The sequence below is a fragment of the Antechinus flavipes genome, chromosome 6 (assembly GCF_016432865.1).
Source record: "Antechinus flavipes isolate AdamAnt ecotype Samford, QLD, Australia chromosome 6, AdamAnt_v2, whole genome shotgun sequence".
Taxonomy (NCBI): domain Eukaryota; kingdom Metazoa; phylum Chordata; class Mammalia; order Dasyuromorphia; family Dasyuridae; genus Antechinus; species Antechinus flavipes.
This window is the reverse complement of record NC_067403.1, coordinates 250,126,961-250,271,139: the sequence shown is the minus strand read 5'-3', so window position 1 is coordinate 250,271,139 and position 144,179 is coordinate 250,126,961. Positions and strand designations below refer to the sequence as shown.

The window sequence follows — 144,179 nt, the reverse complement described above, 5'->3', positions numbered from 1 at the left end:
GAACAAATTCAGAGCTACAGGGCCAAGAATAATCCTCTAGATTTTTTCATTATTAATCTTTCAAGGGGTTAAGACATTGGATTTAAGACCTAATGGACAAGTATTCTACATGGATTCAAACCTCAATTCTGGTATACTTCAATGTGTAATAGTTACAATCTTCTGTTCAGTGACAGTGCTCTTAATAAGAGAACTAAAAATATATTTGCCAGGAGACAAATAAAAAAACTTGAGAGGGAGAGGAGAGAAGGGGAACTAGAGAATAGTAACTAGACTCAGAATACATAGAGAATACAAGCAAGTCATTTATTCCTGGAAGAACTTCTCCAGATAGTTGCCTATGAGGCCCATTTTACAAAGCCAACCCCATTATATTGTGGCTATTAAAAAAAAAATTAGATTTAAAAAATAAATGACCAACTTACCTGGATAATCTTGGAAAAGAGCTTTAGAGAAGAACAAAAATAATATTATTAATGCAGCAAACAAGTTCATGGTCACAGATCCCAGTAAGGGCTCCAGATCTTCTGAGGATACAAAGAGATTGGAAGAGAAGGATAGCTTTCCAAGTGATTTTATAGCTGATGCCCACCCACTCAAATCCTTAACCCATACCAGGTGTCTGTTGTTATCAACTCTTTGAGACAATTCAAATGAGACAATACATTTAATCATCATATCATGAAGACTGAGGTATTTCCTCTTTCAGATGTTTTGGATGAAGGGACCAGTGGTCCAAATGGCCTCAGGTTCATGATATGTTTGGGAAATGAGGGTACTGAGGCAACTAAAAAAAATGGAGTCATATGATACTTATCTATGAAGAATTCTCACATAGAAGACCAAGTAAACCCTTATTTACTTAACTTTAGATAGCAAAATCTAAAAGGATGCAGGGAAATTACCGAGATAAATTTGGAATGGGTACATTCTGCCATTTCTTTGAAAGATCCAATAGGAAGAGAAACCTGGTGGAACTTTTAGAGAAAGGAGTTGCCTAGTAAAGGGGCTGGTTGTTCTCCATAATAGTTGAAAACCCTTTAGGGGTTCATGGGACTTGTATTATGATTCTCTTCATTTTTATAACCAAGGTCATCAGTTATCTCTGTTTTATTTTTCAGTGAATCTTGAATAATTTTAATATCTGCATAGAAGTTACATTATGGAGAAGAGCATTTACAATGCTTTGCTGCTCTTCTGAATCAAAAGTTTCAAATCAAAATAATCAACAATGAAATATACCCTTATGTCAACTGGATGTGTCTCCATTTCCTTCTTGACTCTTGCATTGATACATTTTACTAACCCCCTTCTGGATGCTTTCTTTTCCCAGTTTTCATAACACTGTTCTTTTGTGATCTTCTTACCCATCCAATCAATTTGGTTCATCATTCACGTCCTATTCCCTAACAGGGAGGTTTCTCCAGGACCCTATTTCCCCTTCTCTCTTTGTACTCTTGTGTCTTGGGGACATCACTATCTCCTTGATTTCTATGCAAATAACCCTGATTTAAACATCAATCCCTCCTCTTTTCTGAGCTTTAATCCTTCAACTCCCGCTGATAGCTGGACACCTTCACTTTGAATATTCTATAAGCATTTCAACACCCTCCCCCCCCCCCCCCCCCTTCATCTCAACTTCCCTGTTTCTGTTGTCCTGGCCACCATTTTTGTAGTAGCCCAGTTGTGCAACTTCAAAATTATCATTTATTCTTCACAATTTGTTTCCATGGCTTGTCAACTGAACTCCCAACTCCCCAGCACCATATCTATTGCATCTGCCCACTTCTCTCTGATCTCTCCACAACCACTGAATTTCAAACCTTCATCAATGCTGGCCTGAACGATCAAAACATCCTCTTCATTAGCCTTCCTGCAGCCATAATTTGCTTTCTCATATTCCTCTGCCACATGCATTGAGGCTAAACTGATATTGCCAAAAGGCAGATCTTACCTTGTCCTTTTTCATCTCTAGAAGCTTTAGGAACTTCCCAATGTTTTTGAATAAAATACATACCCTGAGTTTTTTAAACTTTTTTCCAATATGGCGATAATGATTTTTTTTTCAATTTTATTACATTATAGACATTCTTGGCACACAGAAAGCATGTGATTAATGCTTTAAGCAAAAAGGAGAGTAAGATTATTCTGACCTGCCTTGTTCATGATGAAGCTATGCTGCCTTTTTGTTTTTTGTTATTTTGCTGTCTAAATGCTCAGTTCCCATCCCCTGTAATAATACCCGACTAAATAATAAAGGCTGCGTAGAAGGGAATTCTAAGGCTGAGTTCTGTTGGAGTGAAGGGAAATAATATCCATTAGTCTCTAACATGACCCCATTCACCAACTGATTCTTTTTCTATCCTCTAAATGCAGATACTAATAAAATATATTATCTTGTTAAGCAGCGCTTGACACAGTCACTGTCATATTACTTGCCAGACTCCAAGATTAGCTTTCATGAATTATATTTCTTTGACTGATAACCCCTATCTAAGGCAGAAAGGTTCTGTTATTTCTTTCCTTTGTAGTTGAAATGGTTTATCTAAATATGGCTCATCACCCATCCTATTCTTTTTTCCCCATTCCTCACTTCTCCTCCCATGCCTTCATTTGACTTGGCTCCAAATTTACCTCATTGTCCCCCAAAATGGAAGGCTTTTGGCTAATTAAAATCCAATATACTACATTCTTTGTATGCTCCAAATACTTTTAGGTCAGTTTTGTTTTGTTTTTTTGCTGAGGCAATTGGGGTTAAGTGACTTGCCCAGGGGTCACACAGCTAGAAACTATTAAGTGTCTGAGGCCAGATTTGAATTCAGTTCCTCCTGACTTGAGAGCTGGCACTCTATCCACTGTGCCATCTGGCTGCCCCTGTAGGTCAGATTCTTGCAGAAATTTTAAAATATGCTCAGTTCGAAATAAAGCCAAAGCATTCTAGAAAACTAACTGAATCAGAAAATTATTTTCCTAACTGATGAAGTATACCTGCCAAGGCAAGGAATATTAGTCCTAGCCATCTTCTACAGAAAGTCCTTCCTGATTCCCCTTAATATTAGTGATTTTCCCTTGTTGAATATTTTCTGAAAAATCTATTGAGTTGATTTGGGAAAAAAATCACAAAGGGAAGTTTTGTGAAGAGATTTAACTATCATCCAAAAAGAAATAAATGGTAGGATTATGTTTCCAGAGGAAGAAGAGAAAGCAGTTGTAACTGGTTAGAGATTACTCTGCCTATGATTTGTTATATTGTTGAAATATTGAAATGTTTGTGGGTGAGGCCAGAAGTCATTTGGCTCTGATTTATACAAATCAAGTGACAAATGTGGTCATATCTTTTTGACCCAAAGATTTTCCCCACTAAGCTTATATCCTAAGGAGATTACATATAAGAATAAAGTTCCCATATATAAGAAAATACTTATAGCAACACTTTGTGGTAGCAAAAACTGGAAAGAAAAAGATGCCCATTAATTTTAAAATGAACAAATTGTGATATATGCATATAATGGCATTGTTCTGCTATTAGAATTAGAAAATGATGAAAACAATAGAATGGAAATATTTATATGATCTGACACAGAATAAGCAGGAGTCATAAAACAAAACACATGAATGAACCAAAGTAAACAGAAAGAACCCCCCACAAACCAATTATCTTTATTTGCAAAATTCCAAAATGTCCTCAAAGATGTAAAAAGATATCCCACCTCAATCCTTTACAGAGGTACGGAAGTTCTCAGGTATGGTACATTGAATCTATTGACATTTTATAAAGATATAAATAGATAGGTTTTGTTGCATTTCTCTTCCTCTTTTTTCTTAAAAAATATTATTTCTTATATGGAATGGCTCACTGGAGAGAGGGAAGGATGCTATGAGAAGTTCTTATAATAGAATAAACAAATCACCATAAAAATTTATTTTAAAGAAAATAATTTCTTTAACATATAAAAGATATCTCATAGACCAGGGGATACAGAAGAACACAAACCAGGTGTCTCACCTTTATAAAGCTGATAGTCCTATGGAAACAAAATGAATAAAAATATCTGATGCTTCCTTGAACTTAGTAAACACCAACTGTATCAACTATTTTTAAGAAGGTGGGATCATCAATGAAACCTTACCCTTATCCATGATACAAATATTTGCTTTGAGTCCGTGAAGACAGAAAGGCCATGGAGAATTAGGGCAATCAGGGAAAGCTTCCTGAAATGGGTAAGACTGAGCATTTCAGAAAAGCAGAAGACTTGCAGGGTCCCATCATATTTTGGAGCCATCCAAATCTAGCTTTTTGCTGGAATGGTGGAGCAAATGCATTAGGGATGCATCAAGGTGGAGTTCTGCTAATTGAATAGAAAGTTTGCTTCCTTTCCAAGAGTAAGGAGGAGGTAGTAAGGTACTCAGGGGGAAGATAAAAAAAATTTTTTTTCCAATAGGGATTGTGCAGTGTCATTTTTCCCCCTCAATCCTTGATTTTATCAGGTTAAACTAAAACGTATCATATTTAACGTCTTATAGTTCTCCTGAAGTCTTTGGGAATTTCACCAAGCATAAGCTGGTGTAAATGTTTACCAATCAGATCTCAAATTTTTAAAAAAATGTATATATAACATACAGTTTAATCTGCCTTATTAAAATTTTCTCCGTCTCATTTTCTTAAGTCTAGATAACCAACAACAACAAAAAAAAAAAAAAAAATCAGGCTCCAATTCATAGCTTTGCTGATTTCCAAGGTATAAATACACTAAAAATATTCAGGCTGGCTCCAGCATACATTCTGATATTCCCTAAAGCAACCCTGGGTGGGAACATGAGCCCTATTGTGTGATCTTTAGACCTCTTCAACAATTGGATTCCTGGGGCAAGCTAGGTGGTGCAGTGGCTAGAGCACCAGCCCTTAAGTTAGGAGGACTAGAGTTCAAATCTGACTTCAAATACTTCTAGCTGTATGATCCTGAGCAAGTCACTTAATCCCAATTGCCTCAGCTAAAAAAAAAAAATTGTTATAATAATCAAATTCCTTTCATGAGAAGCTAAAATTGTGATTGCAAGAATAAAGACATCCTCTTTGAAGTTTTGTCTTAAAAAAAAAATCATACAAGCAGCCACTGCTCTAAATATTGATCATTAAAAAGGTAGCCTAGCTATCATTTGGGGAATGGCTAAATAAGTTGTGGCATAAAAAGGTGATAATTTCTTATAGCACAATAGTATTCTAAGATGGGGATTGTTTCAGAAAAAGCTGAAAAGTAAAATGAGCAGAACCAGGAGAACACTATATACAGTAACAGCAATATTGTGACAATGATTAATTGTGAGATGGGTAACCCTAGTCAGTTCAATGATCTGAAACTATTCAGAATGGCTCATGATTAAAAATGATATCCAGCTCCAGAAAAGGAATTGAAGGGCATATTGAAGGATGTTTCCCCCAATTAATCTCTTGCCTTTTCTTTTTTTCTTTTTTTTTGGGGGGGGGGCATCAAAGCTAACACGGAAATGTTTTACATGATCATACACATGTATGATGAATATATTGTTTCCTTCTCAATGGGTGGTAGAGAACATTTTAAATCTAAAATAAGAAAAGATGAATGTTTAAAAATGAGAAAAAAATAAAACTAAAAATTAAAAGGCAATATCAATTCTGTTTATTTAAAAAAACATTCATTTTAAAACCAAAATAGTAAAAAAAAAAATTCAGATTCTTGGTAGACATTATCACAACTTTCTAAAAATCCTCTTGATGAGAGGTGCCTTTGCTTCATGACAGTCTTAAAGTAGCTCTGAGCCAGCATCCTGGTGAACTGGTAAAAAGCTGGTCCCCTTTCCCTCTAGCATGGCAGAGGTCAGAGACTAGAACTCAAGGGCAAAAGATTTTGGCAGAAACCTGTTCTTGTTGGAAAAGAAAGATAAAGTTAGCAAATAGAAATTGAAAGTCAAATTGGGCTAGACCCACCAGAGCCCCCTCAGAACTTCCTGCCTAGATGATCAGGTTCATTGATTCCAATGGCTTCCTTCTCTCCACCTTCCAAAATCCTGTCAAAGGCACAGGTCTAATTCCATCACTTTAGCCCACCCTAAAAAACTGCTATGTCTCCCTATTGATTTAGAGGACATATAACCATCATCCTGGTATTTAAGATCTTCTGTAGTACTTTTATTTTTTTAGCCTTCTTACCCCTTAGCTAGTGAAGAACTTTCATCTACCAATGCAGAACAGTAGCTGTTTTACAGCTTAGTCTAAAATATATATATTAAGTGACTTGCCCAGAGTCATAGAGTCAGTATGTCAGAACTGGGGACTTGGGACAAGGCCAGCTATGTTTCAATATCCTAAGCACTTACTAAAAGTATGTTAGAACCAATTCATAGGAGATACTGAATAAAGAGAGGAAGGGACAGCTGTGGCCTTGAGACAGAGGCTGTAGGCAACTGGTTTACCTGGTAGAGAAGTCATTCTTCTTATTCCCCCCACAACTGATAGAAGCCCCAGTTTCAGCTATGTCTTAGCTATGATCAAGTTCATAAAATTCTACACACACACACACACACACACACACACACACACACACACACATCTAATCTAATAGTCCAGAGTGGACCTGGTCTTGAAACCAACTGAATTACTGAGCTGAATATAAGAATATTCTCTTTTTTAGGTGAAAAGCAACAGCTTCTCACCTAAAGGTGTTAGACTATATTTGATATCATCTTTAGAGTCTCTTAATTAATGGATTTCTCTCCACAGCTTTGTTATTGGTTTTAGTACCCTTTCCATCTCAACATAAGCCATCATAGACATTGGCTTTGCTTGGAGTGTCAAATCAGAGAAGGAAATACATTCAGACCTGAAGAAGGAGCTAAAATGGAGAGACCCCTCATAAAGACAGACAGATAGATGGTCATTAGACAAAGAATCACTGGAACAAATGAATGGTAGTCATCAGACCAGCCCCAAAGCCAAGAAAACCTAAACAAATGCCATTACTAATACATCCTGTTACTTCAAGCCTCCAGGAAGCCACTTAACCTTTCAATACCATCCTAGCAAGTCTAAGTTGCAGGAGAGTTTTGCTTATCATAATTCTTAGAGGAGGTTCAATAGTGGGAATTCCCTCCCTCCCTATATTGATGGATTTATTTCTCCAGACCAAAAAGACTAGAGAAACCGTTTATTCCACCAGCTATATCCAATATAATGTACTAAAGCAGCACACATTACAGACAAGTTGCTGGATCAGAAGTTCAAATACTCTTCCCCTTACAACATGCCATTTGTTCCACCATAAAGTACTTCTTCAGATATTAAATCTGAATAAGGCCTAGTTTTCTTACCAAGGTCCAGCTCTTGATAATCATAACAGATAATTAGTATCATCAGCCCCAGAAGCAGATGTTTGAGAAAACACAGACTCCCAAGCAGTAATCTTTCTTGTTACACCAGAACTTGGGTAAAAATGTAGCCGTTTGGTAGCCTTTCCCCTGAAAAGAAGGAAGGAGAAAAAAGTTGGAAGGTCAAGAATTGTCATCACCTACAGAGCAGGCTTAAGCTTGTGTCCTCATGAGATTGAGTTTGTAGCCAAATAGTTTTTTTCTTTCCTACTTTACCATCGCAAAGTTTTTTTGTTTTATGTTTTTTTTCCCCTGGGAATGGGGGAAAAGGTACAGGGTGAACATTCTGAACTGATATGTCACTGTCTTCACCATGCTAGAATAGCTGGGCATAGGTCTGCAATTTTACCTTTATAAGAATTAGGGCAATGCCATAATATGGCACCTTGTGTATCCATAGACTTGAATAAGCCAGAATTATACATGATGGGCTCACCTAGGAACCTTACAAACCACAGGTATGATTAGAGGGGTAGAAAGCAAATCTTCTCTGATCACATACACAAAAGTGCTGATCTTTATCTCATCGGGTGTTGCCTGAGAAAAGAAAGAAAGTTTTTATATTATATGAACACTTTCACTGGGATAGTTCCTCATCAAGTCCAAGGGACGGTATCTATTCCAGACAATATAGAGCAGGTCCCAGTTAATGGAATCCTCCCATACCCATTGAAATAACCCCATTCAACTTTCCTTTCCTCCATGGCTCCTCAAACAACTGAAGGTAATAAATAAAAAGCCACCCTCACCTAAGAGTGGGAAGAGACAGGATCCACTCTGAGGAAAATGAAACATTTCATACCAGTATAAACCTGTTGGCCTTAATGTCTGACCACCACTGAGTGAAGCTGGAACTGAATTCATCCAAAGCTAAGAGCCCACATTATCAAAAAGACACCAAAAGCCCATCCTTGATTAGATAATAGGAAACAAAGGTAATTTGCCTATGATAGGATTGGATCCATTACTTGTGGGGACAGGAAGGCACTAGTTCTTTAAGACATTATACAACCATTCCATTCTTCATTGACTGGCAGGAACTTCAGAGTTCATTCACCCATAAATGACAACTGAGGAATCAAGACCATAAAAGGAAGGGGAATGAGATGACCAAGATAATGGGCTTAAAGAGTCTTACCTGAACAACTATCCCACATTGCCATATTCCATATATCAGGTATAATCGATGTAAAGTAAGACTATTTACGTGGCAGTTATTTCCCAGAACCACCTGGTGAGGATATAGAAGTATATCATCGCGAAAAAAATTTCTGTCCACCATAACCAGCAAATATTCAGAGGTGCAACACAACCATACTGTGGAAGATGAGAAAGTAAAGATTCTGGTAAAATCTTTAGAATACAGCATTGGTCAGAGAAGAACCGAGAGGACTATCAAATGGGGAATAGGGCATATAATGAAACAACCATTCCCCCAAAAAGTACAACTTCTCCCATAATACTTTACCACCTATCTCTTGAGAAAGCAAAAATAGCCAGAGACCAGAAAGCAATTGACATCTTCTTTCCCCTCAAAGAATACCCAACTTCTTATTGTTCATTTAGAGATGTAGAGTTGTCTAGAACCTAAGAGATTTAGTCGATGGGCCTCATTTTAAAAATAAGCAAATAGAAACAGAGAGGTCATAGAAGTATAGATCAAAAACCGGATTATAAATCCAGCCATCAAATACAATAACCAAATTTAATACATGAGTTTGCAGAGACCCAAAGAGGCCAAGTGACTGACATATATAAAGAAGTAGTAAACCTTACATGGAAAATGCAAATCCAGATCCTCTGATGCCCATTTCTAGTGAATCACAAAATGATTAACCCAAAAACAAAATCAGGTAGTGTTAGGACTTGATAACATAGAAGGATCTTTATTTCCCATCTTGGGCTATTCTGTACTCTACCACACTACGTGGGAGATACAGAACATAAAAATTGTTCAAAGGAAGGATAATTTAAAACAGTTGTCTTCACTATAGAATGGGAAATAAAGAAAACAGTAGAAGATGACAGGAAGTATTTGTTAAAATATTTTAAAGAGCTAACAAAATCTTACATTTAGGGTCTTCGAGTAGCAATGATAGATGGGAGTCTTGGGCCAGAAAGTGTCATTAACAAGGTCAGTCTATTTTTCTTTTTTTTTTTTTAGAAACCTCAAATTTATTCAAAACATCTTTAAACTGAAAAGGAAGGAAAGGGAGAAAATAGTCTAGATAGATTTTATATATGTGTATGTGTGTGTGTGTATGTATGTGTTTTAGATAGACAGATGGTTGCCCAGATAGATAACTAGACAGAGATATCTGTCATGTCAGATTCTGCTGAGGGCAATTGTAACATGAGGAAGGGAGAAATCACAGTATAAGAAACACAGAAATTTACAGAAGAAAAAATCCCAAGATGATGTGCAATAAGTCTTAGGAAATTGCCTCTTATTTTTGTGAAAAATATTATTTGGATGTACTTCTGATATCCCCAAACAGCTTCCACAGTGAGCAATCACCAGTTACAACTAATAGAAGTGACTTTGAATGAGAAATTATACAGATACAAATGATCCCCAGACTCTTTTGGAGTGTTAGTGGATGTTACTATAATATTATAACTCCCACAACACAAGGAAAGGATTAAACTACATAAATTTAGATTAATCGTAGATTTCACAGTTGAAAAAAATTAAAGTAAATTTAAAAGGTAGTGGTATTGGAGGGAAAGACAGTAAGATAGCTGGACTTCCATTAGTAGCTAGCTTTTTGTAAATTCTAATTACTATTATTTGGTTCATTGATTTTAGAGAGATGTTAACTAGTTAAGTGATATGAAAAGAGTATTCTAATTGGGGGCTTTGAATGATAGTACTACAAAATCACATAACTTGAGGATGCTACCCCTGAGGGGAATAGTAGCTGAAAGCTTCTGAGGACCCAATTTACCTCGTTGTTCAATTGTATTCAATTCTGTGACCCCATTTGGTATTTTCTTGGCAAAGACTCTACAATGCATTGCCATTTCCTTCTGCAGTTCATTTGAAAGATAAGAAAACTGAGCCAAACAGGATTAAGTGACTTGATCAAGATCACAAAGCTAGAAGTACCGGAGGACAGCATTCTATTCACTGCACAACCTACTTGTGTGTATATACATATATATGTGTGTGAATATTAATATTACATGACAATATTAACATTTTCATTATAATATATAAACATTATGTATCATCTACTTATGTATATATAATATCACTGTATATTAACATCACATGACAACGTAAATAAACATATCATCTAGGTATGTATATAATATGCATGTGTATATGAATCAAGATAATCCAGTTTGAGAATGGGAGAAGTGATAGGTCACCTAAGAGGAAATGCGTAACAGTTGGAAATATGGGACTTTGAAAAAAAATCGGACTAGGCTTATGTAGTTAGGGTTTTTCTACACATTTTTTTAAATCCCATATCTAAATCCCTAAGGAGAAATAAGAGATCTCTGAGAGATATCCAGTCAGAACAGGACGAAGAAAAGCCATAAGATCAATGAATAAAAATGGATCCTCCTAACTTAAGGATCCAAAACCATTCTGTAGCCAAAAAGAAGAAAAGGAGAAGACTTGCAGTAAAGGACGAAGGAGAAAGAACAGTAACCGGATTTCAACTCAGATAATAACAGAGCAAGTTATTTATCCCTAAAAAATGACAACTTTCAGAGACTACGAGGTCCATATACTAAGTACAGACAATGAATTCAAACATGACTATCAAATCAACAACAACCACACACACATACACAACATTCATCTCCACCAACTTACTTGGAGCATTCTGAAACTGAGCCTGGGATAGTGACAATAACAATATTGCTAACACAAGAGGCTTCATTATCACACATGCTAGGCAGGGCTATAGAACTTCTGTAGGAATGAGGAGTTTGGATAGCTTTTAAATCATCCTAAATGATTTTGTGGGTGTTGCCCCACCCATCCAACTCTTTAATCTCACTCAGGTGTCCACAGTTACCTACACCCTCCCTTCGGATAGCTCACAGAAAGCCCTTAGTTCCTACCTCATGAAGATAATCATTTCCTATCATTCAGGTGCTTTGAATAAGAAAACCAAGTGAAGTAATAATGGATCACTTGGCCTGAGGTTCATACCATAAGATATTCAAGAACTACTTATATGAAGAATTATACTATGATAATTAACTTCAAAGATTTGGAGGACTGTTACATTGATAAATAAGTTCTCCTTGATCACAAAGGATCAAGCTAGGAAGGATCAATAGAAATTTCTGAGGTAGAGTTAGCTTAGATAAACTTAAGCAATGTTGTGAAAGATCAGAGGGGGAAAAGAGTTGGATCCGATTTAAGAATGGATGATTGACAGATCATCCAAGTGAAACATATAGCAGTTGGAAATATGAGGCTAGGCTTTGAATAAAAAACTGGGCTAGAAGCATATACTTGAGATTTGGCCATTTAGAGGAAATAACTGAAGCCACGGGATACTCCTAGGGAGGAAGAACAGATCTTTGGGAAATATCCACAGGCAGGACACCTGCCTGTTTGCCACCTCATGATAGATTCAAGTATTTCTCTCACTTCCATTTCGGAGGGAAAGAAGATGGAAAGGAAGGGAAGGAAGAGGGGAAGGGAGGAAGGAAGGGAGGAAGGAATGGAGAAAGGGAGGAAGAAAGGAAGAATGGAAGAAGAAAGGGAAGAAGGAAGAAAGGGAGAAAGAACCTACTATGGATCAAGAACTATTCTAGGCACTTTATTAATATTGTTTCATTTGATCCTCACAACAAACTTGAGAGGTAAATGCTATTATTATCTCCATTTTACAGTTGAAGAAACTGACAGGTACTTAAATGATTCATTCAGGGTTACACAATTAATGTCCAAGACTATATTTGAATTCAAATTTTCCTCATCCAGACCCAATGCCCTATCCACTGTGCCCTTACCTGCCTTCAATCTAAGTCCTTCCCTATTACCAATCCCTTCTAGATCCAAAAGGAGCAAGAACTAAAAAGTATCAGAGGCCAATGCCCCTGCAAGATTATCAGACATATTCGATACCAAGGAGATAAATTAGGAATCATCAATAGGGGATAGTATATCTTCGCTAATCCCATTCTCCTTGAAGGATTTATAGGAAAGTTGTAAGGAAGGCCAGAGTGAAGTATTTTTCTCCTGTTTTCTGTTGGGTAAAATAAATGTCTGTACTCTACTATGTGTATTTGTAATCTTCCCTCCTTGAACCAGTTCAGATGAGAGTAAGATTCAAATCATTTAATGCTTGAATACCCTTTCAATGTATAAACTTTTGCTTGTGTACCCCATTTCTGTGAAATAATTTCCCTATTTTTCTTCTCCCTTTCCTTCCCATATCCCAGTGAATTCTTCCTCCCTACCTTTCCATTCTCTTTTTGAGATCATCCAAACATTAAGATCACACTACTGAATTATAAGGAAGCTAGGTGGCACAGTGAATAAAATACTACCTCTGGAATCAGGAAGACTGAAGTGACCATTAGTCTTACTTAGCATTTTGGGAATCTTTCTGGCAACTCTTCACAATGAATTGTCTTTATATTCTCTCCAATTTGTCTTTATATTCTAATATATAAGTACTTGTTTGCTATGTGTATTTAGGCAGTTTTCTCTCTCTACCTTCCTCTTTACTTTAAAGTCTTTTTTGATTAAATTTCCTTGGTTCCTGGGGGTAAAGTTCTTACGTATTATTGTTTATAGACACTCCATCTGTAAGCAGGAGTTCATTCTTGCTTTTTAGTGAGTCCAAATGTCAGCTTTTTGTATGTATTTCCATTGAAGTTCATTTAATGAAGGAATATTTGCTTCCCTGTCTAGTTCCAGTGGTCATTATATTTCCCCATGACAAAGTAAACACACACTAAATTTGTATGTATACATTCTTAAAACAAATTTATTATTTAAACATTTTTAACATTCTTTTCTTTTTACATTTTGAGCTCCAAATTCTCTCCTTCTCCCCAATCCCTCTCCACCCACAGAAAAGGCAAGCAAAATTAAATCAAGGATCTATATATATCCATATATATGTATGTATGTATGTATGAATGAAATCATTTTTAAAGTTCACATCACCCAAAAAAAGTGATAAAATTTTACTTCAATTTGCACTCAGAGATCATCAGTTCTCTTTCTCCAGTGTATAGGCTAGACTTTCATCACGAATCCTTGAAAATTCTCGTAGATTCTTGTATTAATGAAAATAACCAAGTCTTTTACAGCTGATCATCATTTCATTTTTGTTATGTACACAGTGATATCCCAGTTCTCACTTCATTTTGCATCAGTTCATTTAAGTCTTTCCAGGTTTTTTTCTGAAAGCACCCCTTCATCATTTCTTATAGAACAATAATACTCCATCACAATTATATGCCACAATTTATTCAGCCATTCCCCAACTGATTACCATTCCTCCAATTTCCACTTCTTTACTACTACAGAAAGAATTGCTTCATTTTGTACGTATATGTTCTTTTTTTCCTCTGGTCTCTTTGGATTATACATCTAGTAGTAGTGTTGCTCTGTCAAAAAGGTATGCACATACCCTTTGATCCAGCAGTGTTACTACTGGGCTTATATCCCAAAGAGATCTTAAAGGAGGGAAAATGACCCACATGTGCAAAAATGTTTGTGGCAGCCCTTTTCATAGTGGCTAGAAATTGGAAATTGAAGGGATGCCCATCAGTTGGGGAATGGCTAAACAAGTCGGGGCATATAATTGTAATGGAGTATTATTGTGCTGTAAGAAATGACCAGCAGTATGATTTCAGAAAGGCCTGGATAGACTTACATGAACTGATGTTGAATGAAATGAGTGGAACCAGGAGATCATTATATACTTCAATAACAATGCTCTATGATGATCAGTTCTGAGGACGTGGCTCTCTTCAACAATGAGATGATTCAAACCAGTTCCAATTGTTCAGTAATGAAGAGAATCAGCTACACCCAGAGAGAGAACTGTGGGAACAGAGTGTGGAACATAACATAGCATTCTCATACTTTCTGTTATTGTTTGCTTGCATTTTTGTTTTCCTTCTCGAGTTTTTTTTTTAACCTTCTTTCTAGATCCGATTTTTCTTGTGCAGCAAGATAACTGTATAGATATGTATACATATATTGTATTTAACATATAGTTTAACATATTTAACATATATTGGACCTCTTGCCATCTAGGAGAGGGGGTGAGGAGAAGGAGGAGAAAAGTTGGAACAGAAGATTTTACAAGGGTCAGTGTTGAAAAATTACCCATGCATATGTTTTGTAAATAAAAAGCTATAATAATAATAATAATAAAGGTATGCACAGTTTTATAGCCCTTTGGGCATATCATATTTAAGGATATGATATTTGGGCATATCACATCCACATTGATAATGGTTTTGACACACACATTGCCAGAGGTATCTCAATGCTGTGAAACCTGGACAGTGTACCAGTGCCATGATGAAAAATTCTGAAGATCACCAGGATCAGATACCAGACACTGAGATCCCTTCTCAAACTAAACAGCCGAGTATTCAAACTCTATTGCAGAAAGCACAATTACATTGGGCTGGCTATGCTGTTTGATTGCCAAATGTATACTTGCCAAAAAGACAATTTTACAGAGAACTCACACAGGGCTAGTGCTCACAAAATGGTCAGAAAAAGTGATACAAGTGATGTGGTCACCCGACAAGGCGTAGGAAAGTAAAGATGAATTGCAAAGATTGTGAAAAATCACAAGACATTCTCCCTGCCAAAAGGCAAGCATGTATTAATGAGTAAAAATCATAGACAACATCCAAATATGATTTTGTGCCATACTTTGGGAAGGAGTGATTTTTACAGACAGAAGGAAATAGGCAGAAACCAGGAGAGAGTTGGGGTAATAAGGGATGTTTTAAAAGAATCCAAGGAAGGGTTAGGGAGATGTTTGAAGGATAAAATCAGGGAGGAGTTGGAGAGTTGCTTTGAAGGATCAGGACAAAGTTAGGGGAGAGTTGGGAAGATAGTCTCAGAACAGATTGAAGAATTTTAGTCTTAGGAAGAGAACAAGCTGGTTTAAGTTCCCATCCCAAAGACATTCTCATTCTCAAGGTCTCTCTTAAGAACATTAGAATTGATTATATGACATGGGGACACTGGCATAGAACCTCCCAGCATGGCGCACCCTCATCAGAAACGGTTCCATGCTCAAGCAAATGGGAATTGAATTAGTTTAGAAAGAGATGCACAAAATTAGAGAAGCTGCCCCAAATGTTCATAGAGACTGTCATGTCCAACCTGATCAGCCACAGTCACACTGTAATCCGACTCCAACATAGTGACATCATTTTGGTTCTCTTGGAGAACAAAGAACAACAACCAATCCCTGTTTACATAAATAAGAGTTTCCCTGGGTCAGAGAAAGGTGTGGAGACATAAACTGAACTATTGAAAATCAGTAATGTACAATATTCAAGGCATAAAGTCCGGAGGCAATAACCTTGGCTTTAGTTCATCAACTTCTCTAAATACCTACTTTGTTCATTTCAACTTTCTTTTAACCACAGGAAATGATTTCTTCCCTATCTTGTTGCGTTGACTCCCTCTTCTCTGTTCTGGACGTATAGAAACAGCTGTTTATAATGGCTCCTTTCCTCAGCATGCTTCCTTAGGGGTCCTATGGTCCCGGGAATCATGGGCCAATGGCATCACTTGCCAAGAGACCCTTTGGAAATTGTCCTAATGTCGATGACACTTGTCTTATTTTTAAAAATCAATCCTCTTTTAAATAAACAGAGACTGTACTTATCTTTTCATGGTCCATCTCTAGAGGAAAATCTGCCTTTGTCTTTTCTAAAAAATAAATTCATTGTGTAAGTTTTTAGCTTTGTACCCTGAGGATTAGAACCACAGCTTTAGGATAGCAGGGAATATAATTGATCTTTGAGGAGTCTTCAAGTCAGAATCAAGAATACACCTACTCAGGAAAGGGATCCACATGTGCAAAAATGTTTGTGGCAGTCCTTTTTGTAGTGGCAAGGAACTGGGAATTGAATGGATGCCCATCAGTTGGAGAATGGATGAATGAGTGATAGTATATGAATTCTATGGAATATTATTGTTGTATAGGAAACAATCAGGAGGATGATTTTAGAGAGACCTGGAGAGACTTACAGGAACTAGTGCTAAGTGAAATGAGCAGAACCAGGAGATCATTGTAGATGAAAAAAATCTATATTATACGATGATCAATTCTGAAGGACGTGACTATTTTCAACAATGAGATGATTCAGATCAATTCCAATTGTTCAGTGATGAAGAGAGCCATCTACACCCAGAGAGGACTATGGGAACTGAGTGTGGATCACAACATAGCATTCTCACTCTTTTTGTTGTGGTTTGCTTGCATTTTGTTTTCTTACTCTTTTACTTTCCTTTTTTATCTGATTTTTCTTGTGCAGCAAGAGAATTGTATAAATATGTTTATACATATTGGATTTAACATATATATGTATGACTATCTATATTTTTTCTTTTTTTGCTGAGGCAATTGGGGTTAAATGACTTGCCCAGGATAACCCAGCTAGCAAGTGTTAAGTGTCTGAGACCAGATTTGAATTCAGGTCCTCCTAATTTCAGGGTTGGGGTTCTATCTACTGCACCACTAAGCTGCCCCTGATTTAACATATATTTTAACATGTATAATATATATTGGATTATCTGCCATCTAGGGGAGGGGATGGAGAGGGAAAGGGGAAAATCTGAAACACGAGGCTATGCAAGGGTCAATGTTGAAAAATTATCCGTCTGGACTTATATCCCAAAGAGATCTTAAAGAAGGGAAAGGGATCTGTAGGTGCAAGAATGTTTGTGGCAGCCCTCTTTGTAGTGGCCAGAAACTGGAAACTGAGTAGATGCCCATCAAGTGGAGAATGGCTAAATAAATTGTGGTATGTAAATGTTATGGAATATTATTGTTCAGTAAGAAATGACCAACAGGATGATTTCAGAAAGGCCTGGAGAGACCTACACGAACTGATGCTGAGTGAAATGAGCAGGACCAGGAGATCATTATATACTTCAACAACAATACTATATGATGATCAGTTCTGATGGACTTGGCCATCTTCAGCAATGAGATGAACCAAATCAGTTTTAATGGAGCAGTAATGAACTGAACCAGCTACACCCAGCGAAAGAACTCTGGGAGATGGCTAAGAACCATTACATTGAATTCCCAATCCCTCTATTTTTACCTGCCTGCATTTTTTTATTTCCTTCACAAGCTAACTATACAATATTTCAGAATCCGATTCTTTTTGTACAGCAAAATAATGGTTTGGACATGTATACTTATTTTGTATTTAATTTATACTTTAATATATTTAACATGTATTGGTCATCCTGCCATCTAGGGAAGGGAGTGGGGGGAAGGAGGGGAAAAATTGGAACAAAAGGATGCATATAACTTGTAAATAAAAAGCTATAATAAAAAAAGAAAGAAAAATTATCCGTGCATGTTTTGAAAATAAAAAGCTTTAAAAAAAAATACACCTACTCAGAGTTTGACTTGCTTTTAGGTCCCCTCCCCCAAAGATTGCTTTGGAAGCATTTAGATTCACAGGACAACAAATATTGGACCCAAACCTAACTTTTCCCTAACTTCTGTATCTGTCTCTCTTCTCATGCAATAGTCACTTTACTGCAGGTTCTCAGCACCTTTTACAGCAGCCTCCTAATGGTTCCGTCTACATCCACACTCTATCTTCTATGGTAACTCTCACCCAGCTACTAAATAGTTATTCCCAAAATGGAGATTTAACCATCCCAGTCCCCATTTTGCCTAGGCTGGATATTATTCCCAGGCCTATTTTCACAACTGATCAGCCTGGAAATTTCAACTTCCATTTCTGACATGGGTTGGTTTTTCCCTTCTTTGGGCAACCTGGTAGCCTCCCATTCTCAAGGTTTCACCATATTAAGGTAAAACTTGTGAAGATGTCCAGTTAACTTAACCCTGTGAAACTCAGAATGCCTTTGCATAAGAAATTCAACAACTCCAACCTCTCAGGTAACAGGGATTAAAAGCAATACCTTTGTGCTAACTAAGTGCTTGGTAGTACATGGAATAGAACACGGGAAGACCTGAGTTCAAATGTATCTTCAAATACTCACTAACTATGTGACTCTGGGCAAGTCCCTTGACCTTTTTCTCCCTCAGATTCCCTGAGTGGAAAATGGGGATAATAACAGTGCTGACCTCCCATGATTATTATGAGGATCACTGAGAAAATATAGAGCACTTAGTACAGTATCTGGCACATAGCAGTTACTTAATAGATGTTTGTTCCCTTCCTTTTTCCCTTCTTCTTTCCCTCTTCTGCTCTTTGATGGCTCACCTCAATGGTTTTGCTATCGAAGGCAAATTCTTGGAGCTTAGAAGGGAATTCAAGATTGTAAGGAAGGAAAGTAAAAAAGAAATCTATGATATGGCAGACAACATGTACAAAGGCACCGGGAAGGGAATGCTTAGTTCAGGAAAAGGGCAATAGAAAGTGTGTCCAGAATAAAGTTTTATATGGAAGGAAGGCTATTTGATCTTGCTCTAGATTACTGTAATATTTTAAAAGGTTCCAAGAGACGTATTTTCTTGGTTAATCATTTTATTAATAAGACCAACAGATTATTAATTTGGCTGTCTGTAATGTTCAGGCTAACTTTCTGGAAGACCTCTGGAAGGGCCTTGGTCTCAGCAGGATAATCACCTCGAGAATAGAGTCCAAAGTCTTTATTGTATCCTTCATAGTTTGTGTCTGTCATAGTCTGACCCAGTCTCATCCAGCCATCTGACAGTCTGCCGGTCTCAACCAGTTTCCTCTTGATTTTGTCTTTGTCCCTAGTTTAAATATCCTATTACAATTACATCATTACACTTAAACTCTGTTTGCCTTAGTTTCCTCATCTGTAAAATGAGCTAGAGAAGGAAATGGTCAATCATTTGTATCTTTGCCAAAGAAACCCCAAATGGGATCACAAAGATTTCGACATGACTGAAACAACTGAACAATAAAAACCCAAAAAAATGTAGTACGTGAATAGAATGGAATATTTCTGGGCCCTAAGAAATAATGAATGTGAAGAACACATGGAAGCTACATGGAGAAGCATGGAAATAGTTACATGAACTGATAAAGAAAAAAGCAAGCTGAGCCAAAAAAAAAAACAATTAAGAAAACGACAGATGAAAAGAACTACCAAAAAATTAAAAGTTTAAGTGGATCAGCTCTAAGCCCATGATCTTGAGACTTCTTCAATTGGTTGTCACTCTTTGGTCACAAAAGAAAAGAACAAGGGAGAAGAAAGAGGTATCAGTTGTCTGAGTTCAATATTGTTAGTATGTTAAAAAGACATTTGTCCCTAGAACCTGCAACCTCAAGGGAGGTTCCAATGGGGTTTAATCACTAAATATTTTTTTTAAAAAACAACCATTCATATTTGGCTATCAAAAAAAACCAAAGAGAAAATTTACCTACTTATTCACATGGGTAACGCTGAATCCAAGCCTGGACAAATAGAAGAGCAAGCACTACTTGCCCTCCCCAATAATCATAATCACAGATCCAGGACTAGTGACCTGCTGAGGAAACACAGCAGTGTTGTAAGGGGGCTCCAGGTAGTGATTTTGGCTCCAGGTAGTGTAGCTCCACCCCCTTGATTCCCACTCAGGTGTTTGCAATCACCCACCCCTTCTGAGAGATCAGAGAAAGACCTTCACTTATTCCTCATTGTCTTGCCAATGAGAGACATTCCCTCTCTTTTAACTGCCCTGAGACTATGGTCCAAGTAATAGAATCATGAAAGATTTGGCCTTGAGTTCAAAATAGATAAAGTTTGGGATGTTCAGCCTGCATGAGAGAAGGCTGATTGCTGAAAACAACTCATTTCAAATCTAAGAGTCTTATGCCCAAAGGAGGGGGTAAATTTGTTCTCCTAGACCTCAAAAGACAAAACTAAAAATGACAGGTAGAAAGAACAAAGATGTATTTACAATTTTAGAATTAGAACTTGCCAAAAGTGAAATAAACTGCTTCAGCAGGTTGTGTGTGGGTTCCACCTCCCCTAGAAATCTTTAAGCAAAGACTAGGTGATCAGCTATTGGGTGTGGAATTGATTGCTTTTTGAGAAGCCTTGGCACAAATGGTCACTGGGGTCTCTCTCTTCCAATTTTAAAATTCTAGGATTGCATAGATGAATTAAACAATCACTTCTTGAGATTAGGGACAGGAGGTTCTGTGAGCCCTATACAATGCTACATATAAAGCCATACAATAGAAATATGAAGTATAAATTGACTGAGCATGAAACTATATCCCCCGCTGTGGGTACTCTACTATACAATAATTGATAGGCTACAGAGAGGTCAAGAGGGATAAGGATTGAGAAAGGACCATTAGATCTGTGTAATGAGTGCCCTAGCACCCAGGACACCCCAGAATCAGGCGAAGTCATGATAAGCAAAAGTCCTTCTTTATTCTTGGTCTTAGACTCAGGATTGAACAGGATGGAAGAGAATCGCCCGAACTGCCTTCTCCCTCATCTATCCCAAGAGTATGTCCCTGGCTAGCTTTGCTCCACCCCCTAGTCCCTCCTACAATCCTCTATACACCAATCATTGATCCATTTCGGATACTGGAACGGACCATTTTCCAAGCATATGCCCATAGAGTATCATCCAATCAGAAGTTAGCCTCGAGCACTCAGCATTCCTGACCTCAGTACATTGAATTCAATAGTTTCAGCCTCTACAGATCTGGGGATCAAGAGCTCATTAATAATTTTGGGAAAAGCTGTTTCAGTTGAACAATGAGGTTGGAAGTTGAGATAATAAAGAATTTAGAGAGTGAGATGCAAAGAAGTAAAATTATTTACTGAAGATGACCTTCTCAAGGAGTTTAGGCACAAAATAGAGAAGAAACATTGGATGACAGCAGGAAGAGATTTTTAAGAATAGAAGAAATGGATGTGAGAATTTCATGAGGGAGGGACAGAATGTGGACCTCCTGCAATTTCATTCCTCTGGGCAAGTCTTCCCATGCAGATTAGCAATAGCCAACTGTCTGTAACTTAAAGTCCTGGTAAATTCCATGGAGCACCAAGAAGTCAGGCAATTTTTCGGTGCTCACATTGTTGATGTTTCTCAGAGACAAAATTTGAGATGAGGTTCTTCTGATGCTAAGCCCAGATGTCTTTGCACTAAATCACCCTTCATTCTTATTAATAGAAGTAAGTTCATATACTAAAAGGGTTCTGCTTCAGCTGCATCCCATAGATTTTTCTATGTAGTAGCTGAAAAGTCATTTTTGTGTGTGTGAAATGCATTGTTACAAATTTCTTTAATCACTCAGGCATTAGTTTAAAAGTGTTTTTATTAGTTTTCATATGAATGTGCTTATGCATTTTTCTTAGAGCATAATGGACCACTTTGTTTCATTATGATTTATAAATATGTAAAATTTTGGCTTTTCTAAATTTATATATGGTTTCTCTGTGACCTAGCACATGATCTGATTTTTATGTAGATTCAATGTGTACTTGGTAAAATGAATAATGTTTGTATTTCCAATGAGTTCTATTCAATTTGTTTACTATTTTATTCAGTCCCGTAATTGCTTTATCTTTTTATTGGATTTGTCTTCTGACAGAGGAACACTGAAAGAATAATTAACTAAATCTATTATTGTGAACTTCTCCTTTAACAATTTTACCATGAGATAACGTATGTAAACATTCTAAGTTGATATGCTCTCATGTTAGAGAGTACCTTTATGAAAAGTTTCCTTTTATCTTTCTCTTAATGCTTCCTGATATGAATTCAATTTTGTGTGAAATTTAAGTTACTTCTACTATGAATCAGCTATAGCAAAAGATATTTTGATCCAAACACTCTATTAAACTCTATATAAAAAAAGAATTCAATAGTTCTATTGACAGTCTATTTTTGGTTTCTATTTTTTAGTCCATTCTATGACTTTTTTTTCTTTTTATTGGAGACTTCTGTCCCTTTAGTTTTTGATTATTAAGGGTTTTTTTTTTTCCTATCATGGGGGAGGTAGGAGAAGAGGGAGGAAGAAAGGGAGAACAGTAGAACAGGAAAAAAATGCTCGACTTGCAATCCAAAAATACTTGGGTTCAAATCCTGCTTTCAACACTTATTATTAATTGTGAACCACAAGAAAGCCATTTGCATTTCTGAGCCTCGGTTCTCTGTCTCCTTCACTGGGTTGTTGTGAGAATCAAAGGAAATGATGTGTGTAAAGTATTTTGTAAATCTTAAAATAACATATAAATTGTTAGGATTAGTCAATTTGTCAAAAAGCAATATATACTTTATTTTTATTATGTTAGAACCTAATCACACTAGCCAAAATTCTTATGTTTCGTACTGTTTCTGAGTTTTATCTTTCCCTCATTTAGATATTAGGACTATATTTGTCTTATCAAAAAAAATATCATTCTCAATCATCTTTTGGTAGTTCCTTTATAGCTAGATTTATTTCCTTTTCTGAAATCAGATTATTTGAGATCTCTATGTGGTCCTTTTTTAAAATTATTCCTCTATTTTTTTCTGTTCTCAATTTTGTTAACATAGTTAATATACAGTCCATATAACTATGGACAAAATATTCTATCTTTTTTATTTCTTCTGGTTTTTGTTGATTTTGGCTCATTTTCTATTTTCTTGATTTGATTTTCTGCCCTCTTCTTTTTAATCAGATTAATTAAGGATTTACCAATTTCATTAGTCTTTTCAAAGAACCACATTCTAATTTACTTTTCAAATATTTTTATAGGCTTTTGTTTCCAAAAAATAAATTTCTCCTCTAATTAATTTGAACTCTAATTTCTAATATCTCCTCTTTTGTGCTTATTTTAGGCTTATTTGTTGACTTTCTAATTATAAGTGCTTTTTTGTTCTTTTTTGTTAAAATATAACTGTAAGAATATTATTTCTTCCCTAAGGACTTCTTTAGCTGCATCTCAGAAATTTTGATATGTTGTTTTCATCATTATACTTTTCTTTTTCAGTTATTAATTGTTCCTATGACTTGGTTGTTGATCCACTGATTATTTAAGATTTTGTTGTTGTTTTCATTTCATTCTGTGTCTTTCGTTTGTGGTTCCAGAATCAATTGTTAATCTTATTGCAGTATAGTCTCTAAAAATGTATTTACTTTTTGTCTTTTTACATTTGTTGGCAATATCTCTATACCCATGGTCAATTTTTGTAAAAGTTTCATGTAGTACAAAGATATATGTATATTCTTTCACTGTCCAATTTAGAAAAATAACATATCTTTCAATTCGTTTCTCCAGAATTTTGTTCAGTTCCATATGTTCCTTTTTGTTTACCTTTCTGTTAGACTTAACAACTGATAAAGGGATATTTGAGTCTTTATCACTATTGTATTATTGTGTTAAATTATTGTATGCCTCCTTGAAGCTCAAATATTTCCATTATGAATTTGGATACTAATACATATGGAGCATATGTTTATTATGTAAGCAATAGATTGTAGGGCTTTATTTCTTTATGTAATCTATCACTCTTTTCAATTTTATTGAATCACCCAATCCATTCATATTTAAAGTTAAAAGAATTAGGTTTATAAATTCCTCTCCTCCAACTCTCTCTAAAAAAAATTTCACATTGTGATTTTCTATTCTTCTGCTATAATTACAGCATTATGTTTCTTTGGTTACCTGAATCTTTTTTAAGATGGTCCTGTTCCCACTGATTCTTCCCCTCAGTTCCAATCCCTTCTTCTCATTTGTTATCATTTTCCCTTTAAAGTTTTATTATCATTTATTATTATCTTCTCTTCTGCTTTTATATGATTATTTATTTCTTCCTCCTCTTTTCCCCTCTCAGTTAAGTATATTCTCCTTCCTCCCTTTTAGTCAGTCCTCTTAATTATGGTTTTTTCATTTCATTTTTCCCAAAAAGGATTTCTAAAATATTTTTGACACCATCATTATCTCTTTTTGTTTACTCTAGACACTCATTCTCTGAATCATTAGTCCTATAATCTTCTGGTCTCTCTCTTTTTGACATGTTAGTTATATATTCAAAGTTTCTAAGATAGCTGTTCTAGGCGGTTCCCTCCAGGTGCTTTCTGCCACTGCTTTGTAGAACTTACCCTTTGAATTTTCTTTTTCACTGTGCCTCACAGAACAATGCTAATTCTTACAGGTGTCAGAGAAGACACTATCTCACAAGAGGTTACCTCCTCCATCTCTTGCTGGCTTTTTTTTCTATATTTACCTGGAAATCTCCCTATGTCCATGTTCTCCTATTCCTTTAGATGCCAGCCAGTTGCCCCTAGGAATTCCTATCTCCATCCCTTTCCCAAGGACAAGTCAATTTTTCAGGCACCAAATCTCCTAGATCTCATATCCCTTCACTTGTAAGACCATTTATCAGTAAAACCAATTTTTCCTCTCCTTTTCAATTTTTCTGTCCTCCTCTCCTATTTCCCTATAGGCTTTCTAAGACCACAGAATCACTTGCTCCTCATTGCCAGCCTTGATTTGATCCTAAAGCACCACTCAATCCTCTTTATCCCTCCTGTTTCCCTGCTGCATTTAACTCTTTCCCTATCCCTACTTTTTCATGTACCCTTCCACGTTGTGATATAGCCCACAAAAGAAACATTCATCAGTAGGCAGGGTGTTGTTAGGTTCAATACATAATGTCTTCTGTGTACCTCTTCACTGTTCAATTTCTGCATTAGAAAGATGTCTCTTATTGGCCTTTCTGTTGTCAGTCTGTTCTGTCTGTCCTGATTCACCTCTCCCGAATTTCTGTCGTTTGTGTTGTCTGAGAAGCGATTAATTTTTTCAGTTCTGATTTTCAGTCTAAAATTTCTATTTTGCATTGTGAAATGATAAACTATGAATAACTAACTCTTCTCTGTAATACAATGATCCGAGACAATTCCAAATGACTCATGATGAGAGTGCTATCCACGCCCAGAGAAAGAATTGATGGAGGCTGAATCCAGCTTAAAGCACTTTCTTTATCTTTCTCATGGATTTTTTTTTCATTTGTTCTGTTTCTTCTTTCACATGACTTATTCATAAGCATGGAGTGATGGAAAGGCCTACAATAAGAGATTTATTCTACTTTAACACACCACTAGTATTCTTCAGTTTGATGCCATTTATATCCAGGTTGTAGCTCATTCTGTGTAAAATGTTGCAACTTTATTTTAATTTCCAGTTCTTTATTTTTAACTCTCCCATCTATCCATCTCCATTGGAAAACAAAAACAAAAACAAAGTCCTTGAATTAAATAAGCATAGTCAAATTCCCATATTGGCCATTTCTAAAAATGTGTGTCCTATTCTGCCTATTTAATTAATTAATCATCTGTGAAGAGGTTTTTTCATCATGGGCCCTCCAGAATCATGGTTGATTATAGCATGGATCAGAATTCTTAAATCCTACAGAATTGTTCACTTTTACAATATTGACATAGAATAAATTGTTCTCCTTGTTCTGCTCACATTCCTCTATATCAGTTCGTACAAATTTCTCTGAAATCAATCCTGTTGTCATTTCTCATGATACAATAGTATTGTTACATTAATATATAATTTGTTCAACTATTTTCTAGTTGATGAATAGCCCCCTTTAGTTTCAAATTCCTTTCTACTGGCAAAAGAGTTATTTTAAATGTTTTTATATCTAAATTATTTTTTCCTCTTTCTTTGATTTTTTTTAAGGTACAGGCTTAATATTGGTACTAGTGGGCAAATGGGACAGTGATAAGAGAAATGATTACTTGGATCACTATTTTATTCTAATCAGTATTAATCAGTTTAATGTGATTCTATAAGGGTAATGATTATTAGCAATCATTAGTATTATGCATATATATGTGTTTATGTTTGTATGTAGTCGGTCGAGTTAAGTAGCATGAGTATAGGAATTATATAATTAAAACATTTTACATATCTAAAGTATAGGAATAATTAGATAAAGTTAGATTCTTACATTAGGGTTCAAACTTTAAACTACAAGCTCTAAATTCAAAGCTCCCTGGTTGTTCTAAAGTTCACTTGCCTAGACCCAAGAATTCTGGGGGAAGACCTCTACCTTTTTCAGTGATGAGGGGATCCAGAGTGGTTGGATATCTTGACGTGATATGGAAAGAACTCCAATTTATTTTTGTCTCTCCAGACCATCCTCTTTTGCCCAGCATGAGAAGCCCATCTTATGTCCACTTAGTCAACAGAGATGACCCTAGCTTTGTCCATCCTGTGACCACCTGTGCTGATGCAACATTTCTGGCCCTTTTGGTGGGTCAAAAAGCAAGGTCTGACAACCAAAGAGATCATGCATTTCTCCTTGCCACTTTCAAAGGTCTGGATATCAAGCACCATAAAACCAAAGCCTTAGTGCCAGGAGGTATCTCACATTGTGAGGAAGACCCGATGCCCACTTCATTAGAGAGGACCGTGAACCTTTTAATAAAGTGCCATTGGCTTGGAGATCTATCTCAGTGATTTTCCTCACAGACTAAATAATTTTGGAACCCACAGTTTTAAGGTTTTCTTGTTGTCAGGAATCTCACAACTTGGGTCTACTCTAAAGAGGGTAGGGAAGGGCCTAAATCCCAAGATAGTCTCTCCCAGTCACTGAATGCAGATAATGAAGGGGCCCAGGAGGAAACTAGAAAGGTTCTGTAAACTCTAGAAAAATTGGGCAAGGGAAAGTGTCCTGGATGAAATGGTGGCAGAGCTGTGGTGGCTGTTAGAACAGCTCCTTACCATACACTTCTTCTGATTCCTGCAAGCTCAGTGACATTTAAACTTTAATTCCATTCTTTAATCCTGCTGAGCCAACTTCCTGGCTACTGAATTCAACACATCAGTCACACTGGACTGGACTTTCCACTTTTCTCTGAATGCAGGCCATGCTTTTCCAGCTCTGCACCTTTGCGCTTCATATAGATCCTTGTGTATGGAATACCCTTTTCCCCAACCCCAACATTTTCCTCAATTTCCAACCCACAATCTTTTGGGGCTCAACCCATGAATCTCTAGTCTGGAAGTTATTTTACCTTCATTTTCTTTCATAATCTTTATACTGTTTTTATTCACGTGTCTTATTCTTTATTTGTATCATATTGTCTATATGCACATTTTATCATCTTTTACTAGACTACAATCCAATAGTGAGTTATAAATCTTAATAGCACCGTCTTTGGAATCAGATGATCTGGAGTGACCATCAGTAGGTCACCTGGACTACTGAGATTTTCTCATCTCTAAAATGAGGAAGTGGGACCATATGGCCTTTAAGATTCCTTCTACCTCCAAATCTATGATTCTATGAATTATCTGTGTAGTGAAAATAGAAAATCTGCATTTGTAAAGCCTCCTGTAAACCCTGGGTCGTGCACATTATTTTCTGGGCTCTAACTGATTATTCTTTGGAGTAGGGAACTCCATAAGGAAATTCTACATACCAAGGCAGATGGGCCTATGTTCAACTTTGTGTCTTGGAGAGCAGCCTGGCACTGACAAATCAACTGACATGCCTAGGGGCACGTACTGTGACATTGTGTGTCAAAGCCCAGATTTAAACCTCAGATGTCCTCAATCTGAGGTCAACTCTCTATCCACTGCACAATACATAATTAGAACTATTTAATAAATGTCTAAATGCATGTGCTTGCTCTTCATGCTGACTGACAAAGGCAGTCCAACTATTTTTGACTGTTTTACTAATTTACTATTATTTGGCCTACACTACTGAATGTTTTGTGATTTACACTAATTATCTTAGTCCCGTCCCATTTGTCTACTGGGCACGATAGAGAGATAACATGTTCTTGTTTTCCCTGAGAATCAGTGGCGAGGTGGAGGAAAGGAGGTAAAATGCTACAGAAGGGGACAGATACCACTGGAGAGGCTGAAGGCAAGAGGACTGATGGGACATTTATATGAGAAGGCTCTTCCCACTTTATCCCACTCATTATTAGCAGTCAAATAGGGAAATAATCAATCGACAATTAAGCTCCACCTAGATCCTAGGTAACATGAAAAGCAGTAGGGATACAAAGTCATAATATGTCTCCATTTTCTTTCTTATAAAATGAGAACTTTAGACTAAATAATGACATCTAGTTTTAATTAATAATTTATAAATATCCCATTCAGTTCTTGGGGCACCTTTGTGGACAATGTCCATTTTATAGATGAGGAGGTTGTAAGATACAGAGAATTCTAGTCAGTAGCCCATGCTAGTCATTAAGGGATGGACTCTACCAACAATGGCAGCTCTGGATTTGGGGTCTCATGACTGTGGTGAAGACAAAGGAATGGTTCCCTAGAGGACGATGTTGGGAAATCCTGGAAGTGAAGGCTAAGCCCACGTTCAATAATAAACTGATTGTTAGTTAATATATGGTAGACATGAGTAGACTGCAGCAACTCCCAAGTTCTGGGGAAATTTGATACTCATGCCCCTTTTCTGACTCATTTCTGGGTAAATACCTCCCCAAGAGCTGTCCGGCACAGCCACCCTCCTGGCCTTTGCTCAACTTCTGTGTGACAGAAAGGGGTGAGGCAACGTAGGGGAGGAGCACCAGTCATTCTCTACTCATTGCCCAATAAATACCCAGACTCACACTTTGTAATCTAACACAGTGGAGGAGGAAGAGGAGACCACAAGTAGAAAGATGAGGGTCTCCCAATGGCTGTCCCCAGTGGGCTTTCTCCTCTTTTCCCTCTTCCCAGCTCACCTCTGCAAGATCTGTGGTAAGTGAATTCTGGCTCACAGCAGTACATTAATTGATCCCTCCTAAGGATGAGGTGATTATGGGAAATAGGGGCATCAGGCTATCGCTAATTCAAGGAGATATCCTATTCCAGACCCACAGATTGATGACCTTGCTTTTTGAGAGCTGGAACTCAAGGCTGTTTCATCAAGTCTGCTCCTGAGGGTGGCTGTATGAAGTGGGTGGCTGTTGAGGGCAAGGAGTTCATTTCTTGAAAGGCACAAAATAGCGTAATGGAAGTAACATTCTACTGTGAGGAAAAAGCTATACTTAGAAGCTACTATTTAAAAAGCTATGAAAGGCACTAAATCCAACATCCTCATCTGATAGATGAGGAATTTGTTCAGTAACTTCACTCCCTCCATCGACCCAGTTTGAGTTTTTTTGGCAAAGACACTGGAGTGGTTGGCCATTTCCTTCTCCAGCTCATTTGAGATGAGGAAACTGAGGCAGAGAGGGTGAAGGGACTTGCCTAGAGTTATACAGCTAGGAAGTATCTGAGGTCAGGTTTGAACTCACAACCATGTTTTATTTTGGTGACTCCTGACCTGATCTATCCACTGCTCCCTATAGCTGTCCTGGGAAAGGTGATTGGAGGTCATGAAGTCCAACCCCTCGTTCTGCATGAGGTCCAGGCTGCTCTTTAAAGTCATTCATTTCTCAGTTGTGTTTCTACAGGGGAGATTTTCTTAGGGAATCTTTGTCTGGTTCTCCACTTAGATGCAAGCCACAAGGTACAAATCCTGTATCTAAAATTTACTGGCTGTGTGATCTTAGGAAGATCTTGTAACCATTCTGAGCTTAACTATCCTTATCCATAAAATGGGATTAACAACCTCTTCACTACCCTCCTTCTAAACATGTTGTGCATAAACCTTTCAACCTCGGAGAAACATGAACCCTGGGCTAGAGAACAATAAGAAAAGAACAAAATTCACTAAAGCACAGAGGGCAGGAGCCCAGGAATCTGATGGGAAGGTGGGGACCAGGAACTTGGGGCAAGCTCTCCACTCCAGGAAGAGTGCCAAACAGGATGTATGTGAAAAAATATCCAGTAAGGGGTAACAACACAGTACTCCCATTGTGGGTACAAGGGGTGGGGTCACTGACACTGTCCCCTTTCCCAGCCCCCCAGCACATCCTCATTCCTGGCCTTTGATCAATGTCAAGACAGAGAATCGATGGAAACTAAGTCCTAATTCCAGGATAGATGAGCCAGAGAGAAGAGAAGGAGAATAGTCCCTGCTTCTTAGTTTTTTCTCAATGGGGGTCCTTGGGTGATCCCCGTGATCCTAGATGATAGCCTCTTACTCCTTCAAAGGGCGCCTGCCCCAGAGATGAACAAGGTACTTTTCTATCTGTTCTCCTAAATCTTCCGAATGTCATCCCTTCAGACATAAGTACACTGATGAATATTTAACAATTAGATCTCTGGAGCAGAGGAAATATACCCAGAACACACTTTTAAGTTTACATTGCATTATTGACATTTTCTTTATCACTTTCCTAAGTTTATACAATCAACAAAACCATACATCAAACCATAATTTATTTTTCCTTTGTTATTTTTCCAAAAGTAAATGTTCACCTTTGAATATTTAACAATGGGACCTGACTCCAGCATAAGTGCTGTAAAAAGCTCTCTGGCTTCCATCTCTAGGAACTCAGCCTTCCCCTACTCCCTGATCTTAGTCTTTTTGCCCTGATTGGTTTGACTGGTGCATTGTTTATCAGTTATTGGGAAAGGGGCTGGTCCTATCTCTTAAGATAGCCAGAGAAAAGGTGGAGAAAAAAAATCTATCGCTGATTCAAGGAGATATCCTATTCCAGACCCACAGATTGATGACCTTGCTTTTTGAGAGCAGGAACTCAAGGCTGTTTCATCAAGTCTGCTCCTGAGGGTGGATGTATGAAGTGGGTGGCTGTTGAGGGCAAGGAGTTCATTTCTTGAAAGGCACAAAATAGCATTCTACTGTGAGGAAGAAGCTATACTTAGAAGCTACTATTTAAAAAGTATGAAAGGCATTAAATCCAACATCAGCAATAGGAAAAGAGTGAGAAAAGTTAGCCAGGAGAGAGAGGGAAAAGATTCTGATTCCCGGATCTAAGGACTAGGGTTTAAATCCCACATCTGATGTTGATTACCCATATGATCTTGGTCAAGTCAGGAAACTTCCAAGGATGGGTAGGTGACACAATGGGGAGAATGCTGGGCCTGGAGTCAGGAAGAACTGAACTTAATTCTTTAGGGGGAAAAAACCTTTCAATTCGAACAATTCTTCTAGCTATTGTTCCATATTTCTCCTCCCTCTGATGGCCAAACTTTTGGGGAAACTCTTCCTCCTCTTTCTTTCATTTCAATCAGTCTTTAACCCTTTGCAGCCTAACTTGGTCTCATCACTCAACTAAAGCTGATCTCCCCAAAGTTACCAGTGACCAAAGTTCTCAATGGTCAAATCAAGACAGCATTCACTCATAATATTTGCTCCCTTCTGGGCCTGTACTTTCATCCCTCTTAAAAACAGTCTCCTATGTCTCCACCAGTCCTTAGGATAGAATGGGAGAATTATCCGTCCAAGTCTGGACTCCACTGTCATCCCCAAAAGGCTCAGGTCTAGAATCACCAGGTGATTTTTGTCCAGAACAGCAGACATCTCTCTCCAAAGCTGCATACCTTGGATAAAGTTTTTCACTTTTTATTCTTCCACATTTTCCCTCAAGAACTCTGATTTCATTCTTTCTTCCTTCATTTCTTCCATCTCCTCTTGGAGTCTTTATGGCTATCATTTCTTTGGGGGGAGGAAAATGAGATCACCTTATAGGTCAAGGTCTACTTCTAGGTCTTGGTGCTGAGGTTCCTTCAAGCCAAGGGGTTTCTTCATCACATGGGAAGCTTTTTCTATTTGTTCATAACTTGAGCTTCCCTGCTAGGGAAGACTGGTAATGGCTGTGCTCTTCCTACTGATTCTCTCAAGGTAATTGTCATTCCGTTCCCTCTGTGGAAGATCCAGGATGCACATGGAAAGCCAATGGCCACACTGATATGTGGTACATAACCCACCCAATAAATTTCAGAGCTCTCTCAAGGTATAAAGAAAAAGTTTTATTTGTTTCTCATGAGAAGTGGGTGTCTATACCACTATACAAGAGGTGAACGTGGGGACCCAAGCACAGGAGGCAATATATACGTTCCCTGACGCAAGCAACACCATCCTCCCTTGCTGGCTCATCCTCATTGTCTGAGAATATGACCTTATATTCTAAGCAGGAAACCTACAGCAAATGGGGAAGCAGCCCATAAATTCAAACTTAAACAAAGACATGCCTTTGATTGACTCTGAGACATGTGCTCTCAATGTATGGGCTGAGTAGATAAGGGCCAGGTCAATCGGCTCTATACATTCCCAGAACTGTACTATATGTCCTGTGAACTGTTTGTCATGGAGGAGAGTCAGGGGAAAACAGGAACCTGATCTCATAGCTTGATTAATTTATAGTTTCCTTTTGAAGAAATAGCAAACTTTTCCTATTCACTGAGGTTTCAGGACACTGCTCCCTTTAATTGTTTCCTCCTACTTCATGTTATACTTTATTGACTTATCTGTTTAGGCACTGAGTTTCCCCAGAAAATGGAAACTGCTTCAAAATAGAGATCATTTTTCTTTGTTTTTAGTTTGTGCCTTACATTTAGTTGATGTTTAATAGATAATTGTTAAATTGCAATGGATTATGGTCACTGGTGATGGGAATAAGAAAAGCTTCATCATGTATATAGAAAGGAACAAAGGAAAGGACTGAGAGGGGGCTGAACTTGAGATCAGGAAGACTAAATCTAAACCTTTTCTCAGACATGTAACTAATTTACTAATAAGTGTGTCTCAGATGCTTACTTTTGTTATTCAGTCATTTCAGTCTTGTCCGACTCTTCATGGCCCCAAATAGGGTTTTCTGGGCAAAGATACTGGAATCGTTGGCCATTTCCTTCTCCAACTTACTAGTATAACCCTGAGCAAAGATTTCAGCCTCAATTTCTTCATCTGTTAAATGAGGATAATAATACTGTCCACTTTCTAGGACTATTGTGAACATCATCTGAAACAATGTATGCAATGTGCTTAACAAACTTGAAAGTGCTTTATAAATGTTAGCAGTGATATTGATGATGGTGATAGACCTGAATCCTAGTCCCAGCTCTGCCACTAACTTGCTCTATGCTCTTAGAAGACTACTATCTCTCCCTGAGCCTCAGTTTCTCCATTTGTAAAAAAAAAAAAAAAAAGAACTAGACTAGATGATGTTGAGCTTGGCCTTTTCCTGCTATGACTTGGATTCATGCCTGTGATTTTCTCTTTCCCTCCCTTATCACAGAGGTAAACAGTAAAGAGAAGGACAAGCTAGATCCTCTGATAAACACAATGGTGAATTCCAACGAACCCTACCCAAGTGTAGCTCCCCAAATCCTGATGGCTCTCAAATTCGTGAAGCAACACTACTCAAAGGCCGAGACAACCTTCCTGAACCAAGTCAAGCTAAACATCATGCAATGTGGTAAGAATGATGATCTCCTTTAAAGGAACAAAATAAACAAAAAGGAGGGGGTCCATCCAAGCTACCCAATCAGTGTTGAGTAAAAATACAGTAAAGCTTTAACTAGCAAGTTTTGGTTTGTTTTGTTTTTGTTTACTACCCCACACTTGTTTCACATTATAATTTTTGAACATTATGAATTTTAGGATACCTTTTGGTCTCCTGTTGCCTACTTTTCCAAATATTTAGTTTCCTACTCCCCTACCCAGAGATCATTACCTGGTAGCTAAAGTTTTTAAGAGAAGGGCAGGAGAGGGAAGATGAAAAAAACAGTTCAGTAAAATTAACAGATCCATCAAATGAGTGAGATAGTACATGTAATGTTCTATACTCTGCAGAAAAAGCTTTCTTGAAACAGTATTATAACATATCAAGTACATGTACATATCATAATCCCATGTTAAAGAGGAGGAAAATAAAGCACAAGGTTAATAACCTGTCCATGGACATTCAACTAGTAAGTGTGTGTAGGAAATAAGTGGCAAGAATAGAAATAGTATTAGCAATGGCCACTCCAAAATCTACAGAGTTCCCCTTATCAGTCAGTTTAATAATCCTATCAAAAAAGGGTTTAGCATTTGCCATAGGATTATAGATTTAGAGCTGCAAGGACCCTTAAAGGTAATTGAGTTTAGTGCCCTTATTTTACAGATATGGAATTCTGTGACTCACAAGAGGGGAAGTAATTTGCCCAGGATCACACATTTAATAAATGTGAGGCAGGATTGAAACCATAATTTAAAATCCAGCATTAAATTTAGGCCACCTCAATACCCCCATGCCCTCTTCTCACAGAAACCATGCTCTCTCTGTGCAATCATCACCAATGTTTCTAAATATTCACTAAATGTCTTTTATCCAACACATTTTAAAACTTCACCAAGAATTAGAAGCCAAGCTTGAGGATATTTAGCTAGCAAAATATTCTTTTCCTAGGACAATATTTACTCTTCTGAAGTCCTCTCTCATTCCCCATGATTATGGAAAAATAAATGGCGTCTCATTCTTCAAAATCTAGAAAAGAGGAACCTATATAAATGAAAACCTCGTAAACTTTCTAAAATCCCTTATTTTAAAAATGTCTATGTCACTTTGCTTTGGTCAGACCACATCTGAAGTATCATGTTCAGTTCTGGCTATCACACTTTATGAATGTCATTGATGATCTGGAGAGCATCCAACCTGATGGTAAAAGATGTTGAGTGCTTCGGTTGAGAAACTGGGCTACTTGAGCTGGAAAAGAGAAGGCTCAAGATACAATGTCTGTGTTCAAACATCTATAGGAAAGATTGGACTCTTTCTTTTTGACTCCATGTTGGGAGGAGAGGTACAGGAGCCATAGATCTAAAAATCACAAGAATTCACATTAAGAAGCAGTGGGTTCCCCTCTCCAGAGTTTTTAAGCAAAGGCTGGATGATTTCTTTCATGGATTTTACAGAAGGTTTAGAATGGATTCAATGGTCAATGAACATTCTCCCAAGTTTAAAATGCTGTGATTCTCTATCAGACTGGAACTTGCATCCAGAGCTCCTGAGTCCATGCCCAGTTTTTTCTCTAATACGACCAACTATGTCAAAATCATTCACCTACTCAGACATATATGTTTCCTTTAAGATGGCGCTACATCTTCAGGACAGTTTGCTCTGGATTTACTGGCATTGACTGCTGCCTGCCAGACATGTATTATAAAAGATTACAAATTGGTCAAAAAACTTGAACAGAAGTTCCAAGCGGAAGTAGACAATATTGGTAAGAACCTCTCTATCAAAGACTGCTTTTCTTCATTCATTTATCCACTTCTATGTTCTATCTTTCCTCCTCTGTTCTACTACATTTTTGCAGACTAACTCATCAATCAAATATTTACTGAGAAGAACTATGTTCTAGGAGCTGCCCTAGATACCATGAAGTATTTCCTACTTCTCTATCCCTGGGTGCATAATGAGAAGACAAGATAGTGCACAAGAAAGAGAATAATAATCACAGCTAGTATCTGAATCTACAAGCGTATCACAGTCAGACAGATACCAAGTGCTACAAGAAGACAGAGAAGGACTGTACTATTCTATTGAAAGATATTTCTTAGAAAAACAGGAATTCAGAGTTCCACTTTTGGTATAGGGACTGATTTTAATGACTGACAATAAGTCAATGGGCATTTACTAAGCACCTACTGTGTGTCAGACACTGGAATAAAATGAATTATAAGGCATCTATAAAATTCACAATAAATCTTTCAAGCATGAAATTCTGTGCTTAGTACTTTCACAATTTTAGCCCATGAAAAGTAAATCTCTCTGTTACTTCAGAAGGCAGCCTCGAGACCAACTGGCAGAAGTTGCAAGGTGCATATTCCAGCGCAAAAGCTTTAGCTAATATTTAGAACCATCCAACATAAAATCAATCCAACATGAAACCAACGTGATAAGTTCCACACTGAAGGAAGGGTTCAAGCACAGACCTGGTAGACACCTATAAAAGATGGTACAAAGATAATTTCTGCATTTGATAAGAAGTTAGACTACATGATTTCCAAAGTCCTTTCTGATTTTAGGATTCTTTCAAAGACTTTCTGGCCATTTCCTCCTCCAGGGGATAAATTCCTATCTTTTCCTATAAATTTCATGTCTATTATCCAAATTTATTTAATGGAGAGCAGTGATGGGAACTAGAGAGGAATAGGATGAAAGAGGGAGAGGAAAAAATATTATTTGGCTATATAGCTTTCTTCTTTTCCTTCTATGGATAAGATATGTATTCTTTGCTTCCCAACAGATAAATATGGCCACCCATTGACTACCTATTACCAGCTTGGCTTAGATGTTTTGGCCATATGTCTTCTAAATGGAACCTATTCAACCTCCAAAATTGCTGATCTCTTTTCTGTGGAACCAAAGAAGTATTATTATAATAACCAGTTCTCTGTTGGTGAGTAATAACATCAGACTATCCTTCCTGCACAAAATTCTAGTGAGAAATCAAAATAGAAATTTAGAAATGTCCCAGATATTTTAGGGAATAATCAATCAATCAAGAAGCATTTAATAATCTCCTACTATGTGCCAGATACTGTACTGAGATCTGGAAGTACAGAGAAGAAGAAAGGGTCTTACATTCTAAAGGAGGAGACAATATAGATAAATTAAAACATACAAGATAAATATAGAGTAGATAGAAGATAACCTTTGAATGCTTAGCACTGGATTCTGAAGGGACCAAGAAAAGTCTCCTCAAAAATATGGCAGCTGTGTGGAGTCTTAAAGGAAGCACAGATTCTAAGATCAGGAAACTAGAAAGGAGAGCATTCCAGACATGAGAAACAGATTGTGTCAAAGAAAGGAGACAGAAAATGGTGTCCTGTATCTAAAGAATATCAAGTAGAGTAGTGTGGAAAGTGCTGTGGAGGAGAGTAAAGTGTGTGAATACTGAAAAAGTAGGAAGTGGTCAGATTATGAAGAGTTTCTAATGCCAAACAAAAGATATTGTTTTTGATTCCAGAAGTAATAGAGAGGTACTGAAGTTTACTGAGCAAGGAAGTGAGTGAAAAGACCTAAGTTTTAGGAAAATCATTTTGGCAGCCAAGTGCACAATGGATTTGAGTATGAAAAAACTTGAGACATGGAAATCATGCAGTAGTCCAGCTGAGCCCATATGAGGGCCTCAAATTCAATATAAGTTATATAAATAAATGGAAGAATGGTGTGAATACGAGAGGCATTCTATAGAAATAAATAAGATTTTGTTACTGATTGGATTATTGAGTGAGCAAAAAAGAAGTCAAAAATAAAATTGAGGTTCTAAAACTTGGTGACTAGGATGATGGTAACTGCTCTTGACTTCTGTTCAGAAAAGAATAGGGTTTGGGGGAGACAAAAATGAGCTGTTTTAGACATGTTGAGTTTGAAATGTTTTTGGGATATCCAGTCCAAGATTTCTAATAGATAAATGGTGATATAGGACTGGGGCTTAGAAGAAAGAAGAGGAAGTGAGAGACAGAGAGAAAGAGAGAGAGAGAGAAACAGAGAGATGGAGAGGGGGGTAGGAGGGAAGAGAAAGAGAGATGGGAATCATCATGTTGTTCAGTCATTTTTCAGTCATGCCCAAGTCTCCATCAGCCCAGTAGGGTTTTCTTGACAAAGACACTGGAGTGGTTTGCCATTTCTTTCTCCCGCTCTTTTTGCAGATGAGGAAACTGAGGCAAACAGGGTCATACAAGTATTAATATGAAGCCAATTTTGCATTCATAAAGATATCTTCACAAAAAAATAATCTATCCACTGGCCCATTCTGCTATCTACATAGAGATAATAATTGTATAGAAATAAATGATAAAATCAAAGGAAAGAATGTAGAGAGAAAGAAGCAAAACCTAGTTAAAATCTTGATTAATGGTTATAACTGGAATGAAGACCAAGAAAAATGAACTGAAAAGAAAGGGGGACAGATGTGAAGAGATCTAAGAAAGAGCTGAGTAAGGAAAATGCAAAAAAGAGAGCTTACTCAACAAAAGGCGGTCAAAACTGTAAGAGACTGCCAAGAGGTCAAAAAGGATGAACATTGAAAAGAAGACATTACATATGGCATTTCAGAGATCATCAGTAACTTGGGAGAGAACAATTTCTGTTGAATGATGAAGCCACAAACTCCACTGAAGGGGATTTAGAAGATTCAGAGGAAAGAATGAAGTAGAAGCACTAATGAGCATAAATGACTTTTTCCAGTGAGTTTAGCAGAGAAGGGGAGGGAGTGGGGGATAGTGTTAGAGGAATGTGGAGGAAATGCTTGGGAAATGACCTTAATTTTTTTGGTAAAGCAAATGTCCTTAGCAGAAATTGTAGGGAAAGGAGGGAAAAAAGATTTGGAACAGCTAGTATGTTGGGTAGAATAGGGAGACGTAATAAGTGCCTGGCTAGTGACAAAACTATTATCAATTTGTAACAGACCCAATTACATGGAGTCTATGTCAAATAGTCACAATTTCATGATCCCTTCCAATTCAGTTTTAACATCATGTCAGTGAAAGTGAAGGAGGTGGGAATGATCCATAGCAGGGTGGTGACAAATCAAGATTACCCTCAAGAGAAGAGAATAAGAGATTCAAGAGAATAGGAGCAGGAAGAGTTGAACTGTTTCAGTCACAATTTTAAAGAGAAAATAATATAGCAAGAGTAGAAATGAATGCCTCAGAAAAAACCTGATATCCAATCCTGTCTGGTATCCTCTGAGGAATGGAAGGATTGAAGGTCATGAGGATGGAGATTTAGACATTGAAAGATATAGAAGGTGATGGAACTATAAAAAAAATTTTGGTCATGTAATGTAAATTCAGAATTCCCTTGATGGTAATAAGAGAACACTTATTAGTGACAGTAAGACCAAGGGTTTGTAGCATAGGTGGAATGGAAGAGTGGGTTGTAAGAATTGAATAGGTGGTGAAAGTGGGAAGTCCCCAGAATGAGGTAAGTAGTGGGGTGGAGAGGAAGACTATGAACTAGGCCCTGAATTTATTGAGAAAGGAAAGAGGATGACTGGGATTGATCAATTTGTATTAAATGAACTACAAAAAAAGAGAGGTCACTGAGTGATGACCATAAAGAGATAGTGGCAGTGGGAAGCAAGAAGAATTCCAGCCCCCACCACAATCATGAGTAGGGAATATGGAGAGGGGGGCAAGGGAAACAGTATAATCAGAAGGGACTGCCAGAAGAAAGAAAAAGTGTTAATTATGGAAATGATCCAGAAGATTATTGGAACATTGGAAGAGCCAGAAAAATCTATAGTAGGACATGGGCAAAGGAGGAGGGAATTATTAAAGGGACAAAAATGAGGAAGCAGACAGAAAAATATACAGATTAAAGTATTGTTTCCCATCCAAGGAATTGGGACATCTGGGTGTATTCTGCAAAAACATCCTTCCTTTTTCTGTGTTTCATCACTAATTTTACCAATTTTTTGTATGGAGGGAGATGTATGTACAGAGTAGATAGGTGAGAATAGAATTAGAAGAAGAAAGAGCATTGCTGGGCTGTGTACATGTGTACACACATTTCTAGAAGGACTGAAGTACAGAGCAAAGGCTTTGGCAAAATTCCTCCAGTCGACATATTTCATGGCTATCATCAACTTGGGATCTTTAAATAGTGTGTCTAGAAGTATTCTACTTACAACTCACTCTCTTATAGATCTAGCTCTGAAAATAAGAGTGTAAATACATTAAGATTGAAAAAGAAAACCAGAGCAGAAATTTCACTGAGGTAGGAAGCAATATGAACTTGCTCTGCCTAGGAAGGTAATTCCTAGTAGTAGTGAGGTGGAGAGGAAGACTAGAAACTTGATTCAGATAATGCATTAATCTATCATATTGGGGAAATTTTAGCTCACAGATAAGTATTGAAGTCATGGGACAATAGTGACCACAAAAACAATCAGATTGTTGAGGTATGAAAAAGCAAAAAGGGATTTATTATGATCTTACCAGAAAGGACAATTCCCAACAGACAAGGTATTGTCAGTAAAAGAGTGCAAAGCACAAACTGCAAACACAGGATTATACAGACCCTAACAAGAAGCTCCCATCCCACATTCTGACCTTTTTTCCCATTGGCTGGAAAGTTTTCATTTAGAAATTAGAATTTAGAATTAGAAATTAAATATTAACCCCAGAACACACTTTACCCATATTAGGTACTTAAATGCTAATGAAAAGGGAGGGGGAGAGACAGAAGGGAAATGTTTGTTTATCTAAAATAACAGACTGCCTGCAGTTTTTAGCTATAGCTCAACTTGTTATCGCAAAGTCTCAAGTCACAATTAGGGCATAAGACCTTATGAGAGGTCTTCACTCAGTTTATCCCATTCAATTCATTTAAATGGAAATTAACTCAATCAAAGAACCATTTTGCATTAGGAACTTATATTCCTAATTATAATTAGAAATTATAATTAGGAACAATTATAATAATTATAATTATGTCAATAATAATATATTATGTCATTATATATAATATAATTATATATTATGTATATAATATAATTATATATAATATATAATCGTCATTACATAATGACAATTATAATAATAAGTCACACACATGCTGCATTATTAAGAATAATATATACACAGAATAGGACTGAGGTTCACAAGAGAGGGAAGACATCCACATCTAGATAGATTACTGGGAAACAAAAATAAAAGATAAAATGTATTTTAGAAACATTACTAGCTCTGACTCAGAGGTCCTGGGTTCAATTCCCCTATCTGAAATTTATTACCTATGTGATGTTAAGTATTTAAACTTGCTGGGTCTGTTTTTTTTTTTCAATTTATAAAATGATAGGATTAGAATAGATGATGTCTGAGATATCCTTCAGTTCTAGGCCTAGGAACTTGGAATAAAACAATGAAAAATATACCTTTCCCAGGTTTCCATCTACTCGTCTGGAGTAGTCTGGGATAACAGAGAGATGCCTACTTACACACACACACACACACAACACACACACACACACACACACAACACACACACACACCTATGCTGTTTTTCTGACCTGAATCTTTTAACAGACACTGGGGCACTTGCTGTCCTGGCTCTGACATGTGTGGACAGGAAGAACCCAGATGTAGAAGAGATCAGAAATAATATAGAAATGCTTGTGAAGATGATCCTGAATGAAATAAAACCAGATGGCACTATTGGAAATATCTACAGCACAGGACAAGCAATGCAGGTGAGTTTGTGAAAATCAAAAACAAAAGAGATCAGCAATAATGCCATCCCCTGCTTTGGGTTCTCTATTCTCAAGGGGACAGAACATGTAGTTCAAGTTTCAAAAGGATTTTCTGTCTCTGTGTGTGTGTCTGTGTGTGTCTATCTCTCTCCATCTCTTTCTCTCTTTCTCTGTGTATGTCTCTCTCCTCTGCTTTTCTTTCTCTATATGTATCTGATTCCTTCTATCTCTGTCTCTTCCTCTTCCTTCCTTCCTCTCTCTTTCTCCCCTACTCTCTGTCTCTTTTTCTTTCTCTCTTTTCCCCCTTTCTCTTTTTTCTTTCTCTGTTTCTCCTTCCCTGACTCTCTCTTTCTCTATCACTCTCATTTTAAAAAAAATTTTTATTGATGCTCTTCTGTTTTATGGTACTGTCACTTCCCAATGGCATCTTCCTGAATCCTTCCCAACATAACTCCCTCTTATAACAAATGAGTACAGGTAAGCTAAACAAAGCACCATATCCCCTTTAATGAAAGTGCCTTTTCTGTATTATCATCAATTTATCCTGTCTAGATCCCCTAAAAATGGACTGGTTTTTGCTTTCCTTTATATCCTCAGTATTATCCTCATTTAAAATACAGTACCTATTATTTTAATACTCTTAATAAATGTTTATTGACTGACTGACCATACAGTTCTATTGCTCTCTGGAAGAGTTAATACCCAGTACTATTTCTTTTACATCCTATTCATCCTTCCTCTAGTACTTAGTACACAATAGATACTAAATAAATGTTCATTGGCTGATTATTTGATAGAGCAACAGAAGAGATTGGGATTGGTATCTCCTTCCCTAGAATTCCCTTTATCTGCTAAGAAAATTTGTGGATCTAGTGTCTTTACAAAAAATGGAGGGGAGTCAAAATAGACTGCTGTCACATTCCCCTACAAGATGTAATCCCTAAGAAACTTCAGATTTCTTCATAGTTTCTTAAATTGAGATTTATTTTTTGGTTCTCTCTTTCTTAATCCTATTAGGCCCTTTTTGTGACTTCAAAGTATTATAAGGAAGAAGATTGGAACTGTACTAAGACTCTTAAAACTGTTCTAAATCATATTCCTCAAGCCTTCCAGAGGCCCATCGCTGCAAGCCAGGTGTTGCCTGCCCTTCAGGGCAAGACTTACTTGGATTTAACCCATGGCACCTGTCAGTCCAGTCCAGGTATAAGCATCCTAAAACAGACTTCTTTTTTTTCCTAAGAGGAAATCCACCCAATGAAAGTGAATCATAGGAGTGTGGGTCCTAATTGAAGTTTCTGGAGATGATTTGTTCATGAAGCTATTCTCAACCCAACATCTGGAAATGAAATCGTTAACTATCTTGAGGAGGAAAAGGTGACATCTAACAGAATGACAGATTGGATGATAGTCTCCTTAGGCTATTGGTCAACAAGGAAGGCTCTGGTGAATTGGTTCAGTTTCCAAAGTAATTCTGCCCTAGACATATCAGTCCTCCTTCACTGGTCCCAAGGATTGTTGAGGTTCAAAAGGGGACCTCAAAAGGTTGGGGTCACAGACTGGTGTTGTGAGGTTTCTGTCTCAAAAGAATATGCAGGCTTGAACCCATCTCCAAGCCAGGGAAAAGTTTATAGTAATTGTAACATCAACTGAAGCAGGCTCAGTTCCAAAAAGATTTAGCAAAGAACTAGGAAAAAAAAATAAATTTATAGGACAGTGTCTGAGAGACCAGAGCTTCATGTTCCTTATTTGCTAATTTTATGGCTTACAGAGAGGTTTGAGGGATGGTCTATTCACTATTGCCGCAAGAACTTGGTTATCACTGACCAGCAGATTATCTATCTGACACTCAGCAATATTTATAGGAGTATCCTAAGGCCAGAAGACTTTAAAATCATTGATAGACAGATTGTTAAAACAATAATACTCTAAGGTCAGGAGACCTCAGGATCACTGATATATCTTCCCTAAAGTCTAAGGGGAAAAAAAATTATATATATATAACTATATTATTATATTCCTAAAGCCAGAAGATATTAGAATCAATGACAGATAAAATTGTTAGAACAATTGCACTCTAAGGCAAGGAGACCTCAGGATCACTGCTATATTTCTCCTAGAAGCTGTCCCTCATCAGGACCACTAGAATTCATTTCCACATTGCTTTCTTTTCTGGGAATAAGTAACACAGCATCATATAACTTCCTTCTCAATTAGGGAATGACTCTAATGAATTGTGACTTGATGTTCTGTATGACAGAAACTATAGAGATCAGATAACATGACCCTAAATGAACATGAGTGCAAGAAATAATCAACAAGCATTTATTAAATACTTATTATAAACTAAATATGGTGCTCAGTCTTTCAGATAAAGACAAAAATGAAATAAACTAGGAAAAGTTCATACAGTCTCTCCCATTTATCTATAAAAATATTACAAAATACTCTTCTCAGAACCATCTTGTGGATGGACTGTACATTTTTCTTCCTAGTCTATAGATGAAGACATGAAGGTGGATATGAAAGAAGTAATTTCCAAAGTCACACAGCTAGTCAGTGGCAGGTCTAGGATTCAAATCCAGATTTTTGGACGTCAAGGTACAATCTTCCATGGCATGTTGCCCTTCTCAGAGAACTGGAGTTTATTTAAAGGGACAGCCAAAGAAGAGAGAGAGACTTTTTTCTTTATTTCTCTGTTCAACTTTTAACGAATCTTGGGAAAAATCACAAGAACCTAGTTCCCAGGTTTTCTGTGCTTTACATTGAACCTGAGGGGCTGAAGCAATGTCAGCTTCCATTGGGAGGCCCTGCTGCACTTATTTCATGTCCTAGATTTGATGGAAATGGGTAGAAGAGAGGACATCAGAGACAATACAACTACCATCACTATCTTTTTAGGTGCCTCCTCAGTGAGACAAAGCACAGTACATTTGGTCATTGTTTGAGTCCTGATTGATTTATTTCTGCACTCATTTCTGCTTTGGTCCAAAATAAATCTCCACTGGCTAATTCTTTAATATAGACCTGAGGGTATCCCCCGCCACACAATTTATTTAGATTTTTTTTGACTAAGTTTAAGATTCTTTGCCTCAATTGTTCCTTAGCCTTCACCACTGAATGGACATTGCCTCAATCAAACTGGGACCTGAAAACCTTAGCTTAAAAAGGCCCAGGTCTCCTACTGCATCCACAGCCATCTCAGGTCATCCTGATCTACGTCTGGCCACTGGACCCCAGTGGTTCAGGAGGGGAAAGTGAGACAGGTGACCTTGCACAGCTCTCTCTCACTGAAATCCAACTCACTTGCATATCATGATCCTCTTCCAAGAAAGGACAAACAAGTGCTGCATAGAAACTCTTCTAGCTAGATGACACAAGCTTTGGGGCACCATAGTGCACAGAGCACAAGGTTAGAGTCAAAAAGATAATTTTCTGAGTCCAAATCCAGCCTCAACTGTGTGATCCTGGGCAAGTCACTTAACCCTGCTTGCCTCAGTTTCCCCATCTATAGAATGAGCTGGAGAAGAAAATGTCACACTACTCCAGTATCTCTACCAAGAAAACCCCAAATGGGATCATTAAAAAGTCAGACATGACTGAAACAACATAACAAGATGTTTTCTATTCTCTATATCTCTCTTTGCCTGTTTCTCTCACTATTTTTCTAAATCTGTATCTCTGTCTCTATGTCTACCTCTGGCTATCTTTGACTTTGTCTGTCAATATACCTGTTTGTCACACAAACAGATACACACACTTACATACACAATACTCCCCTCTCTATGTGCATTTCCCTTATCAATCTGCCCAAATATATAAGGAATTACACCAAATAAGAAGACAAGGCCATCAAATTACAAATCAACTAACAAATGGAGCTAACCTTCTCCAGAACTGCCAAAATGTTGAGTCTTAATCAATCAAATCAGGAAACTTTGGGGAGGGCAGGGGTTAGTTTAAGGAAACAGACCCAAATGGAGTTGGAATGGATTGGAGCCATCCAAGGATCTTCTGGTCTTTTTGTCATGTTCTGCTTGCCATTTAACCATTACATATCTGAATGTTGCTCTTTGCTTCTCTGTCCCTGGCAGGTTATCTCAACAACTCTATCCCCACAATTACAGAATCCACTCCCCAGTCCCACCAGAATATTTCAGTCAAATACCAAGTAGTGGATTTCATCACTAAGCACTTTAAAAAATCCATTGAAGTCTCAGTGCCAGAGGGCTCTTTCTTCCTGAATGTGATGGAGAAAGCTCAAGAAGAAGACCGAAAGGCATTTGGGTATGTTCCTTAAAATGACATAGGATCCATATTCAGCTTATAATATGGATTTCCTACTTCTATAAATAATTCCAGAATTAGAAAACAACTGTTCTGAAACATAAGGAAAAAGCAAGTCTAGGTTTATTAAGGACTTTCTAGGTCTAAATAGCAAAGAAGAATAGCCATATGTATGGCTAGGGATTTAAATGCTTATAAAACACTTGGAATCAGTTTGTGTGAGCAAAATCTGGTTAGATATTATAAAGTCATATAAAAATTAGGAGAAAATGGACTCCCAAGAGCTAACTTAAAATTGCTTAAAACTTTAATCTGGTAAACAAGTAGGATTAAAGTAGTGAATTTTCTTTTTAATATCTTGATAACTACATTGCAATATAATTGGTTTTCTTTGTAATCTTATGTATTTTATTTGATGAATAAGGAAACCTTATTGGAAAGAGTTAGACACAGTGAAAGAAAAAGAAATAGGAACAGAGACACACAAAGAAGAGCCTATGACCAAAAAGGGGGGTAAGGGAATGGACAGGGAATGAGAATCTGGTTCTGGGTCATTAAGAAAGAACAGACCTCAAGAAAACATAAAATCTACTTTCTTGCTCAGAACTTGTCCTTGAGTACATAGCAGCACAGATAGAGATTTTCCTTTTTATATACTACTAATAATAATGACACTTATATAATACATTAAAGTCTGCAAAGCACTTTACAAAATGTTGCCTCATTTATCTTTTTGTTCAATTTAATTTTACTTTGCATTAATGTATAATCTTATCTGTCTAATAAAACAAAACACAAAACAAGTTAAGAAAAAAATAATGGATCCCTGTAACAACAGAATATCCAAAGCATATAAGCATCAAATGCACCAAGGCGATTTCAAGTACCCCAGAAGTTCATGTAGCAACGTAGGAAGAGAAGCATGGAGATGGTGATCTTTTTTCATGCTTTCCTGCAGTCTCCCAAGTTTCTGTACTCATATCTCAAAAATTAATTAATGTTGGCTTTAAAAGAGGTATAATGACCACAACAAAGGAAGTAACGTGTGCTTTGTTCTAACCCTAACTGGGGTATCTTGTTGAGTTCCATATACTACATTTTAGGGACAACAATGAGAAACGGAAGCACATCCCAACAGAGATAGGAAGGGGAGTGGGATTATTAGCCTAAAGAAGAGAAGGCTTTGAGAGGAGATAATTACTTAAACACTGGCTTTGTAAAAAAGAGATCACACTCACTCTGCTTGGCCTCAGAGGCCAGAAATAGAAGTAATAAATAGAACCTGAAGAGAATCAGATTTTGAATCATAAGAGGGAAAATTTAGAAGCAGATAAAAGTCCCCCAAAGTGGAAACTAAAGCAGCCTGTTCACTTGTTGAATAGGTAGCATAGAGTACAAATCAGGAAAGCCTGAGTCTAAATCCTGACTTGGAGTTTAATGGTATCCTAGCAAAGTCCTAACCTCTGTCAGCATCATTTTCACTATCTATAAAATATGGATGATAGTAGGACCTATCTCACAGATTGTGAGATTAGATTGTAAACTCCTTGAAGGCAGGGAAATATCCTTTGTTTCTTTTTGTATTCATATTGTGTTTAATAAAGATTTATTGACTGATTGATTGGAGTGGTTTGTAAGGATTAAATGTGATACCACATATAGCAATTTATTAGTCTTAAAATGCCATAGAAATGCTAGCTATTTCCAAGCAGGGAATTGGGGGCTGCTTGTTATACAAGCAGAAGCAGATTCCTATCAGATGACCTATCAGATCTCAGAAACCATGAGATTATATGATTCTGTTATTCTAGGTTCACAACAAAGTCAAGTGAATGGGGTCCATATGTCACTTCAGTTGCTGGTATTGAGGCCAGCAGTAAAGACAGAACCTACTGGCAGCTCCTGAATAATGATCAACCACTGAGCCAAGGTGAGCAAAGATGTGACAAAGAAGAAGCAACAGAAAATTCTCTGAGCACTCATTTAGAATTCTGCAGTGTATAAATCTCTGTTTCTGGGGAATTTTTTTTAAAAATTAAATGCCCCTAGAAGGGCTTACAGGGATGGAAACCAACTAAAATCTACAGCATTGCTCTTTATTTGAAAACTCCAGTTTTACATCATTTGATTTCAGTCTTTTCTCATTTCTCCCTACAGGAGTTGCAGAGTTTGTAGTATCTAAAGGTGATAAACTGGAAGTCAGGCTGAGTTACTATTGAAGGAAGCAACAGTGAAAGAGTCATCCAACTTTCTATTTGTGGAGTCCTTCCCAGAATTCTTTTGGGAAACAGAGAACCCCCTGTCTTTCTCCTCAATCATCTCAGCTCCCATGGAAATTCAAGTAGATTTGTGCTCTCTCTTTGTCTCTCTCCTTACATAATAAAAATTCAAAAGAATAATAGTATCAATCATTTCTGCTAATAAGAAGGCTTTGGAAATTAAAGAAATGAATCTTTGTCCAGCCACTATTAAGAAAATCTAGGCAGAAAATATGGCATGGCTTTAAAACACATAGTACTTCCTCTGCTTTATCATTTATTCCTTACAGCAAGCCTGTGAAATTAAGACAATAAATATTTATTAATACCATTTGGTATGTGATGAAACTGAGACTCAAAGAAGAAAAATAAATAAAGATCTCAGGATTTCAAACCAGAAAAAATCTCTGGGAAAATCTAATCCCATCTCATTTTACACATCAGGATAACAGAGGTTTGATTGAGGGGGATCTCAGTATCCCTTCATTTACCTTTTGTTTACTTCTCTGTATAGATGTCATTTCCCCCCAATCCAAGTAGCTTCCTTGAGGACAAGAATCATTTCAGTGCTTTCTTTTTATCTACAGTGTCTTGCATTCATTCATTCATTCATTCATTCATTCATTCTACAAGCACTTTCAAGTGCCTACAGTGTGACAGGCCCAAGAGCTACCCAGATGATTAAAAAAAATACAACAGGAAGCTCTTCTTGTTTTATTTTTTTGATATTAGTAATCTCCAGAGTCACTGAATAAAACTTTCATTGCTATTGCAAAAAATCTTATGATATAAGCATAACTATAGAAGTCACAAACAATAAGCACAAGAACATCTTTTATTTTTTCTATCATAAAAATGGGGCTTCCTTTAGGGTTCATTTGTAGATTCTGGAAGCAGCAAAATATAGAAGCTAACTTTATAGTATTCCATATTTTTTATTCTTTTTTTCTAAGTTGGCATTAATTTTTATCTCTTAATAAGGAAAACAGGGACACTGATACACTGTTGGTGGAATTGTAAACACATCCACCCATTCTGGAGAACAGTTTGGAACTATGCTCAAAAAGTTATCAAACTGTGCATACCCTTTGATCCAGCAGTGTTTCTCCTGGGCTTATACCCCAAAGAGATACTAAAGAAAGGAAAGGGACCTGTATGTGCCAAAATGTTTGTGGTAGCCCTGTTTGTAGTGGCTAGAAGCTGGAAAATGAAAGGATGTCCATCAATTGGAGAATGGTTGAGTAAATTGTGGTATATGAATGTTATGGAATATTATTGTTCTGTAAGGAATGACCAGCAGGATGAATAGAGAGAGGACTGGCGAGACTTACATGAACTGATGCTGAGCGAAATGAGCAGAACCAGGAGATCATTATATACCTCAACAACGATACTGTTTGAGGATGTATTCTGATGGAAGTGGTTCTCTTCGATAAAGAGAGCTTTAATTGATCAAAGATGGACAGAAGCAGCTACACCCAGAGAAAGAACACTGGGAATGAATATAAACTGCTTGCATTTTTGTTTTTCTTCCTGGGTTATTTACACCTTCTGAATTCAATTCTCCCTGTGCAACAAGAAAACTGTTCGGTTCTGCACACATATATTGTATCTAGGATATACTGCAACCCATTCAACATGTAAAGGACTGCTTGCCATCGAGGGGAGGGGGTGGAGGGAGGGAGGGGAAAAATCGGAACAGAAGTGAATGCAAGGGATAATGCTGTAAAAAATTACCCTGGCATGCGTTCTGTCAATAAAAAGTTATTTTAAAAAAAGAATATTGAGTAGTATCTATTTAAAAGCAAGAATAAGCATTATCTGTAATAGGGATAAACTAGAAGCCTTTTCAACAAGAGCAGGAGGGAAGCAAGGATGTCCCTTATCACCATTATTATTCAATATTGTATTAGAAATGTTAAACTATAATAAGAAAAAGAAATTGAAAGAATGAGAATAGGCAATGAGGAAACAAAACTTATTTTTCATAGATAATGTGATGGTATACTTGAAAAACCCTAGAAAATCAATAATATTAACAATATTAATAACTAGCAATTATATAATATTTCAAGATTTGCAAAGCACTTTACATGTTATCTCAATGTTCACAATAACCCCGTGAAAAAGATACTATTACTGCCCCCATCCTACAAATAAGGAAACAGTCTGGAAAAAGTAAAGTGACATGTTCAGAATCACAGTGGGTAAGAGGCTAAGATAGAAACTGAACTTAGAATGGATATGATTATGTTGACTCCGTTTGTTATTAGCTCATAATGGCCTTGCTTTCACCTCAAAATACTTAATAAATGAATTTCAATTTCTTATTTTGAAATGCTTTTTGAATTTCATTATCACTTTTGTATATTCTGACGAATGAAAACTATTATGAAGTGTTTTCTTAAGATTTTTTTAAGAGTTCAAATGGCAAATTAGTTTTCTGGAAAGTCTGGTTTTACAACCTATCCCTATTCCTTATCAATGCCATTTTCCTCTTGTCGTTTACCCAGGTGTTATTTAAATGTTTCTGTCTCACAGCTGAGAGACTTTGCAAACAGCCCAAATTTGCCGACAGAAGCCACAATCTACCAGCCTCAGGGCTGCCCCACAGGAAGATTGTGAAATAGGTGATTGGTCCTTGCTCCCTTCCTCAAGGCAGGGAAGGGACACACTCAGGCTACCATGTGCAGTAGGATATCCCCTGAGAGAGAAGACAAAAAGTCTTTTCCCTGAAATATTCTTAATGCTGTCTGTCCCAGATCTAGCTGAAAAAATAACCTAGAGAATGAGCATCTTAGGACCCATGGAATCAACAAAGGTTAATAACCAACCTGATAGAAGAAATATTATGTAGGAGTCATCAGAATCACCTCACCTGACTTGGACATGCTGCCTGTGTGGCCATAAGCAGGCCTCTTGTCTTCTTTGAGATTCAGGTTCCCCCTCTAAAAGGTGATAATATTACCTAAATTAATCCCAAGGAATCGCTGGGAAACGTAAAACTGAGCTGCAGGCTCCAGGCAGGTCAACGCACCGGCCCCTCGACTGCCATCTTTCCTCAGGTCCTGTCAGATTCAGACCAAGAACTTGAACCCAAGAGTCTTGGAAATAGTCTCTACAAGCCCTGTTTTTAGCCCAGGCTCCACAGGCATCATCGATGGGAGAAATCATTGTGGAGAAGGGCCCACTTCCCTCATCCCCACCATCACCAAGCACTCACAGCACCAAGAGTCAGACAAGCACTGAGAGGGGCAGAACTGCCAAGACCACGGGCTCTGCTTCCAGACCGGACTCACAGCCACCATCCAGGATGGCGGCTCCTGGGGCTGGATGTCCTCCCCTAGCGCCAGGCTAGCTGCCACTTACAGAGCACTCAGGCCCTCTCCGACTTCTCTACTTACAGCCCCACACTCAGCACGGGGCCGGGCACCCAGGAAGGGCTTAATAAATCTTCATAAACTCACTCTAAAGAGAAAATGTTTAAGGCACTCTGCAAACATGCAAAGTGTGTATAAATGTCCTAGAAAAAAGGCCCCAATATTCTCCTACCCTTTGGTGAACGCTAATTCCCATCCTATGCCTTTGTGCCGGCTGCCCCTGTGCCTGGGGCACACACACCCACAGCTTCGCAGCATCCCCGGGACGCGCTCGCCCCCTACTGACGGCGTCCACCGAAAGCGCTCACCTCCTCTTTGCAACATCCCCGGAACGCGCTCGCCCCCTATTGGCGGCATCCCCGGGACGCGCTCGCCCCCTATTGGCGGTATTCCCAGTACGCGCTCGCCCCCTACTGACGGCGTCCACCGAAAGCGCTCACCTCCTCTTTGCAACATCCCCGGAACGCGCTCGCCCCCTATTGGCGGTATCCCCAGCATGCGCTCTCCCCCTACTGGCGGCATCTCCAAAATGCGCTCTCCCCCTACTGGTGGCATCCCCCGGATGTGTTCACCTCTCTTCACAGAATCCGTGGGACACGCCCACTTCCTCTTCCTCCTCTTCTCAGCATCTCTCACTTCTTTAACGGTGTAGCCGAAACACCATTTTCCACAGAATCCCTTTCTTATTCCCTAAGCTGGAGGTCTTCCTCCTACTCCCCTCGAATTTCTGTTTATTCTGTGTCTATTTAAAATACATGCATATACATGGTTTTTTCCCCCCATTACAATGAAAGCTCTCTACAAGTATAATTGTTTCATTCATTTTTGTTGCCCTAGAGCCCACAAAGCTTCTGGCGCATAGTAGGGATTTTATATCTAATGGAGTTCAGACGGACCCCCTCCACAAGTTGCTCCCATTGCTCTTTTATGTTTGATGTTCACTAACCAACATTGTGCTTTTGCATTGTCATTGTTACTATCCACCTGTTCTTACATTTTCTGGAGTTTTTTATTTGTCCTTATATCATTCAGCGGGCCTTGGATGTCACTATCCTACTACTATTCCCTTTTTTCTCTCAATAGTATTTTGTTTCTTCAAATAAACATAAAGAGAGCTTCCAACCTTCATTTTAGTAAGATTTCCTGTTCCAAATTTTTCTCCCTCTCTCTTGCCTCCCCTCCCCAAGACAGCAAGCAATCTGATACAGGTTATTCCTGCACAATTCTTTTAAATATGTTTCCATATTTGTCATGATGTACAAGAAAAATCTTGCTATTATTTTCATGTGGTGATCTATGAACTACTGTGCCAGCAAGTAAGATGACTGCTTCTTATAACTGGATAAAAGTATTAAGAAATAAGCTTGTCTTCCAGATGCTCCCTGCAAACATCCATAATACATCTAGATTGCAGGTGTGACATGTTCATCAGTCAATTGTTCTTTTTTTTTTAATAACGTTTTATTGACAGAACCCATGCCAGGGTAATTTTTTACAACATAATCCCTTGCACTCACTTCTGTTCCGATTTTTCCCCTCCCTCCCTCCCTCCACCCCCTCCCCGAGATGGCAAGCAGTCCTTTACATGTTAAATAGGTTACAGTATATCCTAGATACAATATAGGTGTGCAGAACCGAACATTTCTCTTGTTGCACAGGGAGAATAGTCAATTGTTCTCATGCAACTTTTATTTCATTGCTATTACTATTATTGTTGCTACTATCTCCTCTTTCTCCTTTAGTTAGATTGCATTTACAGATTAATGATCCAGGGATAGGTGTCTATGCAGCTAGGATTCTTTCAGTGTTTGATATTCTACAGACTATTGTACTAATAGACTAAATGACAGTTTTTTGTCGTGGATTAAAAGTAATAGGCAAGTCATTTCATCTCTCTCTGCACCTTAATTTCCTCATCCATAAAATAGGGATTAATAAAAGATTATTGTGAGGATCAAATAGCACTAGAAAAATAGTAGTACTTATTGTTATGGTTATTATTATTTACAACTCTGGAAAATCTCCTAAAAGATGCTGTATCTATTGCCCAGATGTTTCCTTCCCAGGACAGCTTCCAGAAAGTCACCTTGGAGGGTCTATAGAAGGTAAACATTGATAAAAATGTAGGGGAAGAATATCAGTTGGACAAAAGAGGGGAGGTCAGGGTTCTGTAAAAGAGGTGTATATAAAAGGCAAGGCTGGGGAAGGGCCTCTAGTAGAAGAGCCTCCATAGAAGATGATCCTGTTTACAATCCCTCTCCTGAGCCTCCTCTGGGCTGTGAGCGGGGCCCACACCCTCGCCAGGAGTGAATGCTGTGAGCACTATTTCATCCTGGATTTGAAAACTGACTGGGAGTGGGGAGGATGAGAATGGGAGGTGGTTGACTGAGAAGTGAGATTTTCTACTTTTTCTGCATGGGGGTTAGCTGTCTTCCCACCCCCACTCCTTACAGAATGTAGGTTCTCTGAGGAAGGAAGTGAGGATCTTAGAAGGGAAGAAACTGAAATACCCAGCAGGGCTTTGTTGTAGAAAAGTCACTCTGGGATCCTCTGCAAAAGTGAAAGTGATGGTGGGAAAGAGGGGCCTGGATCCTGATGGGTCCCGATGGAGCCAGAGAAGGTGAGCTTCACTCCCACTTACTACCTGTGTGATGCTGGGCAAGTTATTTAATGACTCTCATTCTCCATTTCTTCATCAATAAAAATGAAGGAGTCAGAGGAGATGATCTCTAAGGTCTTTTCTATTTCTCATTCTATGATCTTATGATAATATGATCCTGTGTAAAATGTGTCTCTGGGAAGAATCATAATTAGCTGCTTGAGCAACTGCTTCTGGTTCCTAGTTATTCCTGCAGAAAAGCAAGCCTTGGTGGATGACCTCCAAGATGTCATGGAGAGTTCCGTGACTCCATCCTCTTATCCCAATCCAAGCATCCTGATTGCCATGAACTTGGTTGGGGCCCATAATGCAGAGGCCCAGAAGCTCCTCACTAATCTCATCTTGTCCACTGATCCAAAAGGTAATACACATTGGCAAATTCCATGAAACTTTCCAAATTCCCATCCTTGTAAATCAACTGCAAAGAAAGCACTTAGTAAACCCAGAGCCTGTAAAATGGGAGTTCTTCCTCTCCTCAGCTCTATTTTAAATTCAGAAACAAGCAGTGAAGTGCCTTCTCCAGACAAGGCATAACTTTCCCAAGTCATCACCCAACTTCTGTTTGAATATATTCCAATGAAAGTAAAATCATCCCTAACCCTAGATTGCCCATTCATTTTTGAACAGCTTTAGAAGTAGGAAGTTCTCTCCTATAAGGAAACAAACTCCCTATCTACTGCTCCTAGCTCTTTTTTCTAGGATTATGCAGAATAATTCTAAGATCATTTCCAATAGGTATCAAGATCAAGTGGAAAAAGGATTAATCCCAAATTAGGGTACCTAGGTTCAAATTCCAGCTCTGATATTTTCCACTTGTGTGACCTTGTGCACTAAGTGCAACCTCTTAGGGACTCGGTTCATCTATAAAATGAGATTTTGGAGTAGATGACCTCGATCTAGAGCTCTAGAATTATGATCCTTATGAAAATTCATGAGATATTTAAATACATTCAAGAGGCAGAGCCAAATAGTAATCGAAAGGCAGGACTTGCCTGAGCACTCTCTCAAACCCCTCAAAATTCTGTAAATAAAGACTAAACAAATTTTAGAGCATCAGAACCCATAAATACATTTAAGTTTTTTCTTCCCCAGGCTAGCCTTCTTCTTATTCTTCTAAGCCCCTGAACTACTTTGTGGTCATTTGCTTGAATGCATTTTCTGAATGGCAATGCCAATCTAGTTCCAGTTTTTTTTTTCCATAAGGAAAGCCATTTCACAAACTTACACTCTTGTAAGCTAATGACCCTAAGAAAAATCAGAGTTATCTGGACAAAGTAATAGTGAGCAATTTCTTCACCCTCAAAATGGCTCTGTCTAAGAGGCTTTCATGTCTATGAATCAGGAGGTGAGTTCTTATCCCTATGCCCTTGACTTCTCTGCAGATCTTACCATTGGCCAGCTGGCCCTCAGCATCATGGCTCTCACCTCATCCTGCCAAGATCCTGGAAACAGACTCTCAATCCTGAAAAATAAAATGGAGGAATGGAAATCTTTAAGTAAGAGGGGATTTGAAGGGGAATGGGGAGGAAGTGGCTCTTCCCCTGGAACTCTAAACACAAAAGAAGGGAAATGGGGAAGCAGGCAAGGAAAGAGAATATGAACTTCCCTCTTTTCTTTATGAAGATGATTACAAATTCTAGAGGTTTGCCTACAAACTCCTCTCCTCCATAGAAAGTGGGAGGAGTCACTTAGATACCTAGAACCCTAAATGTGGAATGAAAACTCTGCTTCTGACACTTATTAGCTGTGGCTGTGAGCGAGGCAATTAATTTTGGTCCTCAATTTCCTTATCTACAAAATGTCAAGAGATAGGAAGGAATGCATTGTATCATTGGGAAATGTAGTATCAATGTCCCGATGGATGTTGATACTACATTTATTCAGCTCCATAGCTTTTACGTACTCTAAGGAATTTAGCCATTACCCAGACACCTCTCCTTCCTCATTATATATTTCTGGCAATCTTACACGAAAACATTTTTCCTTCCTCCTTTTCAAAAATAACCTCTGTGAACCAGGTTTACCTTACTGATACTCCATCACTTTTAGGCCCACAAGATCCACATACAGTCTTCTATGGACCTAGCCTGGGACTCTTGGCTTTATGCCAGAAGAACCAAGAGGACACCTTGAAACTAGCTGTCAGATTTTCCAAGATGTTGCTAGCCAATGTCTCACCTTTCAACATGGGTGAGTGTGGTGCTGCTCCAAACCCTCTTAAAATGGAAAAGGGCTAGGAGGGAATAAACTAAATGGGAGCTCTGAAGGTAAGTAGCAAATAAAAGATGAGAGCAAAGGAGCAGCAAAACATCCATCTGCTCACAAACAGGTAATGTAAACGACCAAGTCCAATGCCAGAAAGGATTGTCCCCAAATCAAATAATTAATTCACAAGTATCTCTTAAGCCCCTGTTCTATACATAGCACTTAACTAGCTAGGTACTAGAGGTACAAAGACAGAAATGAAATGATCCCTAATCTCAAAGAGCTTATATTCAAATGGGGGAAGTTATACATATAATTTATTTATAATTTATTTATAATTATATGTATAATTAATATGTGTAATTATATAATTATTATAATTATACATGTATATAATATTTAGATGTATAAACATACATAAATAAATGTATGTGTGTATACATGCTTATATACAGAATAAATATGATAAATAAATGCAAAGTAGTTAAATAAAAGGTAGTTTGAGAGAGTCCTAAGTCAAGAATAATGCCAGCAAAAATATACATACAGATATACATACATACAAAAATATTGTACAATGCAATATACATATAGCATCTCAAGATTTATAAAGTGCTCTTATATATATTATCTCATTTATGACAATTCAATGAGTATTTATTAAAGGTCTACTATGCAGATGCAATCAGTCAACAAGCATTTACTAAGTGTCTACTATGTGCTGGACTCTATCCTTGATGCTAGGGGGAAAAGTACAAAGAATAAAACAATCCACACTGAAGAAGCTTCCATTCTATCAGCAGAGATGACAAGGACACATGTAAATTTATACAGATTGATTATAAAGTAAGTATAAGATAATTAGAGCCCAGAGAGTATGAGGAGCTTAAGCTCCATCTTGAAGGAAGAGAGAGATTCTATGAGATATGAAGAAGGAACATATTCTAGAAATGTAGGATGACCACTGAAAAGACATGGAGATAAGAGATGGGAGGCAGGGGGGAGAGGAACTCTTTAAGTGGATAATTTAATCAGATCATAGCAGCAAAAGAAATAATAGGTAATAAGTCTGGAGGGATAAATTCAATCAATTCAAAGTCAATTGAAAGGTCTCTGATCCCCGAAGCAATAAGGAGTCGGTCACTAATGTGTCAAAAAGTGACACAGTCAGATTTTTGCTTAAGGAAAATAGCTTTGACAGCTGAAATAGTGAATATTTTCAAAGTGGATGTTTCAAAAATGTTTCTAACTTAATATATTCAAAATAGAGCTCTTTATCTGTAAAGGATACTAGGTGGTATAATGGATAAAACAGTGGGCCTGGCATTAGAAAGATCTGAATTCAAATCCAGTCTCAGATACTACCTGCAGCCCTGGGGAAGCCACTTAATCTTTGTTTTTGTTTCAGTTTCCTTAACTATAACTTTATAATTTATAATAACATCAATCTCCCAGGGTTGTGAAGATCCAATTAAGATAATACTTGTAAAGCACTTACTGCAATGCCTTAAGTAGGTGTTCAATAAAAGCTTTTATTATTATTATTATTATTACCAAACCTACCCCTCTTCCAGGCTTCCCTGTTTCTGGCAAAAGTACCACAATCCTCCCAGGTTCACAGGTTTATCCCTTTTCATTTTCCTCAGTTCCTTACAGTTACCCACCTCACACAAAGCTGCCAAGACCATTTCTACAATACCATTCATCTTCATTCCCAGACACCACGTTAGTTCAGACTTTCATTGTTTCTCACCTAGACTTCTAATTGATCTCCTTGCCTCAAGTCTCTTCCTACTCCAGCCCATCCTCCATTCAGCCACCTTTGGAACATCCAATTTGAAATATTCACTGTGCAGGTGGTCTTATAGTGTCGAGGTTCAAGGGGAATCCCAAAAATATTGAGCTTCCAGGCCAGTGTCACAAGATATCTCAAAAGAATTTGCAAGCTCAAACTCATCTCCAAGTCAAGGGACAAGGCTTATTATAATTGTAAGGCAAATTAGAGCGAGCCAAATTCCAAAAGAAGTTAGCAAAGAATTAGGAGCAAGAAAGTTAATTTATAAGGAAAAGTGAGATATGCTAATTTGATATGACTTAGAGGTAGAATTAAGGAGTAATCTGATTCTGACTTTGTACACAGGTGCAGTACCTTTGGGCAGGGCTCATGGGGGAAATCTTCTGCAGGTGTGTTTTTAGACCCAAAACATCACTAGATCAAGTAGTGATTTTGTTCTGTGCCTGCAGTAACTTTAAATACCTCATTATTGTTTCTCATTAGTTTCAGAAACACAGTTATAACTGGGCAATAAGTTGTTATCTGACAGCCAGCAATATTTGTGGCCTCAGCATCATGGTCATATAAAATAACTGGGGCAGGATAGCTTAGGGGAAGAAATATATCATTTCTTACTACATCACTCTCAAAGCTAGGTGACCCTAGGATTATTGCTATCTCCTTCCTAAGGATTGCACCACATCAATGGTACCAAAGCTCAGGAAGGAGACTAGGGCTGGATATTTAAATCTGGGAGTCATATGCATAGGTACCAACAAAATGTGTGTAGAGAGAAGAAAGCCCAAGACAGAATATTAGGGAGCACCCATGATTAGGAAGCTTACTATGATGAACCAGCAAAAAATTGGCAGTTAACTGCCTGATAAATTACTAATGGCTAGGACCACAATGACCTTGAAGAAACAGGGAAGTTCATAAAGAAACTAGGTTTGATGGAGAAGATAATGAGTTGTATTTCATATATTTTGAGTTTCAAACATAGATGGGGCATCCAATTTTAAATGCCTAATATTACAGATGAAGAAACTTTGATTCACAAAGCAAAGAGATTTAACCATAATTCCACAGGGATTAAGATTCAATTCAAGTTCAGTTTCCAACTGATTCTAACTCTGGAACTTTTCTATAGATACCACTTAGCCTTTTAAGCAGAGTCAAGGTCAGAAGAGTATGGTGTAGATCAGAACTTCTTAAACTTTTCTCTCGTGACCCCTTTTCACCCAAGAAATTTTTACATGACCCTGGAGATATATATAGTACGCAAATCAAACATTTACTTATAATGAATCATAATTTCATAACCCCCACATTCAGTTATGACCTCTTCCATGAGGTTACAAACCACAATTCAAAAATCTGGAGAATAGACAATTAGCTGGGAGTTAGGAGAACTCAAAATCAAGTCTCTGCTACTTATTAGCTGGATGATTCCTGATGACTCACAACTTCCTTAGTCCTCTGTTTCCTAATCTTCATAGTGTACCTCTAGCCAATGTCCCTTCTAGGTCTAATCTTCAATGACACAAATGCATAACTGTACCCCCTAGACGCTATATTCTTCCTCCAAATCCCAAGTAGTCTCTTGCTGGCAAGTAGCTCCTCTCTGTTTTTCCAAGTCACAAAATGTTAAGACCATCCTATTGCTTCTCTGGACAAGTATATAACTATTTGCAATTTGTAACTTTTCTTCCTCTAAAGCCATAACCTCCCTCTCTTTCTTCCCTATAACACAAGACCCATCTCATGCTTTAATCCAACATTGAGCTTAAACCCACTTGATACTTCCTGCCCTGTCTCCTCACTGATCTCCCTCATTCAAGTCTGAATTATTTCTTCTGTGACTTTGCTCTGTAGATAGATGGGAAGAAGAAGACTATTGATCACTTTGTCAGAAGGCTAGTTTGGGCCTGTAGTAGGGTGCATGCCCACCCATAAACTTGTGAAGGGTTTGCCAATCTCTCTGGTTAATCAGTATGGTTCACTGCTAAATAAACTACATTTCAGCTTTCAATTGGAAGGATGTAGATTAGAAGACAAACTGATTGAAAGCAGGAACTGTTTCGTTCCTATACTATATCCTGCTCCCTAACACGACACACATACTAGACATTTAATAAGTGTTTGTTGTCTGGTGTAGAGTCAGAGAATGTCTGAGTTTCAACTTGGAAACTTGTGGATCATCTAATCTAACCCATTCCTGAAAGGGATTCCCTCTCTTACCCAAGAGGCAAGTGGTTCATTCGCCTTCTATTTAATTAAGACCTCCAGTCAGGAAGCCAAGGAAGTGCATTCTACTTTTGTATGAACCTCATTCTGATGAAGGGCTTCTTGAAATCAAATCTAAATTTGCCTTTTTACAACTTCTACCCATTGCTCTTGGTCCTGAACCCTGAGACAAAAGAGAAAAAGTTTAATTCCTTCAACACATTAGCCTTTCAGATACTGTACTGTTCCCTATCCTCCCCCATCTTCTTTCTAATCACAGCTTTCTAGTTCCTTTGACCAAGCTTCATAAGATACAGGCTCAAGATCCTTCCGGTTGCCTTGAACATTCTCCAACATCCTTAATATTTGCTAGTTGAACTGAAATTAATCTTGACATTTTGCGAGGGCCATTATTTCCTTATCTTTTCAGGCCAGAACCTGCTTACTCATCCATTAATAGTTCGTCACCTATTACTCTAAAGCAGAAGTTCTTAAACTTTTCTAGTGTCATCATAGTTTCCTTTCACACTTTTGTGAAGCTTCTGGATCCCTTGTTAGATTTTTAAATTTCATAAAATAAATATATAAATTGTAAAGTCAATTATTTTTAAATCAAGTTCTGGGTTTTTTTAAGTTTTTGGTTCACAGATTAAGAGCCTCTGCTCTATATACCACAGTAACAATCCCATAACAGGAGTTTAATGATTCTTCCTTCCTTTCCATAACGCCATGCACTAGTGAAAATATGAAAATATTATTTGTCATGTCTTGTCCCTTTGAGAAGTTTACCATCTAGTCAAGGGACAATATACACATGGAACTGATGAAATGCTAATAATAAATAATAAATAAATAAATAAAAATAAAGGCAAGGATTCAGAGGAGAAGCAGATCATGTCCATCTCAGGTGAATGGAACAAGCTTCTTGGAAGATTCCACCAGTTGAATCTAAACCCGCTGAGGTCAAGAAAACCTATCTCCTTTGCATCTTTGTGTTGAGTTTATGTGTTTAGTATATGCTTATTGAATCAATAAAATTAATGGAGCTGAGGTTTTTGAGCTGCGACTTCCAGAATGGATAGACATTGAGAGGGAGGAGAAGAAGGGAGGAGAGCAGACATGAAGAGGGCATTTATGTAAATAACAACCTGTATTTCATATGTTCTGCAGATACCGGAGCCATGGCAACCTTGGCCCTGACTTGCGTGAGCAATATGGTCTCTGAAGATCTGGACGATGAATACAATCAGTTATTTGGTAACGCATTAACCAGCGTTATGGAGAATATCAGCAGGAGAATTGAAGACAATGGCCTCATTGGGGGATCCTACAGCACAGGCCTAGCCATGCAGGTAACCAACAAATGACCACTGGGAAAAGCTCAGTATTTGGAGATGGTCAACTGGGAAAAATTAATCCACCAATGTCTAACTGTGTGATATCTACTAAATTCCTTCATTAAATCTCTTCTTTGGGGAGCCAGGGTGAAAAGTACTAGTTCTCTATTAAGAGTTCCGAGATTCAAATCCAGTCCATGTATATCTTCATGACCTTGGAAAAATGACTTCATTTTTATAGGCCTCAGTTTTCTCCTCTTTAAAATGAAGTTGGACAAGATGGCCTCCAGCTCTAACTCTATGATCCTAGGATCATTAATGTGTCTGGCTCTGTTTTCCATTGGTCAAATGGGAGTAATAATGACTGATCCTTCCCAAACTCATAGAAAAGGAATGAAAATTCAATGCAAAAAAGATTGAGATTCTTTATAAGAAAAATGATACAAAAATCTAGGGAAATGTTTCAGATTATAAAAGTTATATAAATTCAATTATCATTCATTATCAGATATGACTTAATGGTTCTAGATATAGTTTTAGATTTATAGATCTAGAGTTTAAGGTAACTCCAAGGCCACCTAATTCAACTTCCTCATTATACAGAAAAGATCATTGAGTCCAATGTTCAATAAGCATGGATGTGATGCTGACTCAGTTTATTGCTACCCTATTAATGAGCCTTCTTCCATTTTAGACCAGTCAGAAAATTTTTATTCCTTGTCTTTGTTAATTAATTGTATTCTAGACTTCATCACCCACTGAATATGTTCTTATGAGTCACAAGAATTTTCGATAAAAGGCGAGCACTAATTCAAACACTGATAACCAACGTCACCTGCTTTTGTCAAGGAGTTGGTTACACAGCTGGTTCTTTTATTCCATAATGTCACTATTTTGATATTTACCCAAGAAGTTTGCAAGCTGAGCCTTGGGATCATGGGACTGTTTACTCAAAGGTAGAAGGGACCTCAGGAAGTCCAACTTCCTTATATTACGGTTGGAGAAATCAAGGCTCAGAGGAATTGTATGACTTTCCCAGCATCACACAAATAGTTGATGAATGAGAAGGACATACTTAATGTCTAGAGGAGCCCACTGAATGTCCTGAATTCCCAGAAAGAAGTCTCACTTGCCTGATCCCTGGTCAAGTTTTGAAGTCGATGTTTGGGGTCAAAGATACTGGCAAAGAAGGGATCACTGAAGCTGCAGGCTTCAGGGCCATTCAGATACTTGTTATTCTCTGGTATAGCCACGTGGCACAGTGGGAGTCATACAGACTGAATTTGAATCCTGCCTCAGATATTTACTAACAGGATGACTCTGGGCACAGCATTTAATCTCTCTTAGCCTCAGTTTATCCAAATGCATAATGGGGATAATAATAGTATCTCCTGCAAAACGTTGTTGTGAGGATCAAATGAGATAATATATGAAAAACACTTTGCAGATTCTAAAGTGTTGTCTAAATAGTAGCTATTATTATTAGCTAATTAATGGGGGTGGCTATTTAAGGGTATCAAACCATAGCCTCAGAACTAATGTTGGTCATCGATATATTGGAAGTAAATCTAGACATGGAGATGAATACAGTGTGGGTGAGAGCATGTTTGTTACAGAATTTGAAGAGTTTATTGAATAGTTTGAGTGACAGTGGGAAGATGGGCTTGAATGCTTGAGAGTTTTGGAACTGGTGTAGACTTGGAGAGATGAGTCAGTGGGGTCCTTCCAAAATGAGCACAGAGGCTAGGCAAGGGAAAGGATTTCTGGCTGGCATGGTAGAGCATGAGTGCTAAAGCCAAGTGTGGAGCTGACCAGTCTAGCTCAGTCTTGGTCTGAGAATTCCACCTGGGAAACGCGAGTCCCTGAAATGGCCACGTGATGATTATACCAGGAGAAAGACACTAAGGACAAGTGTCTAACTTTATCTGATGTTATAAGACTTACTGAAATCATGACCTTCAAGTTCTCTTTTGGGAAGAAAGTAAAAGGAAAAGATGTCAACTGAAGGAACAGAGTAAGTATTTACTAAAGTAATATAAGAACATTTGGCACAAACACTCCTTATTTCCAAATGGGATAACATTCTACCTAAGGACAGAGAATCTAGGGGAAAATGGGCCCCAAAGTATGTACTGGAAATCCTTTTTTCTTCTGTGGAGTCCCCAAAGCTGCCTTTCCTCAGTGTATCTAATTTGTCCTCAGACACCAGTAAGAAGCCCAAATCCTCCACTTCACAAGGTCATGTGCTAGTCAAAGAAATGGGGGAGCAGAGACACTAAGAGATACCCCACCTCACTTCACAAGCAATTATTTCTCTGGGGCTCCACTGATACCCCACCCAAGGCTGGGTTAGGATCTGGCTTGCTAGTTAACAAAAGATCCACAGATCATAATGAGAATACTTCAGTTTAACACAAATGCTCCATTATTCAATAGAAATTTCTCTCCTGATAACAGTAATAATGGCCAGAGGGTCTTGCAAATCATTTTAAATGGAGTGGAGTGATTGATTGCCTCAAATAATGCTCTCCCTTACATTATTATCCCTAGAATATTTTTCTTCCTTTCCCAGGCCCTCACTGTGCAAGCTGAAGAGAACTGGAACTGCCAGAAGACCATGGAAACAGTCCTCAGTGAGATTGAGCAGAATAGATTTAATAACCCCATGGCCATCTCCCAGATTCTTCCTTCCCTGAAGGGCAAAACTTATTTAGATGTGCCCCATGTTATTTGCTCTACTGGTAAGCATGCCTTTAGAGATCCAGAGTTCTTCATGGCAAGATTTGGGAGTTCCCCAGCCAATCGGCCTACTATGTGCCAGGCATTGTGCTAAGCTCTGAGGATACAAAGAGAGATTTTAAAGAAAAAAGAAGTCCTCCTCTCAAAGATCTCAAGGCCTAATGATATAGCTTATCCTTCTGTCTTTAACAATATAGCAGCCAGCTGATTCCATCTGCACCTTCCTCTCCTGATAACTGCACACTTAGCAACACCCCTGCAAGTGAAAAACCAATACACTCCATATTGATCCCCATCCTTGGGAAATTTGCTTACTTCATCACCAATGGTAGTACAGGACAGATTCCTCAGGATCCCCTCTACGCCAAGGAATCTTCAGGGTCCAACTGACTACTGTTCTGTATGCTGTTTCCTAAATCTTTTCAAGCTCTAAATTGCCAGTGTCCTCATTTGACGATTCTGGGCCTAATTTCCCACATTCCCTTGGGTTATTCTGAGATTTAACAGCAGAATTTCTCACACTGTTGAAATGACTTTTGCCTTGGTGTTTGTTTATAGGTGCACCTTTACAGCTGTCGAAACAAACTCTATTTATGTCTCTAACCTGCCCTAAAGAGACAGATCCCATACCCAATTTGAGCATTCTCTTAAAATAAAAGCATGGAGAATGGCCAAAGGAGCTTCTACCAGACTTTCTGTGATGGAAGGAATAAAAACAGAAGCTTCACTTGTGCCATCTGACTTTATCAGAACAATTCAGAGAGCCCATGGGGCACTGTGTGGATAAGGTCTGAAATCTTACAGAGCTTCACTCTTTTACTCTCTTCAGATCAAGAGGAAAAGAAAACTCTACAGGAACACCCTAGCCCCTTCTTGCCATCAGCTTCTAATATCACCGTGATTTACACAATCAATAACCAGCTGAGGGGGGTGGAACAGACCTTCAAGGAAACGGAGGTCATCAGTGTGGAAAAGGGATCGCTCCTCCTTGTTGTTCTAGAAGAAGCCCAGCGCAAAAACTCAAAGTTCAAGTGAGTTAAGCCCATAATCCCTTCTGAGTGCCCTGGACACCATTTCCTTTTCTCATTTATTATTCACTGGACAAGTATGCATTGACTGTGCAACTTCTATATAGCATATAACCCTCCCTGGGGCTCAGTTTCCTCATCTGTAAAATGAAGTTGGGTCTTTGAGATCCCATCTTATTTGAGGACCATGATCCTTAATGTGCCCATGTCTCAGATTTTTTTGTAGTTAAATGGGAGTAGGGATGCTTGTCTACTGCTTCACAAGAAAGAAATGACAATGTTTAAAACCATGAAATAGATTTCAAGCTACCTAGGAACAAAGGTAATACAAAAACCCAGGGAAGCAGTGTTTTAGATAAGATAATGGAAGGTCTCATCATTCATTATAAGTAGGAATATAATGGACCCCCTAGAAAACCCTGGACATCCCGTCTTAATGCCAGTCAAGGGTAGTCATTTAGTCATTTAGGATTGTTGTGGTGACTGTGTTAGCCCCCTGGATATCTTAGAATCAGCCAGAGTCAGGATAAGCAAAAGTCCTCGGTCTTTATTCTGGGTCTTTAGAGGTAGGAGTGAATTGGATGGATGCAGAATCTCCATGACCTTCCTTCTTGTCTCCCACCCAGAAGTGACTCTGGCGAGTCTTACTCCACCTCCTAGTCCCTCCTACCATTCTCTGTATACACCAATTATCGAGCCAGCACAGAATGGTGGGAAGGGCCATTTTCCAAGCATATGCCCATAGAGTACTGTTCAATCAGTAGTTAGCTTTAAGCGCTTAGTTGTCCAGCCTCCATGTATGAACTCAAGAGTTTCAGCCCTTTACAGATTACATTATACTAATTACATATAGTATACATAAGATTATACTATCCTATATTATAAGACTATGCTAAGACCCATGGAAAAAACAAAATAATGATAAATATGGTCCTTGAAGGACTTTGCAGTTGAGCTGGAAGCCTAAACAAATAAAACATGATATAAATGAGAAGCCAACAAGAAAATCAGAGCACTTCTCTGGAAAGATGGAAAGGTCTCTGTGGGTTGAAGAATCTGGAAAGGCTTCTTGTACTAGGAAAGACTTGAGAAGAGCCTTCAAAAATAATAGACTCAGGTAGAGGGGAAGGGCATGTCAGAAAGAAAGTATGGCAGAAACTGGGTGGGAAAGGAACTTGAAAACCTATTCCACCTTATACTATCACCACCATAGTATAAAATAATGATAGACAATACTAAGACAAGTGATATCTGTCAGCATAGAGAAACTATGACCACTTGTGATTTAAAGAACTCTTAGAGAGTCATCTGAGCCACATGCAGTTTAAATGACTTCTGCAACATCACACAACTATGAATGATTGAGTGAATGAATGAGTGAATGAGTGAAATTGCATTTATTAAGCATTTACTGTGGATAAAGTGGGACAGCTGGATGGCCCAGTGGATGGAACACTGGGCCTGAGTCAGGAAAACTCATTTTCCCAAATTCAAATCTGATCTCAGACACTTACTAGCTGTGTGCCCTGGACAAATTACGTGCCCTTATTTGCCACACTTTCCTCATCTGTAAAGTGAGCTGAAGAAGTACATGGCAAAACACTCCAGTATCTTTGCCAAGAAAACCCTACATGGGGTCACAGAGAGTCAAACACAACTCAATAACAAGAACAAATGGACAGAGTATAAAGACAAATGGACAAAGCTAAGAGCCGTGGATATAAAATGTAAAAGTAAGGCAGTCATAAAGTGATCGTTTAGCTCCCATTCAGCTGCACCGTTCCCATGGGCAAACCAAGAAGCCCTTATTAAATGCCTCTGGGTATGCTGTGATCCTGAGGCTCACAATGAAGCAGATGATCATTTCTGCAGAGAAGGAAACTGAGGCAAACAGGATGACATTCCCACACAGCTAGTAAGTGTCTGAGGTCATCTAGCTGACCCAAAGAGCCTTCATATACAATGCACTATCTCCATAACAATTTAGAATCCATGGGTGCGTCTTCCCTTTCTTTCTATAACTAACCTGAAATGTTTCATCATCTGAGATTTTATCTTCCTTACAGATTTGACTCCAAAATGACATCCTGGGGGCTTTATATCACCGCTATCAACAACATTTATGAAGTAGAAAACCACAGGACCTACTGGCAGTTCCTTAGTGGCAAAACTCCTTTGGACCAAGGTGGGTGAAGGCTAAAACTAGGTGTCTTGTGTTGGAGTCTGAGAACATGGCAAAGGAGGACCAGCTTTGGGGGGCAAGTGGGGAGTAAGGGAAGGAGAATAAATGGCCATCAGTTATTCACTGGGTTTATGGGAAATCCCTTGATATGATCTCATAACCAAGGCACCAGGAGATAGAACTTAGCCCCAAGGTGCGCAGAACACACTTGTTTTATCAATGAGCTAGATAGCACTGTGTTTTCCAAAAATGCTTAACAGTGATTCCCTAATTCCTAATATTCCCCCTAAATAGACTGCATATCCTAAAAATCTTAGTGTATTTTAAGCCATTAAGATCTGGAAACTGCACTAAGACTTTTGGACCCATCCTATATAAATGGCCCCTTCTTTGTGGAGGGGAGTTTCTATCTCAACTCTTTCTTGGTTTGTCTCCCCCACAGGGGTCAGCTACTACATCCCCCATGACAAAGAACACATCACAGCCAACTTCACACAGTACTAAGATGATGTCCACACTCAATTTCTCATCAACTTTCATGGGGAAGACAGATTTATATTAACTATGCCTACGTCGCACTTGTATCTGCCCTACAAAGGTCAGCAATGATTACACCGAAATAAAAGATGCATTGAGCAATTGTTTACATTCCTATTTTATTCCCTTTGGTCTCAGGAAAGCCTATGACCTGAATACATAAAGCCAGTTTCTCAGCTCTCATGGAAATTACTGGAAGTTGTGATGTGAACTGGGTTGGAACAATGGGGCAAGAAGACTTCTGGAGAGGGCTTAAGTTTAATGTTCAAAGTGGGCATGATGGAGAAAGTGCTGGACCCAATATCAGGAAGAACTGGTTTCAATCCCTCTTGAGATAGAGGATCATAACTCTGAAGCTAAAAGGGACCTCATCTGGTCCCACTTCTAGGGAAACCGAGGCCCAGAAAGATTAGGTCATTTGGCCCAGGTCATATAAGCAAGAAATGGCAAAGTCATGATTTGAAATCAGGTGCTGTGACTGCATATGCAGTATTCTGCCTTTGTGAACCTCTCTGAACCTCGGTTCCCTCGTCTGTAAAATGGAACCATACTAGCACTTGCTTCTCAAGGTTTTTGTGAAGATCAAAAGAGATTTGTAAAATGCCTTGCTAACCATAGAATGCTAAATAAATGTGAACTATTGGCACCAGTGCTCTATCCAAATTCACTATCCTTTAGAATGTGATGGTACAATCAGAGAGGCCCAAATCACTTTATTAGTTAAAGGCAACATAAGCACAAATGATGATCTAGGTGCTACAGGACAATAGGTGGCACAGCAGGTGCAGGCCAGGCCTCAAAAAGATCTGAGTTCAAATCCTGCCTCAGACACTCACTAGGTATCTTAACCTTTGTCTGCCTCAGTTTCTTCATCTATAAAAACAAGAATAGCACCCCCTCCCTACCAGAGGATAACATAATAAATTTTGAGGCATTTGACAAAGTTTAAAGCATTATATAACTATATTTTTATTATTTTCCTTACACTTCCCCCCCCCCCAAAATCCCTACATCTTGCTTAAATTAGTAAGGGTAGTGACTGCCAGTGTAAAATAAAAATGCAATTTCCCCTAATTTGGGGGCAGAGGAAGTGGAGGGGACAATTCAAGTGTACTGTCACATCCAAAGAAAGGCTTGTTATCAATATGTGCTCCTCTAAAGGCCTCTGCTGGTCCCTGCAGATGAAACATGCTCGTTTCTCTAATGAAACAGAGCCCTGTAAGACAGGGTACCATGTTAGGGAAGATGGAAGATACGGCCATTCCTAGCGGAAGCCTGCCCCCTTGTGGTACTATGATCCCGTGATTCTCTGGTGTCTTTTCTAGACAATCACTATATTCCCAGTTTAGCAGTTCTTTGCACATAAGGAAGCAAACTGAAGCCACTGTACTCCCTCTTTTAGAAACATTTAGTCATTCTTCAATTATCCTGTTCTTAAAACTTTGGATTCACCCAAAAGAGAAGCCCCATGAGTCTTTAATGTACATTTAGAAAGAATGTCCTATTTTTCTATCTCCATATCAGTTATGCAGATAAACTCCTCCCTGAAGTCATTAGCATAGTGAATAGACAAAGGCAAAAAGTCCTTGACTGGTTCACCTTCACCAAATTAGGGTAATAAGAGTAAAAGAAAAACTGAAGTCCTGATCATTACTTCAGGGGCAACTAAATGGTGCAATTGTTAAGAGTACGGGGCCTATAGTCAAGACTTTTCTTCTGGAGTTCAAATCCATCTCACTTTGTGTGATCCTGGACAAGTCACCCCACCCTGTTTGCTTCAGTTTTCTCCTCTGTAAATTGAACTAGAGAAGGAAAGGGCCAACTATCCTAGTATCTTTGCCAAGAAAACCCCAAATGGGGTCACAAAGAGTTGGACAATCTAGATAGAGAACAGGAAAGAATTAACAGAGGGAAGGAAAGCACTGGAATTAAGTCAAGGAAGGTTTCCTGTAGAATGAGACTGGTTGAGACTTAATGAAAACCAGGGAGATCAGCAGTTGGAGCAGAGAGAACATTCCAGGCATGAGGACTGCCATAGAGATCCCAGAGCTGAGACCAGAGTGTCTTGTTCATAGTAGCTGGATCAGAGTACACGGTGAGCACTAAAGGTTAAGAACATTGGAAAGGTAGGACGGGATAGCTTATGAAGGACTGAATGCCAAAGAGCATTTTGTATTTGATCCTTGAGGAGATAGGGAGCCAGAGAAGTTTGAATGGGGGTTGACTGAGATTTAGGAAAATACCTCTAGTGGTGGAATGGAGAATGGATGTGAATGGCACCAGAGACAAAGCCATTGCAATAATCCATCGTGAAATGAGGAGGGCTTGCTCAGGTGGTGACAGCACCATCAGACAGGAGGCCTATTTGTAAACTGTTGTAAGAGGCTAAGTATGACGCATGGCGGGGAGACTGAGGAATCCAGGAAGACGCCAACATTATAAGCCCAAGGGACAAGGGATGGAGTTGCCCTCTATAGGAAGAAGGCTGTTTTTCAGTCATATATGACTCTGTGACCTCATTTAGGATTTTCGTGGAAAGACACTGGAGTAGTTTACTATTAATTCTCCAGCTCGTTTTACAGATGGGAAACTGTGGCAAACAGAATTAAATTACCTACTCAGTCACTAGCCTAGTTCCAATTCACTATCCACTGAGCCACCTAGCTGCCTCCAAGAAAGACTGAGTTTAAGTAATCTTGTCCTAGTTAGCAATTACCTAATGCTGGATTTTAATCCAGATATTCCCAACTCCAGGCCAAGTCTTATCCACTCCAGGGGTCCTCAAACTTTTTAAATAGGGGGCCAATTCACTGTTCCTCAGACTGTTGGAGGCCCAGACTAGAGTAAAAACAAAAACTTTTGTTTTGTGGGCCTTAAAATAAACTTCATAGCCCTGGGTGAGGGGGATAAATGTCCTCAGCTGCTGCATCTGGCCCCCGGCCGTAGTTTGAAGACCCCTGCATCAACTGGCAGTCCGGAAGGCAGTGGGGGTCGCAATAGGGAAAGTAGGAGGGTTGATGGTGAAGGGAGCCAGCTGGCTAGCATTTCCTACTGTGGGGATATTAGTAGCATTTCTCTAAGATTTCTGCAATATGTGAATTAAATCTGAACCTGTCACATCAGTTTGGGGCAGACTCAAGTGGAAAGATTTTAAATTTCAGCAAAACAATCAAAGTATCAGATCAAAACATTTATTTTTTGTAGGAAAAGTTTGCTCTCAACTAGCAGCAGAGGATCCCATTTTAGCATGGCGTGAATAAGAGCTAAATCACCTTCCAAATCTAAAATCCTAAATCTGCTACTCCTATGGTAAATCTCATTTGTCCATTACTCTGGATCAGCCCAAGAACCAGATTAAAATGTAATCGGAAAATATTAAAATTACAATATAACAAAATGTTAATGTGATTTTTTAAGTAAATATCACCTACAAGGATCCCTATATACTGTATAGTAGGCTATTTTTGAGTTTGACACCCCATTCTACATTGGAAGTAAATATAATTTGGCTTCTTCTGGTGACAGCTTTCCCACATAAATCTGTTCAGAATCCAGACCCCTCAATAAACATTAAGTACCTACTATGTGCCAGGCACTATTCTAAGCATTGAGGACACAGAGATATAAAAGAGAATCCCTGATCTCAAAGAGCTCACAATCTAATAGGGGAAGCAACACCATTTACAAACAAGCTATAAAGGAAACAATCCAGAAGGAATGGCCCTTTTATTTCATAGAAATTTGCAAACCAGGATCATGCAAACCTCCATCTCAAGAATTGAGCTTCTTAGTCTCCTTTTTGCTTCTGAGGCAATCAGTAATGAAAAGGGCATGAAATGGGAGCTAGGAGTCTCAGGTTGTGATGCTGGCTTATCACTCTGGGGTGATCTTGGGGAAGCAGACTCATCTTTCGGATCTGTTTGGACTTCTCAAAGTCTCTGCAGCAAGTCAGAGCCTTGCACAGCACAGTGTTAAGATTCAGAATACCCTCCATGAGGCACTGGAGGACATAGCGGAAAACTTTATCAATCTTTAACTTGTCAGTGTGAACAATCACAACTCTGTAATTTAGTAGGTGGTTCTTGAGAGTGGCAGTCAATGAAAATTCATCACCTCTCTGCCAATCGGATAAACTTCTCCAAACTTTAATTAGCATGATGCTAAAACAATAGACCTGGGCAAGTTCTTGAAGTCTTGCCAACTTAGCAGGACCCCTGAGCCAGGCACCCCAATAATAACTCACTGAGGTTATCAGAGTAATGTAAGTTTTCTCAAGAGTTTCCTTTGTGCAAGGCAATCTACTATGTGCCGGAGAGCAAGAAAAACGTAGATCCGAATTGCTACCAGATAATTTCTGAGATTAATAAATTGTGCAACAGTTGAGAGAGTTAATTTTCTCCCTTCCAACATTGATAGTCACAGATGCAGACCAAAAATTTAAAAAAAAAAAAAAAAAAAAAAAAAGAGCAAGGCACTAGGGCATAAAGAAAAACCAAAATAATCCTGCCCTCAGGGAAAACAAGGGATGTAATATGTGATCAAGTCAGAACCAAAGGAATCACTAAGCCCTTCCATTCAACCGCCTGGGAAATTGGGTCACAGGCTTTAGAGACAACAAAAATAGACCCCCTCCATCTAAACAGTAGCCAGAGTGATTTACTATAAAGAAGATAAAGTACTCTGAGCTTCAGTCCTCCTAAATATGAGAGAAATCCTATGATTTAAGACTGCCCAGGATCAGCTCGGCATGTGTCCCCGTTCTGATTCAAAGACCGGGAGCGGGGGAGGGGAGAAGGGGGAATGGAAGCCATTCTAGGCAAATGGGAGATTTACGATGAGGATGGAGATGTGGAAGCAGGGAAAAATCTTCACTGATTCCGGAAATAACAGACCTTTGACTGAAAAGTCCCGAGCAATATAGAGCCCAGCTTCTTACAAACCGTGGCTATCCACCCCCTATGGGGTTCCATAACTGAATGTGGGGCTCGAGAAATTACGGTTCATTATCAGTGTATGTTTGGCTTATACACCTATGTTATATATAACCCAGGGCCATGTAAAGAGAAGCCCCGAGCTAGTCCCCTCCCTCCATTTCCCACCCTCGTTTTCCAGATAAGGAAACTGAGGACCCAAGATCACGTGAATTGTCCAAGTTCCCCAAAATGGTAAGTGGATGAAAAGGCGTTTTCATTCCAGATGCTCTTAACATTTAAAGGTCCTTTTGCAGAATGAGAAACTGAGGCCCAGAGGGAGGGGTCGCCCGCCCTAAGTCACCAAGGTTCAAGAAACAAGGGAAGAGGGAGGGGCGGAAGGGCAGCCAGCAGTCCTGAGGGCCGAGGGTTCAGAATCCGTCGAGAGGAGAGAAGCATCCAGGCGGCGGGGAAGGGATGGTCGGAGTCCTTCAGCCCGACCCGGGCCAGGCAGCTCCCAGCCGAGAAGACACTTCAGAAGCTCCAAAAATCCAACTAACGTCGCCCGGGAAAGTTCAGGGGTTCTCGCAACCGAAACTCACGAGTGACGGCTCGAGTTCCCGCCCCTTCCGCCCATTGCACCAATCATACACGAGTTGGTTCCAGGCAGCCTATCCAGGAAGTGTGCTCCAATTGGAGCAAAGGAAATTGAAGAGGGCGAGGCGATAACGTAATTTCCCGTCTGTCATGGCGGCGCCCTGAGAACCGGTAGACGTGCGGCGGTTCTTTCCCGACCCTCAGGAGACGTTTGTCTCTGTCTTTGGTGACTCGGACCGGGCAGGACCTCGTCTCGCAGCCATGTGGCGGCTGGTGTCGCGCGTCGGTGATCCCGTCCTGAACGTGCTCCCGTCAGGTCAGGCGTCCCCCGGCTTCTGGAACCCCGCTGCGGTCTGCTGCGTGCGCTCCCCTCCCCCACTTCTCTCCCCGAATTCTTTCTTCCCCCCTCCCCACCCCCACCTGCCGCTGGGCGGAGTTGGGCTCCTGGAGCCTGGAGGGCTCGGAGTTCGAATCCCTCCGCCGTTCCCGAGCTGTGTCACCGGGGCGAGGTGTTTAACTCCTCCGCGCCTCACTTTATCTCTTCTGGGATAGGGTCAGCAGGTGCCCGGTAAGTTAGCTGGGATTGGGCCAACGTGACCTCGGACAGCTCCCTCCCAGCTCCATCTGTTGAGGGAAGGCTAACAACAGGTGTATGAGTAAACAAGCACATTTTAAGCGTTCACTGTTTATCTGAGCGGGAATGCTGAATACCGGAAGCCAGATAGTTCTTGGCCTCGGGGAGCCTCCATCCTAAACTGGAGAGATGTTTAAAGGGGGAGGGTCCTGAGCCTCCTAGGAGTGGGGGAACAGCTCCAGGACTCTGGGCCCCACCTGGTACAGGAGGAAGCCGAGGCTGGGGAACGGGGCAGCTGGGTTGGGGGTGCTAGTGCAAACTCTGCGGACTTGGCTTCCAAGGTCCCAGTTCTAGGGTTCTAGAAGAATAGGGGACCAAAGGGATACCCCAATGCAAGATTGGAAGGGGATATATGGAGAAAGGGTACCCCAAAGGCAAGGTTGGAGGGGGGTATATGGAGAAAGGATACCCCAAATGCAAGGTTGGAAGGGGATATATGGAGAAAGGACAGCAGCCAAAGGGATACCCCAAATGCAAGGTTAGAAGGGGGTATATGGAGAAAGGATACCCCAAACGCAAGGTTGGAAGGGGGTGTATGCAGAAGGGACAGCAGTAGGGGGTAGAGATGCAGTAGGTAAAGGAGGAGAAGATGGGAGAGAAGTCGCTGACCACCAGTCAGCTGCTGCCTCCATCCCTTGCCCAGTTGAGGGGCTCCGGCCAGCTCCCTTTGTCATCCCTCCTCTGCATCCAGAGATTCTTAACTTTTTCTGTGTCCTGGGTCTGCAGCGGTCAGCAGAAGCTGATGGATCTCTTCTCAGAGTCATGTTTGCAAGTGCATAAAGTAAGACACGTTGGCCCGCAAACACAGATGGTGGCTTCTTTAAAAACACGTTCATGCACAGACCTCAGCTTAAGGACCTTGCCGTGGGAAGGAGTGAGCTTCTTGTCTTTGGACATTGAAGCCTCTGCCAAAAAGCTCGTGCTTCCCAGGACGCTGGTCTTTGTTCCATCTCTGAAGCCAAGTCCACGTTGCATCGGGGCGTACCCAAAGACAGATCCCATTCCACTCCTCCGGGCATTCCAACCCAAGCTGAATAATTCCCCCCTTTGTCCGGTCAGGCTTAGGGTCCCACGTTTGTAGACTAAGGATCACCAGTGAGGCTGGGGGTGGGGAAGCTCAGCACGGCCCCGGGCCCCCAAATATTGTCCTGTGGGTTTCCCTGTTATTTCTGAGTCCAATCTCCAGTGGTTTGGCTTTTCAGGTCCTGGAGCCGCCCAGCCCCTCAGTGCTGGCATGAAGACCTTCCTCCCGGTACCGACCTATGAAGGTGAGAGATCTGTTTGTCCCCAGCTGGTACAAGGCTCACCAAGAAGTACAGCTGTCCGGAGGAGAGCCCTTAATGGCAGGGCTTTATACTATTTACCCCAGAAGCACGGCCCCGCCTGTGCCAGGCACAGAGTTGGCTTCGATCCCACTTGGCTGGAGCAGCAAAGTTGCATCCACGAAGTCATTCTTAAACCCCCCGTGTGGGGAGGGTGCAAGCACTAAGCACCAAAGCAAACCATGCACACGCAGGGGGTCCTGGCCCTGAGGACGTCACATTCGGGCCCAGCCACAGAGAGCCCCTGTCCCAGGGCTGCACGCCAAGCAGAGGTGGAAATTCACCTCCCCCTCTCCTTTAAAAAGGAGGAGGTCCACAGGGGCAGAACATTTAATATAAGGGACTGGTCTGCAGAAGAGGTGACGTTAAAACAAACTCTAAATGAAAATGGACGTTTTAAGAGCTTCCTCGGCCAGAATGCACACATTTAGGGTCTGGGGGTTCGTCAGTATGGCCGCTTCCTCTTCCGATCCAGGTGGTGGCCTCAGCCCCACTTTATGAAAGGTGTTTGTTAACTGCTGGGCCAAAAAGACGCCTATTCTCAAATCCTTCTGCCTTGCCTAGGCCCTCCTCTGGGGTAAGCCGTGGGAATGTAGCTTTCAAGATCCTCTTGGTGCAGAAACGCAGCCCTGGAGGATGCTGGGAGTATTTGTAGCTACTGACCTGTAATCTCCCCCCAGGAAGTTTTGTGCTTCACTGCACCGACCTGCAGGTCGGTGCTCCTTGATGTGACCTCTGCCCTTCTCCTTAGGTGTTACTATTCCCGATAAGCCCAAGCTCAAGTTTGTTGATCGGATCCCAATCGTGCCGAAGGTGAGACGGGAACCCAAGCACCTGAACGACATCCGAGGACCGTCCACCGAAGCCACAGACTTCACCGAGGGTAATTTTGGTATCCTGGTGAGTGAGCTCAGAAATTGGTAGTGGGGTCGGGGGGTCAAGTCCCAAGCCCCTCTTAGCTAATTCTGACTACTTCTGCTCAAACCCAGCGCTTCCCCTGCGGACTCTGCCTTTGTGCTGGCTCCTGCTTCTTTCTAGTTGCATCCTCTGAAAGCAGCTTTCCCTGATCTCTCAATACTGGTACCATCCTGTTGAGATTTCTGCCCGTTTCCCCATCTCAGGATGTGGGCATTCAAACTAGAAGCTCCCCGAGGGCAGGGACTGTTTGTGTCCCCAGTGCCTGGCCCTTAGTAAGTGCTAAACAAACGCTGCTGCTGGTGGCCGTGGTTCCACCAGAGTCAGAACTAAGACAATGCCAAGGAGGCAATGACCAAGGCAGCTGGCAGAGGGAGCTTTTTCCAAATACACGTCAGCTTTCCACCATTTGAAACACATGGATATCTGCTCAGGGACAATCAGTAGAGTCCCAGGTGTAGAACAATTCAGCTGTAGCCTCAGACACATTCTAGCTTAAGCAAGTCACTTAGTCTCTGCCTCAATTAGTCAACTGTAAAGTGGAGATTATAATAGCACCTATCACCAGGATTGTTGGGAGGATCAAATGAGTGGAAACATAGTTAAGACATGAGAGAATACGTGTGACTGGCACTTAGTACCATCTCCCATCTTCCACTGCACACACAAGTACTTTGTCTCCACAGCGTCCTCTGGTATAGTGTGGACCAGAGTCACTACCACTTAGCTCGGTCAGCATCGTGCCTGACTCACAGTAGGTGTTTAACAAATATTTATGGTTTTGAATTTAAGTTCTTCTCATTACCTGTACATCTTCTGGTGGAAAAATCCCAGAGCAAGAAAGGATAAGCAATAAGGGGATCAACTCCACTGTAATCAGATATTAGTTGCTTTTGCCTCCTTGCCCAAGCATCTTGGGCAAAGTTGTCATGATGATGCTTTTTGTTAAAAGCTCTTTGCCCCACCACAACTTGTACTTCTTGCAAACTTTTTTTCAGTTGATGTCAACTCATGGTTGAGCCTCTTAGACCAAAACTTGAGGGAAGCCCATACTTTTATCTCATCCAATTGCTTACCTAGTTAACTCCATATCCAGTCCCTTCTGTCCATGCACATGATCATTACCTTGGTTTTAGGGCCTCACCACTTCCTAGCTTATTGCAATTATCCAACTGGTTTCCTTGTGGTCAGTTTCTTTTCCAGTCCATCCTTCATGTATTTTCTTTCCCACGGCTGAGAAAACTAAAGTAAAATCTGTCATGGCCAGGAATTATGTTATAATTGGTCTTTGCATTTCCAGCATGTTGCACACTTCCTTGCACAGTATTTAATATTTATTAAATGTTGAATCCCTTTTCCTCCATATAGTCAGTGTTCTAGGTAGGCTGAACTCCCTTCTGTCTCCTAAATGTGCCATGGATTATAAGAAAATAAGTTTAGAGCTCAGAGAGACCTCAGAAAATATATAGAAAAGTTTGGTTTTCTAGAAAAGGGAATTGCTCAAGGTCAAATTGTATTGAGAATGAGAATTTAAGTCCTGATATTATGATTCCAGATTCCTTTATAGGAGTGCCTGCGGGTTATATTTTTTCAATGTCTTTGCCAATAGCATTCTCTCTCTTTGCTTAAAATATCCTCTTTTTAGGCTGGAACGAAATGCAGCCCATCTTTTTCCCCCTGGCTAGACTACAATCTCTTTTCCTTTGATTTTTTTTTAAAGAAAATTTCTTTTCAGTGTGGGTGAAGTGACTTCACTTAAAGATGAAACTGGATGTGGATGACTTCTCTCCACCCCCTTTCCTCCCTCCCTCACTCTAAATTTGTGATTCTGTGGTAAGTCATTGTAAAGAGCTTAACACAAGTGTCTGGCACAGAGTCAAGATGTATCAGTGCTTATTCAAATCCTCCCTCCCCATTTGGTATTTTTGGTGACCTGGCTTTAGGGAACATTCTTTTAAGGGGAGAAAAAAAAAAGCAACACATGGTAATTGTTAGGAATAGTTTTGTGTCAAATATTTCTGTAAAGTAAAAATTTAATAAATTGTGTTTTCTTGCACAAAAAAAAAAAAAAAAAAAAAAAAGCTCTTTGCAATCTGGCTCCAGCCTAATTCTACTGCAACTTCCTGCCCTCTGCTCATTCCATTGAACTCTCTATGAGTCAAACAGGCTTATTTACAATTACCCAAACTTACCTTCCCCTCTTTGATCTTTGGGACTTTTCACAGGCTGTCTTTCCTGGAATGTCCTCCCCCCTTTCCCTTTTGGATCCCCAATATCTCTTCATTGCTTCTTTAGGGGAGACCTTTTCCAGTTCCTCCAGTTATTAGTGCTCCCTCCTAAAATTTCTTAATATTTTTTTGTGTAAATGTTGCATCTTCCAGAAGAATGTAAGCTCCTGGAGGTCAGAGACTGAGCAGCCTAACAGCAGGTGTTTGATGCATGCTGATTGTTTTCCTCATTCCGGTCTCCTTTCCAGGCTCTGGGTGGCGGCTATCTTCACTGGGGCCATTTTGAAATGATGCGTCTGACAATCAACCGTTCCTTGGACAGCAAGAACATGTTTGCCATCTGGCGTGTCCCCGGCCCTTACAAGCCCATCACCCGGAAGGGCATAGGCCAGCGCATGGGCGGCGGCAAAGGTGCCATCGACCACTACGTGACGGCGGTCAGGACCGGCCGCCTCATCCTGGAGATCGGGGGCCGCTGCGAGTTTGGTGAGGTGGAACCCTTCCTCAAGCAGGTGGCCCACAAGCTGCCCTTCCGAGCCAAGGCCGTGAGCCGAGAGTCTCTGGAAAAGATGCGGGAGGAGCAGAGGGAGCGGGAGCTCAACAACCAGAATCCCTGGACCTTCGAGCGCATCGCCTCAGCCAACATGCTGGGGCTGAGGAAGGTGCTGAGCCCCTACGACCTGACCCAGAAGGGGCGCTACTGGGGCAAGTTCTTCATGCCCGAGCGTGTCTAATGCCCCGGCACTTCTGAGCACCTCCAGATGAACGGATGGTCTTTGCAAAGCTGGGATGAGGAGAACCACAGTGTGCATCATGCAGAGTTGAATAAGGGTTGGTTTTACAGAAGTCTTGGCCCCTTTAAAGCGGCTCTGAAACACGGGTCCTTGCCTCGGAGCCAGGGACACCTGGATTCACTCTGTGACCCCCAGCAACACTAAAGTGCTCCATGCTCTTGGCAACCAGAAGACATAGCCTGCATTGGTAATGGGAGTTTCTTCACCAAAGAAGAATCCTTATCACAGGGGTCCTTAAACCTCTTTTGTAAATCTTGGAACCTTTTGGAAATAGGACGAATCCTATCGAAACCCTTCTCAAAGTCATGTTTATAGAGAAATATGTTTATCAAAATCTAAAAAAGAAAAATCCAGAGGCCCCAGATCAACCCCTGCCCTATTTTCCCTATTCCTGTGAGATCATCCATTTGGGGGAACTTCCAGCGTGGAAATTCTCTCCCATTGTTGAAGCTTAATAAATTAATAAATTTTCTGTAATTTATAGTTATAAGAAGTTGTCTGACACTGAGTTATTGAAACTGAGTTAATAAATTTATTAAATACCTATTCTGTGTTAAGTACTGGGGAAGCAAAGACAATCTCCAACCTTACATATCCATGTGTTAGAGGCAGGACCGAAATCCGTGTTCACTATGGTGCTGGTATCATCAGTAACTAGGAGGTAAGGTTGTAGAGGAAGTGGTAAAGCAAAGGGAAAGGAATAAATCGGCAGGAAAATGGGAGGAACCAAAGAGAAACCCTACCTTCCCCATATCCCCCAACTGTCTTCAGATTCATGAGACTCCCATACACAAACCTTGGGCGCAGCCATCTTTACTCAGTGTGACTTTATTTGTTAAATTCACACCCTCGACAACTCTGTACTTTTGATACAGCAACAGAGAGATTAATCCGGACCTAGACTTCCTCTGTCCAGGTGGAATCCCCCACCAGTCCTTCCAGACTCGATGTCAGTGAGACAGAAGCACTGAGAACCTTATAGCAGGTAATGGTATCCGACCCCACCATCAGCTCCTCCACTCCATTCCAGGCCACCTTCCCATTCACCAAGCTCCTGGCGCAGGGGATCTATAAGCGTATACCTCCCTCTCTGATTCTCCCTTCCATCATTTAGCACAAGGCAAACAGAGTCTGTCACCTTGTTTGTTGACTTAAAGCCCCCAATTCTGTGTGGTATCAGAAAGTGCCTTTCTGCATGGAGTAGGGGCTGACCTAACCCTCTCTTTATAGTAAAATTACATGCAGGACTACTCTCTGTCAGGAGGGGACTGATGGAGATGGCGCAGCAAGTGCCATGCTTTCAGCAGGGGAAAGTCAAGATCATAGACTCGGGCCCTGAGAGACAACATCCAGTCTGCTGCACTTTTTATAACTGAGGAAACAGAAAAATTAAATGATTTGCCTGTGGTTACATATCTACTTTTTGACAGAATTTGAACCCAGGACTCCCTGAGACAAGTCTAGTACTCTATCTCTACCACCACATCAGTTCCCTTGAGCCCTCAGTTTATGCATGAGTTCTGTTCCTTGGAACGATGACCTGGTTCACAAAAATGAACAGGGGCGGCTCCTTAAAGTACCTCACAGTGTATCCTGTCAACACGTAAATAATCCTATCTCAGCGAATGGAAATTACCTTGAAGTCCCTGCTCTGTCCTGCAGGACCTTGGAGACAGAAGTGGAAACAAAACGCTTTCCATCACTGCACAAATGCTGGCCAGCCCAGAAGTAATTGGAAGACAAGTTGCAGGGGGAGGTGAAGAACCAGCACCTTCACCTGTCCATCACTTAATCGGAAGTCGCCAACTACAGCACCAAGAGCATTCCCTGGCTTTGGAGGGGGGACCTGGCCAAAATCCTGCCTCTGCTACTTAAACTGGGGACCTCGGTCTTGCTTTCTCCATCTGAAAAATAAGGAAGTTGAACTGGGTGGTCTCAAAGATCCCCTCCGGCTCGAAATCTAAATTAATGGAAGCACTCAAAGAGAGAAAATTTATATAATCTTGAATAAGCGTTTTGGGATTCAAAAGGCAAATTCCCTCCTTGAATATCCCAAACCCAAATATTTACAAACAAAAATAGGCTCTTAAAAGCTGTGAGATCCAGGACAAGTCGCTTCACAGCTCAGTCTCAGTTTCTTCCTCTAAAGACTGAGGGGATTGGACTAGACAGCCTCTGAAGTGCCTTACATCTACAACCCCAGTCTTCCTGTAGGATGATTTATTCTCTACCCCAATTAACCTTTTTTTCCTTAAATGGCCATTAGTCACAAGGGGGCGCCGTGGGATCAGGGATCGATTTCACCGTGTTGGAAGCGATCTCAAACCATCAAGTCCAACCCCTCTCATTTTACCCAGACCCTATTTGATCTTGACTTATCCTACATCACAGAGCTAGTATGTTTCTAAAACAAGATTCAAAATTAGCTGTTCATGACTTTCAAATTTTGTGCTTTATTCAATGACCACACCATTTAGCAAGTCATCATTATGGATTCGTGCAAATCCATCTCCACCACAGGGGAAGGGGTTATGGTGCCCTCTCCAGATGCTTTTGGATAGGAACATATTGGAAATGGGAATAGATATTCCCAGTTAAGTAAAGACGAGCCATTCCCCGAACCGTGTTTTATAAGATGAAAGTCCCTTCATCGCCTAGATTGGGATGGGGCAAATTTGGTTAACCTGAGAATGGAGTGGGCGGCCGATACCGCTTCTTAAAGAATTTCTTCTACTCGACTTAAGTGGATGGAACTAGTGGGCCCTGGGAAAGAGGCAGAAGATATCGAGAAGAGGTTAATAACTACCCTAAACAGTTAACAAAAATCGATCATCCACACATCAAGACCTGGAAGGGGTCTCTGAGGACTTCATTTTATAGATGAGTAAACTAAGGCCCAGCAAAGTAGGAATTTGCCCACTAATAGTGAGTGTCAGAGGTGAGATTTAAATCTAGGTCCTCTTGAGAACCAGCATTTTTTTCCATGGTATCAAGAAGGTCTTCAAGTTGGAGCTATTGAGAAAGCCTGAATTTAACCCAAAATGTCAAAGGTGTACAGCCCTTCAGCCCTTCTGTTGTCCTTTCTTCCTGAACCTAACTGCCTATTCCTCCCTAATCATTTACACTATTAACTCCTACTCTTCGACCAACTTGATTCACTTTTTCCTCAACCTGCCCACCACTTCTCCATGGGTCTAAGAGGATATAAAATGAAAAGGTAGGCATTTGGCTGGTGGCTGTGCAGGGCCACCAACTAGGACTTCTCAAAGGAGAGGCAAAGTAGCCAAGAAATCTTCAGTGGAGGGACGATACCACCAGGTTGGAAAAAGGAACTGAAATGTTAATCCAGGATCCATCTAGAAGCAAAAAAATAAATCAAAACACAAAGTTGAGGGGAAGGTCATAAAATAGATAGTAATCTCAGCCAATATTACTAACTTCTCATTGTATAGAGTTAATTTAATAAGTCTTCATTCTCATTCCTTTGAAATAGTCCTAAATGAGAATTTTCTGGCAGAAATTAAAATGTCATTTAGGTCTACTTCAGACCCTTCTTCCGGAAAGGTCAAAGTCCTTGACAAAATTAACCCCGTTTCTCCCTTTCTCCTTTTCCCTTTCCTAAATATTATGCTCCCTTGCTAGATTTGAATTTTCCCTCAGGAGAAAGGAAGCACTTTGAGGACAAGAACTACTTTCATTCTTATCCCCTGTGTCAGCTTATTGAGTGCTTGTTGAGTGAAACAGAATCATCATTTTGCAAGTCGGAAGACGATCCAGAGGGGATTTACAGAGACAGCTGGCCTGGGTACTGAAACCAAGATTCTCAAGGACAACCTCAGGGATGCCCTTTTAAATGGAGCTCTCAACCACCTGGCAATTGTCCCTATTATCCCCCACAACTTAACCCAGATTGCATTACTCCATCTCTCCAGCCCTCCTTTTCTCCCATGTGAAAGATTTTTCTATGCATTGTAAGTTCTTAGAGCACAAGGACTTTTATTTTTGTCTTAATATTCTCAGCACATGGAATGTTTCCTGACATAGTAAACACTGAATAATTGCTGGCTGATTTTGCTCATTATAAGCAATCCACCCTCATCAAGGCATTTTTCTATGAATATCCCAAATTAATGGGAATATCTAAGGATCCAGGAATCCCCGGACATACACATTCATCTGAATCACTTAATGATAACCCTGAAGCTGGACCATGTAGCCTGACTTTCTCCATCATCCAACATCTCCCCACAGAGGACTCACCTGAGGCAGGCGGTCAAGGTCAAAGTGAGCTTTCAGGCAAAGATGCTCCCAATGGTGGACGCCAAGATGATGGCAAGAATAATGCAGCAAATCATGATCATTATCTTCTTCTGCTCATCCGGGAGAAGGGAAGAGAAAGCACAGAAGCAACATAATACCAATGTACAAGGAGAATTCTGAGGGAACTGGAACTCCCAAAGCAAATGAGGGCAAAGGAGAGACAACAGGAAGGAAAAAACGAACATGGAACTGGCTTTTGGAATCCAAAGTGCTGCCATTGAGCAATTTACCCCAAACATGGAAAATCCAAGATGAATTCTATGAGATCTTTAATTTAGAGCTAGAAAGGCCCTCGGAGGCATCCAGCTCAACTTCTTCCTTCACAGACAAAAGAACCTAAGCTCAAGACTTTAGCCTAATCATACAAATTCAGTGTCTTAGGCAGGATTTGAAGTCAGGTCCTCCTGCTCCAAGTCCAGTATTCTATTCACTACTTAATTTGTTCCTGTCTTGAGAAGCCAGAATCCTTTCAAGACTGCAAGATTTAGAGTTGGAAGTAATCTGAAGTTGTCTAGTGCCCTCCTTTCACACATGGTACCTGGAGATAGGACCCACAGTGACACGGGTAACAGAAGAAAGATCCAAGATTCCAACCCAAACTTTCCAACTCCAGTGCCCTTCCCCCAGCCCCTCAATACTAGCTCTTGGTCAATGGCAACCAGAGATTGCAGAACCAGCTACCCAGAAATGTATGCCCCGACTTAAAGGGAAACACCCACACATCTTCTCTACCTCTGCCCCAGATGGAGTCTTCTCCATCTTTATTTCCTCACGGACATGACTCACTCCCTGGGTGAGTGATCTTCAAACCTGAAGAGTTGTCCGAAAAATTAAATCGGTGGCTCTGATCTCAAAATCTGAGACCGGGAGTCTTCCTGTGATCGCACCCTCCAATGGAAGACATCCTTCGCTTTCTGACCCCCCTCCTTTCTCCTCTCCCATCCCTGGGTAACTACTGCCAGCTGCTTCCTCTTTTGCTATTCCCATTGAAAGAATATTGGAGGAATGAACTAGGAAACCCTCACTTCCATATCAAAACCTTTTTCTCTCTTAATTTGCTCTTATTCTCCAAAGCGGATTTCCCAAACCTTTCCTTTAAGATCTCAACTACATCCCATTGCTTTGTAAGCAAATGACCCGACTCCCACTTTAGTGAGGCCATTTGGAATGAGCTACATAATCTTCCCTTCCTTTCCCTTCTCCCCTCTAAGCCCATATCCTCTCCCATTCTCTGCCCTCCAGTGATAGAGAAGGAAGTGGCCCTCCTTCTATCAAGGATGACTCTCCCATCTAGGCTCTTGATCTCAGCCCCTCCCACTTTAACAATTTTATTCCCTCTCTTTATATCAGTGCTTTCTCCTTGGCCTCCAAATCTTCCCTGGTCTTCCCTACTTTAAATATGTAAACATATATGTACATATGTAGACATGAATACTGAGCTAAATTAATATATATTCTATATTTGCAAAATGTGATTTTTTAAAACCCTTCAAGCTCTGACCACCCTCTCCACTCAAGCTACAGTCTGCCTTTCCTCCCCTTCACCATCATAATTCTAGAAAAAGTAGCCTACATTGATTTAATCTACTTTCTCCTCACCCACTCACTCCATAGTCCCCAACAATCTGGTTTCTATCCTTCGTACTCTACTGAAACAGTGACCTCCAAACTCAATTCCAAATCCTTCTCTTTGACCTTTTAACAACACTTAACCCAACTGAAAACCCCCTCTTTCTCAATACTCTTTTCCCCCCTTTGCTCTCTTTACTTCTGTTAACTGCTCCGGGTTTTGTTTTTTGGTTGTGTGTGGGTGTGTTATTTCCTGATTTCTCATGCTCTTCACTATTCAAATATTTAGAGCTATAAATAACCTCAGAAATCATACCATCTTATGACAGGAAAAAAATTTAAAATTAAAAAGCTCAATTGATCTGCCTGTTGTGATAAGTGTCCAAGACAAGATTTGAACTCGGGTCTTCGACTTCCTTTAATCACATCCTCTATGGTAGTGGTTCTCAAACTTTTGTTCTCAGTTTCTTTATATTAAACATTATTTTTATATGAAAAATTACTGAGGATCTGTCCAAAGAATTTTTATGGGGGTTATATTTATATATTTGCTACATTCAAAATAAAAATCATTTTGAATTTGTAAATCCTCTTTAATGGTTTTAAAGCCCCTCAGGATTTTGTGGACTACACTATGAGAGCCACTTCCCCGTGCCACAGTGCCTGCAACCTCCTAAATATACTTTCCTCCCAACATTCCATTCTCAGCCATCTTCCTCCCCTTCACTCTCTTCCTTGGTCATTTTTTCCATTTACATGACTCCAATTGTAGGCAGTGTCTCCCAAATCTGTCTTGATCCTCAATTTCTCCCCAGAACCTCAGTCCTAATTCAACAACTGCTTGTTACATACTTCATCAACTGTCAAAACGTTGTACCTCAGCCAAAAAAAATCTCCCGCCTCCCATAAGTTCTCTATTTCTGTTGACATTTCTATCAACCTAGCCAACTCAGGCTCAAAATCTTGTTGACCAGCTCCAAAACACCTCCCATCTTATTCTCTTTTCTATTTTCACTGCCAACGGTCCCATAAGCTCTTAAAGGGCAAAGTCTTTGTCACTGTATCTTTGCAGATACAGAACACAGCAGGGTAACTCATATTTGGCTAGGCAGTTAATTTAATTTCACGCCCGTCATTCTGTACCAAGATCCACTTCTCAAGGCGATTTCATTTGTCGTGTAGAATTTGTGCAAGACCTGAAAATAGACATCCCATCACTGGACGTCCATGGGGGAAGGTGGAGAGAGACAAGGCATTCTCACAATCAATATAAATTCATTTATTTAAATTAATAATAAAATAATCAAATTTCCATTTAAAAAAATCAAAAACCTTCACTTCCAGACACATAATACAATTCCCAGCCTCACATGAGATCAAAGCCGTGCATTTGGGTTTGCTCCCTTTTGGGGCCAGAGCCAGTCTCCTCTTCAATGTCAAACATCACAGCCTGGGCAAGAACAGTGCTATAACCCCTGGGCTCTGTCTAACATTGAAGGGCGTTTAGAGTGGACTCTGGAAAAGGCACTTTTGGACAGTGGCTTGGATTGGAGATCCTGCTCGTCCTTGGAGTCATTAAGGTTGAGGGTTAAGTCAATGAAGGGTGAAGTTTGAGAATAAACCTCATGTACCAGGTGAGAAATCAACCAGCTAATGTTAGTATAAATCCAGGATCAGCTCCATGAGAACTTCCCCACTAAAGCCAAGCCAGAATGGTCTAACAAAGAGTTTCAACACCATTGGCTCCCCCGGGATGAGGGAGAGACCAGACCCTCTTTGCTAAAAGGGAGGTGCGTTAATAGCAAAAGCCATTTGGTCAAAGCCTACTCCTAACAGAGTGATAACTCAACAAAGCTCTCCTCAGTGCCCTTAATCTCTAGTGAGCCTTGGCACAAACCAGACCCAACTGTGAGCCAATGGAATAGGGATGATCTCGAGATGACGCTATCCCAAAGTAGGGATTTGCCCTCAACTCTTCTTCCATTCAAGGGCCCTCAGGAAAAGTATGTTTTGATCAGGGTTTCTCCCAAAGCTTCACAAAGAACTGGTTGTTCCCTCATCTACCCCCAAGACGTCACTCAAACTGATTCTAGAGGTTATACCCAGAACCTCCCTCCCTCCCTCTCATTCTCACACATACATATATATACGCACACATACACACACTCTTCTTCTCTCTTCTCTCTCCGCTCTCACTCTCTCACACACACACACGCACACACATATATATATACACACACACACGCACTCACTTTTTTTTCTCTTTTTCTCTCACACTCACATACTCTCTCACTCTTTTCTCTCTCTCTTTCTCTCTCACTCACACTCTCTCTCTCTTATATTTAAGGAACTAAAAGACAACATTGGCCATTCCTGCCAACCCCCAGAGGGTTAGGAGTCTGTCGCTGAGGAGTCTTAAAGAAGAACAGCTTCCAAAAGACCCCAACTCTTACCACCCTCACCCCCACCTCCCCTCCAGTTCCTTCTGGAACAGTAATCCAAAGAATCAATGAAACTACCCCTTAGCACCTAGAATGTCAGAGGGGAAACAAGTGACAAGAAGCCCTAAATCCCACCTCACCTTGGGATATCATCAAAGATTAGGTCTCTCCCACAGTTCCTCCATAAACCAGTTTTCACACATTGGAGCTCTGGCTGCCCCCTAGGTAGAGAGCCATTTGACCTTCTCCATTAGACACCAACTGGTTTCCAAGACACCTGCTCCCAAACACGGCCAAGGATGGGCTCAGCCTTGGCAAACAACCTCAGAGACGACGTCACCCCAGTCCCTCCTTTGGTAAACAGCCACACATAAGAATGCATACGTATCCACCAAGGAATCAAAAGTCCACACTGGGCCGCTGGCTTCCCGAGAGGGTAAGGAGTCAGAATCTGACTCCTTCTTACAGGCCCCAGTTCTTAGCATCGCTCTTCACCTCGGTTCCCTGTCTAAACCCGGTCCTTAGGGAGCATCACAAAGATCATTGGTAGCGCCCCACCACCGGGGGAGACCCAGGCTTAAGCCCTCTCCTCACCCAGAGTGGCAGAGGCAGCCTGATTTCCACTTTGTGTGTTCTTAACTATTTGTTCAAGAAATAGACAATAAAGAAAAAATTATTGCAGTTCCTGAGAAAAGACTATTCCATGAGGTAGAAAGCAGCATCCTGGAAGCTGTGTGAAGGGAGCTCCCAAGGTGCAATTCCAGAAAAGGAGGCCTGGGAAGGAAGCATTGCATAGGTGGAGAAGGGTTAGCAGGACACTCCAAAAGGGAGATCTGGGCTTGGATCAGGACCGGCTGGATTCCTCCTGGGCTCGGGAAATGGTGACCCAGTCCCAACTTGGGGTTAACTAGGGAACAAAGGCACGTGTCCTGCTCACTCTGCAGAGATCTTTGAGAGGCAACTCCCATCCAGTCCAAAGGAAGAGGTGCAGGGATCCGGCTGGGATAGGATCAGGTTCTGGGAGAAGCAGGGGAGGAGGCGCTGATCAGTGCACAGATGGCCGGTGAGGATCGACAGGACTCGGCAGCAGGCCAGGGAGGTGAGGGGCAAGGAGGAGCTACTGGAAAAAGGGAAGAACAGCAAAGGGGAAATTCATTAATAACTAGACAAAAAAGAGCCAACTTACAAACCGAGTCACTTAACAGGGAACGAGATGTCCCCATTCCTACAGGCAAGGGTGCTCACAACTCTTTTCTGGGCATAAGCCAATCCCCAGGGCACAGTGCCCAGACAGTCTGCTCAGGGGAAACCAGAGGCTTTAGAGTCTGAAAGAATGTTGGAGATCATTGGTTTAGGCCCCTGACCTTTGTCCAGAGAATGGCACGAGAGGAAGGGGGGAAAGAGACAGAAACAGAGGAGAGAAAAAGAGACACAGAAAGAGACAGAGACAGAGACAGAGAGAAGAGAGAGAGAGAGAGAGAGAGAGAGCACTGATACAGAGAGAAAAGAAGAGAGGGAGGGAAAAAAAGACAGTGAATCAGAAAGAGAGTGAGGAAAAGAGAGAGGAAGAGGAGACAGAAAAAAAGAGACTGACAGAAACAGAGGAAGGAGAGAAACAGAAAAAGAGAGGAGAGAAGAAAGAGCAGAGAGAAAAGAAGAAAAGGAGGGAAAGAATGACAGAGAATCAGAGAGAGAAAAAGTGAGGAAGAAAAAGACAGAGGAAGAGAGAGACAGACACAGAGAAAGAAAAAAAGAAAGGATAGAAACAGAAAGAAAAGAGAGGAAGAGAAGAAGGGAGGAGAGAGACAAACAGAAAGAGAAAAGAGAGAGGAGAAAAAGAAGAAAGAGAGAGAGAAAAAAAAAGACAGAAACAAAGAGAAAGAAAAAAAGAGAGAAGAGAGAGAGGCCCTTCCCCTAATCTACTACATGAAGATGATATCATTAGTGCATCTTTTATCCTTCATCAGGAGATTTCAGAAAGTCTACCGTGGCTCATGCAGGAAGACCAGGACATTTTTTAATTAATACTATAACATTTAACTGATTCATGATAATTATTAATAATTAATAACAAGTAAAAACACCATTTATATGTACTTTACATTGTGCAAAGCCCTTTAAAAATATCTCACCTGATCCTCACCACAATCTGGGGAAGTAAATGTTATTATCCCCATTTTACAATTGAAAAAATCGAGATATAGAGATTTTAAGTGACTTACCCAGAGTCACACAGCTAGTATTTGAAGTCACTCAGACTCAGGTTTTCCTGAGCCCAAGTCCTGAGCTCTAAGGACCACATCATGGTGGTCCTGCCAAGAATCTAGACCACCCCCCCGCCCCACAAGGAGGCATCCCAGTGAAAGTATAATGAAGAAACTGTCCACAAAAGATTGTCTGGAGAGGGGAGTTACAATTTACATTTATATTTATTTTTATTTTTATATCTCTGTTCATTTATGTATTATATACCTTAAATATTGTATTTATATTTATTTAGTTTATGTTGTTTATATTATTTACATGGTAATATTTATATTAATCTATATTATTCATATTCTCTCCGTTGCTAACTTGAGACTCAATGTTCGGTCATTAGGGAGCCTGGGGTTCATAAAGGCTTACCTACTTCCTATAAAGACTAATTCCAACATTTGAAAGCACTTACAGCCCTGGCATTTATTAATTCCAACAGCCTCCAACTGGGTAGCTGAGAGAAAATAAAGACTCAGCAGAAGCAAAGGAGCCAATGGCCGGGGAGGCCCAGCCCCACAGTCCTGCACCAGGGCTTTATTCACAGTTCTACTTTCTGTTTTCCTAACCAGGTGGTCCCCCAGCCCCGCCCTATGACCATCACCTCATCTTCTCTCCCTAAAGAAAGCAGAAGGTTAAATGCATGGAGAGTCCACAGCGTTCTGTCACATGAAATGTAGATGTGAAAAAAGAAGGAAGTAGCCTTAACCAGAGTGTTTGTGAGGTTTGTGAGGAGAGAAGATGCAGACAAAGGAGGTGGAGGACAGGAGTTGGGGGATCATAGTTTAGAGCTGAAAGGGAACTTCGAGGCCATCTCATCCAGCCCCATTCATTTTACAGTTGAGGGAACAGAAGCACAGAAATGAAGTGACTTTGCCCAATGTCATACACGTTACAGAGGCAAGATCTGAATTCGGGTTCTCCTGGTTCTAAGTCTAGTTCTCTATCCAGTGTACCACCATTTAGCTCACCAGTCCTTGAAGGCTCTCTTCCCGTGTACCAGAAAGAAACTGAGGTAATAGCCGCAGATCAGACAGAGGACTAGAAATGTCCCTGCTGAGAATTAGGCTTGGCCAGTCTTATCAACAGACCACATAAATCATCCTGAAGAGGGCTAATTACTTAACCAACAATCCGTTAATTGTTCCCATTTCTGCAGCAATTAAAGGATAATATCACATTTTCTTCCCAATAACTCTGATATGGGCCAGACAAGTCTGTGTTACCCTTCTTTTTACAGATGGGGACATTGAGGGTTCAATTAAATGACATGGTAATAAAGCCAGGCCTCAGACCAGCTCTCTCCACTATCCCATCCCTTTGCCTTTCCCTCATCAGCTGACTGGATAGCAATAGGAAACTTAAAAAGCAACGATTCCATATTTTTATATCACTTTTCTCTGAGGCTTTTCCACATTAAAAATACAAGACAACAGACATTCAAAAAATTTTAATTACAAAAAGATAAAACATCATTTAAAAAAAAAAAAAAAACAGCCTCCCCCAAATACAAATGTGATAAAAGTCAAGGAAGAGCCCAGAAACCAAATCCCAAAGCCTAGCCTCTCAAGTGCCCAATCCACAGCTCCATTTACACAGGAAAGGAGCAGACACAAAAGTGGAGCAGATATAGAAAGCAAGTTGCAAGATCCACCAAGCCGGTGAGTGTTCAGAAAGAAACCAAATAAGCGCCGAGATAACCCAGAACCTGTGCTTCCCCCAGATTCACTGAGAAAAGGTAAGTGTAGCCCCAGAGCAAGACTGATTTAAGTGGAGAGACCACAAGAACATGGAAGAGCCCAAGCATAGACCACAGTGACAGCCTATGGGACCGACTGTCCCTAGTGATTCGGCTTAGGAATTCCAAGAGGCTCTGAGATTCCCAGAAGCAGGAGAGAGGAGCAGATATCGAAATCAAATGTGAGTTAGTTCTCTCTCTGAGGATCGACAGAGCCCCTGAAGATGAGCAGGTCCGTACTACTTACAGTTCAGTGCCAGCACTCAATGGGAGCTGCTGTTATTTCAGCCCGACGGAAAGCCCGATGATCAGAGCTAAAATGCCCAGTGCCACCACAACTATGATAATGATAATTACCATTTTCTGGAGGGGAAGTATAAGAGAGAGGAAGAAGAAATTATAAATAACCAAGAAGAGCACATTAACTGGCTAAGGTCCTGTTACAAAGGAGGATTTAATTAGCAAGTCTGTTCATTGATGTGAGGAGCCCAAAAAATACTCTCGAGTCAACTTTTTAAGACAATTTCAGTTCAAAAAATAGTAGACCTTGTCATATCAGGAAATTCACTGCTGAGGAGGTCACTTGCATAGTAGTAAATTGTCTAAGAAAAGTCTGAAAGAAAGGGCTTATTGGCCACCTGATGTTTTGTTACTTTAACTAATTATTGAAATGAAGATAGAACATTCAATTATTTCCACCTGCTGATAACAAATATTATCTCAAAATTTTGGTGCTCTGGGACAAAGTCTCTGTTGCTCCACCTTTGTTATGGCTTCATTATGAACCAACACATTCAGCCCTAGATCATCTCTATTGAAAAAAGTTTTCCATCTGTAGCCCAGAGAATCAGGCAGTTATCCCTTTGAAGAATAGTGACAGTGGGGAAGCTAGATTGCTTCAGAAAAAAAAAAAAAAAAAAAAAAAAAAAAAGAGTAGTGATAGCTTCTGACCTCAACAAAATATGTCAAGAGACTGCATTTTTAAACATCCTTCTTAAATGAGAATGTAACTTTCTTGAAAATAAAGGAAGTTTTGTTTTTGTCTTTGATAAAGGAGGAAACAAAAAATCCCCCTTTGTAAAGAGCTTCTTCCCCTCACTGTACAGATGAAGAAACAAAAAGTCCTTCACTGTACAGACTGAGGAAACTATCCTCTTCCCAACTTCTATTATATACTAGAGGTTTAATATATTCTTGTTGATGGACTGGTGCCTAATAAGTGTTGACTAGTACTGAACTAAATGCCAGCAGGGAAGGATACAAAATTACTTCAAATTGTCACATAACAACTATAACTACTACTACTACTACAAGTATTACTTCTACTATACTACTACTACTACTACTACTACAAGTATTACTTCTACTATACTACTACTACTACTACTACTACAAGTATTACTTCTACTATACTACTACTACTACTATTACTACTACTACTACTATAACTACTACAACTACTACTCCTATTCCTATTTCTACGACTACTACTGATAGGTGACATTTAAATAGAACTTCTAATTTTTACAAAATCCTTTACATATATAATCTCTTTTGATCCTCACAAAAATCCAGGTTCAAAAGATGTTATACCTCCAGTTTATGAATGAGGAAAATCAGCTCAGAGATAAAGTGACTTCCCTAGTGTCACACACCTTACAAGTATCAGAGGCAAGATTTGAACCCAGGTGTCTCTTGAATCCACACCTAGCACACTGTCCTATACCATATAGCTGGTCACCTCTCCTTGAGGATTAATAAACTGAAAGGGATGAGGGTTATTATCAACTTAGCATGTGCTATGGGCATGCTATGAGATAGAGCTCTAGAACAGCAAACTAGACCAAAGAGATCGCGAGACAGAAGGCTTATTAAGCTTCTGTGGAGAAGAGATTTCCAGATAGAAAATAGTTAAGCTTGAAGAGACACAGAGACAACACAGATGCCAGATGCCAAGAACCAGGTAGAAAGAAAAGTCTGAGAAACTGCCGCCGCTTGAGCAAAAAAGTCTTTTGATGCAGAGTCCTGATTATGAGAGAACTGATGGGATTGTTTCTATTTCTACAGAGCCCACTGCTCACATTACCAAGTTAGTACAGGCCAGAGCCAGGAACACAGCCCAGATCATCTATGCTACGCCATCTCTCTTAAATGCCATCATTGTGCCAGGAGTGGGGTTTGGAAGGAGGCTCATTGGTCCTCAAACCCAAGTCTCCTTTGTCATTCTCATCGCTGTCTGGGAGAGGAGACACTCAGCTACCAATCAGTACCAAAAAAAGGTAAGATTATGGCACTGTCTTCAAAGCATGGGTTATTTTTATAGATTCATTTTGTGAAAAGGCTTAAAGACTATCCGGCACAAATGAGGAAACCAAAGGCTCCTATTGGACAAGTGAGGAAACTGGGGTCCTAGTATAAGCCTACATTGTACAAATGCCAGTCCCATTGTACACATGAGAAAACCAGGGACAGATACGGGACCTTATCATACATGTAAGGAAACTGAGGATCCCATGTATGGATGTTCCTCATTGTATAGGTAAGAAAACAACACCAGGGGAAACTGACTTACTCTACGGTCACGAAATTAGTAAGAAGCCCGTAACTCAAACTCAATTCATGGGACTCCTAGTCCAGCACCTTCTATATGCCTGAGCCTGTGTGAAAACAGGATTCATGCCAGTCCAAAATGAGAATAAAAGGATGGTAGTGATTCTACTGGGAAGACTGAGACAGAGGATGGACAGACAGGAAGAGCCAAGAATAAAGGGACAGTGGTTATTCTACCGGGAGAACTGAGGCCGACAATGGACAGACAGGAAGGGCTGACCACAAAGGGAACAAGGCAGGTGGGGCCAAGGCTAAGGCTCTCACCCTCCGAGCTTCACTCTGGTATTTCACAGCCTTTTTGGTGTCCGCCACAGCCCTCTCCACGAAGCCTACTGACTGGTCCATGTTGTTCTCAATGCGATCAATCATGGCTCCCTTTCCAAGAAAGTGAGAGGTGGCAGCAGTAGAAAGCAGAGGCGGCATGGTAGAAAATAGGAAGGAAAAATAGCAAACAAAGTGGGCGCTCTCTTCAGGCAAGGCCCCAGGGTACTCTCACCTTCCGGGCCTGACTACGATATTTCACCGCCTTCTTGGTCTCATCGCGAGCCTTCTCCACGTGGTCTACTGTATGCATCACATTCAGTTCTATGTTATCTATCATCTCCCCCTGTGAAGGATAGGTATTGGTCACATTCTGCATAAAGCCCAATGACCCCAAGAGAGAAACAACCTCATAGCTGATTACTCAGATCTAAGAGTCTGCTGACTTCAGATAGGACTAGAAGAGGCCTTCATGGTCATCTTACTTATGAGGAAACTGAGGTTCAGAGAAGAAATACCTTGCCCAAATGGCATCATAGATTTAGAACTAGAAGGCATCATCTGATCCAATCTGATCATTTAACTGAAAGGGAAACTGAGGCCCCGCAATGGAGTTTAACCCCATTAGACCTTATCTTCAGGGCACATTTTATATTTACTAAGGACTCAAAAAACATTCTCTCATATGATTTTCATAATCTCTGAGGCAGGAAGTACAGATATTTTGACCCTTCCTTTGTAGATGAGGATGCTGTGAGGCTGGCGCAAAGTTGCTCATTATCAAGGAAATGGGGCAGGAAGAGAAAAGTTTCAAATGCCAAACCCAATGGTCTCATATCCTACACTTCTTTTCCTACATGTCCAGTGGGGAGCTAGTCAGAACATCATTCTCTCCTAACTCATTTATAACCTCTTTCTTAGGGTCCATCCTTAATGGGATTCTGGTTTTCTCACAATGATCTTATACTGTCATTTAAGACAGAGGTTTTTAATCCAGGATCTATGAATTTGGTTTTTCTTGTTTGTTTGTTTTTTAAAATATTTTACCAACCATTTCAATATGATTGGTTTCCTTTGCAATCTGATTATTTTATTTTATGCATTATTCTGAACAGGGCTCCATAAGCTTTATTGAATTGCTAAAAGGGTCCATGTAACAGAAAAATCTAATACACTAAGCTCAGCTCTGAGAGATGGAAATGTCTGGCCAACCTTCACTCCTCCTGTTCCTTCCTCCAGGAAGGAGTCTCAGAATGAGATGCCTTAACTCTTTCATAACTCTGTCTCTTTCTGTGTCTCTGTCCGTCTCTGTCACTGTCTCTCTCTGCCTTTCATCAGCCCCATTTCTTGTGGCAAGAGAGAGAAATCTAAATCCTCTCTTCAGTCCATTCCCTGGTAAACAAAAGTTGAAGGCCCCATGCTCCATGCACGAAGATGCTCTCCACCTCCCCCATCATTAGAGATCAGAAGCAGAACAAGAGTGCACTCACCATTCCCCTAGTCTCACACCCGATCCTCGCATGGCATTGTGGGCAAAAAAAAAAAAAACACAGAAAGTGGAAGAGGAGAACTTGAGGTCTGGAGGGGTACCCGAGATCAAGTAAGCTCAACAGAGAGGGAGAAAGGGAGAGATTCCTACCCAATATGAGCCTTGGGAAGTAGCTTTGCTAACTAGTCAGTAGGCAAGCGGGTTAGAACCAAGTTTTAAAGTCATGTGCTAATTATTATTACACAGCTCCATTATCTAGGACTTTACTGTTTACACCTCACCCTAGCAGATCAGGGAGACCCCCCTGTAGACAATTAACTATAGAAGGACATGAACAAAAATCATGCAGGACGGTGAGCATGAGGAGACTGCAATATGCCCTCGAGGAGGAAGAGGACCCACATGGATGGGGTCACCAATCAGCTAGAATATTCACAGCTCACAAAGCATGTTCCTCATAGCTACTCTTTGAGAAGTTAAAGTAACACTTAATATCCCCTTTTAACAGATGAAGAAACTGAGGTTCATAAAAGTCACTTGCTAGACATGCAGCCAGTTTGGGCCCAGCCAGGAGTTCAGGATCTTGAGCCAGAAAGAAGCTTAAGGAAAGTCTAGTCTCACTGTTTATTTCACAGATGAAGAAACAGAATCTCCAAGAAGAAAGATGAATGGGCCGTGATTAGGTGGGCAGTAAGGGGCAGGGCCAGGATTTAAAGCTAGATTCCATGCACTTCCTACCTATTCCATGTTGGTTCTAGCCAGGTTGCCTCCTACTGAGGTCTAGAAGTCGTCTTGGTTTTCCTAAGCTGAGCTGTTTGATCCCATCAGTGGTCACGGAACCATCCTCCCCACACTTCCTGCCTCCTTCCCTGGGTCCAGGGCTGTGCCCTCTGCCAGCTCACAGCCCCTGCCCGATGTCAGGTTACCTGGTTTTCCACCAGCATGGCGATATCCACAAACATGTCGTGCAGCTCCTTGATGCTGCTCTCCAGCCGGACAATGTCCTTGTGCCGTCCTTCAATCTCACTGAGAGCTTGCTTAGAGATCTGGGAGTCAATGATCTGCAAAACATCCCTACACATGACATACGTGCCCCCCTCCCACCACCATCCTCTGCCAATCTTGTCTTCTCCCTCCGCATCTCTCTGTCTCTCTCTGTCTCTCTCTCTCTCTCTCTCTCTCCTTCTCTCTATCTCTGTCTCTCTGTGTCTGTTTCTCTGTCTCTCTTTGTCTCTGACATCTGTCTCTGTCTCTGTCTTTCTCTTTCTTGTCTCTCTGTCTCTCTCTCTCTCTCTCTATGTCTCTCTCTGTCTGTCTCTCTCTCTTTCTTTCTCTCTCTCTCTCTCTGTCTCCCTCTCTCTCCCTGTCTCTGTTTTTCTGTCTCTCTTTGTCTCCGACATCTGTCTCTTTCTCTCTTTCTCTTTCTCTGTTTCTCTCTCTCTCTCTCTCTCTCTCTCTCTCTCTCTCTCTCTCTCTCTGTCTCTATCTCACACACTCACACACACACGCTTTATTCAAACTGTTATTCAGCACCTACTAAGTACACAGCAAGAAGGAACAGGGCACAGTAGATAGAGTCTCTAATTGCCTTGGAGTTCAAGTCCTGCCATAGACACTTAATAGACAAGTCACTTAACCCCTGGTTGCCCTAACCCGTCAGGACACAAGTAGCTGCTCTTCATCAGTGGAAAGATTTTTTTTTTTTATTAAAAATAACCCCCCACAATGGGGGGAAAAGTCCCAGGTCCCAATTAGGTTTAGGATAGCCCAAGCCCACCCCTCACAAAAGGTCAGCATTCTCTACCTAGGGAGTCCAACGAGTCATTTTACTGGAGGGAATTCCCAGCAGGGACCTTTCATATCTGAATGCAGCCCAATACGTATTCTCTGCCTTCTGGGGCATTCATTCAAGATAGAGTTACTTAGGATCACGAGGGCCCATATGTGTCAGTCAACAAGCATTTATTAAACACCCACTGTGTTCCAGGCCCTGCACTAAATGCTGGGGATTTTTTTAAAAGATAAAAACTCTCCCCCTCCTCGTGGAAATCTCATTCTACTGGAGTCGAGACAATACCTAAACAACTCCATCAAAATATATATGGCATAAATGAAAGGTAATCTCAGAGAATTAGCCCTGGGAGCCAGGGGAAGGACCAGCAAAGTTCCACATCCTAGAAACAGCCAAAAGAGGGATCCAAGATGACTCCTGAAGGAAGCTGGGAGGTGGAGAAAGGAGAGCTGGGCTTGAACAAATGTTTTTCTGCCTCCAAGACTGGTTCTCTAACCAGCACACCCCATAGCCTCCAGTTCAAGGGCCAGGGCTCAGGATACAGAGATGCAATAAGGTCCAGACCCAGCCCTGGAGCAGCATTACAATCTCACTTAATTCTGCTGAGACAAAGGAAAACATGAAAAATCCAGGCTGAGCCCTGTAGGAAAATGAGGCCCTCAGCAGTCCCTGAGAGCTGGGAGGGACAGGAGGAGAATGGGCACAAAGGCATCCTGTGCTTTATTTTTCCCATCCTCCCAACTCTTGCCTGTGTTTTCCCGAAGTTCCCTGCCCCTAAGGCTAGGCCCTAATCTAAGCTCCTCAAAGGCAGGAACTGCCTCCTCTTTGTCTTTGTCTGTCCAGCAGTTTGAACAGAGTCTGGCCCAGAGCAGGTGATTAATAAACACTTGCGATTGATTGGTGGATCCCCACTCCATCAAGGCTAGCCATTCCCCGCCTGATCCCCCTCTTCTCAGAACACTCACCCCAGAAGTAAAAATGGCTGGGTTCCCGCTCTCCAGCATCTCCTCCAGTTCCTCGTCTGTGGTTTTCTTGCCAGCTTTAGCCCAAAGGAAAGAGAGTGTCAGACACAAAAGATCAGAAAAGATCCTTTAACAGGCGTCCTGGAAACCAGGCCTAAAGGAGCATGTTGTAAAATCCAGGGTAAAAATCAAAGCTTTTGGTTAGTGCATCCACTGGGTGCTCCCTCTCCACTGCTGGGACTAGACTAAAAGTCAGATGACCAGGAAGAACATCATCGTACAGAGAATATACAGAAGGTTTGAATATATGAGGTTTGAAGTCAATCTGACACGTACTAGTTGGGGGACCTCAGGGAATGTTCCTGGAGCCTCAGTTTCCTTATGTGTTAAATGAGAGGGCAAATAAGTGGGGAGGGTCCCTTTAAGGTCTCTTCTAGCCCTAAGCAATCCTATAAGTACTAGGACACTCTAGGCCCAGGAGAAAAAGAGAATTCAAAATTTCATGGCTGCTTAGAGCCAGGAGTAAAGACTTTTTTTTTACTTTAAAGTAAAGATACATTTAAAGAAAAAAAAAAAAAAAAAAGCTTTGGATCTTGAGAAGGAAAGCCCAGGCCCTGACACCTAAAGTGGAGTCTTCAGATCAAATGCGCCACTGGTCTAGGTCTCCGATTCCAAATTGTAATGGAGCTAGAACCTGTCTTCTCCACTTTCTCCAGGATGAGGGGCACAAGCCATGGTAAACAACATCGCTTGGGGCTGGCAGCAGAAACTTGGCCTGGGCCAAGGCCACCAGGCCGTGGCGGGTGATGGGGCGGCCATGAAAAGGGGGGTTGTAGAATGGGGAGAGACCCATGTCCCCTTCAAAAACCTACTAATTTCCAGTTGTCTCTGGATGCGCCCTTTACTGCGTTCTCGGAAGTCCACCTGGGCTTCATTGTACTTGGTCATCACCTCCACAAACTTCCTGGAGAGGACCGAGTGCTGTAGGGAGAGGGAGGAGGCGTGAGATGCTGCGGGTGGGTGCCCTCAGTCCCTCCATCTGCTCTTCCCACATCCTCCAAAGATCTAATCTGTCACGAGCTCAGCTGACACAGAATAGAGCCGAATAAACACGTGTTCCCTCCCTCCTCTCCCACCACAAATACCCATCAAGGTGTCCGTACTTCCTCTTTGGGCTCCCATGAGAAATCTTTCAATGCCTTAATACAATCCCCCTAAGACTGGAGAGGGCCCTAAGCTCAGCCACTTCTGTCTTTGTTCTTTCTCTGCTTTGGATCCTCTTCTTTCCCTTTCCATTCCCAACCAGTATCCAGCCAAGAACCAAGATTGTGGATTCAGAATGTCTCACATTGATCCTTTCTTCTGTGTGTCCATTGCCTCCCCAATCTAAGATTCACTCCAAATCCAGATGTCTCTAAAATTCTCTTTTTCTAATTTCTACCCCAACCCATCTTACACAGAGCTTGCAGAATAATGGTCCTCAAAATAACTAATACTTAAAAACTTAAGTTTTTACTTTAAAAAATACTTTAAAAAAAAAAGAAAGAAAGAAAGAAAAGCTACAGTGGCTCCCTAGAACTTAGAAATCAAGTCAAGATAAAAGTGAGCATTCATAAAGTATTTTAAGCTTCACAAAGTGCTTGACAAATAATATTAATTAATTGGATCCTCATAACAAGCCTGAAAGGCAGCTTCTATTATTATCTGCTACTTTATAGACGAAGAAAAATAAGGGAGATGGCTACCCAAAGTCATATGGCTAATAAGTCTACGAGGCAACATTTGAACTGAGGTCTTCAATCCAAATTCAGTGCTCTATCCACTGAGCAATCAGAATCCCAATTCCGGAGTTGGAAGAACCTTCTGAGGCTTAGTCCAACCTCTTCATTTTATATTTGAGAAAAGTGAGGGTCAAGAAGATGCAATGACTTGTGAAAGATCATTTGCGTGGGACATGGAATGACTAATAGTCTCCGGACTTCTTGTCCAGCATTAACTTGACAGTTCTATGTTCCTAGCTCAGAGATCCAGCCTCCTTTTATCCGATATCATCTCTGACTACACCAGAAACCCAGAGAAAACTCTTCTCAGTTTATCAAAAGTTTTTAGACTCTTGGTCTAGAATTTTGGAGTTCTTACTTGGAGGTCCATGAACTTAAAACAACAACAACAACAGACTATTAATAACTAAACAAATTATGCTGAACTCATATTGATAAATTAATTTATATATAATTTACGTGTTGTTTAATATGTATCTAGACATATTTATTATTTAATATTATATAATGTGTGTGTGTATGTGTGTATATATATATATTTGGGCAGCTAGATAGCACAATGGACCCGCCTACAATCAGGACGACTTATCTTCACGAGTTCAAATCTGGTCCAAACACTTACTAGCTATGGGACCCTGAGCAACTCAATTAACTGTTTGCCTCAATGTACTCATCTGTAAAATAAGCTAGAGAAGGAAAAGGCCACTCCAGTATCCTTGTCAAGAAAACCCCAAATGGGGTCTCAAAGAATCAGACATGACTGAAAATGATTGAACAACTGAATTATATATATTTATACTGATTAATTTCTGTATAATTGATTTCCTCTGAAATCCTCATTTATTTTTTGCTTATTATAACCATGCTTTTGAGAAGGGATCTCCAGGCTTTCCCCAGATCACCCAAGGAGTCCAGAACATGAAAAGATTAAGAACCCCCACTTTAGAGAAAATCTTCTCCATCCTCCATGGCACATGCCCTTATCACCCCAGCTCCCACTGACCTCTCCCTTCCACTCCTACAGTATTTATGATCCTCCAAAACATTCTATTTATTGCTATTCAATTCAAATCCTGGCTCTTTGCTAGTTCTGTTAGCTAGGTGACTGATACGTCACTTCATGTCTCTGGGATCCCAGCACCTCCTCTTTTATAATAAGGAATTAGATTACTTAGGTCACATCTAGGATCCCTTCCATCTCTAAAGCCTACAAATACCCTCTGAACTCTGTGATTGCAGCCCTTCCCAAACTTTGGGCCTTCCTTCTGCGGCTACCCCCACTTACCCTGAATATATTTTGTCAATCCATATCTTGCTTACATATATTGTTGTTTTCCCCATTAAACTGACAAGGGCCATTTGTTTTTTGCCTTTCTTAGTATCCCCAACACTAGCATGGAGTCTGGCAAACAATAGGCGTTTAATCAATGCTAAGCTAGTTGACTGACTTTTTAAAGTGTTGCTCCATGTAGGCCAGATTATAAACACCTTAAGGACAGGGACTATATATTTCTTTTATTTCTACATCACCTAGCATAGAGTTAAGCCCCCACAAATACTCAGTGAAAACTGTCTGATTTATCCCATGAGAGCAAAGGCAAGAAGCTAACCACTGCACCTGGGACTTCCGTATCCGCAGATCTGCCGATGACCGCACCTCATCTTGTTCGATGTGCCTCTCCATGTCTGGAAAGGGATCAGAGAGTTATTGAATTTCCAAGTTAAAGGGATCTCACGGGCCATCTAGCCCAACCGACACCTGAAAAATAACTGTCTCTGCAACAAAACAAGTGGGCATCCAGATTTTCCAGAAGCCCCCAACTAGAAGAAATTCCACACTTCCCAAGGCAATCCGTTCTCCTTCTGGACAACTCTCCTCAAAATAAACTTTTCCCAAAAGCTTAAATCTGCCTTTTTGAAACTTCTTCCCATTGTTCCTACTTTTGCCCTCTTGGTCCAGGAAAATAATTCTAACTCTTCTTCCACATCATAATCAGCTCTCATCAGCACTCTCCCACCAAATGTCTCATTCTTTCCATCCCCAACAAATTCTTTCAACCAATCCTCATACAACATGAACTCAAGAGCCTTTATTTCCCTAGCTGTCCCACTCTAGATGCTTTCCAGTTTATGAATGGACTTTATAAAACCATGGACATGTTCTACAAGGGCACAAAACAATAGAACTCTCCCCACCTCAAACAACTGTCACTAAAATAAAAGTGCTCCGTAACCCAGCCCAGATCAAGTCATGTCCTCTCCCCAGTGAGAAATCATGTCATTTCCCAGAGCAGCGCCACCTCAAATTAAATAGTTCCATCGTCATCTGTCCCCCCCATCACACCTACCATGATGCCTCCAAGAAAGTGGCTCCTGTGCCACACAAAGGGGAAATTACAAAGAGTCCCTGGGAAATAAGACAAGGAGCAATTCCCAAAAATACAGATCAGTCAAGAAGCAGAGGGGTAACAGGGAGGGAGACACAGTCAGCCATGAGCAGGATCCCAAGAGTGGGAAAGGAAGTACTTAGAAATCAGAAGGGTCTCAGAGGCGGTTTCTTTCTTACTCTTTAGCTTGTTCCGGACACTGTTGGCCATTTTCTTAATATCCGCCGTTAGCTGTTCCAGGTCATCCTTTGTTTCTGAGGACACAGAAGCAGAGGAAAAAAAATTGGAGGGGAAAGATGTAAGAAGCATCAATGGAGAAAAGCTGGTGCTCCCAGTCTACCTCGGAGAACCAAAGTATTTATCACATGAGCTTGAGAAAAGGATCCTCAGTAATCAATAATCCTGTCTCCTTAGACTCCTCATCTAAGACCCAGAGAAGGAAAATGAAAGAACCAAGAAGAGAGAATGTTACTCATGAAAGAAGATCCAACTAACATTCACCAATCCCACTCTATGACTGGTTCTATATCTATGATCTGTATCTATTACCCTGAACAGGTCACGTCTTTCTTCTGGGGTCAGCTTCCTCCTCTGTAATTATAAAGGGGCTAGATCAGATAAACCCTAAGATTCCCTCTAACTCCAAACCTAGGATTCCCTAATTCCAAAATCTGTAATATTGTCATAAACACTTTGATTCAAAGGAAACATAAATTATAGTCCCTGGTCTCAAGAATTCACAATCATTTCAGAAAAGGAAGACAAACACACTCGAAATAATTATGTTTCATAATTAAGTACAAAAAACTGTCATTTTGACTGGGAACATTTTAGAAGTTCTGCAAAGGAAGGATTCTAGAAGAGCTGGAATAGTTAGGAAAACTTCATGGAAAAGGCAAGTTTGGGCTTTGGAGAATGGCTCATATTTGGATTAACTAGGACGATGCTAACAAACTGGGGTGGGGTTTTTCTTCCCGGGTTATTTTTACCTGCTGAATCCAATTCTCCCTGTGCAAAAAGAGAACCATTCAGTTCTGCAAACATATATTGTATCTAGGATATACTGCAACATATCTAATATATATAGGACTGCTTGCCATCTAGGGGAGGGGGTGGAGAGAGGGAGGAGAAAAATCAGAACAGAAACGAATGCAAGGGATAATGTAAAAAAATTACCCTGGCATGGATTCTGTCAATATAAAGTTATTATTAAATAAACTAAAATAAAATATTAAAAAAAAAACTGGGGTGGGGAGGAGTAAAGGGATTAAAAAAAAATCACAGATGGGAAAGCACTATAGCCCATATGAGGGAGAAACAGCAGGAAGCTTGTCTGCCAGAAGATGGATATTAAGTGAGTGATGGAGACAAGTTAAACAAGTAGAATAGGAACCAGAAGGAGAATATAAAGTAGAAGATGCTATTTCTATAATCATTAAGCCAGCAGTATCTGTTGGGACTTGACCAGGTAGAAAGAAACACCTCATGGTAAATCAGTTCTAAGTGAACACTCACTTGGTTCTGGGATTGGTGCTGAGAGGATGATGCTGTAAAGTTTCTTAGCTCCTTCCACGTTCTCTGCGATCTTGTCGATGTTGAGCCGGGTTTCCTCAATCTAGAAAGAGAGGGAGAAATATCCTTGTTATTGACAAGACAACTGCTGAATTCTTCCTGTTGAATCCACTCTCTTTTCCTAGCTCTGTCAAGGTAGAAATAATTAGGTGGATCTTGGAATGGCCAATGAATCTGCCTTCAAAGGGTGCTAGAGTCCCTTGTATCTTCCTATTCATTGCCAGTGGGACAAAATAGTTTGGGAAAAGTTAAACTTTCAGTTGGAATATTTAAACTAGGATCAAGCCGACAGATCCAAAGAAAGGATAAAGCAGGGGTTCTAAACCTTATGTAATGACTGGATTCCTTAGGTCATCTGCTGCTGATGCTCCTAGACCCGTTTCAGATTGTTCTTAAAGAACCGAAGGTGCTAAGTTGAGTCAAGAGTTTAATGAAAAATAAAGATGTCCGTGTTTTTCCCATCCTAGTTCACAGACACCCTTCCCAGCCCCAAAATCTATCCAAGGACTCCTTGAGGATTAAGAACCTCAGGCTAAAAGTATCCAAAAAGATGAAGCCACAAGGAGGGATGATACATTGTCACATCTGGAGGATCTGGTCTCAAATTTCAATTCTGCCGTTTACTAACCAGATGTTCTCTCTGGGTCTCAGTTCCCTCACCTGAAAAGTGAAGAACTTAGACTAGATGATCTCTAATCAATCAGTCCCTAAGCCTCTATTAAGTACCAACTCTGTCAACGAGGCAGCTGCTGCTCCTGAAGTCTTCCTGGGCACCTACCAGAGATAACAGGCCTATAAACTGGTCATTACACTTTGGAAATCATGCTCCTGGGGGCATGAACTGGGTGATTATTTGGCCTCTGCACATTCCTGGACCTGATTGCACAAATACAAGATTATGTAATATTCAAGTAATATTCTGTCCTTGGGATGGTGAGTGTCATGAGACAGTCCTGAAACTAGCCAGTGAGCACCCAGAAAGGCTGTGTATCTGTCTGTCTCTGTGTCTCTCTGTGTGTGTCTCTCTCTATAGATAAATACATATCTATCTCTGTTTTTTTTTTTTTTTTTTTTTTTTTTTGTCCCTCTGTCTCTTTCTGTCTGTCTCGTTACAACAAGATATAGGAGCCCAACACTATACTCTCATGTAGTCCAAAGTCATGGGTAAAAATACAAAGAGAACTGATCCAACCATCTCCTTAATGGACATACGATAGACCAAAATATCCACAACAGTACTTTTATAGCAAAAACTAGGAAGAAAGAAGGTGCCCATTTTATTGGGTAATAGCTGAATAAACTACGGTATATGAACATAAGGAAATATTGTCTCTAGATAAAAGAGTAAACAAGACACTGCTCAGGAGTTGAAGTCAAAAAGATCCATAATCAAATCCTACCTGGGACTCTGTCTAGTTTTGTGATCCCAGGTTATGCTGAAAGGGTTAGACTGAATGACAGTTTAGATCCTTTCTAGCTTTCAAATTACTACTTATGAGAGATGATTTCAAAGTATTAAGAGAATCATGGGAAGACTTGTTGAAATGAACGAACTATGGACAACGGCTATAATAATATAAATGAAAACAACATTGAAAGAGAAGTGAATTTAGATTAATTATAACTGTCAGTATAGACACCAGATCACAGAGGATTAGCTACACATTTCTCTTGATAGATGGATGTGAGTATGAGGGACGGAGAGTAGGGAGAAGTATCACATAAGAATAATAATTGCCAATATTTCTATTGTGTCTGAAAGTTTGGAGATTGAATTTGTTCCTCACCATAAACCATTTTACAGAGGAGGAGACTTAACTTCTCTCAGCTTCTGTTTCCTCCTCAGTAAAAGGAAGAGTATGATTGCATCTACCATTTTTTGGTTGTTGTGAAGATAAAATGACAAAATATTGGCAAACCTTAATGCTATGACTGTTACTACTGTTACGTGATTTTGCTCACAGTTACACAGGTAATGGGGCCATCAGGATCTGAATATAGGTAGATCTGATTCCCAGTGAAGCTCTCTAACCACTAGGTCACCTTGCTATATCCACAGATTTGGAAGGTAGCACATAATACTGGATGTGTGTGGTGACTGCATTGTGTAATTGTTTTTTTTCCAAGTCAGGAGAGAAACCTCAAAAGAATGGTAGGAGAGCTGCAGCAGATGACCTCAATGAAAAATTAAGACATTCTACTAACAAAGGTCCAAAAATTTGAGATATTTGTGCCACCATACAGAAAAGCCCAACATCCCCAACTCCCAAAGTGCTGGCTGCACTAGGCACGGAAACAAGAAATGAAAGAGCACTATGTCCCCTGCAGGCTTATAAAAGCTACAGCCAATTTAGAGCACAAAGGCCTCCATCCAGAAATTTATGATCAAAGAAAAACTAGAGAACATTATGAAATGCAAAAATGGATTATAAAGGTTTTGCACAAACAAAATCAATGCAGCCAAAATTAGAAGGGAAGCAGAAAGCTGGGGAAAAAGTGTTTCCGATAAAATCCTCATTTCTAAAATATATAAAGAACTGAATCAAATTTATAAGAATACAAGTCATTCACTAATTGATAAATGATCAAAGAATAAAAGTAGACAATTTTCAGATAAAGAAATTAAAGCCTTCAATAGTCATATTAAAAAACGTTCTAAATCATTATTGATTAGAGAAATGCAAATTAAAACAACTCTGAGGTGCCACCTCACACTTATCAGATTGGCTAAGATGACAGGAAAAGATAATGGTAAATTTTAGAGGGGATATGGGAAAACTGGAACACTAATGCATTATTGGTGGAGTTGTGAACTGAATTTCCATTCAGGAAAGCATAGTGGAGCGATAACCAAACTGTTTTGATCTAGCATTTGATCTAGCAATGCCATGACTGGGTCTGTATCCCAAAGAAATCACAGAAGAGGGAAAAGGACCCAGAATAGCAGCTCTTTTTATGGCAGCAAAGAATTGGAAAATGAGTGCATGCCCATCAACTGGGGAATGGCTGAATAAGTTATGGTGTATGAAAGTAATGGAATATCACTGTTCTATTAAAAATGATAAACAGGCTGATTTTTGAGAGCCCTAGATTTATATGAACTGATACTGAGTAAAATAAGCAGAATCAGGAAAACATTGTCCACAGCAACAGCAAGACTGTGCGATGATCAACCATAATAGACTTGGTTCTTCTCAGCAGTAGAAAGTGAAATCTGCATTCAAAGAGAGAACTATGGAGACTGAATGTAAATCAACACATGCTATGTTCACTTTTTTTTCCCTCTTTTTTTTTCTCATGGTTTGTTCTGATTTTTTTCTCCCAACGTAATTCATATAGAAATATGTATAAAAAAAAAAGTGAATGTCCGTGTATAGTAAGTAAATAAATAAATAAATAAATAAATAAATAAATAATAAATAAATAAATTGAAATATTGCTTTACATGTAATTAGGGGAAATATATATATTTAAGTTAAACAAAAACAAAAACCAATGGCTCCATCCTTTCCTCCCTTCTAGTGTGTGATGCATCCTACTTTAAGAGCTTCCTCTCCTTCTGACTCCCTGCAAAGTCATCTATAAAGTGACAGAAACAAAAAATGGTTGAGGATCTGTCATAGTATCAGTACATTAGCATATTGCATGAGTATCTGCACAGAAAAGGCCCCCCCAGAAGCATCTATCAAGGATATTATTGTGATAATTCCTTTTGTGTCTTGGTTACATTAGGTGGCCTGTGAGGCCCTTTTTAATTCTCTCAGAGTCTATAAATAAATCATTCCACTATGAATGAATCATTCCACCTGGGTCTTTCCACCTATTCTCTATCATTTAGATTACAGTGGTTCTCAAACTTTTGTTTTCAGTATCTTCATGTTGTTAAAAAAAAAAAAAAAACTATCGAGGATTTGTTCAAAGAGTTTTTGTTCACATGGATTATATTTCTAGCTATTTACTATATTAGAAATAAAAAATAATTTTGAATTTGTGGATCCTCTGAAAGAGTTTCAGAGACCCCAACAATTCTTTGGACTACACTTTGACGACCACTGATTTAGAATATAGTCTTTAAGACATTCAGGGTCCAAAAATTCATCCTCTGTTTTTTCCCTTTTGTTCTGATTTTTCTTTTACCACATGACAAATGTGGAAATATGTTTTAAATGATTGTACATGTACAACATATCAGAATGCTTGCTGTCTTGGAAGGAGGGAAATAAGGGGGAGAGGGAGAAAAAATTTGGAACTCAAAATCTTACAAAAGTAAATGGTGAAAAGTATCTTTAAATGTAATTGGAAAAATAAAATACTATTAAAGCAGGGGGAAAAAATACATCCCTGCCATCGAAATAGTGATGATATTCTCCACATTGAGCTCGAATGTTCCAGTCAGTGCACTTCTAGGCCTCCACACAATACCTTTCCAGATGACTGAGTCTGCCAATGCTCTCATCTTGCTGGCGTGGTCTTTGTGGACCTAAGGTCAACATGTACAGGGAGCAAAGTAACTTTCGTGGAGATGGAAACAAATCTAGTTTTCCTAATTCTCAAGCTGGTAACCCATGTACTGAATCCCAATACCCTAACAAATGAATCCCACCACCTTTCCTCCTTGTTATTGCTTGACATGACCTTCAAGGGTCTATTGGAAACCCAACTCAGTATCCCCCATGGTTGAGTCCAATCCAAAGATAATCTCTTTAAGCACATTTCACTATCCCTCTTTTCGCAAAATCCAAGCACTATCAACATTAAAAATGACATGTTTGGGGTTATAATGAGATCAAAAGTCATAGACTGGCCTACTGAATGGATTAGTTTTCTCAGAAAACCTCTAAAATTTCCCTGGGTCTACAGGTTAACAACAGCTGGAGGATAGTAAGAGAGTACTATATTTGGAGTCACACTTAGCTTCCTGAGATCTTTCTAGTTGTGTAAGCCAGGGAAATTTCCTTCCTCCTACTGAACTAAGGTTTTCTCCAGATCTAACTTCCCTGACCCTCTGAATTTTGGAGTTAGAAACCCACCCAGTACAACAAAGTACTGAGCACATAGTAGGTACTTAAAAATGCTTGTTGACTGACTAGCCACAAGGAAGAGTCTGCTGTACTGAACTGAAGTTCCTGGTGACCACGTATTCAGGAAGACCAAATGCTTAATGAAGTAAACTTTAGTCAACATTTGATGGATGGAGGTAATGCAGCTTAAGGTGAATTTACAGCACTCCTTTAATCTCAATACCTTTCCCAATTACAAAATGATTTCCTGGAATTTGTAGAAGACTTTGTTGGCAGCACTAGTTGTCCCCAACTGAACAACATTTTAATAGGTTCCACAGTACTACATGCATAAGGGTTCCAGTTCTATAGATGCCAGCTAATTAGAGTTCTGCTATACAGAAGAGACCAATGAAAAAACTCATCTCTGCAGCTATATATGCTTCCCTAACCAAAGATCTCAACAGTCTCATTCTCTCTTGAGATAGCATGGTAGAGTAAATAAAAACAACAGATTTAGAGTCAAAAGAATCTGCATTTGAATTTTATACTCAGGCCAGGATAGAAATGAAGAAATGGCTGGCCCCATTTAGCCCCCAGGCACTACAAGAAAACTTTAACTCTATGTATCTGTAAAATGTAGGGCAACTAAGTAGATAAAATGCAGTGTGTGGAGTCAGGAAGACCTGAATTCAAATTCATCCTCAGACACTGACTAGTTATTCAATACTGGATAAGGCAACTAAGTAGATAAAATGCAGTGTGTGGAGTCAGGAAGACCTGAATTCAAATTCATCCTCAGACACTGACTAGTTATTCAATACTGGATAAGTCATCCTGTCACTTTGCCCTATTTACCTCAGTTTTCTCATCTATAAAATGAGCTGGAGAAAGAAATGGCAAACCACTCATGTCTGTACCAAAAAAATTCCAAATGGGGTCACAGAAGTCAGACATGACTGAAATGATTGAACAATAAAAAAAGGATCCAAGCAACTCTAATTCTAGAGTCCCATGATCGCCCTTTGTCTAGCTAGCACTTTTATGTGTTTTTTCTTGATTTCACTGGCGTGAGGAGCCTCCTCTACCAGAGCAGAGCAAATTGCTCCCAAATTGATTATGTTCCAGACCTGCTGTGTCCCTTCCAAGACCACAGTTCCTGCTTAGGGTCAGTCACAACCACTATGATTCAGAGGTGAGATCTGAAGCCAGATTTTCCTAACTCTGAAGTGAGCCTGCCAGCCATGACGTCATGTTGCCTTTTCTTCTTCAACATCATCTTCAGCAGCAACAGCAACAGCAACAGCATCTTCACTGTTTCTTTCTTTCTTCTCATTTTTTTCCTTTTTTAACTCAACAAAAAATCCTTTATTCTTAAAAGGCAAAGAAAGAATACTAATTATATAACACTCTGCCTAAATCTTCTCTTCTCTGTTTATACTTCAGCAGCAGCAGTATCTTCATTATTTCTTTCTTCTCGTTTTTTTTTCCTTTTTTAACAACAAAAAAATCCTTTACTCTCAAAAGACAAAGAAAGAATACTAATTATATAACATTATGCCAGCAAATCTTCTCTTCTCACGTTTAGATTGGGAGCTTCTTAAGGCAGGGACTATTTTTTGCCTTTTTTTGTATACCCAGCACTTAGCACAATTCCTGGGACACAGTAGGTATTTAATAGATGATGCTGACTGATTTTGATTTTCAGTGAAATTGAAGTCAACAGAAACCTGGGAGAAATTCCTATGATTATCCTGTTTTGTTTTGTTTTTAACATTTAAAGGTCTGTAAACTATTACACAGAAAAACCAATTGGTAGTTTTTTTTTAATTTTATAATAACTTTTTATTGACAGAACCCATGCCAGGGTAATTTTTTTTTACAACATTATCCCTTGCACTTGCTTCTGTTCCAATTTTTCCCTTCCGTCCCTCCACCCCCTCCCCTAGATGGCAAGCAGTCCTATATATGTTAAATATGTTGCAGTATACAATTGATAGCTTTTTGCAACTAAATAAATGTACCATTATATACCCCAATCTTCCACAGTCTGAAAGCCTTATAATTATTAAACTACTTGCAATTATTCCTGACCTTCCCCGGGAAGTCATCACAGGGCACCTTGGGAAGTCACTTAAGCAAAAGCAAATCCCTCAGACTTCATTTTGATGTTTGCCCCACGGAACTAATTATAACACACATTACCTTAATCACTGCCCTCATCAAGATGGGCAAGAGTAGATCATTCCCAAAGACCTTGTCTCTGCCCTAAGGAGCCAATTAGGGAGGGGATCTAATTAGGAAATGGAAGTCCAGTAATTTACTGCTCAGGAGAGGAGGCTGATCGCCCTGGGTACAGTACAGAAGTCTCGCAAGAAGACCAGGAGAGAGGAGATGCTTTTTAGCTGACAGGGCAGGCCTCCTGTACAGCTCGTTTTGCAATCAAAGCGACCTTGGCTTCTTGGAGACTAAGGCAGCCAAGCCAAAAGTCTGCCAGGTCTGAGCTAAACTGTTTGGCAATTTTCCAAAGACCAATCTCATTAATTGCAAGAAAGCTCATAATCTGGATGTTCACCAGATAGGAAGGGAGCGGGTGTTTGGGGGGACTTTGGCCAGAGCAACTCTCAGAGCTCAGTAACCAAGTCACGGTGGAGCTGGGAGCTGTGTCGGTAATAAGAGCACCCCCAGGGATGAAACTGTGATTCAGCGAACATTAGGTTTGAGTCAGGGGAGCTGGACTGAAATCCCAGTTTGTGGCACTCACTATTGGTATTGGGGTGAACCTGACAGAGACACACTGGCTCATCGTGTATCAGGATCCTTTTCTGTAAAGGAAGACAATTGGACTCTGACTTCTAAAATCTTTTCTCTAAATCAATATGTCTCTGAAATCTCAGAAGTGAAATAAATCTGTACAACAGATGGAGTTAGGAGTGAAAAGGACAGACAGAGGCTCATGAGAAAAAAAATTGGAGTTTTCATTATTTCTCCAAATATCCATAATGCTGTCAGCTATCCTACTGTGGAGCTAGGACTGGAAGGTTCCACCAGAGCACAAAAGGATGCTAGGATTAACAGCTGGAAGAATCAACCCCCTCACTTAGCTCAGAGAGAAGGTGCTTAACAATAATCCACATCTGGCTCACAAAACAACAGGCCTATGAGCGCAAAAGGTACATTGGAGCCAAAACTTGAACTCAGCTCCCCACCCCACTCCAAATACAACACTCTTTCCATTACTTGGTACCACTTCTCACAGCAATTCATTTTTCAGATTCTTTGACAATTTTCCTTGTTCCCAGAACTTCTAATCTCCAAAGGGAGTTTTCAAATCAATTCCACACAATGATTGCTCAAGGAAAATGAAATACATTCAAAAATTGGGAAATAGTGTGGCAGAAACTAGGCCTTGAACAACAGCTAACACCCTATACCAAGATAAGGTTGAAATGGGTTCATGATTTAGACATAAAGAGTGATACTATAAGCAAATTAGGAGAACGAGGGACAGTCAGATCTGTGGAGAAGAAAGGAATTGAATTTATGGCCAAAAAAGAACTAGAGAACATTATGAAATGCAAAATGGATCATTTTGGTTATGTTAAATTAAAAAGGTTTTATACAACCTTTTTATACAAATATAAAATATTTTATATTTTATACAACAAAATTAATATAGACAAGATTAGAAGGGAAGCAGAAAGCTGGGGGAAAATTTATATATGAAATACAAGTGAGGGGGCTTGTGAAAAGGTATAGCATGCCATTGAAGGGACTCCAATCCCACCTGTCTGAAGCTGATGGGGCTGAAAAAGGAGAAGTGGAATCAAGACAACAGCACAAACATCATTTCCAAAGGAATTTTAAACAATGTAAATTAATTGAGTTTACCAAAAGAACCAACAGACTACTTTAGTTAGAAAATGTTTGATCTCACTGCCAAGCAATCAACACATTTACTCAACAAGTTTTAATTAAGCATTTACTACATTACAATCAATGTGCTAAGTGCTAGGACTTCCAAAAAAAAATTCCCTGTCTCAAAATACTTATATTGTAATAGGAGAGACAACATGTAATATATAAAATACGCACAAGTGAACATGATACATATAACATGTATGTATGTGTAATACATATATAGCATTTAGTTACATATAAAATATATACATAGCAAATGAATGGTCATCTCAAAAGGAAGGTTTTAGAAATTAAAAGACCAGAAAAGGCAGAAAGTGGTACTTGAAACAGAGCTATATGGCCATTAAGAACAAACTAATTAGAATATAAACTCATTTATCAACCTTGTGAAAAACAATGATGGAAAATTACAAGTAGTGTTGTCTCAAAAGATAATGAGAAACAGTAAAGGGGAAATCAAGTCTACAGGAGCTTGGTGAAGATCCGATTAAGTCAGAACACAGGGAGGGACTCTGAGAAAGAAACTGGAAGGAGAACAAGAAATAAATAAAATGGGGAAAAGATTTGTCAAGATTCCATAAGCGATCATTTTTCAACTAATGGCAGGAAAGTCACCACATTTCGATTCGAACAGCATAGTTTCTTGGCATGTTATGAGGAAATATTAATTACATTAAAAAAAAATAAAAATTGGATCAAGTATATGGGGAGAAGGTCCAAACTAAAATTGACAAAAGCTTGATGTCATCGCTGGCTCAATCGATAAGATCAATAAGAGAAGATAACCAAACATCCGGAAGAAATCAGGGACGTTATTAAGAAAAAGTAACCAATAAAATAACAATAACTACAAAATCTTTATCTCTATAAAAATCCATATAAGAATAACCTCCGTGCATGTGGAAGAAATGAAAAAGGAATGGATCCCAGCAAACTAGATGAAAAGCCTTTTTAAAGTTGTACAGAATGATATGGAACAATACATTCCACTTTTAGCTCAGAGTACAGTAAGCAAACCAATCCTACCATTCAACATTCATTCTGACTTCCTGTCCAAAATCTCTTTCCTAAACACCATTCATCTCTACGTGCTACTTTCCTCTATTAGAACAAAAGCTACTTTAGGGCAGAAATTGTCTGCCTTGCTTGTAATTGTGTCATCAGAATTTAGCACACTGCCTGAAACAAAGAAAGCACTTAATAAATGCTTTTTCAGTTAGTAACTTATTGATTGCTTTATTTTTTTGCTGGTTAAACACATTTATTAACTTTTTTAAACACAGATTTATGAATCATGTTGGGAGAGGAAAAATAAGAACAAAAGGGGAAAACCATAAAAGAGGGAAAAAAACACAGAATATATTTAGATAGCATATATAGAAATATAGAATATAGAAAGACTTTTTTTTTTTAATTCTTGTAGATTCCTCAATGAATGCAGTTGTCTGAGGACAGGAAAAAGAAGTGGGCATAGCATGTGTTGTTTTACATTCAATCTCCAATTCTTTTTCTGGTTGCAAATGGCATTTTCTATCCAAAGTTTATTCAAGAATGCCTTGAAAATTCATTAATTTATTGCACAAGGCCACATAATTAGTGCTGGTAATTTCCACTTTATATCTGTGGAGTTTCATTGTGTGACATTGGACTACAAACACAATTCACAGAATCACAGAATCTCTGAATTGGAAAAAATAATCTCGTCCAACACAAACAAAAACAAAAAGTCACCCCACCACACCCCCCTCAAACCCTTGCTTGAAGACTTTCAATGAAGACAAACCTCCTAAGGGAGCCCATTCTTCTTTATTCCCAGCTCTCAACACAGTGTCTAGCATACAGTAAGCACTTAATAAATGCTTACTGACTGACTATAGGATGATAGTTTTCCTATCAAGTATAAATTTGTCTTTTTTCCAACTTCTACCCTTTGTTCCTAGTTCTGCTACTGGGAAAAACCATGCAACTATTCTGGGTCTCAATTTCCTCATCTATAAAATGACCCTTGTGGCCTGGGTGGACCAAGTATAGCCAAGCAAGCCGTTCTTCCTGGTCCCACACACGGTCACAGAGTTCAGAGTCTATCTCTTCCGCTTCTCTAGCTTGCTTCCAAGAAGAGATCCAGGTCAGGAGACTTCCTGGTAGGGCAGGTGCCACTGGCCCAGCCTCCTCAGGAGACATCACTCAGCTGTTTCTTGTGACTTCTTAATCACTCTGTCCAAAGAATGCAATTAACTTAAATTCTTTCATTCTTACCCAATAAAAGCCTTCATCTTCCAGTCTCTCCACATTTCCCACAGCTTAGTGCTTTAAATTTACAAAGAAATATTTTTTTTAGCACCAGTGAGTAAAGTGAGCAACAAGAACAGTATTTTTCCCCTTTTCAGATGAAAACTAAACATCAAGTGTGAATTGATTTGTGAGGGCCAACTAGAGAGCAGAAGGAGCCAAGATCTCAAGCTAGAAGCAACCTCCAAAAGCATCTAGCTCCATTTGACAGCGAGGAGGATAGTAAGTTCCAGGGAAACCAAGTCACCAGCCCAAAGTTCTCAGAGGTAGAAATTGAATCCAGATTCTCTAATTCCAGAGCCATAATCTTTCCATTATACTAAGTGCTCTAACTAACACACAGACTCCCAAGTCTGCATCTACTATTCTATTACTTTACAATGAATTTAATTCAACAGCTGGACTTCTAAAATATATTCATTTCAGGGCACTTGGTTTTCATAATCACAACGTTAACAAAGGTCTTTTTGCATGTCAAATATGGCTATTTAAACACAGAATATATTTAAATAGCATATATAGAAATATAGAATATAGAAAGACTTTTTTTTTTAATTCTTGTAGATTCCTCAATGAATGCAATTGTCTGAGGACAGTTCAGGAATTCTCCTCCACCAGAGCAGCAACCTCTCAATCTCTGAACAAATAATCTTGAGTGACTGATTGGCGCCAGTCCAAGAAACATGTTTTCTCTCAGGAGCACCTCCAATGATAAGCAAAGCTTGGGGGCCATATCAAAGGGGGACCTTCTCTCAGAGACTCATGGCAAAGAAATGCCTCATTTCCAGGGATTTACAGCGTAGTCCGGAATGTGCTAGGGCCCCATTATCGTGGAGATATCTAGTCCACGAGAAGAGAAGATAAAGGACCAGTTCATTGTGTTCCCTCAGGCAGGTCTATCCAAAGAGAAGCTCTTATACTCACGTACCTGGACTTTTCAAAGGGCTTCGGGATGGGAAAAAGCATTTAGCCAAAAAGAAGGTGGGAGAGGTTGAAACGCTAGGAGAAGAATTGAGACCCAGAATAGTTTCATGGTTTTTCCCAGTAGCAGAACTAGGAACAAAGGGTAGAAGTTGGAAAAAAGACAAATTTATATATTTGATGGGAAAACTATCATCCTATAGTCAGTAAGCATTGATTAAGTGCTTACTGTATGCTAGACACTGTGTTGAGAGCTGGGAATCAAGTAGAATGGGCTGCCTCAGGAGGATTGTCTTCATTGGACGTCTTCATGCAAGGGTCTGAGGAGGGTGTGGTAGAGTGACTTTTTGGTTCTGTTTGTGTTGGACGAGATTATTTTTTCCAATTCAGAGATTCTGTGATTCTGGCCCAAAGTCTCGGTCTGGTGCTAAACAAGCCCCTTTAACGTGCCACAGAAACATCAGTTACAAGAGACTGCCGCCATTTTTATTTTTGTTGGTCCTTCATTCTTGAAAAGGACCAAGGTCATCAGAAGACTAACATTTAGACTAGGATTTAATTGAGACAGGAAACCTCAAAGTTGCCATTTTCTTTCTCCTCCAGACTCGTTGGAGTCCATTGGGAAGACATAGATCAGAACGACTGGAAATGACCCAGGAAACCTTTTTATCATAAGGTCTTTCCCAGGTGTCCCTCTTGTGGAAGGCAACACCCATTCAGTAGCTTAAGACAAGGTAAGAACTGAGATAAGAGACAACCTTCTTGAACTTCCCAAAAGAATCAATCAGGGTTTCTGACCAGAATAGAAACAATTGACATTTACACTCACTCTGAGCCATCAAAACCCCAAAATTGAACAGCTGAGTCTCTATAGGCCCCAGGAATAAGAGAGAGGTTTTATTCAAGAAAGAATAGTTGTGGGGAAGGAAGGAGAAAAGTGATAACAATGCAAAAAAAGAAAGAAGAAAAGCATCAATGAAGCATTTTTAAAATACAAAGAAGAGAAGGAAGTTTAGAAGGGGGCAGAAATAAGCAGGGTAATATTGGCACTATCATGTTAAATTTAAAATATTCTTTCCAAAAACAAGTTAAATATAAATTGTAGTTTCAAACTGATCTGTGATCTTATTAGTTCAGAAGCTTCCTCCAATAGAGTGAAATCTTTCCACAGTTTCAGAAACAATCCTCTTTTTCTCTTCTTCTTTGTACATGGAAACATGTTTGATGTTGGTTTAATTCATAATTTTAAGAAATGTAACATGGGAAATCAAGATTTGTGGATCTTAAGGAGTGGCTTTTATTTTAATACTTCCACCCATAAATGCTCCACTAAACAATCACTAAACAATATTGATAAGTAATAATAATATTAACATTTATATAGCACCTACTACATGCCAGGTACCATGCTAGGCACTTTACAGTTATTATCTCATTGGATCCTGACAACAATCATGCGAAGCAGATGCTGTTATTATTCCCATTTTGCTATCCACTAGCAGCAAGTGTCTGAGGCTGGATTTGAATTCAGATCTTCCTTGACACCATGGCACTCTATCCACTGAACCACCTAGTCCTCACAGGACAAAATCCAGGGCAGGGCCCGGATGAGAGTTAACTTTTCTTGAGGCAATAGCTTTTGAGGAAATGGCTCCATACACATGCTTATGAGGAGACAGAAGTCGGCGTTGCAAAAAAAACCCAAAAAACAGAAAGATGACAGATAACGGGGATGGCTCGACACAAGAGATAAGAGCAGACTAGCTAGAAGAAATGGGCCAAAAAATGTCTTTAGCTGATTCTCTTGTCTAAGTTACAACAGCAGCTTGTGTCGAACACAAGCTAGACTATAAGCTTCCTGAAGGCAAGAAGTGTTTCCGCTCTGATTTCTGCGCATAAATGCTTGCTGACCTCCAGTTTCTCCCACTCACACCTTCCCAACTCCTTTTCCCACCAGCAGTGAGCACTTTCCTCCCCGCTGCACAACTCTAAGGCAAAGATTTCAGAGAAAACAAGCTGACTTTTCTCAGGCCTTATCAGGTCTCCCCTCCCAGATAATAGTTATGTTACAGAGATGCTTCAGGAAGATGGAGTTGCTCTGACCAGGGAAAAGGATGGAAAGCTTCCCCAATCAGCCCCCACACGCGTTGTATTTACCCCTGCCAGCATCCAACTGGCACGGCCAACGGAAGGCCCAATTCTACCCAAAAGACAGTGGAGAAGGAGAAGGATACACATTTGTGAGTGCAAGAAAGGAAAGTCACCTCCGAAAGAGAATAAAACATCCCCCACCCCTTTGGGGGCTTCAAAATAAAAATCTCTAATGGGAAAATCTACAGAAACATTTGCCACCAGAGGTTCTGAAGGAAAGACTGCTGGAAGTTGTGCTGGGGAAGCTGGCTGGGGCTATCCCCATCATCCCCACTTCACAGATGAGAAAACAGAGACCTAAATGACAGTCAAAGCCAAATCTTCTCTACCTACCTCTGAAAAGAATTCATCCATGAAGGCCGTGTTGTCAATGGCGATCTCCACCTCATCGTCGGCGTCATCCTCCGTCAGCTGCTTCTACAAGACAAAATAAGACACAGAATGAAAAATCACGAGCTTCTGTTAGTCCAGTTCCAAGTAGCACCAACGATACACCAGCTGTCTATATGAGGACGCAGACTTCCTCGTGTTCAGACAGCATGAGGCAGAGGAAATGAGATTATATTGTTCCAGGCAGGAATTTCCATATTTACAGTGGGAAAAATAGGAAATTCTCCCTCCAACAACCTCTGAAGATTTCAGCTCTGCTAATCTCATCTACTTCCTCTGCAGAAGGTCTCAAAGAATGAATTTACCTCCAAGATGGAGTTCAAAATTACTTTATTCTGTATATATTGATCAAAATATGTATTTTCTCTTTCCTCTGTAAGAATTTAAACTTAGGGGAAAAAAGATTGCATTTGAGTCCCCAGCACGTAATCCAGTGTGTATCACTAAGTATCACTTAGTAGGTGCTTAATAAATGCTCATTGATTTATTAATATGATGCTGGACCTGGACAATTTGGTCATATAGTTCTACAGATGCTCTATCTGGGAATGAAATTACCCTGTACCCATTCCCCTACATATACATACACATACATACACATACATACACATACACACACACACACACACACACACACAAACTACTAATCATATAGCAAAATCATAGAATCAGAAGGAATCTGAGACATCATCTGGCCCAACCCATTCCTGACCAGGTATCCCCTCTAAACTGACTCTAACAAGGTTAGCCATCCTTTGGTGTGATGGAGAGCCCGCCACCTTCCAAGGAAGCTCCTGGTAACTTGACTAGGGACAGGGAAGACCCAGCTTCAAACCTCAGCTCTGCTACTGACCACCTGAGGGACCTTGGCGAGCCACTAAACATTTCTGTAATTTAAGGTCCTAATCTCCAATGTGGCAATGAAGGAGACCAGGACTCGGTCAACTCAGAGCTTCTCCCAGCTCCAGATCCTAAGCCCTAAAATCTGCCTTTCTGTCACTTCTATCTCCTAGAACCAAACAGAACATATCCAATCTTTCTTCATATGGAAATGTTTCAAATACTTTAAGCTGGCTAACCCTGCTCCCCTAATTCTCCTCTCCTCCATACCAGCTGACTTCAGAGAGACCACCTTTCCATTTCTGCCCTTAGCCTAGTTATTTTTACAGGCCCAAAGTCTCCTACTGTTCCAATGAACTTGGGATGTGCTGTGGTGGAAGTTAAGACCTTCTCTAAAATCCAGAAAAATCCCCTGGGATTCTTTCAGTCCCTCAATCAAGGCCTACCTTGGCCCCTAAGGACCAGGTATTGATTGAACCTGATCACTTTCCAGCAGATGAAAATAAAGGTAAGGCCCAGGTGGGCCCAAAAGACAGAGGATTTGTAGGAAACGACTTCCATATAAAGTAGCATTGTCAACTGTCAGCTTTGTTCTACACTAGTCGGATGTCACACTGAGGAAATCACTCTCTTTGGACATCAGGTTTATAATCTGCAAAATGGAGGTGACAATATTTATCCTACTACCTAACTCATAGGAAAATACTTTGAAAATCTTAACACCCAATAAAAATGGGAGGAATTATTCTTCTACAGTTTCTCTTCAGAACTAGTGCTGGAGTCAGGAACACCTCAGATACTTACCAGCTGTGTGATTCTGGTTAAATCATTTAAATTGTATCTGACTCAGTTTCCTCATCTATAATAGCACCAATCTCACAGGATTGTTATTGGGATTTATGGAGACAATACATGTAAAGCCCTTCACAAAGTGCCTGGCACATAAGTGCGAGCTACATAAATGCTTATTCCTTTCTTTTCCCTGTAAGAGAGATTCAATAGTGCCAAAAAAAAAAAAAAAAAAAAAAAAAAAAAAGGCAGAAATCTTCATTTCCAAAGAAAAGAGGGATCTTGTCCCTCTTCATGTGGAACAGGAACCAAGCCAGCTTCATAATAATTTGCTCACAAATATTCAATCATTCAACATTATTGTTGTTATTCACTCGTGACTCTTTGTGATCCCATTTGGGCCTTTCTTGGCAAAGATATTGGAAGAGTTTGTCATATCCTTCTCCAGTTTTTGCCATTTCCTTTTCCAGTTCACTTTATAGATGAGGAAACTGAGGCAAAGAGAGTTAAGTGACTTACCCAGGTTCACAGAGTATATGAGTCCATATTTGAACCCTGGAAGATGAGTCTCCCTGTCTCTAAGTCTGCCATTCTATCCACTGCACCACATAATTATTAAAAGTGCCTAAATATACTGGGGATGCAAAAAGAGGGCAGTCTCTGTCTTTACAATCTGTTGACTGAAATGGACCAGGTCAGGAACTCTGTATGTACCAGGGTTGCACACCAAAATATAAGGAAAAAAACTTAAGAGTTCCCTGTCCTTCCCCGTTCTAATGTTCTATGTTCTACAGTCCCCACCAGCTCCCACAGTCTATGTTCCCTGCTAGCCCTGACAATCTATGTTCTATATTCCCTCCCAAATCTGACTTTATGATATAGTTTTATCTGTATCTATAATCCCTTAATGGTTCTTCTTCTCCTTAGAGAGAACGAAGTCAAAACAAATAATTCAGTAAGAGACTTGAAAATCCTTCTGCCCAAGCCACAGCCTCTACCCAGATTTCAAGGTGACCCCAGAAAAATCTAGCCTTCCATTCAAAACAGAAATCAGGCAGGGCACCCAACTGGGGCAAAACTGGAGAGGGTCAGTGAAGGGCCCGGTGGAACCCAGAACAAAAAGGGCCAGGGAAGAGGGGAAACCGGTGCTTTGGTGGAGCTAATTCCGCTCTTCCAACCCAAGTCAAAGGCATGGCCATCCACAGGCCCCTTCTCCTCAGTCACATGAGCTTGTGCCAGTTCTGAAAGAGAACTTTATCAAAAGTGAAATCCCCACGTACGTGACTATTGCTGCGGTTGCAATGGAAACCTCTCTGACTGAGGCTGGCTTGGCCATTAGCTGACCACTTCCCCTCCTCAGCCTCCTGCCGCCTTATCTCGAGGGCCCCGGCTCACATCCTTTCCAGAAGGAAGAGATCACACACTAATCTACATCTGCACAAATCTACCCCCGACTCTGGAAACACCCCTCATCTGCCCACCGAGGACACACTCTGACACACATGATCTTCGGTCCTTTTTACTTCAAAGTTCTGGACAAGATTTAAGGCCCAAAGAGTTATAACTAGGAGGGGTCTTGGCAATCATCCGGCCTAGGGGTCTTTAACCTATTTTTAAGTGACTTGATCAAGGTCATAGAGCTAGAAAGTGTTAAGTATCTGAGACTATTTTTTGAATTCACTCCTCCTGACTCCAGGGCGCGTGATCTATCCACTGCACCCTCTAGCTGCCCCAGATCTCCAATTTTTAAAACTATAAAGACTTAATGCTTTCATTTTACAGATGATGAGCCAATTCTAGAAAGAAAAGTAAAGTGACTTACCCAAATAGGAAAAGCCAAAATTATAACTCGGGTTCTCTGACTTTAGATACCTCGCTCTTTTCACTGACCTAGAACCTTCAAAGCCGTATTCTGAGCCATTGAGTCCACTTTCCCCCCATTTTCTACAGTAACACTCCAAGGTCCCTTCCACTTCTGATACCCTCGGACTGTAGGGCAGAAAGGCCAGGAACAAGGGCCCAGACCAAACCGGGGTTTCCCGGAAGAAATTTGAGCACTATTCTTTTCCAGCAATAGCAAAGGAGACAACCACAGACGGGAACTCTGGCTCCATGATCTATTCCGCCTGCTCTCTCTGTGTCTGAGAACGTGGCAACTTTTCAACGCCATTCTAAGCCCCTCTAGAGCAGGAGTTTTATTTAGTTTTATATCTCTTTATAAAAATACTTTGTGTCTAGCACAAGGCTCTCCCTTCAGATAATGAATGTTTCCAAAAAATTCGTTAAGTCCCTACTATGGGCCAAGACCTGTACTAGCGGCTGGTCTTGCCGAGACAAAACCAAAGAAACTTAGATTTTACAAGGGAGAAATAATGCACATACAGTGACTGGTGGGTTTGGTGGGGGGGAGAGGGGGAGGGAGGGGTCATTCAACCAACAAGTATTTATTAAGCACCAACGATGTATCAAGCATTGTAAAATGCAACAATTTCAACTAGCAACAATAACTCAAATAGAGTTTATAAAATGTAATGAGAGGGAATGGAAAAACAACTGGGGAAAATCATGATCATGGGGTCAGATATTAGGTAGTCAAAAAGCATTTATTAAGCACGTACTATGTGCCAGGCACTGTGCTAATGACTGGGAATATACCCCCCAAAAGAACAACAGTTCCTGCCCTCAAGATCCTTAAATGGGCAGGTGTGACCTTGGAAGCAGCAGGTTAAATCCTAGCTCTGAAACTTGTTAGGAAACTCCACTTGTCTGGTCTCATGGTAACGAAAATCCAAATCTCACCGTACAAAGCACTATCTAAATGAGAGCAACTGTTATGATAGCTATCTCCATTTTATTAATGGGGAAACTGAGGCTCACAAAGGGAGAATGCATTGCTAGTAAGTAGCAGAGTCAGGTTCCCAGCCCGCTTTCCCCTCATTAATGCTTACTCAGTCCTCCCAAGGTCAAAACACCCCTATTTCTTCAGAAATAATTAGCCATTGCCCAAGGAGATCAAGGAGAAACAAGACACAATGCAGCCAATTAACCCCAAAAGATCCAAGTCCTTGCCAGGATCCCAAGAAGCATGAGCCTCCTCCCCACCTCAGAGAAAAGGCTCAGCTCAAGCACCCATTCCTTCCTAAAAACTTTCCTGGATATTAGCTGAGTGTACACACACACACACACACACTCACTCTCTCTCTCTCTCTCTCTCTCTCTCTCTCTTCTCTCTCTCTCTCTCTCTCTCTGTTCTCTCCTCTTCTTTCCTCTCTTTTTCACTCTTTCTACTTTCCTTCTTTCTCTGTCTCTCTTCTCTCTGCCTCCCTCCCTCTCTCTCTCTCTGTGTCTGTCTGTCTCTCTCTCTCCCTCTTTCTCTTCTTCCCTTCCTCCCTCCCTTCTTCCTCTCTCCAAGCACTAGGTTTTTATAATTTATCTGGATTGTATTTATCTGTGAACATTTCCCAACCTCCCAGGAGAATATGATTTCCTAGAAGGCGGGAACTGTTTTCCTTTTGTAAGTTTAGTGCCCAGTACAATGACCGGTACTAGTACGAGTGGAAAATTCATATCTGTTGACTGACAAATTGATGGACTTTTACAGCTTAACAGGAGCAATAGGAGAGGATGCCTGGAGAACTAAATCAGATTTATTCATAATAATTCTATCTAGAATTTTTATAGACCTACTGGGTGCCTGGTATCGTGTTAAGCACTATTATTATTACTAAGCTATTATTATTCCTGTTTAACTGGTGAGGAAATTGAGGAAAACTGGTTAAATGGCTTGATTAAAGTCATACTGCTAACTAAGTGTCTGTAGCCAGATTTCAACTCAGGACTGCCTGACTCCAAGCCTGCACCATCTTGCTGCCTAGAGTTTAAAGGAATCATTTAGGTCATCCAGTCAAATCCTTCACTTTACTGATGAGGAAACTGAGGCACAAAAGTGAGTTGTGCAAAATAAGTCTGAGATAGAATTCAAAATCCAATAATCACCCAATCAACCAATAATCAAGTATTTATTAAAGCTCCTTATAAGAGCCAAGTGATGGAGATTAATTAAGGACACTAGAAATCTCTGTTTCCAAGATGTTGCCATGCTGGTCTTCATGGATCAGAGATACAGAGTGAAGGGCCAAAAGTGAATAGAGGGAAAAACCTGCCCTGGACTGAGGGGGCTGCTCTGGCCTGGGTCCCGACTTCATTCAGCAGGCTTGCGGCAAAGGGGCCCGTTTCTGTACCAGCCCATAGAGATACTACTGCAGCCTTTCTCCAGCGTAAGAGGGTCCCTGAAGGCTACAGCCTTGACTTTCCCAACCTTTTAAATCCCAATCTTCTCCACCATGGATCTGACTAAAAGGGACAATGGCACTTATCCCTGATGCACAGTTCCCCATTCTGTGTTGTGGACTCAGAAGATGTAGAGCTGGATGGGTCTTAGAAAGGAAACGTCAGAGCTGGAAGAAGCCTTGGAACAAGAGAATATCAGAACTGGGAGAAGCCTTGGAACAGGGAATATCAGAGCTGGGAGAGTCTTAGAACAAGGGAATATCAGAACTGGGAGAAGCCTTGGAACAGGGAATATCAGAGCTGGGAGAGTCTTAGAACAAGGGAATATCAGAACTGGGAGAAGCCTTGGAACAGGGAATATCAGAGCTGGGAGAGTCTTAGAACAAGGGAATATCAGAGCTGGGAGGGTCTTAGAACAAGAAATGTCAGAGCTGGAAGAGTGTTAGAACAAAGGAATATCAGAGCTGGGAGGGTTCTGTCCAATATCTCAGGTGGGTAACAAACCAACAAAATTAAACCAAGTTAGTCATAGTAATAAGTATAATCCCAGGGAGAAATCTACCTAAATACAAGACCCTAGAGCCTGATAAGATCTCTAAGGCCTTTAAATTCAACCCTCACATCTTACAGATAGAGAAACTGAGGTATCATGAAGGGAAAAGCCAATGTCAGAGCTGGGATTCAAACTATTCTCACAAGGGTTCCAAGTCAGCATCTTTCTACTGGGCTTGCTGGAAATTGATTTTTAATGAAACCCAGTCCTGTATTTACACATGCATGGAAGCTGTTATTAAAAAAAAAAAAAATAACAACCGACATTTCTCAAGTTCTTTCACACTGACACCATGTGCACGTAACAGACTTTCTCACCGAGCAATCCTGTGACACAAGTTCTAAAAAATATTTCATCCCCATTTCATGTACGCAGAGACTTGGGTTCAGGTAAAGGCTCATGAGTCATGTAGAGCTTATTTAAGTGTAGAAACAAAAACTAAGCCCACATCTTACTACCAATGTATATACGTACACCAACCTGCCACTGAATACTTTTAAGATGAGGGAATTATGCAGAAACGATACTGAGCTAAGAGAAAAGAAACTTGATTTCTAATCCTGCTTTACCATTAAGCCTTAAAATGTTGGACAAATCACTTCTCCTCACTGGGTCTCAGTTTACTTTTCTGTTTTGAAAGTAAGAAATCGATGATACCTTCTAGTTATCAATTCCTTTGTTCTATAAACAGGTAATTGTGACAACCGCGCTAGCATCTGAGACACCCCAGAATCAGCCAGAGTCCAGATAAGCAAAAGTCCTTAGTCTTTATTCTTGGTTTTAATGCAGGATTGAACAGGATGGAAGCAGAATCTCCGTGACCACCTTCTCCTTCCTCTACCACCCAAGAGTGACTCTGGTTAGTCTTACTCCACCCCCTAGTCCCTCCTACAATCCTCTATATACACCAATCATCGAGCCAGCACAGGATAGTGGGAAGGACCATTTTCCAAACACATGCCCATAGAGTATTGTCCAATCGGTAGTTAGCCTCAAGTGCTCGGCAGTCCTAACTGTTGACTATTGACAGTCAATAGTTTCAGCTCTCTACAGGGAATCAATTAATAAAGCATCTCCATTGGATATTGCGGTGGCTACTAGATTTTTTTTTTTTTTGTAATATTATTATTTAGTGTAGAAGCTCTGGGAAAGCACCACTCTAGAATTACTACATAATATAGAAACTGATCCAAAAAGCAAAACAGGAACAAAAACTCACAATGAATTAAAAATTGCAAAATGTTATCATATTTAAGTAAATATTGAATCTTGGATCTGAGTAATATGTTTATGATCGGTGGCTACTAGATTTAAAAAAAAATTGCCCTTGCCCTCAGGGAGCTTCCATTCTAAGGAGTTTGGGACAAAAAGAAACAAAGAAGTGGATAGCTGCCTTTTCCCAAAGGATGGGAATTGCTATTACACTGGGCTAGATTGCTAGTAAGAGAAGGACACACACTCATACTTCTAGCAAAAGAAGAGGTAGTTTGGGACAAACAAGGGCAGTGGTAGTTAGAATCACTGAAAAGTAGGAAAAGAACTTGGAGCAGGGAAAGGAGTGGCTAGAGAACCATTCTTGCTTGTTCCAGGAGTTCTTCATATGAAATTCATAGTCCCCCAAGGGTCCATGAACTTAGAGGGGAAAACTGCATCTTTTTTTCCCACTAAAGTGGAGAATATCTTTCAATGAGGAAACTAGGCAACTTTACATATATATATATATATATGGAAGAACGGGAACAAGGCATCCCTAGATTTCTAAGGGCATCCATCATATGCACACACACTTTTAAGAACCCTTAGAAGGCGTGAATTGGGAGGGAATGACAAGGAAAGGGCCACAGTTATAAAAATTGCCTTTCTCCTTCAAGTAGCCTTCTATAAAGGGCTCACCACTCAAGAAATCGGTTACAGAATGCTGCTTCTTTAGCAACAGTCTGGTCCAAATGTGTGGTGAAAGAGTAGCAGAGTTTGGGACAAGTTCAAATCCCAATTCTGCTATTGTGTGAACTTGGGCTAATGACTTCCCCTCTCTAGGTCTCGGTGGGGTTTCCACTTCTGTAAAATGATCTGCAAGGCCCCATCTAGCTCTAAACTTTATATCCTTTTAAAAGACCATCCCTCCTTGGGGATGTCCCTATGTATATATAGGTGTCTCATTCAGCCCCAAGGCCAAGGCTGCTCTCCCCCCAACAACTGCAACAGGATCAGGACCCACTACAGATGCAGCCAGGTGGAGGGCAGGGAGCAAGCCGCCTCCCTCATCCATATCCCACCAACAGGCCGGACTGTGGACCCAGAGACATCCGCTGCCTGCAGAGGCCCAACAAAGCTGCCTTAACTAGGACAGCTAAAGACTCCACTAATCTCTTTAGCCAGAGGTTGAACTTTATTCTCGGCCTCCAGGGACACACAGTTGATCATTACCATGGGAACAGCCCAGGGTCTTTCCACAAACCTGACTGCAAGGAAATGAGGGAATCCCAGAGAGGCTGGGAAGGCTGTCCAAGCCCATCTTGGTCAGATCGTTAATGCTCATCCAAAGCTTTGTAACCTTTGCAGATTTTTCTTGGCAGAGATCCTCAAGGGATTTACCCCATCCTTCTCCATTTCTTTCTGAGTCCCACAGGGTTAAGTGACTTACCCAGGGTCACACTGCTGGTAACTGAGGTCAGATTGGAAAACCCAGGGAGGGTCCATCCCCTGTATTAAAAGCCCATCCAGTCCAACCCATCGAAGAGCAAGGCTCCACTCTCCAATGTATCTGACAAGAGGTCCTCCAATCCCGATTTAAGGCCCTCCATGAAGGAGCCTCTCAAGGCAGGCTCTCATTGGCAGGAAGTTTTCCTGACAGCAAGATGAAATTTGCTTCTTTTCAACCTCTCTTTACTGTTCCCACTTCTTGGACCAAACAGAACAAGCCTCATTCAGTCAACCAACCAATAAACATTTATTATATAATTGCTATGTGCTGGGGATATAAAGAAAGGCAAAAAACAAGATCCCTTCCCTCAACAAACTTCCCTTCTAACAAGGGAGACAACATAAGAACAACCACACACCTAGAAGTCCCAACTTCTATGATTTTGAGCAACTTAATAAACCTCCAAGGCTTCGGTTTCCTGATTTGCAGAATGAAGGGGTTGATCCCAATGGCCTCAAAAGATTCTTTACAGCTTTAAATCTCATTAAGGATTCTAGAGCTAGAAGGGACCTTCTGAGACCCTCTAATCCACTCAGCCAGTAGCCATGGGGCCCACACAAGTTCCATCTCTTCCTCAAGAAGATGCAGAAATAATTAGTTAGATTGGCCTTTGTTGGCAGTTCTGGCCCATGGCGGCCTTTGTTGGCAGTTCTGGCCCATGGCACAGAGCCTAGCCCATAGTAGGTCTTATATTAACTGATTTAAGAATGTAATATTCACAGTTAATGGCAAAGTTGGAATTCAGATCCTGACTAGTGTCTAAGCCTTTCCAGGACACCAAATGATTCCCTCAATTTGCTCTCAACGGCCCATTAAAAAAAAGGACAAATGACCTTTTCTCCTTCTTCCTCTCTAAAAACTTCCTGTTGTGCTACATAGCCAAAGGTTGTACCACTCACTCTGATTCATGGGATAAAAACTCTCTCCTCAAAGTAATGAGGGACCAGCATCATTTTTCAGTCTGCTTTCCCTGGTGAATAAAGGTCCAAGTATGCAAAATGCAGGGTTAAGGGTCTTGGAAGGATACAAAACCCATGACCTGGTAACCACAGCAACATTTCACAGAGCCAAGATAAGGCATTTTTGAGAGCAGAATGGTCACTGACCAACATGGACCCTAAGGGCAACTCTTCTGTTCAGAGTCAAGGCTAAGAATTCTAGTACCTGGGGCAAAGTCAGAGAGAGAGAGAGAAAGAAGGGGAAGACTGACAGAAGTTCTAGGAGACTTGGATGTGGGCACTAGTGGCCACAGGGTGCCACAGGATGTTCCGCATAGGAACCAGGTTACGTCAAAGGAGGGGCAACCCAGTCAAGAGCAGCAAAGGTTTGGATCTGGGTATGAAGTATGATGGTGATTGGATGTTTCAGGTCTAAGAGCCCCCTGGATGGCTGAGCAGGAGGGAGGGTCTGGTGGTATCCCACTCCAGGGACTCACAGAGAGGAGGGATTTTCTCCCTACAACAGTTTTAATCTATATTGTCAACAATCTTCAGGAAGGAGTGCTCCCACTCAGCATCTTACAGGGAGAAAACGCTCTCCTTGGTGTCCCCTGTGGCAAAGCTCCTATCACTCCATAATAGTTATGGTTCTGAATCTGATAATTCAATTAATCAACCAAGTACTTGTTAAAGAACTTAAAGGGCTTTGGAGTCAGAGGATTTGAATTCAAATCCTCCCTTCAGATCATCTTAGACAAATCCTTGTTTCCTCCTCTGTAAAATAGGGAAGTCAAACCGAGAAGAGCGCCAAGATCCCTTCAAACTTTAAATCTATGATTGTATGACTTCTTATGGACAAAATACCAAAAAGCTCTCTGTACACTTAAGAAAATTACAGCGTAGTTGGGGAGAGAAGATGATATCTTTTTTTTTTTTAATCTTAAAATTTTAAAGTGGAAATTAAGGAAGCAGCACAAATTAGTCGGGAAAAAGTATGGAATCCAGATCTGAATTCTAATCTTGGTTCTGCTGCTGAACAGCTAAGTGATCCTAGGTAAGCCTGAGCCTCAGTCTTCTGTGCTGTTGAAGCCTTGTGGCTTCCTCCACAGGGTTTGCTGTGAGGTAATCTATGCAAAGGCCTGTGCAAACTTTAACTGGCAATAGGAATATCAGCTATTCTGCAGGCTTAGAGGTCATTTAGTTCAACCTCCTGCCCTTGGAGAAAAAAGGAATCCACAGTGAATTCTTACCCTTAGCCCTGAAAACAAAACACAAACATGTCCACATAAGACAGCACTGGCTTTTTCCTAATGCTAATTGTGGGGGATAAATAATAATAACTGAGGAAACAATCTGAGCTATAAGATTCATTAACAAAACAGGAATAATAAACAAGTTTTGGGGCTGACCTCAGTCCTCTCCTCTTAAAAATAGATCTACCCCTTTGGGAATCTGTGGACCTCAAGTTAAGAATCCCTAAACTAAAAACAAACCCCTCCAGTGCCCAAAAAATCCCACATGGGATCACAAAGAATCAGCTAATGATTGAAATGACCGAACAACAGTAACAGCTAAATCCCTAACCTTCCTTTCACAAAGGAGTAAATTGGGACTCAGAAAAGTGGAATAACTTGCCCAGTGCGACACAAGGACTAATTTGAGAACAACAGGAGTTCTAGCCTTCCACTGCCATAGGTAGATTCTTCCCATTGAACCACGCTGCAGATCTGGACAGTTCTCCCATGAGCTTCTGCCAGATTCCTCCTCTGCCCCACCCCCACCACATTACCAGGAATAAAAATAAAATTAATCCCCTTCTCTCATCCAAGCATTTTATCTTCTGGCCTTAGCCTGCTGGATTCTATAATCCCTCTTCAATCCCTGTCACTCTCCTCTGCGGCCCAGCCTCCCTCCTGCTTACCCAGGAGGAGTAAATTCTCCACAGAGCCCCTGGCTGAGCAGACAGAAGGCCAAAATAGCCATGCATTCTGATATCTACAGCCCAGTGCTCAGCAATGACAGCCCCCACCCAAGTAAGAAGGGGCTTGGTTCCAACTGGAATCCAAGATAAGGGGCAAACTTGGCTTGTTATTCTTAGATTCTAAAAGGAGGGTCCTTTACATGAAGATATTCCTACAAGCAGAGATCCCTGAAGACCTTCCCCTCCAAGACCTTCAGAGGAAGGCCCAAGGATAGTTTTCTGTGGGGTTTTCTTCCTCTTTTTGCATCCTCTTGGCCTGGTATTCTGTAGGCTCTTAGGCTTACAGAGACAGGATGGGATGCCCTAGCAATGGAACAAGACATCAAATGGAGCAATTGCTTGAAGTACCAAGAAAACTCTAGGTTCTTTCAAAATCTAAATGGCTCTTAAACAGATATCCTCACTCAGCTCTCAGAATCCATTTTTTCCCTTCAATCCTCAGTTCCAGCACTACTGTCTTTATGAGACCTTTCCTGATCCCCCAGCAGTAGTAGCTATTACCCAAAATCATTTTACACCAATCCTGTATATAACTCTATAGATCCAGAGTATCTCTAACAAAACCAAAAGGAAGTTACTTGAGGATCAAAGCCATTTTCACTCATCCTTTTATCTTTAGCAACCAGCTCAGTCCCTGTCATAAAGGTACTAAATAAATGTTTGGTGATAACCAAACAACAAAGGAGCCCATGACTCCAAAAGAGTGAAGAACACATGGCTTTTATTGACATTCTCAATAAATTAGGTAGCTCTAATTATTTACTGATCTGAAGGAATTTTTTTCAAAAAGACCTTTTCTATCAAAGTTCATTATATATAGACTTGTACTTTTTTTAAAGGACCATATTTGTAATTTCATCCATTTGGGGAACTCCCAGTGTGGAAACCGCTCATCAATTCAGATTGGCAACTTCTGTAATTTATAAAAAGGTGTATATTCTGGAATCACCTCCCGATATCATGGTCCTCTTCGAGAAGGTCAAGCAACAACAGCCTAGAACACCAAAAGTTCTACTTGCCAAGTTCTTACAGCAGTTATATCAGAAACAAAGCTTGAATTTAAATCTTTACAAGATCACTGAGATAACCCTTCCACTATCACAATTTAGGGGCCTGCCAAACTTGCACATAATAGGTGCTTAATAATGGCTAATTGGATTAGATCAGATTAACTTTAAAAAGTGGTTTCTCCAGCTCCCACCATCTGGACTTCCCTCCCCACTACCTGTTCCTTCCCCTTTTCTTAACTAAGGTCTTGCTTAGGAGAGTGGGCCAATCCCCAGCATGAAGGTTAAAAAAAACGTTAGCCTGTTTGATGAAAGAGATAAGAGTGCTGATACCTAAACCAGGAAGGGCCAAAAAAGAAAAAGAAAATTATAGACCAATTTCCCTAATGAATATTGATGAAAAAGTCTTAAATAAAATATTAGCAAAGAGATTATGGCAACTTATCACCAAAAAAATATTCAATGATCAAATGAGATTTATACATGCAGAAATGCAAAGCTGGTCCAATATCAAGAAAATTATCAGCATAATTGTGGTTTTTTGGATCAGGATAAACCAACAGAAATCATGTAATTTCTCAAAGGATGCAGAAAATATATTTGACTTAAAAAAAAAATAGAAAGAAACACTGGCCTGACCTCTGCAAAGGAATTTGGTGCAGTGGAAAGGAGCACTGGATGTAGAATTAAAGCTCCTGACTCAGTATTTACTAGTTGTATAATCTTGGACATGTCACTTAACCTCAATTTTCTCATCTATAAAATGAGCAGAGTGAACTAAGGTCCCTCCCAAACCCTAATCTATAATTTTAGGAGGTTGAGTAAATAGAATGTGGGACCTGGCGTGAGGAAAACCTGAGTTCAAATCTAGCCTTAGGGTCTTCATAGCTGTATGACCCTGAGCAAGCCACTTAATTGTTTGCCTCAGTTTCCTCATCTGTAAAATGACCTAGAGAAGGAAATGACAAACCTCTCCAGGGCCCAAAAAACCCCACATGGGAACACAAAGAGTCAGCTAATGATTGAAATGACCGAACAACAGTAACAGATAGCATTTAGATAAGTGTTTTAAGACTTGCAAAGTTCTTGGAATATATTTTCTCATTTATATATTCTTACAACACTGTGAAGAAGGAACCATTATTCCCATTTTACAGAAGTGGAAATTGAGACTGAGAAAGGTTAAACAATTGACCTAGAGTTAAATTATCAAGAAATACTTTAAAAAAAAAAAAAAGGAATAACTTCCAAAGCCAGACTGGGTCTCTTTCTGGCACATCTGGGTATTCATGAAGAGATAGCCTATACCTATATTTCACTTCCTGGTTACTGGTGCTCCAGCAGTCTGGCCTGAGAGTTTGTGGCTATGATGACTTATTCGAGGCCCAGAATCAACGATAAGGGGATAAGGGGAGACTCGAGTCTTGTGACTCTGGCCTCAAGAAGCACCAAGTTCTGGAGTGTGGGGGCAGGATACCCGTGGTGAACCCATGATGTCCTCCTACTACCATGCCTATGCCAGTGAAGCTTCCAGGAAGCAGGAGCTGTGTTTATGAATTTTCTCCGAACTGTTGTTTATCCAGAGTTAAGTGTAATTTTTTTCTTCTTCTTTGTTAGCAGTAGAAATGGCCCAGACTTCTATCATGGATGTGAGCTCCCTCCATCAATGAAGATGCATAACTCATCTGTAACTTATAGTCTTAAGAAAATGATTTGGGGATAATGAGATCACACAGCTAGTATCTCAGAGGCTAGATTTGAATTCAGGACCCTCTTGGCCCAATATTTGTACTCTCTGCCCTATCTATAGGAAGAGGTTTCTCTCTCTCTCACACACACAGAGGGTGCTTATCCCTTGCCTCTGTTGTTCAATCATTTCAGTCATGTCAGACTCTGTGACCTCATGGGGGATTTTCTTGACAAAGATACTCGAGAGGTTTACCATTTTCCAGTTCATTTTACAAATAAGGAAACGGAGTCAAAGCCAGGGTCACACTGCTAGTGTCTCACACCAGAGTTGAACTCAGGAAAATGAGTCCTCCTGGGTCCAGGATCGGCACTCTGTTGCCACAACTAGCCTAGGTCTACCTGGCCTCCTTAGCCCATCTCATAGAATCTGATGCTTCTGTCAAGCCTGGGTTCCCCACTGCCTTCTCCAAGTCTTTCCTCATCCTGCCAGCTGTCTCCCTAGCTTCACTCAACGTAATTAGTATTCTCATAGGAACCTACATGGGAAGCAGCAGCATCCAGTCTCGGCATCAGGAAGACCTGGATTCAAGTCCAGATTTGCCTTATATGTTGGCTATGTGATCACCGGCACTTAAGTTACTCGTTCTCCTCATCGTTCTGAGCAACTACCTAAGACTCTAAGTGCCAAGGCACTATAGTAAAGAAGTTTCCTCATCTGAAAGCTCCCCAGTGAAGTCATATCCCTATTTTTTTAAAATACTTTATCAGGGGTCCTCAAACTTTTAAAATAGGGGGCCAGTCCCTCAGACTGTTGGAGGGCCAGACTAAAGTAAAAACAAAAACTTTGTTTTGTGGTCCTTTAAATAAAGACACTTCATAGCCCTGGGTGAGGGGGATTAATCATCCTCAGCTGCCCCATCTGGCCCATGGCCGTAATTTGAGGACCCCTGAAGTTTAAATGAACAGCTATTCTTGACCCCACTTGAATGTAAGCTTCTTGAGAATAGGAACTGCTTCATTCTGTCTTTATCCGCTAGTTTCAGAGCTGGCACAGAGGCTTTGAAGAACTACTTGTAGCTTTGTGAAAGAGCAATATCTTGCTGGAAACAACTGAATGAATTGTCTCTTTCTTGCTTCTCCCTGCAGGTGTTGAAACTGAAGAGCCCCCTCATGGGACCAAGAGGGTAGACAAGGGAGGTAACAGACACTCTATACCTACTATACTACCCTATCTGAAAATTTCCCAAAGGCTGGCTTAGGTCCCTGGGAACAGGCTGGGCCTTCCTCTCCCCCATCATTCCCCACCAAGTACAATAAACCCTGGCTCCCTTTCTTTGCCCTCCTAGCCTTCTCTGACCAACCTAGAGGAAATCTGGCACTCACATGTCACTTGCAAACCTTCAATTGGGGTCAAAGGACAACGAACAACTTGGCAAAGACTTGGGAGGAGAAAGAAAAATAAATCTTGGATAATAGAAATTGGAGTGATGAAGAGGAAAAGAGAAATCAGTCCTGAGAGGTGGGGAGGAGCAGAGACAAGGCCAGACTTTTTTTTGTAAGTGGAAGGAGGCGTCGGCCGCTTCATGGGAGAAGCAGGGGAGAAAAATGTCTGCGACAGAAATGGGTCAAGAGCACGGAGAAAAGGGACAGAAGGGGTGACCTGAACGACCTCTTTGTTCTGTCACCCCAGGCCCACCTCCCTCCCCACTCCGTCCGCCAGAACTAGCTTAGGTGACCCTGCACAAAACACCCACGCGCGCGCACACATGCACATAATCACACACACAACCCGGGCCGATGCAGAATACACGAAGACCCAGAAGCGGGGGCTATGGGGGAGAGGGGGAGGGGGAATCTGGAACCATTCACCCGTCAGAGGAGCTGGACGGACCGAAGGGAGTGCGGGGCAGGGGGGGTCAGGGAAGCCACAGCCTCCCGCGAATGAATCAGCCGGCACATGATGCGAGTGGGGAGGGGAGCCCGCAGCACTAGGAGAGGGGGGATCGGAAGAGTGGAGGAGGGGAAAGCCAATCTCGCACCCTTCAAGCACAAACGCAGCCTCCCGCCCCCCCGCCGCCCCCCCACCGCGGTAAAGGGGACCACCCCTCCCTCCTTCCCCGCAGGGAGCCCGGGGGGGAAGCGGCACTCACAGCCTTCAGCTGCTCTAGCCGGTCCTTCATCTTGGCCAGGGGAGCTGCCCTCCCCGGCGCCGGCGGACACTAGAGCGCGGCCCAGGTGAGCACCGCCCAGGTGAGCTCAGCCCGGGGAGCACAGCCCAGGTGAGCGGCAGGAAGTGGCTGCCCGAAGTTGGCCGCAGGTGAAGGAAGAGGAGGAGGGTGATGGCCGCGCGCTAGGAGGAGCGTCGAAGTCCCATCGGGGACGGACGCCCGGCTCCCCACTGGTCCTGCCCCAGCCCGAGCAGCGGCGTCTAAATCCGCCCCCGAGCCTGATCCCCGGGCAGGCTGGCGGGGGAGCTGGCGGGCGCTGGGCGGCGGCCCGACTAATCCTCCCGGACAGTCGAGGAAGAGCGGAGGCCGGCCGGCACCGCCTCCTCTACCTGGGCGCCGCCCACCGCTCGGACGCCTTAAAGGGCCAGCCGCAGCCCTCGTGCCCTGCTCCCCCCGCCCTCTCTCCCACCTGCTCCCCTTCCCTTTCTCCTTCTCCTCCTCTATTCCTTCCTTCACCTCTCCCTCTTCTCATTCCCATAACCTCTTCATCTTTCTCCTCAACCGTCTTTTTTCCCCTCCTCTCCAACTCCGTCTCTCCTTGACTCCCCAACCCCTCCTCCTACCTCTCGACTCTCCCCCGCCCCCTGCCTCTTTTTCCTCCCCTACCTCTACTACCTCCGCCTCTAGGTGGGATACCCCGCCTATGGCCTTCAGCTGATCAGAAAAAGAAACACCCAGCACGTAGAAAGAAGAAATCTGAAAGGTCATCAGAGTTTGGGGGAAGACTGAGATCCTAAATTTAGACCGGAAAGCTCTCTGAGTCCTTTATTTACATATGTGGACACTGAGGTGAAGTGATTTGTCTTGAATTTCACAGCCGGTGAATGGAAAAGTCAGCATTCAAATTCGGGTTCTCCTTGCAGGCAACTCCAACCGTAATTCTGCTTCTATCATCCGATCAGACAAGCATTTATTAAGCTCCTGCTGGATGCCAAGACATGTGCTGATACAGAGACAAAATTTGCAAATGGTCCCTGCCCTCAAGAAGCTTACGTGGGAGAAAACATGGACCCGTATAAGCCAATGCCAGATATGGGCAAAGTAATTTGGAGAGGAGGCATGTGTAGCAGGGAAGGGTGTGTTTCATGAATGAAATGCTTCTAGAGCTGAGCTTCGAAGCAAACGTGGATTCTGGAGGGAGGGAAATGGGGGGAGGGGGACGACACTCTTCCAGGATTAGGGGCAGCCTCTCCGATGAATTCTACCAGCAGTGGCTCTCTGACTATAGAATATGTGTAAGGGAGAAAGGTATGATAAGGCTGGAATGGTCTGCGGGAGTTAGATGGGCTAGAAATGCCTCCGAAATGAAGGATAAACTTTAAAAGATCTTAGAACACTGGAAAGTAAAAAGGGTCCCCAGGGAAAGAAAGAAAAGCTTTTGAAGAAAAGAGAGAGTCCCGTGAGATTAACTGTAAATCCACAAAGGTTGGTGGAGAGTGGAGAGTGCTCTCCAGGAAGTGGACTGGATCCAGAACAGGAAATCTGTCAAACTCGCTGCCTAAACTGGACCTGACTTCTCTTCCTGGTAGAAGGTCAACAGCAGTGGGCACCTGTTGGAGTGATGAATGAGTCATAGAATCAGGATGCTTTGAAGTGTAAAGAAACTTTAAAGCTCCTCTCTGCTCAGCTGATTCTCTTCGTTTACAGCTGCCAAAACTAAGGTCCGGAGAGAGAAAAATGGTCTGCCAAGCCAAAAAAAATGTGGCAGAAGCACATAGTCAGGGGGTTCCCGGCTCCCAGTCCTAAACTTTCCGCTCCACTATCTTCTCTCCGGGCATTGCATGAAAATGCCACAGTAAACTCTCCTCATTCATTAAAGTGCTGGCTTATTGTTATGATTATTCTGAGCTGCTTTCTCCCAGCGGCTTTTCCTCCTTCCGTCTGGAAACTGTTTTAGTCCTAATCTAAATCTGGTTACCAAATTCCCTAAAGCAGAAAGATCTGAAAGGTCTCTGAAGAACAGACCTGTCTTCTTCCTTTCTGTAGTAGTGAGTGGTAGCAGAAAAAGCACCGATTCTGTGGCTTTGAAAAGACCTGGGTTCAAATTTTGACCCCATTCCTCTGTATGATCTCAGGCAAATCACTTCTCCGGGCCTCAGTTTACTCATCTGTAAAATGAAGAAGCTGGATTGGATGATCTCTAAAGACTCTGAACTTGAAACCTTTGATCTTTAGATGTGCAAAGCATTTTCAGATTTATTCCTCTTTAATACAGAAGTTTCACTTCACCCCCCAGTGTCACTTCGGAAGTACTCTCTGTCCCTCTGGCTGTCTGGTTCCTCCCAAAACTTCCATTTTAAGGAGGATGATCAGATCCTTATTCTCCAGACTTTTTCTATCATGTCAGCCCCGTAATCTTTCAACTTCCCTTTATTTTTTTTTATTTTTTTAAACCATAGCTTTTTATTTTCAAAATATATGCAAAGCTAGTTTCAACATTCACTCTTGCAAAATCTTGTGTTCCAAAATTTTTCTCCCTTCCTTTCCCCATCCCCTCCCCTAGAAAGCAAATAATCTACATTAAACATGGGGGATTCTTCTATACATATTTCCACAATTATCATTTCAGCTTCCCTTTTGGAGTTATTTCCCCTCTTGCCTTGAAGGCAAATAGTGTCTTTCTTTCCATCTGTATTTGTACTCCCAGTCCTTACTTAGCCTGTGTATGGTACATAGTAAACAGTAAATGCTAGCTGACTTGACTTGATTCCATTGTCTGAAGCTCCTTTGCTCACCTGAAGCCTGCGGTCTGTTAATAGCTTGACTGTCATTACTCATTAAAGGGACAGTATTTTCATGCCCATTCCACCAAATACTGCCTGCTCTCCAATCTATTTGACAATTTATGAAATAGATGAGATAGTGGAGTAATCATTGAAACTGACATTTAGATGATAGTTCTAGGTTTTCAAATAACTTTACAGAATTTGTGGTATGGTAGAAAAACAGCTGGACTTGTTTTCTGGAGGATCTGGATCTGAGTCTCCCTGAGACACTTGTTGGCTGTGTGAACTTGGACCAGTCACAACCTCTCTGAGTCACTATCAGATGGGGCTAATTTTAGCACAAGTCAAATGGAAAATGTGTAAATATTTAACAAATCTCAAAGTGTTATTGATGTAAATGCTTTGTTATCTCCTTGGAAATGCTAGAAAACTGGAGAAGGAAGTGTATCTGGTGCAAAATTAAGTCATCTGAAATCCTGACTTTGCCCGACAAGTCATGTGACTTTAAGCAAACAAGTCCTGGTCCAGCTGTTGATACCAAAGATAAAGAGATGAGCCTGGAGTCAGGAAATCTATCCTCAAAAATTCAAATCTATCCTTACACACTTACTAGGTGGGCTAGTTTTTGATCTCTCCCTTGATTTCCTCAACTGTAAAATGGGAATAATAATAGCACCCCTTGAAAGATTGTTGTGAAGATCAAAGGAAAAGATATTTGTAATTAGCACAATGCCCAGTGTGTATAAAAACTCCTTCCCTCTCTTTCCTGGGCCCCACTTTCTCTAAAAATGACAGGATTGGAGTAGATTAACACTAAATTCCCTCCAGAACCATTCTTTGGGTCTATGATTCTGGCTTGTTGTAGAGAGAAAAAAAAATACTGGCTTTTAAATCAAAGGATTTGGATTCAAATTTTACCTCTAATACTTAGCAGCGGGGTGACCTTTCCAGCTCAAATTCTATTGTTCTAGAGCAGTGGTTTTCAAAGTATGGTCTAGAGAATCCTGGAGATCTTTGAAACCCTTTTAGAGGGTCTACAAATTCAAAATTAGTTTTTATTTCTAATATGGTAAATGTCTATAAATATAACCCAGATAAACAAAAACGCTTTGGAGAGATCCTCAATAATTTTTAATAGGATAAAGATACTGAAAACAAAAGTTTGAGAACCGCTGTTCTAGAGTCTCCAGCCATTACAATAGAGACTATGTGGCCTTTCCTAAGGTAGGCAGGAAGGCACTGAGAGGGTCACTCATTAGTTGTTCACTAGGATAAACTTTAGAGCAAGACAGTACACAGACAAACAAGAAACCTGACACAGGACATGGCAAATTGTATAGGTTGTTGCTTAAATGTTTGTTGAATTTAATATAAAGTATGTTTATATCCCCAAGGAAAGTCTGAATACAAAAGCTCACAAGATAATTGAATTATAAGGGCACAGTAACTACTACAGGTAGGGAACCCACAGAGATAATTAACCCCTAGTTCCACCACAAGCATTGAGAAGACAAGATCTGAACACACAAAAAGATAACTAATTTTCCAAGAGAACGTGAGCTCCAAATGGATGCCATGGCAGATGCAGAAAAAGAGTCGCCTAACTGTGGACTGGAGGGGCTGGGACCAGCTTGCATGAGGAGGGATAATTGAAGAAGCCATTTTTAGCATGTCCATTAGTAGGGCGAGTACTCCGGACCTGGAACTGGGGCAGGTAGTAAGTGAGGCTTCTTGTCTAGGTAGGATTTGGATTGGAGAGACTCTGAGCTTCCTCCCAACTTTGACATGTTAGGACTCTGTAATCTGAGTGTTATGGTTGGTTGTTGTCCCGCTATCTCTAAGAGGACTAAAATGACTTCACTATGTTAGAATCAATTGTGATGAAAAGTGCCATCTGCATTCAAAGAGAACTAGAGTCTGGATGTAGATCAAAGCACAGTATTGTCACCTTTTGTTGTTGTAGTTTGCTTGTTTTGTTTTTTTTTTCTTTCTCGTGCTCTTTTTTTCCTTACGATCTGATTTTTCTTGCATAGCATGATGAATATGGAAATATGTTTAGAAGAATTGCACATATTTATCTTGTATCAGATTCCTTGTTGTCTTGGGGAAGAAGGAGGAGGGAGAAAGAGAGAAAATTTGCAACACAAGATTTTGCAAAGGCAAATATTAAAAACTATCTTTACATGTATCTGATAAAATAAAATATGATTATATTAGAGTCAAGTGGCTGATCAGACCAATACACGCTCAGAATTCTCTGCCACAGGCTGGATACAGATAGTCCTTAAGAATATTTGGGGTGGCTTTTCTAATTTTATATATCTCCAGTTTCTTCTGGGCTAATTCAATTTTGTTTTGCACATCGAGCACAGCATCTTCTCTGATGAGGGCACTCCATGCTGGATAGTCCTGTGCCAGTGTCCCCCCCCAAAAAAAAAAAAAAAACTGATTTTAAAGTTCTTTAAGAGACACCTGGAGAGTGTCCTTATATTGCTTTTTCTGACACTTTGTAAACACTTATTCCCATATTACAGTCTTTTTGGCAAGCATACATTTAGCATTTGACCAATGTGGTCAACCCTCCAAAGTTGTACTCTCTGCAGTAGAATTAGAATGTTTGCTGTTTAGTTCAAGAAAGGACCTCAGTGTCTGTGCTATAGAATATCACTGTTCCATAATGAAATATGAATAATTGAAAGAATAAGGGGAGACCCATATGAAGGGATGAAGAGTAGACAAATCACAATCAAAAGAATAATATGTACAACTACTAAACACTATAAATGACAGGCACTTCAAAACTCAGATCAGCAACTCTGGACATAATGGTTGTCGCTTAATTGTTTTTATGGTCATTTCTGGTTCTCTATGATCCCATTTGGGTTTTGTTTGGCAAACATATAGAATGGTGTGCCATTTCATTCTCCAGCTCACTTTACAGATGAGGAAACGGAGGCACACAGGGTGAAGTGACTTGTCCAGTTTCACAGAGTAGTATGTGAATAGCATCTAAGACCAATTTTGAACTCAGGAAGATGAATCTTCCTGACTCTAGGTCAGCAGTCCCACCTAACATATCTCTACAAATCATAACCACTCCCAAACTCAGAAAAATACTGAAATTAATTTATTACACACATACACACTCACACACCCTTTATTTTAACTAACTTTACTAAAGTTTAATTCTTGTTCACTGAAAACTTAAATAATTTTAATTTAAATAAATTTAAAAATAAATAAATTATAAAGATGCTAGCTAGGATCATCCATCCTGATCATTCTTTTATGCTATTTTTCTAAACTGTTTATGCAATTCTCTTATGAGTTGGGGTTTTGTAGGATTTATCAGAATCAGAATCAATATTTATATAACATTGTAAAGTGCACAAAATGCCATCCAACTATCAAAAACCAGAAATGTATTCACTTAAAAATGTAACGATTTAAATTAAATAACTTGCATACATATTTAATGTTAAAAGAGAAATTAATTTCCAGGCTCCTCTTTAGCTCCCCCCTCCATCATCTACATATTCTCTCGGTCCAAAAGGCAGGGTTAGCTCCCTCTAGTGGCAACAGAAGGGCAAAGCTAGAATCTAGGTTTTCCCAGACATCCCATTTTTGAGAAAAGTAGGTTTCCATAATGGGGTCATTCCCTAATGGAATCATTCCAAGGAAAGGGAAAATGATGGAGAGATTCACCATAATAATTTTGTTTTTTAAATTCTTCCTATTCTTTTGCTACAGATAGAGTCAGAAACTAAACCAGAGAACTAGACATTTAATGATGATGACTCCTAGAATAATAACCTAAATGCCTAAATGTTCTGTCCAATGTCCCCTTCTAATTCCCTCCAGAATTTCTACCCCTATGGGAGGGACCTGGAACCCCAACTCCATTTTTACCTCTTCAGTGAGGAGTCATAAACTCTCTGGGTCCTTGACTTCAGGACAGACATGGCTCCTCCCAATGCTTTCATGAACAGGTTCCAGTAAAATGGAGGAACCCCAGAGCCTTTTTTATGTTTCTCTAACACTGCCCCTACTTGCCACCAGAACTGCCATCTGCTCTGCCATTGCCTCTGAAGGACTTCCAGGCCTTTCAATTAGACTGTTGGTAAAGCTTTAGGGAATGGCCAAAATGGAGTAGAAGGGCTTATTTCATCATTGTTTATAGATTTAAGTGGAGAAGTATGGATGCTACCACTCTTGGAATTCAAGTGTGGAAAATATTAATCAAGCTGTCTATTAGTAACCATTTACTCTGTGTCAGTCATAACATGAGTTGAATTGAGCGTCTGAGATTTGATGATACTCAGTAAGCATTCTTAGCATTGAGATGAAAGGGTAAAAAAAAAAAAAATCTTTTCTTACCTACTCAAAAAGTATTTGTTTTGGGATTTATTTGTTAAAACTCATTTTGAAGTGATAGCATACACGTTGGGAGATTGATATGAAGCTACTGAGATGAGAAACCTTAAAGAGCATTTCATCCAATCTTTTCTTGAATGAGGAGTCTGGGGTCCTAAAACTGGACAAACCAAAGACTAACTAATAAGATCTTATTCTGAAATGGCATAGGAAAAAGTATCATGTATATGGGGAGAAATTCAACAGAGCACAGCCAATAAATTACTGCCGATCTTTCCCTGTTGTAACTATGTTCTTCAAAACATGCTACATTTTCCATGCTACATTTTTATAATACACCAAATGCAAGAATTATTACAGATTTATTTTCTCCCAATAGAATTTAGCTGCTCAAATTATCATATACTTGAAATCCTCTCTTTTATAATCTAGAAAATAATTTGGAGAAAATAATTAAATCTAAACCTCTCCTCTTAGAGAAACTGAGGCCCAGGGGGAAAATGACTTTCCCAAATTCTCATAAGAATAATATAGTCAGGATTCAATACTAGAAACCCTGCTTCTAATTCTGATGCTGTTTCTACCACACCACATTG

The 144,179-nt window shown here is 40.4% G+C and overlaps 4 protein-coding genes and 1 long non-coding RNA gene across 9 annotated transcripts; 3 read left to right on the top strand and 2 right to left on the bottom strand.

The window, feature by feature from the left end:
* Positions 1–5,617: 5,617 nt before the first annotated feature.
* LOC127540753 (uncharacterized) lies at positions 5,618–11,319 on the bottom strand. The gene is made up of 5 exons (XR_007948275.1): positions 11,231–11,319; positions 8,540–8,718; positions 7,838–7,938; positions 7,345–7,491; positions 5,618–5,896 (listed from the first exon to the last, which is right to left on the bottom strand). It is a non-coding gene; the product is annotated as an uncharacterized LOC127540753 (long non-coding RNA).
* Positions 11,320–29,169: 17,850 nt separating this feature from the next.
* TCN1 (transcobalamin 1) lies at positions 29,170–48,481 on the top strand. The gene is made up of 9 exons (XM_051965337.1): positions 29,170–29,272; positions 33,661–33,840; positions 35,495–35,629; positions 36,656–36,808; positions 41,445–41,608; positions 42,626–42,809; positions 45,700–45,892; positions 47,704–47,822; positions 48,050–48,481. The coding sequence occupies exons 1-9, from the start codon at positions 29,194–29,196 to the stop codon at positions 48,109–48,111; spliced, it is 1,269 nt and encodes a 422-aa protein (XP_051821297.1). The 5' UTR covers positions 29,170–29,193; the 3' UTR covers positions 48,112–48,481.
* A 5,285-nt stretch (positions 48,482–53,766) lies between these two features.
* CBLIF (cobalamin binding intrinsic factor) lies at positions 53,767–68,357 on the top strand. The gene is made up of 9 exons (XM_051965797.1): positions 53,767–53,845; positions 54,374–54,550; positions 55,572–55,685; positions 56,239–56,379; positions 61,565–61,746; positions 64,304–64,472; positions 65,300–65,501; positions 67,565–67,683; positions 68,123–68,357. The coding sequence occupies exons 1-9, from the start codon at positions 53,767–53,769 to the stop codon at positions 68,182–68,184; spliced, it is 1,245 nt and encodes a 414-aa protein (XP_051821757.1). The 3' UTR covers positions 68,185–68,357.
* A 5,499-nt stretch (positions 68,358–73,856) lies between these two features.
* MRPL16 (mitochondrial ribosomal protein L16) lies at positions 73,857–80,110 on the top strand. Its single transcript, XM_051967061.1, has 4 exons — positions 73,857–74,040; positions 75,561–75,626; positions 76,432–76,580; positions 79,072–80,110. The coding sequence occupies exons 1-4, from the start codon at positions 73,986–73,988 to the stop codon at positions 79,555–79,557; spliced, it is 756 nt and encodes a 251-aa protein (XP_051823021.1). The 5' UTR covers positions 73,857–73,985; the 3' UTR covers positions 79,558–80,110.
* A 6,651-nt stretch (positions 80,111–86,761) lies between these two features.
* On the bottom strand, positions 86,762–136,875 carry STX3 (syntaxin 3). 5 transcript variants are annotated; one of them, XM_051967057.1, is made up of 11 exons: positions 136,406–136,866; positions 119,408–119,491; positions 104,736–104,835; positions 103,400–103,474; positions 102,452–102,519; positions 99,925–100,033; positions 99,056–99,129; positions 97,225–97,359; positions 95,045–95,155; positions 92,186–92,301; positions 86,762–89,064 (listed from the first exon to the last, which is right to left on the bottom strand). In XM_051967057.1, exons 1-10 carry the CDS (start codon positions 136,433–136,435, stop codon positions 92,218–92,220), a joined length of 870 nt encoding a protein of 289 aa, XP_051823017.1. In that variant the 5' UTR covers positions 136,436–136,866; the 3' UTR covers positions 86,762–89,064; positions 92,186–92,217. The 5 variants fall into 5 exon arrangements, with proteins under 5 accessions (XP_051823017.1, XP_051823019.1, XP_051823018.1 ...); XM_051967058.1 differs by having other exon boundaries at positions 88,969–89,067; positions 136,406–136,855; XM_051967059.1 differs by lacking the exon at positions 92,186–92,301 and having other exon boundaries at positions 136,406–136,859.
* Positions 136,876–144,179: the final 7,304 nt, after the last annotated feature.

Coding starts and splice junctions, on each gene's coding strand:
- TCN1 (XM_051965337.1), top strand. CDS start 29,194: ATGAGGGTCTCCCAATGGCTGTCCCCAGTGGGCTTTCTCCTCTTTTCC. Junction 41,609..42,625: donor GCACAGGACAAGCAATGCAG/GTGAGTTTGTGA, acceptor TAATCCTATTAG/GCCCTTTTTGTGACTTCAAA. Junction 47,823..48,049: donor TGATCAACCACTGAGCCAAG/GTGAGCAAAGAT, acceptor TTCTCCCTACAG/GAGTTGCAGAGTTTGTAGTA.
- CBLIF (XM_051965797.1), top strand. CDS start 53,767: ATGATCCTGTTTACAATCCCTCTCCTGAGCCTCCTCTGGGCTGTGAGC. Junction 54,551..55,571: donor CTTGTCCACTGATCCAAAAG/GTAATACACATT, acceptor ACTTCTCTGCAG/ATCTTACCATTGGCCAGCTG. Junction 67,684..68,122: donor CAAAACTCCTTTGGACCAAG/GTGGGTGAAGGC, acceptor TCTCCCCCACAG/GGGTCAGCTACTACATCCCC.
- MRPL16 (XM_051967061.1), top strand. CDS start 73,986: ATGTGGCGGCTGGTGTCGCGCGTCGGTGATCCCGTCCTGAACGTGCTC. Junction 74,041..75,560: donor CCTGAACGTGCTCCCGTCAG/GTCAGGCGTCCC, acceptor TTGGCTTTTCAG/GTCCTGGAGCCGCCCAGCCC. Junction 76,581..79,071: donor AGGGTAATTTTGGTATCCTG/GTGAGTGAGCTC, acceptor TCTCCTTTCCAG/GCTCTGGGTGGCGGCTATCT.
- STX3 (XM_051967056.1), bottom strand. CDS start 136,435: ATGAAGGACCGGCTAGAGCAGCTGAAGGCT. Junction 119,492..136,405: donor GGCTAGAGCAGCTGAAGGCT/GTGAGTGCCGCT, acceptor TTTGTCTTGTAG/AAGCAGCTGACGGAGGATGA. Junction 94,924..97,224: donor CCATGCTGGTGGAAAACCAG/GTAACCTGACAT, acceptor TTTCTTGGAAAG/GGAGCCATGATTGATCGCAT.